This window comes from Malania oleifera, chromosome 12, assembly GCF_029873635.1.
Source record: "Malania oleifera isolate guangnan ecotype guangnan chromosome 12, ASM2987363v1, whole genome shotgun sequence".
In the NCBI taxonomy this organism is placed as follows: Eukaryota; Viridiplantae; Streptophyta; class Magnoliopsida; order Santalales; family Ximeniaceae; genus Malania; species Malania oleifera.
Genome location: NC_080428.1, coordinates 9902443 through 10025597, shown reverse-complemented (window position 1 = coordinate 10025597; position 123155 = coordinate 9902443). Strand labels below are relative to the sequence as shown.

Genomic DNA, 123155 nt, shown 5'->3' with positions numbered 1-123155 from the left:
CCCACTTAATTATTTAATTCATGAGGGATACAAACACGTGTTTAATATTCAAATAAATTTAATATTCCAATATTGGTAACCAAATTACACGCAACAAATAAAATTCCAAATTCCCTTAATATTTTTTTATAAAATAAATTGTATTATAACTTGAGAATTAATTTTATTCTCTAGTTGCATATGCATAAACCAACATTAAAATTTTAAATTTTACATGCTAATGACATAATGCAAGGACAACAAACACGCCAAACAAGCATTTATAGATAAGAAATATGATATAATAAATATCCAGCTATTATGGTCAAGTAGCTTGCATCATAATACCATGAATCCTTGTTTGCCGTTGCGTAGTGCCGGGGTTCGGTGGGGCCCCAAGGGCAACGTCCCCAGTGGGGTTCGAGCTGCTGGTAAGGTTGCAAGGGTCCGGGTAAATTTAAATTCAAATTCAAATTCAAATTTAAATTTAAATTTATGAATTTGAATTTGAAATCAAATAAATATACACATACCTAAAGCAATCATCAATGAAAGTAACGAAATACTCAAAGCCACCTCTAACCTGGATATTCATGGGGCCACACAAATCAAAGTGAACTAGTTATAATGCATCTTTTGCTCTATAGCCCTTGGCCAAAAAGAGCCACTTGGTCATCTTACCTTCTAAGTAGGATTCACAGACTGGTAGTGTCTCCACTTCTAATGAACCTAATGGTCCATTCTAAACCAACCATGAAATATGTCTCAAATTAATATGACCTAGGCGTAAGTGCCAAATATAAGTTTGGTTCAATTCAAAAGGTTTCTTTCTCTTACATAGTAGTTTATCAGTGTTATTCAATTCATTTAGTTGCATTGTAGGAGAAACATGATTAATAATATAAAGACCATCCACCAATGTACTAGAACAAATAAAACATTTATTTAACTTAATAACAACTTATTTATTAAAATAAACATAATATCCATGATCAACCAAATCGGAAACTGAGATCAAATTCCTCCTAATGGAAGGTTTATAAAGAGAGTCTTTCAATATTAAAATCTTATCTCTACCAAAAGAAATGCGAATATCTCCTACTGCAACTACTGACACTTTCGTGCCATCTCCCAGAAATACGTAAATCTCCCCATCACTTAGTTGACGGGTTTGCTGGAACCCTTGCAAAGAATAGCAAATATGATTAGTGGCTCTCGTATTTACACACTAGCTACTGGTATATATCACTTCTAAACACATTTCAACTACTAGTGAATGAGATATACCTTCGTTGTTCTATTTGGCAAGATAAACTAGACATTGTGATTTCCTGTGCCCTGGCTGCTTGCAATGAAAACACTCACCCTTAGGCTTTTTCACTTCATCCTGCGGCCCACGCACTATTGGAGGAGCTCCCTGTGGTTTCTAAACCTTTTTCTGCTTCTTTCAGCCTTTCGTACTAGAAGAAGAACCTTTCTCAGTCACAAGAGCAATAGTTGGCTTCCTGATGAGGGCCTCGGCTACTTAAAGCTCTTTAAGTAGTTTTTCCAAAGAGTAAGAGAGCTTATTCATGTTGTAGTTTAGGAAAAACTGCTTGAAAGAGTCAAGCAGTGACTGGAGAATGGTATCGACCTAGGTTTCCCCATCGATTTTAGATCCAAGGGTCTCTAGCTCATTAAGAAGACTAATCATCTTCAAAACATGATCCCTTACTAGGGTCCCTTCTGCCATAGTAGTATTCATAAGTTCCTTCATAGCAGTCTTCCTAGCAATACGATTTTGATCCCCAAACATTTCTTTGAAGTTTTGCATTATATCATAGGCAGAAGGCATATACTGATACTGATGTTGCAGAACATTCGACATAGATGCCAAAATGTAACACTGTGTCATCTCATCACCCTTAATCCCCTTCTGGTAAGCCTGGGTTTCCTCATCGACTGCCCTTTCATTGGGTTTCTGTATACATACCTCTATGAGCACATACTTGTACTGTAATAACCTGAAAAAAAAAATTAAAAAATAATTAATTAAAATTATTAGTCAATTAATTAGTTGAACATTATTAAATTAATTTATTAAATAAACAAGAAAAAAGAAATAATATGCAAAAAAAACTAATTGGAATAAAGATATATATATATATACATATAAATTAAGGTATAATATATATTGGGTAAAGCTTCTTCGGGAAGCTTCATCAAATCAATTTGATTCAACCCAATTTCAAATTGGATCGTCAGTGCCTTTCATCTTGCTCTTTGCTTGTCTCCGTACGCTCTCCTTCACCTCACGTCACTCCTCCGTCTCTCTCCTTTCTTTACTCAATTTCTCGGCGGATATTCAGCCGATCAGAAAATGGAAGGTGTCGTTGGATTCCTAACTCCGCCACCGACATTTCTACTGGAAAGGATTTGTCGTGGGAGTGGCGTAGGCACCATTCCTGGGGTAAGGCAACTTTTTCCTAATTTCTCAATTTCTCGTTAAATCTGCTGTTGAATCGACGATCAAGCACCACTATGGGATCCTAGTCGTGATCGTCGTCATTTTGACATAAGTAAAGTTCCAATTGGAGTTTTCTAGACACCACTCCAAAGCGAGAGTGGGATTTGGGAAATTTGGTAATTTGGCTATATTTATGGGTATAATTATTTATTGGGTATTTAAGGGCCCAAGAAGTATTAAAATAATATTTTATTTAGGATTAATTTAATGAAATTAGGATTTTTGATTCAGGGTCCGGGTGAGCGCCGCAGGTATTTTTCGGATCCCTATTGGCGTAGTTCAAAAAATCGGGTAAAGGGAAATTATATATTAAAGCAGATTTTATGAAATTAAAGGCAATAATTTATGTTATATTATATGTATGTTTTGGTGTGAATTATTAAAATGCCAACCATGTAAAATTATGATTTCTGAGCCTAGGACCGCTTATTTAGTTATGTATTTGTGGAAATGAACTGAAGAAAGTGGAAGGAATTTTCTGAATAATTATGTAAGAAATGGAAATTGTATTTTGAGTAATTAAATGTTAAATGTGGGTTGGCCTATTTTACTAGAATATGTATGAATTTTACTGTTAAATTGTGTGGTATGAGATTCTATGCAAATATATGTTAAAGGTAAGAGATGTAGGTTAAGTAAGTAATGCATTGAAAATAAAATATGATATGAACTATGTTGCTTGTGTGTGTCAACCATGTAAACAACTGAAAGATGCTGGGTAAAACAGCTGAAAGATGCTGGGTAAAACAGTTGAAAGATGCTAGGTAAATGTATGATAGTTGAAAAATATTGGGTAAAACAGCTGAAAGACGCTGGGTAAATGTATGACAGCTAAAAAATGTTGGGTAAAACAGCTGAAAGATGCTGGGTAAAATAGCTGAAAGATGCTGGGTATGAAATGAAATGAAATGAAAATGGAAATGAATGAAATAGAAATGAAATGTGAAATATGAACAATGTAAAATGGGAAAGAGTCACGTAAAGTGAAATGAAATGAAAAGTAAAAGATGAAAACATGAACAGTTGAGAGATGCAGAATAATGGCAAATAAAATGATGTATTATGATATTAGAAGTACTTATGCACGTAGAATGTGCTACGATTTGAGCGGGGCGTACTCTTTTACTGAGGGCTTGCTGAGAAAGGCGAGTGCACTAGTAGCTTCAGATGTAGTAGTAGCTGCATAACGTACTAGGGCAGAGGGAACCTACTTGTATGGGCGGGTAGATTTTCCTATCCTTAGGACCTTTGCCGGTAAGTTATTGTTGAACGGTGTGAGTACGAGATCAATCTAACACTTGAGGGCTTACTGAGTAAGGTGAGTGCCCTAGTATGCTTTATTAGTGACCTTAGGGTTGCCTAAATATCAGAGCAGAGGGGTACTACTTATATGGGCGGGTAATCACCCCTATCCTCAGGTAATCTCATGGGTTAAATCTTTTGCATGTGTTTGATTAGGATCAGAGAATGATTTCAGAAATTGTGTTAACGATTTTCAAATATTAAATATTATGTTGTTATATAAACTCATGTTAGTCACACACTGTTTTAATATATGGTTTCTTCCCTTACTGAGATGTATCTCACCCGAATATAAATTTATCTTTTTCAGGATTTTCTCGAGATCAAGCTTTGAGAGCTCGAGGTTTTTATTGCATTATTGGGAAATAGAAAAAGAAAATGGCATATTTTTATGTTAATTTTGGGGAATGTAAATATTTATGTTTTATGTCTTTATGTTTTAAGACTGCTAAGTAAGGAATGATTGTGAAAATATTGAAATGTTTTTGGAGTCATGTAGATTTATGAAAATGCATGTGATGAATGATTTATTATGGATTATAGTTAGAATTAGTAAACTCTGGTATTATGTTATATGAAGATTATGTTTATATTTTCCGCTGCGTATATTATGGATTATGGATTATCAGGATTTTATCAGATATAACGCGTTGAACTTGGGTTTAAGGGTTCGGGGTGTTACATGTACTCCTCTACAGTCAATACAATATCCAAGTTCCTTTTCAAGTCAATATAATTAGGTCCAACCAGTTTGTTTTCTTTGAGAATAACAGCCAGGATATTGAAAGCCATTTTAATCCTGAGAATCACATATTATAACAAAATATGATGAGTAATAATAAACTTTTAATTCAATTAAAAGAATATGATTCCATCTACCAATATTTTCTTTTAAAGAATCTATTAGCAACCTAGCACATTGTGAGTAGTATACCTCGATGGGAGGTCGTCTATTATTCAATATCTGTGTAGATAGGTGAGGATCTATTTATTTTACTCTCTAGGCAAGTAACTATGTCAAGCAAAATTAAACTATTGACTTAGCTTTGGTCCTATAAACAATAGTAGTGACTCGGATGGTGAGGATACTACTATTCATTGTTAATTGTATATCATGACAAAATACTAGAGCTATTGTCTCGTAGTGAATCCCCAGATGGAGAGGTGACCAATACTAACAATTACTAGAGTTTAAACTTGATGTGTCTGTAATTAATTCCATCCGATGGGGAGGAAGATACTAATATCATCACATAAAATTAATTACTTCACCTATAAACTAGTGATGGAGACCATGAGATTTATATGTAATAAATTCCCTCACCCACTTAGTTATTTAATTCATGAGGGATACAAACACGTGTTTAATATTCAAATAAATTTAATATTCCAATATTGGTAACTAAATTACACGCAATAAATAAATTTCCAAATTCCCTTAATATTTTTTTATAAAATAAATTGTATTATAACTTGGGAATTAATTTTATTCTTTAGTTGCACATGCATAAACCAACATTGAAATTTTAAATTTTACATGCTAATGACGTAACGCAAGAACAACAAACACGTCAAGTAAGCATATATAAACAAGAAATATGATATAATAAATATCTGACTATTATGGTCAAGTAGCTTGCATCATAACACCATGAATCCTTATTTGCCATTGCGCAGTGTCGGGGTTTGGTGGGGCTCCAGGTGCAGTGCCCCGGCGGGATTCGACCTGCCTAGTCAGGTTGCAAGGGTCCAGATAAATTTAAATTCAAATTCAAATTTAAATTTAAATTCAAATTCAAATTCAAAAACAAATTTAAATTCAAATTCAAATTCAAACTCATATTCAAATTCAAATTCAAATTCAAAAAAGAAACAAAAAACCGCATCGCTATTTTTGGGCTTTTCCTATTTTTCGCCACTGCTATGCACACGCCGCAATTATGCGACCTTCTTGGATGAAACTACATCAGATTACAAAATCCTATGCCTCCATAACCGGAGTTCACATGCTACGAATCTTTTAATAAACAATCACAATCACAAAACATTCATTTGTGTGATAAGGATGCATCAGATTACAAAATCTTATGCCTTAATAACCGGAGTTCACATACTACGAATCTTGTAATAAACAATCACAATCACAAAACATACATTCATGTGACCATAATTGTCGAACAGGACGTTGAAAAACAGAGGTTAGTGCATACACACATTCTACCCTAAGCATGCATTGATTCGATTTTCGAGGAACATGGTATTATTATTCATATACAATATCAACCGAGGCTCTAATACCAATTGAAGGGACTTGCAGAATAGCCCTAAGATCCAGTTGTAGTGCATACGAATAATAAAAAAATAATCAGATCATGCAATCCCTAATTACGTGATTAGGATTATACCTGCAAGATCTGTCTGGTTTGATCCCGAATCTGCAAGTACAAAAACAAGCTCTTGAAGACAACCAGGATTCTTCTACCATATTCCTTGAACACACCTTACTCCTAAGAGAGTGGGCTCGTAAGCGGCTGTTAGGGTTTTCTTCTCTCACGAAAACATCTGCTTCTGTGAGAGTTTTTTTCCGTATGTCCTAGCTGCTGAATGGGGCGCATGTATATAGGCTATAGCAAGGACCTCTCGGCAAATATAACTAGGGCTTCCCACATAACTAAGAATTTCCAATTTGACCCGAATTTATCCTTAATTACGTTAATTATAATTCATACCACTAAATAATTATAATTGCACTCCCTGTCATATTCAAAATTAAATTTTGAGTTCCTATTATTAAATGCTTATTTATCTCCCCACGTAAAGATTACAGATACCCGTCTATTAAATTAAATTACTGACAATTTAATTTGACATATTAATTCCCTGAGACCTTCCACTTAACTTATTTGATGTGTCGAATTCAAATCCACCAGCAGGGTTTGACACAGTCAAAACTTATAAGCTTCCTCAAGGGGGTGTAATCAATCCCGATACCGGGACGTAGATTCCATCAATAATTAATGTTCACCATACACATAATTTCATCACCCAACTCACTGAATATTTTGACTCATAAAGAATCTCACTCTTCTATGAATCAAAGTAATGAACACTATGTGCACGTGTCCAATAATCATATCAAGATTAAGAGCATAAGCACTCATAATAACCATGAGATATTAATTGTTTTATATAGTCAGTATAAAAACAATTACCTCAAGACAGTCATGTTCAATACACACAAAGTGTACTAACACAAAAATTTGGAACTGTACCATTCCCAGTAGTCAAGATAAACCTATTAATACCTTGTGCTACAATCATTCCAATGGTGTGTCTAATTTCATTCAAGACTGTGAACAATAAACTTATATTTTATAAGAACTGATGATCTAATGCTTTGTGTATAAGACGTATTCTACACACTAGATCACCTACTATATAGAATAAAAGACACATATGCATAATCATTAAATAAATAATGTTAGGCAAACATTACTCACGAAGATTCTCATTAAAATGGAATAACTAAAGTAATTCATAAATACTAAAACTGATTACATAAAGCATGTCTTTCAGTACAAATCCCTAACAAGAGGAGAGGGAGACACCATTACTTGATGGTTAGGATAATTCAAATTGGTTAGATGAAGAAGTTGGTAGTGTTGAAGAAGAAGGTGATCAACCACCATTAAATGTGCATGATTTGAATTCAAGTCCTAAACGTACACGTGATGATAACCTTGGTTTGAGCCCACCAAGTGATGATGATGTTGGTAGTGGTGTTAAGGCTGGGGTTGGTGGTGGTGGTGGTGGTGATGCAGAATATGATTATGGGTATGATACACGGACATTATTTGTAGGGGTCACATATCCTCCTAGTTATTGTGAATTACATGATATACTTAAAAATTATGATTTGGGTATTCCTCATGACTACCAATTTTCACAACCTAGGAGGAGTACTACGAATGATGGCCATAATTGGAGTCATGGAGCATGGACTAGAAGAAGTCACCGACATCAAGATCAAGACTCTGTTGAAAATTTATATGATATGGTTCGTAATTTTGCCGATTGAGGTTTAGATGATTCTTCATCATAGTCATATGAATCTCATGATAGCAATCATTATCCAATATATTCATCACCTCAACACTATGATCCATATCATGCATATCATTCTTATCCTAGTGGGTTAGGGTCTAATGAGTCTTCTTCCACTCATTACCAATAATTACCCCTAACCCCAAGTTATGGATATCATTTAGGATATGATCAAGAAGAAGATTATGCACCTCCTATATCTATCAAATTTTCACACCAATAGCCTTTCAGGAGCAACAATGAAATGACATGAACATTGGTTTGTTTAGCTACATATTTCCCAATCTCAATCTCAAAATAGAGATGGAGATTATGAAGAGCCTCGACATCATCTTTTTTTATTTTTGGTGGCAAAATATGATTGTGTTGTAAATTGTAATATTGTATTCATATATTGACTATTAAATTATTGATACTTTTCCAAATTGAAGTATATATATATTGACTCATTAGTCATTTTATATCTCTAATTAATTGGTTTTCCATTTCATTTACATTTCTACATTTTTTACCAATTAAAGTAGTGCAAATTATATTATATATATGACTTTCATAAACAGTGCAAAAATTAATATAAAATTCATATTGCCTTGTAAAAAGTATTTGTAGATTGAATTAAAGCGGCCAAAATTTATTAAAATCATGTACTAAAAGTTTCATGTTAGAGTCCTCAATTTAGGCATGGTTGTGCATGGGTGTAAAAAAATTACGGTCATTATGCCTACTTTCTGTTACTTAAGACCGACATCTCTCGCATCCCACAGCCGTTAATATTGAGATTTAAAATCATGCTCATAATTGAGATTTCCAACAACTCTCCCTCACTTGTATATATAGCTCTCCTTCGAGTAGGAACCATCTATCTTTGAGAACCAATTTAACTCGGCAATAGCTACCCAAGTAAGCCTTACCATTGTACTTCATGGGCCTTAAATTGACATGTTAAAAGAGAATTTTACTCTTTACACATTGATTTACAATTTAAATTTACGAAACATTGGCTCTAATACAACTTGTTGGCATTGACTTGATGTACATAGGTTATCAAGAACTTGATTCAAAAGTTTAATCTATTATTTGACCCATCTATGTATTTAACCGCTCATTCTTCAATTTTTTAATGTGAAACGAAATGGTAAAATTTTCAAGAAACTCACTTATGAGTCATTCGAGCTCTTCCTTAGTGGAAACTTCATCTGTCTCGAAACTACTGCACCTGACCTGATGTCTTGAATACGAACTTGACCCAAAAACTAAAACTGTTTCATGTATAAAAGCCACATATCCTGCACTTTATTCGCCTAACAAAAATATGTTCAACAAATTTGAGGTACACACGTTGTGAGCACTAACTCGACCCAAAAGCTTAATTTATTTACTTTTAGATCCATCTAACTTTTTAAATCTAACATCCTCCGCAGCTCTTGCAATTGAAATTTCCAACAAAAGTGGGTTAAGTTGACACAAGCTCAATTCCAACAACATTGGTCAACACGGATTGTCTCAACTTCATGCTAAAAAAAATATTTCAGATAAGAATTAAACACTTTCATTTGTCAAAAGATTGTACCCTTGGGAGCTTAATATGATTAGTTGCTGCTGCTGTTGCGGTGGTGGGGTCAATAATAGTAAGGGAGCAAAAGAAAGGGCATTCTATAAATTATAAACGGATTAAATACTTTCAATTTGGGAGAGAGAGAGAGAGAGAGAGAGAGAGAGAAACCGTACCCTCCAAAAATTACTCAATTCCTTAAATTCATTGGGTCATCCCAACTAACAAGCAGGTCAACACAAAAATAAAACTAAAATAACTATTTTAAAAAATTACATATTCCACATTCATCTCAATATGTACATTCCTACAAATGAGAGAGGGAGAGTTTTGTTTAAGCAATGAAAAGCAACCATGTCATAGTTGATGGTAATAGACACTCTACCATGGGATACTCTTCCGGTCACATTTTTTCACGGTAAAATTGTAACGAATCCATAAAATGAGGATTGAACGATGAAAATTCTGCCAAAAAGGATATAGTACAAAATTAATTGAACTCCCGATATTTCTTCTGTGTTTTCTGCACACCGGCTCAAAGGAGAGTTTTTCGTGAAAAGATTATTAACTCAGCCTGTCCACATCAAGTTTGACCAGTGATTAAGTAGAGCAATATTGACCGTACACAAAAGCTTAAATTACTAGATAAAAATGTTGTGTCATTGCCAACATTTACTTAAAAGATGCAGCTCATACCTACGGTATTTGTCTCTCATTGAAGATACCACCATCGCTAAAACATCAACCAGTAAGTAATACAGATTATACACCAAGGCCCGCCAGCAACAAATGTCTGGAGACTGCAATAATAACTTATAATAATAATAATAATAACCAACCAGATTCTGATTTTGTCCGATTTTTGAAAAATTAAAAATAAAAATAAAATGTTGCTTCCAACATACCATGTTCAGGAATCAAGGACCCGAAGATTGCTGCTGTTTTTCTTTGCTAAATGATCTGAGCCGCTCAATAAGGCTCTCTTTCAGTGATTCTGGAATTTGGGAGAGAAAACTTGCTTTTGCATCAGCAATCAACAATTTCCTGCGTGACAGAAAATTTAGAAATGATTAGGAATTAATTTGTTGCAAACAAATTCAAAACTAAATTGAAATTCTTGTAGTGAGAAAATGATGGATAAACTGATGAAGCAAGAGAATCAATTAGAAACAGTGCGCCCACAAGTGCACAAAGGGAAAGATGTGAAATTTGGTAACAACAACAATAATGATAGTATGAATTGGGTTCTCCTCTTCAATGCATAAGACCAGTACAATCTGAAAGCTGACGTCCCCTTCATATAGCATTCTAGCTAAATTCAAAGTATGAATTGTTTAGCCAACAACTACCACAATTTGCCCACTCTGATGCAAATGCAAATAGTGAACAGTTTCAGTTTCCACATGATTTGGCCCAGTAACTTCCCAGGAATATTAGGTGTATTCACATCTACAGCAGTTGAAAAGTAAAGAAACTGCTTAAATAATAGTCCATGTAGTGTTCAATTAATTATTTCTTTAATGTGAGCTTTCACATAAAAATTTGAATGTGTTTATTACCGATGCCATAGATGGAGAGAGACAGTAATCAAGTATAACAATAGAGAAATTGATTTCCTAGTTAATTAGAAGACATTTATCTTCTTTTCTAGACATGCTGAGCAAGAAAATATCTGAAATAAGTTATGTAAGCATGTAGGATATGCAATGTTATATCTACAGTTCATTTGACTAGTAACAGAAGAAGAAAGATCAGACCCAGAGTTTGACATATCTAATATCTAAAAAATACCGAAAGCTGCAGCATACATCCGAGTGCATATATATCATAAAATTTGCACTCTTATGAAACCCTCTCCTGTTCTCTAATATGCTTAAAACTTTAAACCAGGTATAACTGAGGGATTTTGAGCAGGTGCAGATAATGAATTCAGAATAATCATAACTTAATTATAGAATAATGGTAATTTTTCTGTGTTTTTTACTTTTTATTCGATATGTTCATTAGTTCCATGAAGCAATATGTCCCACCATCAAGGCTTTTGGTTTAGATTTTGTAACAGCAACAAAGCATCTTGAAGAAAAGTTAAAAGAGAGCTTGGTCCTAAAACATAATGGTGTCCAACTAAATTTTCAGGACATCAAATTTTTTATACTTCTAACTAGTACATATCTCACATATGCTCCACTTGATTGCATGTGAATAATATTTTGTGAAACATTTTAATAATTCTTCAAAAAATTCAGATATTTTTTTTTTTAAATTAATAACATGTTTTCATAATTAAGTCTAAATATTAGAGTATGAATATTCCAACATAGAAAAGTTTATATATTGCTTAAAATCATAAAAAACAAACATAGACATTAAATACTAGATGACACCAAGCAAATACGAGGACACGACAAGTCCTAAAAATCTACGATGAATATACCGATATTATTTTGGGATATAAGCTTTATTTATCATTTATATAATTTTCTAGGTAAAAACCTTAACCTATTTACAATAAACTTTCTAAATGCAACTTTATATAATTTTTATTGAATTTAATTTCTTTGAGAAATTTTGTCTGACTTTTTAAAAGATAACAATATTTTTGTCTACAAAATGATTCACACCATTCACAATTTTATATATGATGTGTGTGTGTCTGTGTACATATTGCAGGTCTTTTTTTTTATAACCAAATTGAGCTTCTTCCTTTAGGTTGGTATACTAACTTATCTTACAGACTTTCCAACAGTAATTTATCAAACTTTGGTTGAATTTTCCATCTTTTAGAGTATTTTGTATTATTTTTGAAATATTAAAATATTTTTTCCACAAATGATTTACACTATTCCTACTTATCTATATAATATATTTAAAGAAAGTACTAAAATTTGGTGTAACACCCACACCCACTGTCTAGATATCATTCGCTTTCTTCGCTGACCAAACAAGTCACTCAAAACTCAAAATGGAAGAAAGAGAAATGAGGTGCGTAAGAAAGTTGGACGTTGTGTGCAATGCTCTTCCATTTAGTTTGATGGATGGTGTATATTGGCGTGTTATGGTGGATGGTATTGCTAATTATGGGCCATGTTTCAAGCCTCCATCTATGCAACAGATGAGGGCATGGATCCTTAAAGATGAAGTGAAAGACGTAGATGGCATATTGAAAGAACACAAAAAAGCGTAAAAGGAATTTGGATGTTCTATCATGGCTGATGGATGGACTGATGGGTGTTCAAGAGTCCTAATTAATTTCCTTGTGAATAGGTCCTGCTGGTGGTACAAGGTTTTAAAAATCCATTGATGGTTCTGATTCTATAAAAAATGGCGATTTGATGTTTTAATTGAATGAGGTGGTTGAGGAAGTTCGGGAGGAGAATGTTGTACAGGTGATAACTGATAATGCAAAGAACATGAGTAGTGGATAGAAGCTTATGAAAAAGAGGGAGAAGTTGTATTGGACTCCATGTACTGCACATTGTCTGGATCTCATGTTAGAGGATATTGCAAAATTGAAGATCCATGCAACCACAATCCTAAAGGCCAAGCAAGTTCTGAAATTTATTTATAGTCATGCCTATGTACTTGAAATGATGAGGATGCATTTCAACAACAACAAAGACCTCATCCGCCCCACAGTGACGCTTTGTTACTGCATTTATGACACTCCAAAGCCTTTGCAAACAAAATCAAGGCCTTCAATCTATGTTCTCTTTGGAGGAGTGGTGCATTTCTACATATGCAAAAATGCATGAAGGTGTAAGGACTCACTCAATGGTTTTATTTGACCAACATTTTTGGCCTCACATAGCTTATGTTATCAATAGTGTTGTCCCTCTTGTGTGTGTCCTAGGGAAGTGGATTCTAAGGAAATACCAGCCATGGGGTTTATCTATGAGTTGGTGGATTTGGTGGGGGAAAAAATTGTTGTGAATTTTTTTTTAGAAATGCCAAGAAGTATGGACCCATTTGGAGGAAAATAGATGATAGACTTCACAACTTCATCACCCTTTACATGCTGCAAGATATTATTTAAATTCCCAATTGTGTAATAAGGAAAACTTCTCAGATGTGAAGTGAAGAAAGGATTATTTGAATGCATAGATAGGATGTTGGGAGATGAGGAAAGGCTAGCTGCAGGCATTCAATTGGATTTGTTTGATAATGCACAGGGATTTTGGGACTCAAGCGGCTATTGACTCTAGAATGGTAAGAAGCCCAGGTAAAAATAATACTTCAATAACAATTAGTTAATTAGTGATAGTATTCTATCCTTGTTTCTTCTTATAACTTAGAAGTATGTGTTTCTTCTTTTGTAGCTTATAGGTGGAAGCATTTTGGGACAAAAACCCCAGAGTTGACAAAGTTTGCTATTAGTATTCTTAGCCTAACTTGCAGTGCTAGTAGATGTGAGAGGAATTGGAGCACATTTGAGCAGGTTCTTAGTTCTTACAAATACCACTCATTTCACTCAAATTTGCAATTATCTTCTAACATCTAAAAATTTAAATGGCTTGAACTTAACTGCAGATTCATACGAAAAAAATAGAATAGATTAGAACACAAGAGACTTAAAGCTCTAAGATTATGTGAAGTACAACAACGAACTGAGGGAGAGAGCTATAAGAAGAAGACAAAATTATGATTCAATATTGGTGCAGGAAGTAGATTTAGATGATGAGTGGATCACCGAGAAGGAAGAACCCGTCCTCCCAAAAGATACTTCTTGGTTTGATGATGAAAATCTCTTCAAAGTTGACGCTATTAGAGTTTTGCTGGTGGTAGCTTTTGAAGGAGATAATGCTCAAGCAACACACGCTTGTGGTAGCTCAAATTCCTTAATTCGGAGCAAAAGGAAGACTAATGATTATTGTGAGAACTTGAGTACGTACATATCAATCGACATTTTTTATTCTACTAAATTATCATAATTCTCCATTTCTCTTAAGTCCTAACCTACAGCTTCATTGAATATATAGGCACTCAAGACGGTCACAACTAAGGAATAAGATGATGTTGAAGTGGGAGAGGGGAAGTTTAAAAATGGAAGAACTCCTACTATAGATGAGTTTGATGAAGGCGAGGACTTTGATGAAGACCTTGATAGTTCCGCTTGAACTTTGTTAATTTCGATTTAGATTCTTAGATTCTTGGTTGATGAGACATTGTGATGCTTTGACTTGGCTTTTTCTCTTCTTTTTTTGTTATGTTTATTTAAGAGTTTAAAATTTAATGCACAAAAAGAGTGTCCATTTTGTGATGTTATGGCTCATGCTAATCTTTTGACATGCATTATTTGAGCTTATGAGCTAAAATTGGCCTACATAATACTTAAGAATTATGTTTTTTACTGTTTTTCACTATTATTCTAAATTTTTTCTGGCTTTTTTAGTATATGTAAATTTATTTTATTCATTAATAATTTAAAAAATATAGTCCCAAAAGGGTTGCACCTCAATTCCTTGAGGCTCACACCTTGCCTCGCAGAGGGTAAAACGCCTCGCCTTATGCCTTTGCCTTTTCAAACATTTGTCTACAAAGTGGGTCTGGGTGTTACATTATAGCATCAGAATTGGAACCCAATCAAAAGTGTGATGATGACATTTCCTGAGGCCAGAAAGACCCCATAGGTGGGTGGTATACACTAACTCAGCAAACAACATCCAATAGCATGAGATAGACAAGACAATACACAAACCTCTTCGATGGGGTGAGCTAGGGTGTGAAGGCATCCACATTGCTCAAGAAGGAGAAAGGCCTCGGTTATATATGTGGGTTTGGAAACTCACTTGAGTAAACGCATTTTAAAATTGTGAGATGTATGCCCCAAAGCAGACAATATCAACACAGCTCTGGGCATTACATTCAGAAATAAAAGTATATCATGCCACAGTACTATTCTCAAAAACAAAAGCATGTCTCTACAACCATGAAAAAGATTCCCTCCTCCATAGCCTCTATTAAAAATATCAGAAGATTCCCCTCTAATTTTACAACAGTCCAACCAAAAAAAAAGTGGCAAGGATAAAGTAGTTTTTTAAAAAAAAATAAAAAATAAACACATAATTTCTGATGCTGAGCCTTTTTTTTTTTATTCGTATATTATCTTCCTCCAAATCTTGCATTTTTAATCCCTAGTCCATGCCCAGCCAAGCACCAATTTAATACCCAGTCCTTGTGATTCTACCATCTTGAACACATGCAATTTTACTCTCAGCTTGATGCTGCATAAATCATCTTATTTGCCCTCTTGTTCAAGATCTAATTAATCCATCAGTCATCATTGTTCTCACACTTTTTTCTTTTTACTACCCACAAAAGCACATGCATGCACATAAAAGTTTGATGTGGGAAAAAATTAAGTAATAATCCAATCATTTTAGATACTAAAAATATGAACAAAATGATTAAACAAAAATTCATCATTCCTTTAACCTGTTTCATCATATACATCCTCGCATCATATGACATGAGAGATTGATCTCTGTGAGCAAATGATGCTTGGGAAGGATTTGAGGACTTTTGTTGGGAGGATCATGTGCAGCCAAATATATAAAATAAAATAAAATAAAAATAAAAATAAAAGATATTTGTATGTATTATGTAAAACCATTTTATCGCAAGCAAATTGACAAATTAGAAAGAAAATAGCTATCTAAATGTGAGTTGAGAGAAAAATTAAATTCATAAAGGATTATGTATATAATTATAAGAACTTATTTAGCATTCAACTATCTTTATTATATTATAAATTGGAAGTGAATAAGTTGCATGTAAATATTTTTAGCCTGGTGAATGAAATAACTAAGCATTAGGAATGTCGTAAGTTTATTTATAAAAATAAAATAAAATAATGTGTAAGAAATCTATTGCATGTGTTTCTTTTTTTAATAGCAATAGAAATTTCATTAATACAGAAAGAATTTACAAGGAGGAACAACAAGACATCTCCCAAAAAAATTTGGAACAACAGAAGAAAACTAGACCAACAAAAATCAGATTATCTGAATATTAGAAATGTGATAATAGTTTATTTAGAATTAATTTTATTTTCACTTAGGCGTGCAGCTTAGATAAAATTAGCGGTCCTCAGCTTTACTCAAAAGATAAACGCTATTTCATTTAGGACAAAGTAAGAAGCAACAAGTATGCAAGCATGAAAAGGAAAAGTGAATCACGTGGTCGAGAGCAAAGCAATGTAGTTTGTTTTGTTATACATTTGCAAGATGTATTTAGCAAAGGAAGCAAGTAGGCTAAACACAGTTGTTGTTAATGAGTTATACAAGATTGCTGAACACTCACCCGCCCCTTCTCTACCCATTTCTTCCCTCTCAATACGCTTGGGCAATCTATCTCTACCATAAATTTGTTAAGCAGCAGTCAAGAACGGAAACCCCATTCACAAAGTTGATAAAGGGTCATGAGTGAAATTGAGCAAAGAGTGCCAAAAAGCCTTTGACAACTTGAAGGGAACTACAATGATCACTTTTAGACATCATAAAGCCCTTTGAGCTACAGTTTGTTCCTTGCAACTTTACTCTTGGCAGTGCCTTTCTATAGGAGGTTACAAGATATAGAAGCTAGGTGAAGCTAAACTACATGCTCAAGAGAAAGTTTTGTTAGAATTTATCCATTGCCTAACACTACCTACATGGATCATATTTTGTTATGAATATGGATAAGTCGATTATTAGCCAATTTTTTACAAAACCCAAGTTATCTCATTAGCAAAATTTACACGAAAAATTTGATTTCCATTTTGAGCACAAGGTAGGACAGAAGGATCAGGTTGTAGAAGCCCTGAGTTTGGAGAAATTAAAAATAATAATAATAATAAACTAAAAAATAAACTAAAAAGAAAAAAAGAAAAGATGGATTGGGTACAAAATCTGATGTTTCAGGTTTTAATTCAGAAAAATCTATAGGCCCTAAGGTTTATGCTCATCGAAAGGCTGCTCTAATGGGTGCATAAATGAAGAAATTATATGAAGAGAAGAGAGAGCAATCCGGTCAGATAAAGCCAAGGAAGATGCACTTGATAAGAGAAAGGACATAGGAAGTAAAGGAGCCAACAAAGGAAAGGAGATTAAGAAAAGGGGATATTTCTCAGATAATGATAGTGGTGACATAAGTAAGTTTGAGCTTGATAGGGTTTGCTATTGGATGAGATTCGAGAACAATAATGTTATGTTTCTAATTCCTGCAATGATCTCGGAGACCTATTATATGTTCATCCACCCCTTCTGGAAGGATTTGAAGGGGTTTCTAATTTTGAAAACAATGGATTGGATAACAAAATGCAGTGCAATGATGGAATTTTACTAACACCAATGGAGGCGATTCCTAGGAAGGATTTAAGCCCAATAGATTTTGGATAAATTGGATTTAAAAATGTGTGATGCTGGAGGAACAATAGTGCAATTTGTTAGGGAGAGTGCAAAGTGAAGACGGGTCAAAAGGAGCTAGTAAATCTTAAGTGCTCGATGAATTACGATGGAAAGACATTGGAAAAGGGTTTTCTTGGTCAATTGCTCTTTTTGTTTATTGTCTTACTATTATTTTTATTGGTTTTTTTATTTTATTTTTTTTCATTGTTTTCATTTTTTTTTGGGTGGATTTCTTGTCCCCTTACATTGTAACTTCTCTTTCTCAATCTAATATACTTTCTTTTATTATTAAAAGAATATACATACATACATATATATATATATAGGTTCATGGAAAACTATTGTACTTGATACTTGATAGAGGTGGAAAGAAGAGATCATTGTATATCCTTTTGTACGTCTAGTTTTTCCTTCATATGAAAGTATGTTTGAGTTAAACTGATCATGGTAGGATTCCGACCTACAAAACTTGCTTCAAAGGCAAGTTCTATTCCAATTAGCAACATGATTGATCCATATTTGTTGAAATTTCAATGTGTTTTGCTATTTTATTTCGTTATACATGTGTGCAGGTCATTTGTAATCAATTTTTCAAAATTTGTACAAAATCTTATGATTCAATTTGATTCCTGATTCACGATACACTTACTAATGCTATTGAGCAAGGGCAACAAATATTATTTGTTTTGAACCTTTATTGACTAAAATATTGTGTCTTCTGTGTGTCCACTTTTCAATTTAATCATGCATGATAAATTAAATAAGACGAAGTAAATCATGCACTCCATTAACCTATTAGGGACATAAGACATACATATAATACTTTAATTATTATTTTATTTTTTAAAATAATAAAAATCCAATAAATTAGACCAAGAAGTTATATTTTATAACTATAACCTAAGCACATTAAAAGTATGATATATAGTCATAAAATTTACCACAAAATAAATAGAGTAACAAATTGAACACAGCAAAAAAATTAGAAAAGAAAAAAAGACGGTTGAAGCTGAAAAATATAGAAAGAAATACCTAAAGGGGCAGCACTGTGCACAAAGCTCCCGCATATGCGGTGTACCAAATTACTAATATTATCAAAATATAAATTCTTTTAATGAAGTGTTCAAAACAAATTGTTATTTAATGCACCTCTTATGTGCATTCAAGAAAACAAATATTAGTATAATCCTCACTATAATTTTATCCCCCCTTTCTTCGCATAATCTATTGAGAATGCTTTATGAAAGGGCGAAAAAAAGAAAAAAGTGAGAATATATATATTTGCTGTAACAGTCTTCTAGTGTTATGTAACGCCATAGAAGCCATTATGTCATGGTAGCAGTCTGTAAAAGGTAGCTGTGATTTTTCTTCCCAACGATATAGCAGCGTGTAACAGTAACAGGAACCCAAAAATCCATTATGTGATGACATTACATAATGGTTACACGGCCATTTAAAACCATGCATTAAAGAAAATATTTCCATGTAACGGATACCAAGTCCACAAATCTAATTTTGCATTATCATGCTCGTTAAAAACATTTAGATTGATGTGTTTTGAGCTCAGAATCCCATGTACTAATAACTTAAATAATTTTTAGTAAATTTGAATCAATCTAAACATAGTATATACTACAAGTATTAGATGTTATCTTGGTTTTTAGGTGCTATTGCCAAGCAAAAGCATGCATTTGCTACTTACCCTACTTTCTTGACGAAAAATAAAATTTAAACTAAGAAATCATGAGTAATATGAAATATAAAAATATAGAATATGCATATTTCAAACAAGAATATAAATGCAAAGGAATAGGAGTTGTCTCCAAATTAGGTGTAAGAAAATATAAAAATTAAATTGAAAAGGATTTTACAACATGCAAATGTGTGTTGAGTGCATATTTTAATTAGGGAAGGTTTTATTTCAATGCTAGTTATTAAAGAACTATAGATTGACTGTCAAACTAAATAAACCTAATATATGAAAAAAAAAAATACTAAATTTACTAAAAATGCAAAGAGATAAACTTAAGAATCAATGTCCATGACACAGGAGTTTTTTCCTTTTTTGATTTTTTTTATAATAAAATATTAAATAACGGTTCAATGGGAACTCGTTGGACCATCGTCGTTCGAGCCGCCGACATATGAAATCCATGTTTATCACATGGATAAACAGGAAGGGCACGCTGAATTTCCCACTAAAGGTCTGGGATTGTTATTCGCCAGTGCAAACGTTGCGTTAGACAAGGGGATGAATATTACGAACGATGTTAATTTAGAAGATGAAGAAACGTACGAGCCGAAAACCGCTGAAGGGTTAAATGAGTTCACCAATGAACCCACCCCCTCGTGAAACAAATGATGTCATCTACAACACTCAGTTTATGGATGAACCTCCAATGTATGCTCAAATTGATGTAGATACTACAGATTTGTCACGCGAAGAGAAGCTTCCTATACAAGTGACTCGGTTGGGATAAGTCGTCCGAGCTTGGTAAGGGGATGTTCTTCCGGTCGAAGGATCAGTTAATAGTTGCAGTGCGGATTTATCACACTCGAACCCACCATGACTTCTACGTTGTGCAATCTAACCCAATGTTATGGGTTGCTAAGTGCAAGGAGTTTGATTGCAGATAGAGATTGCGTGCAATGTTCCGCAAGAAACATAATTTATTCGAAATCACTCAATATGGTGGTCCACATACGTGTTTGAATGAACTACTATCGTAGGATCATAACAAATCACATCGTCCCTAATTGCTAAGGAGATAGTGAATATGATTAGGGAAGATGCGTCTATATCAATAGCCACATTAAAAGAATTCATAGATCGTCGCTTTGACTATTCGATTTCGTATAAGAAGATATGGTTAGGCAAACAGAAGACAATTGCCCAAGTCTTCGGCGATTAGGAGATGTCATATCAAACGTTTCTGAAGTGGATGGAAACGATATGCACGTACAATCCTGATACTGTAGTCAAGTGGAGGTAGACTCCTGTTCCAGGATTCGAAAACACTACAACGTTGGTATCTGCATTTTGGTCGTTTGCAGCATCCATTGAGGGTTTTTGTCATTGCCTTCCCATTATATGTGTAAACGGGACACACTTCTACAGTAAATACAAAGGTAAACTCCTAATTACTATGTCTTCGGATGCAAATAGGAAAATTTTTTCCCTTGCATTTGCTATTGTCCAAGAAGAAAGTCTCGACACATGGAATTGGTTTCTATGTTGTCTTCGTTCCGTTACCGATAAGGACAACATTTTTCAAATATCAGATAGGCATCCAAGCATTCTGGCCGAGGTGCAACGAAATCCTGATTGGCAACCACCACATGCTCACTACCGATTCTGCCTTCAACACATGATCAGCAACTTCAATACTAAAGTAGCAAGTGTCAATCAAAAGTGTATGGCAAAGTAAGCGGTAAGGGAGCATCAGATAAGAAAATTTGACAAGTGGATGAAGAGGATAATTGGTGAAGGTGGAGAACCAGCAAAGTCATTTTTTGACCAGATCCCTCCTTATATGTGGACTTAGTGCCACGATGGTGGACGAAGATATAGAAACATGATCACTAACCTTGTGGAGTGTTTCAACGCCGTCCTGAAAAGAGCTTGTAGCCTCCCACTTCGGCCCTTGTGCAACTAACATTTTATCGCATTGCACATTATTTCAATAGTCGATAGGAGGCTGCTCATAAGGCAATTGCTGGAGGAAATGCATTTACTCCACATATACTGCTAGACACGGAAAGAGAGAAGCTTAAGGTGACTGGACATCGAGTCACAACGTTCAACAGGTCCCCTAGTACCTTTAGCATCACAACCGCACAACAAAGGCCATATAAAGGAAACAATATTCAAACTTTGAGTATCAATGAACGCAAATGCTCATGTGGGAAGTGGCAAGATTTACATTTTTCCTGATCCCACCTATTAGCCGCATGTGTTGAGACAAGGCAGAACGCTGTCAAGTTTGTTGACCCTTACTACAACATAGATGAACACTATGCGACATATGCAAAAGATTTTAACCCAATTAGGCACGAGACGTACTGGCCAACATCCTCGTTGCCGACATTGCAAGCAAATCTTGCGTTTGCTCGACATAAAGGTCGGCCTAAGAGCTCACGTCTACGTAATGAGATGGACGCAAGGGAAGGTAGGAAGAAGAGGATGTGTCGCATATGTCATGAAGAAGGATATAACTGCACAACGTGTCCGAGAATGACCCAACTTGGGGATGGAGCTAGCCAATCGCATTGACTGGTAATGTCTATGAATGCCTCGTTTTATAGACTATGTTACTATATTTTTTTTTTTTTTTTTATATAGTGACTCTATTCAACTTTCCCATATTGCAGCATCGATCCAGGGTCGAACAATCGTTCCGTGTTGATGCTAGGCGAGCAGCACCGATCCAGTCGAGCATGGGCAGAGGGTCACACAGAGTCTTTGTACTGCCGAGGGGGCATGCAATTCCTGGAGCACTTATTTGATGCGGATGACTGCATCATCGCATGGATCCATGAGGCAGGATTTTACGATATTTACAGTATTGGTCATATCTAGTTGGATTGGCATTTAGTTACAACCTTCGTGGAGCGATGTAGGCCAAAGATGCATATGTTCCACCTACCACGTGATGAGGCAACAATCACGCTACAAGACGTAGCGATATTATTCGGCCTGCCCATTGACGGAAAGCCCGTCACAAGTCATACCACCAAACCAGTAGATGATGATGCAAACTAGCAGGGACGAGTGGCACTGCGCCGTATGTGCCACCGATTGTTAGGGGTTGTGCCACCTGACACCGAAATGCACAATGCCCGCATCTGCATGCGATATCTACAGCAGCAATTTAGTCTTTTACCGGTAGATGCAAATGCCGAGACTGTAGCATTCTACGCACAAGCCCACATTCTGTAATTGATATGTGGAATGCTATTTTGGAATCTATCGGGCAATTACGCCCATATGATGTTCCTGCCCTTGTTAGTGTACCTCACGCAAACTCGGTCGTATAGTTAGGGATCTACGAATTTGGTGTGACTGTATAGAAAGATGTGCCGCGCCACACACCCGTCAGACGAGAGATATACAGTCCCCTACAATTACTACAGATCTAGGCCTAGGAGAGATGCCCCTCCCTAACTCCTTTGCGCCTCGGTGTGCTGCAGATTCAGAGGGATGAATACGATCATCCAGTTGACCCAGTCCCACTGCCATACTGGTTAGTAACAACATCTGTTACAATGGAGTTGTACTCTAAGTACTACGAATACTACTTCGTAGTACTTACTGCTCATTACATTATAATATTTACGTTTTCATTATGTACAGGCGGGGGGACGAGAAGAGGGCGCTGTCAGTTGCGCAACATACATAGCCCTGGTACAGATTTGAGTTGGACATGCACTGGGAGTATGAGGTATAAAACTTTAACAAATCACATTTTTTTTGTACGAGATATGTACAGTCCACTTAAATTTTACTTATGTTTAGGTGCAGTTCATATGGAGGTAGTACACCAATGAGGTTATAGCCGACTTACCCGCCGATTATGACATCGGGAGTGACTTGTGGGTAGCTTTAGTGTCACTCGTATGCTTTCATATTGTCGAGTGGTATTTGTCTGACCGAATTCTGCAGCAATTTGGCTATCGCCAGGGCATTCCCGACCCCTTCTCGACATCGAGGGTACATCTACATAGGCACGACCTCCATACAATAGATGGACGCGGTCAAGGGCTAACCAACTGTACAACTTTCCGCGGGATGTATGTGGATGCATGGGAGCACCAGAGAGAGCATATCATCCTAGTGGAGCGAGAGGACAGTCCTTTGCGTCCGGATGACCCATACTTTGAGGTGATGTAGGTCCATCACACGACGCTTCGTGGACAAGTGTCCACCGCTGTTGTATATATGAGTCGTAAGTAGACATGAACCCACACTTTGTACTTTTGTTATATGTATTTTATGATGTGAATGTACTAACTAAATTTTGTTCTATACTCCAGACTGACATACTGCATGAGGTAGATCTAATCTCTCTAGATCCTACAATATAGGGACTGGTGTGAGCTGGATTGACGATTGTCCACGAGGACGAACGACAGACCCATGTACCTCGACCTGACCCACCTGCACGAGGAGATCAAGGATCTCCAGTACGACGAGGACATGCTCCGCGTGCATCCAGTGGTTCACGAAGCTGCTCTAGTGAGCCTCCTATTGTACAGAGTGAGTACGTGTTTGGCTCGTTAGCACCCTATGCATGTTCGGCGGGAGTTGATATAGCGGGGCCATCCAGTAGCAGGTCATACGTTACAGATGTTCCTTCATCCTCCAAGCCTTCAGGTTTTAGTGCCCCGTCCGACTCTGTTGCCACCCCATCCATGTCATTCCGTTGGACAACACTATAGATGTGGAGGACGTGGATGCACTAGTGTCACAAGCTAAGCTTGTTCAGGGCATTATGCTTGCCTGTGACCGCTTATCTCGTGTGCTTGGGATGGGTTTCCATCATGTAAATACTAGTGTAGGGTTATTTTCTGCTAGTCGAGTCTTTGTAAGCCAAATAAGGCAGTATGACGCCTCGGTCACTTTGATGTTTCCTAGTGCCAGGATGATAATTACATAAAAACCTCTTTAGGGGAGGGTGAGTGTTCATCAGTCATTGTAAAACTCACTAGCAATTGTCAACGTGCTTAGCCTACTTGCCTCCCTCGCTAAGTACACCATGTTAACGGAGGATTTGTTAATGAATTACGTTTGCGTCAATGTTTACTGCTTGCTTACCACGGTTTTCATGAATTGATTACTGTTTCCGCTGCTATCTAAATGAATGTTAATGAAAGTGCGTCGTGGATGAATGTTGGTAAACGATAAGCTGGCTAGTTAAAACAAGAGTGCTTTAGCTAGCGCCACACGGCCCTTCACAAGGGTGTGAAAATTGTCAGACCGTGACACTTGGTATCAAAGCCAAGTCGGTGACACTTGGTGAGAGCCCAAGGTTAAGTTGCTACGTGAATTCGATTGCCTTCGTTGTTGGATTTGGAAAAGCTTTGGTAAGTGACCATGGCACCAAACACTGCTGAGAGGATCAGCGTGTAGGAAGCACAGGTTGAGACAACAACCAACACTATGGCCGCGGAGGTGGCCCAGATGAGAGAACTTGTTGATGAGGTGATGGGATCACAAAAACATCAAACAGGTTTGATATAAGACCTGTCAGAGGACTTTCGCCACACAGTTGAAACTTTGCAGTCGCAGATGGCAGATCTGGATGCAAAGATGAATGTGATGGTTCTTGCTATGGGGAACTCCAACACTCCAGGAGTTAACAAGACCAAGGTGCCATAACCTAGGACGTATGGGCGTGCCCCAGATGCCAAGGAGTTAGAGAACTTCTTGTTTGATGTGGAACAGTACTTTCGCGTTATGAGGATGGCCTCAGAACAGGCAAAGGTGGATACTACGACCATGTACTTGATTGGTGATGTCAAACTGTGGTGACGTACCAAGTACAAAGAAATTGAAAATGGAAGCTTTGTAATTGATAGTTGGGCAGACTTGAAGAGAGACCTCAAGGCCCAATTCTTTCCTGAGAATGTTGAGTATAATGCAAGGAGAAAACTGAGAGATCTCAAGCATACGGGGTCAATCAGCGAATATGTGAAACAATTTTCTACTTTAATATTGGATATTCGGGATATGTCAGAGAAGGACAAGTTGTTCTATTTTCTTGAGAGGATGAAATTGTGGGCAAGAACTGAACTTCATAGGCAAAGGGTTCAAGACTTGTCAACTGCACAAGCGGCTGCAGAACGCTTGACTGACTATGCTGGTGATGATACCGCTTCGTCCAAACGGTTTGGCGGAGAGGGAAACAGTGGAAAGTCTTTCAAGAATGGCAAACCCAAGAGTGGGGGAGCCGACTCTAAATCATCAACCTCAAAGGAAGTTTCGTCTTCTCAAGGGTTCAACACACCCAATGGAAAGGGGAAGAGTAAAATTTCGTGCTACTTGTGTAGTGGGCCTCATAGAGTTTTTGAGTGCCCTCACAAAGCATCACTTAATGCTTTACAGGCTTCCATCGCAGAGCAGGCAGTGGAAGACAGTGAGGAAGAGGATGATGCCCCGAGGGTGGGTTCAGTGCGGCTGGTGAGCGCATTGGAAAAGCAAGAAAAAACACCAAAAGTTACATGAGCAAAAGGGTTAATGTTTGTGGACTTGAGGATAAATGGGAAGAGTACTCGCGCTATGGTGGATATAGGGGCTACTCATAATTTTGTTTCGCAGTTGGAAGCATGGAGACTCAACTTATCCTTAGAGAAGGATACAGGATGCATGAAAGCAGTTAACTCTGTAGCCCTGCCTACTCTGAGAGTAGCCAAGCAAGTGACTGTAAAGCTTGGACAGTGGGAAGATCATGCGAATTTCACAGCGGTGTCATTGGATGACTTTCCAATCATTCTAGGAATGGAGTTCCTAAGGGGAATAAGGGCAGTGCTGATGCCTTCGGCTGGTTCCCTGTGTCTGATGGGAGATCACTCGTACATGGTGCAAGTCGTTGCAACGAAAGGAGACGATGGGAAGTCCCTTTCAACCATACAACTCAATGAGGGATTGGGTCAGGGTGAGCAAACACGTCTAGCCACGGTGGTGGTAGACAAAGAAGTAGGCCAAGAGCTGGAGCCTACGACCATCCAAGCGGTGTTGGATGAGTATAAGGAGGTGTTGGTGAATAAGCTGCCTCACAATTTGCCTTTACGACGGAATGTGGAGGATGAGATCGAGTTGTTATCAGGAGTGAAACCACCTGCTAAAGGACCATGTCGGATTGCGCCTAGAGAGATAGTAGAGTTGGGCAAGCAACTTGATGAATTGGAAACGGGATGTGTTCGCCCTTCCAAAACACCGTTGGGAGCATCGGTGTTGTTTCAGAGGAAACATGAAGAGCATCTACGAAAGGTGTTCGACAGGCTAAGGGGAAACAGTTTGGATGTGAAGAAGGAGAATTTCCCTTTCGCTCGGCGAAGCAACAAATTTCTTGGTCAAGTGGTTGAACAAGGTCGTATCCGGAGGGGTATGGAGAAGGTAAGGATGATTCAAGAACGAAAGATCCCCGCGACAGTGAAGGAGTTGCATTCCTTTCTTGGCCTTACTAGATACTGCAAGAAGTTCGTTGAGGGGAATTCGCGGAGAATGACTCCAATGACAGGACTACTGGGGGGTATTATTGGCCGCACACACGTGATGATGTGGTTGATTATACCAAAATTTGTCTCATTTGCCAACAAGACAAGGAGGAGCGGAAGAAGTATGGTACTTTCATGGCCGCACCAAAGTACTGTTTGGCAGAGGAGACTACACAATTGTTCCTTGTGACTGTTGTGAAACATTGGGGTGTTCCCAAGTTATTATTTGTGACCAAGACTTAATTTTCATTGACAACTTATTGACAGAATTTTTCAGGATATTCAGGTCACATATTGACATCTCTTCGAGTTCTCACCAACAAGCAGACGGACAGATGAAGAGATTCAGAGAGCTACTAGATGAGTACTTGTGTCATTGTGTCAACGACAACTAGAAGAATGGCGTGCGACTACTTGATCTGGCTCCATTCTGTGGCAACGCCCAAAGGCGCTCAACAACCAACAAGAGCCCTTTTGAACTTGTTATAGGCCAGCTACCGTTGTTACCTCACACAGTGGGTGAGTCATACAGACGAAAGAGTCCTAGGGCGTACATCTTCACCAGTGAAGGAAGACAGAATACAGATGCCCAAGCCTATCTGGAGAAAGCTTCTGAGCAGATGAAGAAGTGGGCAAATAAGGGGAGAAGACCGCAATTTCATGTCAGCTGCCTCAAGCCATTCAACACCAACACCAATGACCTGAGCAGAAGTTAGTCCAATAGAGCAGAGTTGAAGACAGTGCAACCTAACAAACATGACGTTGAAGAGATCCTTGCAGATAGAAAGTTCACATCTTCAAGGAAGAAGCGGCAGAAGTTCCTAGTGAAGTGGAAATGCCTTGATGACAAAGAAATAAGCTGGATTTCTGCGGAAGATATTCAACCATTCGTGGACAAATTTAAAGTGTACCTACCGCCAAAAGTCTACGAGGACGTCGACCGCATAAGTGGGGGAGAATGTCACGAGCTAAGCTTGTTCAGGGCATTATGCTTGCCTGTGACCGCTTATCTCGTGTGCTTGGAATGGGTTTCCATCATGTAAATACTAGTGTAGGGTTATTTTCTGCTAGTAGAGTCTTTGTAAGCCAAATAAGGCAGTATGACTCCTCGGTCACTTTGATGTTTCCTAGTGCCAGGATGATAATTACATAAAAACCTCTTTAGGGGAGGGTGAGTGTTCATCAGTCATTGTAAAACTCACTAGCAATTGTCAACGTGCTTAGCCTACTTGCCTCCCTCGCTAAGCACACCATGTCAACGGAGGATTTGTTAATGAATTACGTTTGCTTCAATGTTTACTGCTTGCTTACCACGGCTTTCATGAATTGATTACTGTTTCCGCTGCTATCTGAATGAATGTTAATGAAAGTGCGTCGTGGATGAATGTTGGTAAATGATAGGCTGGCTAGTTAAAACAAGAGTGCTTTAGCTAGAGCCGCACGGCCCTTCACAAGGGTGTGAAAATTGTCGGACCGTGACAACTAGCCATGCCACCTCATTCTCGTCCAGCATCATTATATGAGTCATCTCCCCATCAGCTTCATATGGATGATGATGATGCAATAACTCTGGGCGGAGATGATAGACATATAGGACGACGACGGGGCAGGAGACCGGATGGAGATGACCAGGAAGGAGAGGGCAGACGCAGACAGCAGCCACCCCGAGACGACCTCCATGTGGCACTTGGGTAGGCATTTTTTGTATATGTACTTGACCCCTATTTTGTGTTGTACAATAGTCTGATTCTTTTGATTTCATTTGTATAGTCTCATTGCATTATTTATGTATAATTGAGGATGTTTATTTGTTGTTCCCCAATATGTATATGTGAATGAAAGTTGTGTATGAAAGTTGTGAACATACTAGTATCGTTTGCCGATGAAAATTTTCTTTGAACAGGTGCATGGATGGATATACTCAATTTTAAGAGGAAACCGAATTTTTTACAGTTATTTGATGTACTATGAATGTGTATGAAAGTTGTGAACATACTGCTATCGATTGCCGATGAAAAATGTTTTCTTTGAATAGGTGCATGGATGGATATACTCGATTTTAAAAGGAGACTGCCGAAATTTTTATAGTTATTCGATGTACTATGAATGTGTATGAAAGTTGTGTATGGAAGTTGTGCATGAAAGTTGTGAACATACTAGTATCGATTGCCGATGAAAAATGTTTTCTTTGAATAGGTGCATGAATGGTATGCTCGATTTTAAGAGAAGACGTCAAAATTTTTACAGTAATTTGATGTACTATGAATGTGTATGAAAGTTGTGAAATACAAACTGACAGAAGGTTATAAAGTCTAAGTATAGGCTTCAATGCCATGAGTGAGGACTAAAAGGATTTCATTCTCATGTTCCCCATCTTATCTCTATTTACTCATAAAAACTTAGAGGATGGAAGGTAAGTTCATATCTCAAGTTTCCTATCTTACCTTTCCTGTCGCACCTCAAAAATTAAAGAGATGGCTCGGCTCTCCCATCCATTTTCGAGAAGATATTTGGATGGAGATGCTTCCTTTCTATAGTATTTCCTTGAGTTTATAGGCTTTCATTTTTCATAATGCTCCAATTTGTTCATTTTATTCCATGAAAGAGATTATATCTTGTGAGCCTTCCCATTTCTTTACAAATCTAAATGAGCAGAGAAGGAAGCAAAGGAGCTTGCCTGGGCAATGGAAATTCTAGAATCCTTTGTTCCTAATCCTTGCTCCAATCTTAGAATTAGGGAAGGGTTAATTCTAGTATTCTTCTTGGAAATCTTTTTGTCTCATCTATTGAAATCTCCTTCCTCCTCTTCGCTCAAGACAAAGCTATTAGGAGAAATTTCCAAAATCAAAGCAGTTACTAGATTTTGGTTTTGGATAGGATTGATTAATATGAATGGTTTGTAGTAGGCAAAGAACCTGTTTGATGTTCCTATTATGTCCAAATCTTGTAATGAAAAAAAAAATGGTCATTTTTAATTCATTTTAAGATAGCAAGGCAGCTTTTGAATCATTTTGGTAAAGTATGTTATAGGATTTTGAAAGAGCCAAGCTTGCAATTTTGACAGAAGCAAGAAAAACCATGTCTCAATGTGCATGGTTTATTGTTCTTCAGGCATTGTTAAAGGTAAGGGATGGATTTGTATATATAATTCCACAAATGTACATTGTGTCCGTGTTCTAGAAAGGCACCCCTTTCTTTCAAAAGGATTTGCAGCGCGTCAAGCCTTGATAAGGTTGTTCGTTTTACATTGAGCTAAACCACATACTCCACCGCTTGTCCAGGCCCCATTCCTTTGAGTTTCATTCTTGTGAACATACTCCCCAAGCTGGATACTTAACACGTTAGCCACAAAAATTCCCTAGTCGATATGCACAGTGCCTAGTATCCATCCTTTACAACTAGGAGTACTAGGTTATCTAAATTCCATTCACTCCCCTAGCTATCGTCTCTCAATGTCAGTGGACCCAACAAGATGCTTTGTTGTTGGTGTTCTTTCTTATCTCTATGCATTTCACTGCATCAAAATCTTTTCTGTGGGCATTGGCTAAAAGTGTTACAGGGATATTTCTTTGAGTGATGTGCAAAAGGATTAGAGAGCTATTCTTATTTTTTCGCTTTTTCTAGAGGACTTACTTGTTATTCTCTTTTTTTAAGATAACTGAAGAAATATATTAACAGAGAATGAGAAAGAATTAAACGAGAGCAAAGGACCCAAAAACCCAAACAAGATCTAACAATAACCCACACAAAAAAATAAATAAATAAATAAAATATTTTTTAAACCTCTTGCGACGTAATTAAGCAAGCACTTCGAATTAGCTAGTGTTGAGATTTTGGTTAAATGAATGACCTAACTTGAAGATAGGACTCTCCCTTTATTTATAATACAAATCAAATATATTCTAATGACAATAATACCCTTATGTATGCTCGAAATCTCCTTGTTCTTTGTCTAAACCATCATCCACAAAAATAGGAATACCCTCCAAACCTTCAAAAAGCTAAAAATCGTTGTTTTGGGCGATGCATATGTAGAAATCAAAGCCTATTATGTTCATTGCATTTAATCAGATACCCTCTAATCATATTGCAGCAATAATATGGAGGTATTGGAGGCACATGAGATATAACCCCCAACTAAATGGGATAAACCTAAAACATATTTGTTAAAATTTCACACACATTGTTGGCCCACAGCCTAAAAGCTTAAGCATTTACGTAAAATGGTAATCTAACATGGTAACAGAGCTGGTTACCAAGAGGTCCTGGGTTCTAGTCATGTTTTCTGCATTTATTGTGTGGCATTTTTTAAAAGAATTGTATTCCCTATAATGGGTGTTATCATTGTGTGTTCATCTCTCCATGTGTTATCGGACTGCACATGCAGGGGAGTGTTAAAGCTTGATATACATTGTTGGTCCACAACCTAACAACTTAAGCGTTTAGGTAAAGTGGCAATTCAACAATATGCATATTCTTCCCAGACCTCATCCGGTAACACTACATAGTCGCAAACAAAATTCACTATCAGCATCACTGTCACTCAGAGACACGTCACAACCCAATTCTTAATCTTTTGATTTCTCCATTCCCAATGGAAACATTCAACTTAGCATCCAGAATTTCTACACTACATAACTGCTCTGCAGAATCTCTTCTCAGAAACTTTGAAGTCTTCATGAGAAAACTGGCTTGTTTTTCTTCAAAAAATTTCCTCATTTCAACCCCTGCTTTCACCGCCATTCAACTGGAATAACTTTGCTAACCCCAGCCTTAGCTGACCTCTTCCCATCACGAGTAACTTTATCCCTCACCTTATGAATATTGCCCTGATTATCTTCACACAAGCCTCCAGAATTTAAACCTGCATACTTTCTTCTACTAAACACCCAAAATTTTTGGGCTCGATTTGTACCAAAGTCCTCCCTTTCACAGCAACTCAGATTCACAAGCATCAGTGAGTGTATTACCTGGTTCCTGCACAGGAGGCATTGATGAAGTCCCCATTCCCAGCCCTGTTGCGAATCCCCTTCAGCCTTTGAAATGTCTTTTAAATTAAATCCCTAAAATTGGGTTAAGAAAAAAACAAATTAAGAATGGACCTTGCTACTAAAAGCAGTTGTTGCTAGATCCTTAGTATTAACTCTGTCAAGAAAACCCATGGACAGACCTGCAACCTTATCAAGCCCATAATCTATATTATTTAGAATTTGACCCAAGTGTTAAGTGACACTAATAATTCCAAGCCCACACCAGTCTAGTGCATCACTTGCATTCATTAAATAAAATCTTGCCACGACAAGACTCGCATAACCTCAGCCGCAGCCACTCCACCACACAGAAATTCCAACCCTCCACATTTGTCACACCACAGCACATCCTTGTGAACTACAACTGTCTGTGTCTTCAAAATCACCTCCTTCCAACTCCAGCAAGTGACAGTCACAATACAAACACATGATCAAATCAGAATATCTACTCTGGAAACATACCAGTGCCTTAACACCTTCATGCGTCTACACCATCTCATCCCAAACCCCAGGAATGAGAATAAACACCAAGTGATCATAATCCCAACTACTTGCCATTTGACTTTATCACAACCCAAGATTGTACCCTGCAACTGCAACAAATAAAGGACTTCAGACTTGAGAAGATGGACAAGTCAAAACACCCAACACGCTTCCGAAATTGTAAATCTTATCCACTAATTCCTATGCTGCCATTTCTCCTCCAAAAGGACAAAACTCACTTCCCCAACATATTCAATCACAGATCAAAAGATTTCCTTTCAATCGGGAAAATCTGAGGGGATTCTCCACCATAACTAACCCATCAAAGATGAGAATGAAAGTAGACAGCATGATAAAGTTCCTTAGGGGTTTGACAAACTATCAAAAATTATGGAACGAAAACTAGAAACAAAAACTGAAAACCACAAATGGAACTAAAAACTGAAAACTAGCATTCTGTTTGGTTAATATTTCCAAAACTACAATTAAAAACATATGGAACAAATGCTCATTTTTGTCCTTGAATGAACTAATAATTAAAAATCATAATTAAAATAATGAAAATACAAAAGAATAAATAGGAATTAAAAATATTATAAGAAAAATATAAATTAATTATAATTTTTTAAGTAAAAGAAGAATTTCATTAATAGGATAAGAATATACATCTGGGAGGATAAGACATCTCCTTAACATAGTCTGGAAAATCTAGATAAAAACACAGAAACAACCTGAAAACTAAAAAACAACAGAGAAAAAACTGACACAAACTAATACTCCAACACGTAATGCCAATCGGTGAATATCAGACAATATCACACCCTTAAAATTCCCTTGCCCCACACACCAAAGAGAAGCCAAATAATGTATCTTTTCCCAAACCAGCAAATGAGATGACTTCCCTAGAAAAATACACACATTATGCTCCATCCACAACCCCCAAAAAACTAAAAAAAATTACACATACATTTTTCCAAAGTGCTGCCCTTTCCTTCAACAAAAGAAACCTCCAAAAAGTCCTCCACTGCCTTTGAACTCACCCAACATTCGCCTAAAATACAAAATAGCTTATTCTATACCCTCCAAGCATAAATCACAATGAATGAACAAATGTGATGCAGATTCTGAACAATTAAAACAAAGAACACAGACGTCTAGAGATAGAGCCTTCAAAGGTCTCCTAACCTGCAGCAAGTTATTGTATTAATTCTATCACGTGCAACCAACCAAAAAAAAAAAGCCTTGATTTTGAAGGGGACTTTGGCCTTCCAAATGGATCTACAGGGAGGAAAAGGCAAATTCGACCTATTCAGAAAATCACAAAAAGATTTGCAAGAGTAAATCCCCAAAGGATCCAAAGACCAAACCGACAATCCTCCTCTAAAGAAAAACAAGAGTCATTTGACAAGACTAGAAATGAGGATAGCTCTACCATCTGGAAATCCCAAAGAGGCAAAGGACCACCTGGATAAATATCAAAAGAAGAAATGGAGCGAACCTGTCCTGAGCTCAAGCTAAAAAGGCGTGGAAAAGAGGTGGACAAACTGCATTCCCAAACCAAGGATCTTTACAAAAAACGGATATCACTACTGAAAAATGGTAAAAATATTTTAGTGCTCCAAGAACAATACTACATGACAATTGAAAGATAGTAAAATATTTTTTCTGAATGACATTTTTATGGATACTTTTACTTTAGTTATAGTTTAAATTCACAAGGTCATTTGACTTTAATTTCACTGTAAAATTATGCATAGAATGAATGACCTAATCCAAAAAAGTGAAATCTATAGATAAAAGTATTCTGAGAACAAGTTGCCAAAACAGTGAAAACCATAAAATCCAATTATCAGTTTTTGTGAGAAAAGTCGAAAACCGACAAAAAAAAAATGACACCAAAGATCCCCTTAGAGTTCAGCAGTTCAGCTTGTTAACCTCTTTTCGTATTCACTTTCTACCTCCAAATAAATATTCTTATTCTGAAAAAATCATTTATATCCCATTGTAATGGAAGTCTTATGCCTTAAAAATAAAATTCCTAATTCAAATTCTAGAATATATACAAACTACATAAATGAGTGACTAAGAGAATTTGATGTGTTGAAAAGAGTCTCATTTGGTGAGGAATTTTCCTATGATTTACAATAAAAATTAAGATACTCCACAATAACATAGGTATTGATGCCAAAATTCATCCAAAATGCTGGAAAACATTCAAAATTCAAGAGAATGAAAAAGAGAGCTGCATAGAGATAAGAGGAAGCATTCTTAAGGATAATACATGTATTTGAACATTGGACATATAATTGAGTTCTGTTATTAATATTTTTTGAAGCAAACAAAGACTTACTTTGATGCATCACAAATGGATTTTGTCATGCCTGCTTCTCGTGCGCAAAACCTCTTCCTTGAGTGCATGAAACTATAAACTTTATCCGACCAACCACATGACCTCAGAACTAAAGAAGCTTCTTTCTTGAGTCTGCAGCAAATCAAATGGGTTAATATTTGAACCAGTAACATACTGTAGCAGGCAGGAACTTTAAGAAGAATGTCCAAGTAACTTGTATTCAGAAACATGTGAGGAACGGAGGATATAGCAGTTAACGAAGAAAATTATGTAATAGAATCTGGGACACAAGATTTACATGTTTAATTATCTAACAAGTACCTCTTGCCAAGGATAAATAAGGCTAAAATAACCATGGCAAGTACATAGACCTTTAGTATGAACTTCCAAATTTAAGAGGCAACAAAGAGATTACGAAGAGAACATTAACATAAGTTAAAGATATCAACTGCTTACATTTTGGCTGCCCAAAATACATAAATTGTTAGATTACCACTTCACCTAACAGCATAAGCTGTTAAATTGTGGGCCAACAATGTATATCAAGCTTTAACAATCCCCACACATGCAGCTCAATAGCACATGGAGAGAGAAACAAACCATAAATAACACCCATGACCAGGAATACAATAAGTTTCAAACAGTAAACAATAGACTCAAGAAACAAGACTAGAACCCATGACCTCGACCTCCTGTCAACCTAGTGCTAATACCATGTTAGATTACCACTTCATATAAAAGCTTAAGCTGCTAGGTTGTGGGCCAACAATGTATATCAAGCTTTAACATAAATAATTGGAAAAATTAGGTTATGCACAAGCATCCACTTAAGCGACATATGGCCCACGAAACAACAGTTAAATAATAAGAACAAAGTTATATTATTCTGTGAATTCTGGTGTTATCAAAATCAGTCTAACTTGAAAAAGTAGCTACCTATTTTGTCTAGTATATTTTTATTCCCCAAATATTTTGAATCGAACAATATCAAAAGGAAACCAACTCAATCATACAGCATGTAGAAAGAATAAATATTTCCTGTGCTTTGAAGGGCAACTGACAGCACATCAAGAACAATTTTGGAACCCATATTGCATGTGTGAAAAAAGTGCACATAATGCTTAAAAAGACTACCAGATACAGATATATAACATAAATAGTACCAAGTTTGACATTTCATGAACATCTATCATGAAAATCAAATTTAAATACATCATTAGATTAGAGAAAATTTTGGTGCTGTTCATGATCTGACCCTACACACCAGAAATTAAACCAGTAAAGAGCATTTTAAAAGCACGCAAGGTAAGGTACAAGTGTAACATACACTTCTTTCAGTTCTTCAAGCATTTCTTGAGAATGAATATCTTTAGACAGCAAAATACATGTTGGGTCCTTGTCTTGTGATTTTCTCTTGGGAGCTGGGATATGAGAATAACCATTTACACCACCATTATGCAATTTCTGGCAGTCAGACCCTCTTCCAGCAGGCACCCTGCCTCCTGTACCATTTCCTTCACACAGATCTGCTTTTGCTGAATCGACATGAATGTTCTGAATTTTACCAATTTGGTTTGCTAATGCAGGTGTTTGGCTATTCTTACCATATACTGAATCATATTTACTTCTGTCAACACCATTCCCCTTAATTTTCTCACTTCTTTCTGTACAAATTGAGTTCTTTGCGTCACCATTCTTTCCCATGGATTGCTTCTTATGGACATCAATTGTCCCATTGGTTGTAGACGCTCTTTTTGGGCAATGGTTTTCAGAGTTGCTTAGCTTCATATTTTGACTAGGCTCTCTATAAACCTTAGATCTGGTAGAAATACCCTTCCCAGAAGAATGCTCAACTTGTGGCTGTGTATGTCCTGCTTTCAATGGAAGAGTGGCTTTTGGGACTTTTGATTTATTGATACCATTTGAATCACAAGATTTTACTCCGCTGGAAGGAAAATTTGTGATGGCAGGTACTGGCCTTTGGTTAGAGCGAGAGAAGAAAAGAATATAAACCTTCTCTGATAAAACCTCCTGCAGGGTTGAATGCGAGACATAAGAATCATTGCAGCAATACCACCGACCCATCGCATCCTGCAGATGAGTAGAAAATTGAGATCAGCAAACATGTAACTGAGAATCTCTGTCAAATTTTGCATAAAGAACACCAAAAATAAAAAGACAGCATGATACATAGAGAGACCTTGATATATGCATAATAGTGTCCCGATTCCGGTGAGTAGCCTGAATGCACAATAGTACCGAACAGATTGTATTCGGGATGTGTATCCTGAATTGGACACAAAAATTCAACAGCATTACTGACTGAATTAAAGGGCAGTGAATCACAAATACAAAGTGACAGCGTAAAATAGAAAAATGGACCGAAGAGAGGAAACAACTAGTGCTGAACTAATAACATTGTTCAAAACTATAAATATATCAATTTAAAAATCAATATTAGGGTCAATGACGATTAAAAAAAAAGTCTGCAATTTTGCATTAACATGAAAAATATCGACATAAAACTTCAAGTATTCACTAATGAACAAATTTAAGTCAAAATATTACAAATAAAGAGAGCAAGGGTAAGAATTTATCTTATTTTTTGTATGTCTAAATGGCAACACACTCTGTCAAGCATCAAAATACATTGGAATGGTATCACCAAGATAGAAATCCGAATCTTCAAATATAACACCTTTATAAAGTAAAAATTGCATATAAAAATGAAGATCAGAATACCTGTCGATAATCTTGAATAAAGTAATACCACGGATGCAAAAGTTTTCAAAATTATCTTCTTGTTCTCAACTTGACCAGATGTACATCTCATATATTTGTCTAGAATCAATTGCCAGCCAAATATATTTCGTATTTTATTTTCTAAAATAATGATTTACAATAGACAGTCCAAAATTTTCCTCAGATCATACTCAACTAAAAGAAAAGGTTTACAATCTATTCATGACAAGTTTCCAGGCAAGAGTAATAATTATTCTGCACAATGGTAATATATATATAAAACATATATATAGGGGGGGGGGGGGGAAAGAGAGTCATAAGAGATGGACTAGAAGCCCTCAAAAACATAAAATAAATAAAATAAAAACATGAAAAACCAAAACAGAAAAAAAAATACAAATTAAATAAGAAATCCCCTTCTTAATCCCTTTTTATGATAATTAATAGAACGCTTCGAATTAGCTAGCTTGCACTGACCCTTTTTCACCTCATTCTTACCACCATCCAAATGAAATTCATGTCCCCAAGGATAAGATAACCACAAAGCAATCTTATCCAACAATTGCTGAGTTTCAACATCATTACCATTGACACCCCTCCCCGGGGGTCCCCAAAAGAAACAAGGATAGGCAGAGTGCCATCCCCAACCTGATCATTCAAGTGCTGCTATATATCCTGACCATCACTCTTAACAAAACTCTGAGACTTACCAGCACGTGGGAAATATCTCCCAACCAAATCAGAAGACTTCAAGACATACCCATAATTTTCACAAAATTTATCTACTAATAAGCCACCATTGTAGGCAAAAAATCACTCCCGTTCCCAGAGTCATCACCCATATTTTTTCTTTAGCACAACCTTCCTCACTCTCTTCTGCATCTGCTTCCACATGATGAGAATTATTCGTATCAGTTCCATCCTGCACCACTATCCATCAAGTATACACTTTAATAGGCTTTCCTTTGTCAAGCTTTCCACCTGCACCACCACTTCCAAGCTTATCCTCAGCATTATAACCCATATCAAGATGGTTCTGACTCTCCTAACCCTTTATATCCACAACAAGAACACTACAATCTTCAAATTTCAGTTAGAATTTAGCATACAATTCAGTAGCATTGCCTGGTCCATCTGCCTTAATAACTTGATTACCACACACTCCTAAGGAATCAGCCATCTGAAAAAGGAGAGCATCTCCTCGAAATTACCTGCCACCTTTGAAGAAGCAACCGAACCGCCCTCTTTTCCCTTCCCCCACTCATCGAACAGGAGTACTAACTGAACGCAAAAACCCCTCACCCTCCAATCCTTGATTTTGGCAACTGCCACTGAGAGAACCCCTTCTGGACGAAGCTGAGACACCCCATTACCACCTCCTCCTCCTCTAGAATAGGCCACAAACCAATTGAGGCTTTAGCTTGCCTTAACGCATACCACCAGCCTCAATTGAACCATAGCATTTCACCATCTAAATAAAATCAATTATAATTTTTAGAACACACCCTTCTATCCATCACTTTTGCACATAAGCGCATCACTTTAACTCGTAGACTCAAAAATCTTCTGTCCATTGTCTATTAGCCCAAGGTCTTCTCTAGAAACAATCCCGTATTATCTGTCAAACAGGAGGCCCATTACCATCACAGGAGGCCCATTACTCACAGGCCCATCATGTTGAGCCGCCACCAGTACTCTTTCACCCTTTGACCACATTTAGCCAATGCTACAACACCACAAAACTGACAGTGTTGAAGCATATTTGGTTTTTCCCTACCAGGTCATCACCTTGACTTTCCCCAACATCAAGCCATCATCAATCCTTAGACAATGACAGTGGTTCTGTTTCTGCACTTCTTTCCAATCCACAATTTTATTGAATCAGAAAATCAACCCCAATCCTCAGCATTCAAAATCTCTGTAACAAATCTAACAGCTATTCACAGTTACACTTAAACCCACATAAAAAATAAAAAATATAAAACTATCAACACTATTAAGTTGAGCCATCATCATATAATCGATACTTGCAAATTGCATTCTCCAATTAAAGAGATCCAAATGAGCAAAAACCAAAGATAAAGACCCATGAATCCTTCTAGTTGCCGTAAGACCATAATCCCTCGATTGCATCTTAGATTCTTCTTTCACAACCGAACAAAACAACCTATGCCGACCTCCTTTAATTGCAGCTCGAAGATCTGGATGGATTTCTAGAAATCAATTTACATCATGATGAGCTAACATCTTCATCACGCTAAGTATTTTTTTTCTTTTAACAAAACAAAGTGTACATGTTATTATTTAATCTACAAAAATAAAACAGTGAACTCATAGATGAACTAACATCTTCATCATGCTAAATATTTTTTGCTTTTACAAAACAAAGTATAGGTGAACTAAGTTATCAGCAATAGGACAAACTATTGCATTTCATGGAGAGAGAGAGAGAGAGAGAGAGAGAGAGAGAACAAAGTAAAACATAAAGCTTCACCAGTGTGGCTGCCTCTAACTCAATTTGTAATAAAATGATATATACAGTAGACATAAATACCCTTTCACCAACATTCTCAACACTCCCCACAAACTGCAGCATATATATCATGTGTCCCCAACTTGTTTTGAATAAATAAACCCCAGCACCTCATAAGGACTTTATAAATACATCAGCAAGTAGATTCTCTGATTTCATATTAGCAGTAGCCATCCTTAGTGAGGAGACATGTAAGAATCACATCGCTCCAAAAGGTTTTCAGAACATCTATGTGAAAAGTTAAACAAGAAACATCCACTAGATGCCTATGTTTTATTTCCAACCCTCTATGTCAATGTAAAGTGGGAAAAGTTGATGAACTATGCCAAAACTAGTCATGTAAGTACGAAATGGCATGAAGAAATACGCTTGGACATTTTTTTTTTTAATAAGAAAATAAATTGTATTAAGAAAGAAGAAGAATTACAAACTAGATGAGGACAAGAAATTCTCAAGAAAAAAAATAATTAAATAAAATAAACAATAAAAGAAATCAAAAGTAAGGAAACTAATTAAGAAAACCCCTCTTTTAACCCCTTTCCATCATAGTTTACTGAACACTGCAAATTAACTAATTCCCATTGGTCTTTTTTCATCTACCTTTTATCCCCACGTAACCAAACTTCAGTGCCTCTCGGATTAGACAACCGCATTCCAACATCTTTTCCAACAATTGCTAAGCTTCTAGGTCCTTCCCATTATTTAACCACTTTTTTTGCACATCTCATTCTTCTCCATAGTCACTACCTAGCTCCACGAACAGACGCCTTACTGCTCGCTTGTTTCACCAATACCAGTATTGAAGACCCTAGCCAATGCACAAAATTCCTTCCTAAACTCTTTCCATGCATTCCCTTTTGATCCACTAGCAATGAAGACAAAAAATCACTTGGCTTTCCATCTCAGCCCTAGCTCCACGAATTTCCCAAGTTTTTTTGGTTGAATCGCCCACCAATATAACACTTCAAAACTCCTTCCCAACTTTCCAAAACCCAATGCCCTTCAAAAACCACTTCGCCACCATCAACGATAGTCTCACCCACAAGTTACACCTCAAATTAAATTCAAGAACAAACAAAAAATCACCCTTACCCACTTAATCCAATCTCAGTTCGTAGGTTTTCACTACCCATCAAGACGAATTGAAAGCAATCCTCTCCTTTCATTGCATGCGCATTCATAATAAAATAGGAGGGCATTTGGTTTGTGGAATCAAAAATACTCCCATGGAATAACATTCACGGGAATCTCATTCCTAGGAATGGGATGCCAATCTCATGGGAATATTTTTGTTTGGTTCAAGTTGTACGATTCCCAAGAATGTTTACAGGATTCCCATTTCCATGTTTGGTTCAACATGGGAATCCTACCTAACATTTCAAGAAAATGACAATTATACCTTGGCATATGCATCAACAATATACGAAGAATAATTACATTTACAACAAAAAAAACCTACTAAGATTACGCATTTATTTAAATTCATATCCTAAAATTTTTTAAAACAAAAATAAAAAAAAAACAACAATTAAATAAGTAATTAACCAAATAATTGAGGGCAGTACAATGTCTAAATATTAACCATTATATTATATTATTGTAACATAGCAATAATATTATCACTTTCATTTTATTAATAATTTATTATTTTAATACAATAATAGAGTGTGACAATACTAGATATAGGTGCATTGTTGTCCAACCTACCAAAACTAGTGAGAGCAATTTGGTCCAAAAAGTGGGATTCCATGAAACTTACCCATGGGGGAGGTGTGAATAGGTTCCCATGTTTTTGTGGAAATCTATACATTCCCAAGAATAAGAACAATTTCTGCCACATTAGACTCCCCCCACCACCACACCCCCCCCCCCCCAAAAAAAAAAAAAAAAGGTTTATGAGAGAAAAGAGAGGAGAGCACTATATATTTTCTAGAACTTAGAAATTCTGTTCACTACATTAAACAAGATATACCATGATCTAACCATTCCACCTCCATGTAGTATAAAGTTAAGCTACTTTCTATGAAACTATAACACGTGTTGTGCGACTCAAAACTTAAGCTACGTCTAAGAGTTCAACAAGATACACTGAAAATTAAGATAAGGGCACAGGAATAATTTTCAAAAATTAAATTTCATGTTTATGGTATAAGTTTACAAGTTTAACAATAAAAAAAATTCATGTGTATGCCTTCTTTAAAATATATATACAGAGAGAGAGAGAGAGAGAGAGGAATCAAGAAAATGAAAAATTGAAGTTCATGGTTTTTAAGGGAATGAATCAATAAAATGAACTTTATCATGTTCAATAAAAAAATAAAAAAGTCATTTTTAATGCTTGGGCTTGCTCTAACAACTAAAAAAAAAGAAGAAAATGTAATTAAAAAACATAAACAGAATTAATTAAAATATAAAAACTAAAAAAAAAATCAGAACTTCAAATCCAATGAGTGGAGAGGGCAATGTGCCAACCAAAAGCTCACCCACCTAGTTGACTTTGGTTTTCTTCTCAAGAATGGTTTCCTGCTCTAACTCTTGCTTTTCTAATCTTATCTAATGTCAGAGAATAAAGGTGCAGAATGAGAGGGACAACAGACTTCTTTTTTCTCTCTTGGAGGACGGAACTCATGCAAATAGCAAATAGCAAATAGAAGGCCATCATGAAAAAAAGGAAAAAAGTTTTAAAATCTTTTAAGTTGGCTTTTAAAGGAGTTGGATCCAGACCTTAAAAATCAATTTGATCCACTGATTCACCAGGTGAATTATATGATTCACCTCGATTCACAGCCTAATGCAATTCGAACCAATTTATGCCTTTCCCAATACAAATTGTATGATTTGAATTGAGGATCGTACAATTCTAACAACTATGGTTTTAAAAATACCAACTACAAAGGTAGCCAATTTCAGTTCCTCGTTTTTTTTTTTTTTTTTTTTTTTCTAGTTTTTAGTATTTGTTCTTGGTTTTCATTTCCATAATTTTTAACAATGATAGAAAGCATTGGATTCCTAATTTTCAATAACATTTGAAACGATTGCTTTTGTAAATGCTTGGTTTAGTTTACCAATAAAGATGAGGTTAACTAGGAAAGAAGGAAAGCACAATTAAGAAAATAAAGATATTAAAGAACCAAGTTTACAATCCCAAAACCATCAGGGTCTGTTTGGATCAAGGGTCTTGGTAGGGAAAGGAAAGGAAAGGAAAATGAGAAAGAAACTCATTTTCCATTGTACTTTTCTCTTTGTATCAAACACTCCTAAAAATGAAAGTATGTTCTAATATGATTAAAGATTAAGGAAAATTAAACGTGAATGGTGTATAAAACCAAATTTTTGTTTATTGATTTAATATATTTTCTATTTTCTTTTTCACTTTCCTTGATAACCAAACATGAGAAATTGGATTCCTTTATATTTTCCTTCTCTTTGCCTCATATTTTCCAAGTTGCAAACAGGGCCTAAGAGAAGTAAAAGATCCACAGGTGAGAGTGAAAAATTGAAGTGATTTTGAATATTAAAAGATTAAAAGTGGCTAACATGTGATCAATACCAGATGAATATGCAAGTGCAGGGTTTAGAAAGAGAATGAATGGAGGGAAGACAACTTACGGGTATAGCCAACATGTACCAAGGAGGAATGCTTGACTTAGCATATTCATTCTCTAACACTGTTATAATTTCCTATTCCACAACTAGCACTGGCAAATGAACCGAGTCTGGAAGGGTTAGGGTCAAATGCCACAGCATTAGTAACCCAAGATTATCTTCCAATCATATACCTGACCAAGAATGTGATTCTCTAACCTACAGTGAGTACACTGGTCAAGTGGACCTCTACCACAATGAACCAGGTCCACCACAAGAGACTCTACGTCTACAACCTCCAGATTAATCACCTACTCACCCCTTTATGATGATTGTGTCACTAAGTAGTGCAAATTTCTCCCAACTAGAACTAGGATCTAGCAACGAACCATCAACCATCTCTAGAGGAAGCACAAAATACTCAAGAATAAACTTTTGCATATGAGGGAACTTCAGCTCCTCCTAAGATTTGAGATTTGACTAGATCAAATTTAGGCTTCAACCAAGCTAAGAACATGAGTACCACCACAAGCTACTCTTGTAACCGCATCCCTCGAACATCAGCAGTAATCTGCAAAATGATTCTTCATAGACCTGTTTCACCTCTATGAAGATATTATGCAACTAATTTATCGTCATGACACAACTGCCTCTCCAATCTCCACTTAACAATCTAGCTATGAGTCATAAGGGCGTGTTGCGAACACCCACTCCCCAGGAGGGTATAGCATATCTTTTCCAAAGCACTCAAATTAGCAATGTGTGGCTCCATCGAGTTCCATAACAAAACAACCACTTAGGCATCTTCTTGAACCCATAAACCCTGTCTCTCTGTCGCTAGGTGCCCTATCGATGGATGAAGCTGCTCCTCTTGACCAGTGAGATGGATCTTAAAAGCCTTTGACCACCAAATATAATTATTACATTCAATTTACGAGCAACAATTTGTGGAGGTAGCAAGGTAGGCATTGTATTTTGCATAAAGTTCTTCAAGTCTAAAAGTTCTTGAAGTCTATGGGGGAACTCAAAGAACAGGAGAAAATCACAGTGACATTGCACTAAGCAGATGATTAAAACACTCACATCACATTAAACAAGAAACACATTGACATTGCATCAATTATACATTCTGCTGGAAAAAACAGCAGAACAAAAACAATGCTAACCAGTCTGGTCAGAGCAGAAACAAAACAACCAGTCAGCCCAGATTTGCAATTTGGAGGGGCTCCCATGTTGCATCTTCAATTTGTGAAGACAAAACACAGCTAGGGATTCATAAAATAATTCCAGATGACTTCAATCAGGGGAAGAATTGCAGAAAAAAGGCATCAACTGCTTCAGACTTGATAAGATCAAGAAGTCTAACCCCAGAAATTTTCCAAAATTGTCAGCACTAGTAACCTTGAATCCCCAAATTTCTTGGCTTTTTTTTTTTTGAGATAAGGATTAGGGTTTAGGCTCTGATACCATGTTATACTTCATGGTTGAGAATGAGAGAGAATGAAGTTAAATGTAACGCTTAATCAGTGTGGCTGCCCCTTACTTTATTTATATTAAAAACATAAATACATTTCTAAAATTTCCACAAAATTGTCAAAATTTCCATCGAAATTCCCCTTTACCTCACCCTCAAAATCGAAAAGGTAGTCAATTTCTGTCTTACAAAACTTCCATTTGAACAAATCATCCGAAATTTATCAAAAAGGGCAGCCCGGTGAACAAAGCTCCCGTGTATGCAGCCTTACCATGCATTTTTGCAAGAGGCTGTTTCCACGCCTTGAATGACCTCCAAGTCAGACGGCGACATTCGAAATTTATCAAAATCTCAAATTTTTGGCAAAACATGTTGAAATTTTTAACTATTGAATTAAATTTCCTTGGAATTCAAATGTGAAATTAGAGGTAGAGTGAAAATTTCTCTACTAATTTATTTTTTTATTGAAACAAAAGATTATAGTAAAGGCTTTTCAAATTATATGAAAAATTAAACTTAAAACAACACTTTATTTAACAATTCATGTCTAAATTATCTTTATTTGTATAATAAACTTTATTTTTAGTTGATTTATGAATATCATTTATATAAACCGAATATGTTTAATACACATATTACTATGTATATGTTTAACACACATTATATTACAACTATTGCACCTTGTCCACAATATCTATGTATTTTAGTCCAAAAACTTACATTATTATGTCTATTAACCACTTCTAAAGTTTCATAAAACGATTTCATTACTACTAATTTCTATCATTTTTTTTCAAATTGAAATCAAAATTGACATCGAGATCAAAATTTCCATGCTTTTGGAGCTTCAAAATTTTAGTCAAAATTGAAAATTAAGACCTTAGCTTAAATACCCTAGACAACATCGTTTGACTTATATACTTCAAAAACTAGCAATGTCAACAATTTATATAATAATAATGAAAAAAAAAAAACAAGGACCCAAAAAACAAAACAAAAAGCTTTCTTATAGAAGTCCTTTAAATATTTAAGTACCCTCGCAAGCTTTAAACCATGCCCCCTTCCCAAACCCCCCCCCCCCCACCCCCGGGGTTTTAATCCCCAACTATACAACAACAATAACAAACCAAGCCTTAAGTCCCACTACATGAAATCCTTTCCCGCCAATTTATGCTATCATGGAGAATTTCCTTCAACAAATTCAGGATTATTAACTTCTTACTCACTATCTCATTCCATGTTATTTTAGGTCTACCTCTATCCATTCTACTGCTCCTCATAATAACTAACTCACTCTTCCTCACTAGAGCACTATGTAGCCTACGTTGCAAGTGCGTTGCAAGTGCTCAAACCATATGAGTCGTCCCTCCTTTTCTTATCTTCTACAAGAGCTACGCCTAACTTACCGCAAATATATTAATTTCTTAATTTATCTTTTAACATTAGACCACTCATCTATCTAAGCATTCTCATCTCGACAATTTTTACTTTTTGGATATGTTGTTTCTTAGTCACCCAACATTCCAATCCATACTAACTAGTCATACAGCTGTCCTATAAAACTTCCCTTTTAATTTTAAGGGTATTCTATGATCACAAAGCACACTTGAAGCACTTCTCCATTTTACCCAACTTTCTTTAACTCTATGCATCATATCCTCTTCGATTTCTCCCTCAGCTTGCAGAATAGATCCAAGGTATTGAAATCTACCATTGCTATTGATTTCTTCATCAAGTTTAACTTTGTCTCCAATATTCCTCCTACTATTACTAAAATTACATTTTATATATTCTGTCTTATTTCTACTTATCCTAAAGCCTCTAAATTGTAAAGCTTCTCTCCACAATTCTAACTTGGACTTTACTTCATCCCTAGTTTCATCAATCAAGACAATATCATCTACAAACATAATACACCACGGATCCTCATTTTGGATACTCCTAGTCAATTGATCCATCACTAATGCAAAAATATAAGGACTCAAAGCATATCCTTGATGTACACCTATTGATATTGGAAATTCTCTAGTCTCTCCACCTATAGTCCTAATGCTAGTCATTACTTCATCGTACATATCCTTAATGACATCAATATACCTACTATACACACCTTTTTTTTCCAAAATCCACCATAGAACTTCCCTAGGTACCCTATCATATGCTTTCTCTAAGTCAATAAATACCATGTGCAAGTCCCTCTTCTTTTCCCTAAATATTTCCATTAATCTTCTTAAAAGATATAAGCTTCTGCAGTAAAACTCCCTGGTATAAAACCAAATTGATTTTCTAAGACCTTCGTTTTTAGCCTTAATCTTTGTTCAACTATCCTTCCCCACAATTTCATTGTATGACTCATAAGTTTAATTCCACGATAGTTATTACAATTTTGAATATCTCTCTTTATTTTTGTATATGGGTATTAAAGTGCTTTTCCTCCATTCATTTGGCATTTTCTTAGTTTTTATAATTGTGTTAAATAATCAGTTAACCATATAACTTTGTTATCACCTAAGCATTTCCAAACTTCAATTGGGATGTTATCTGGTTCTATAACTTTTCAATTTTTCATCTTTTTTAGTGCAAACTTAATTTCGATAACTCTAATCTTGTGAATAAATCTCATATTTTTAGTCTTTTCCTCGTTTGTCAATTATAAGTTTAAGCCTCACTTTTATTGCTTACTAAAGTAACTTCATCATTTTTCTTTTATATCTTCTTCCTTAACCAAGACAATATTATCCTCACTTTTTATATATTTTACATTATCTAAGCCCTTACTCTTTCTTTCTCTGGCTCTAGTAAGTTTAAATACGTCTCTTTCCCCTATGTTTGTATTTAATCTAGCATACAAATTATTACATGATCCATCTTTAGTTTCACTAATAGCCTTTCTTGCATCTTTTCTCATCTCTTTGGATTTTTCAAAGTAATCCATGTTTCAACATTTTTGCCATGTTTTATACAGAATTCTTTTTTTCTTTATGCTTTTTGGACATCTTGATCCCACCACCAACTTTCTTTGCTATTCGAGAAACTTTCTCTTGATTCACCTAAAATTTCTTTTGTTATCTTTTAATAGAGCTAGCTATCCTACTTCAAAGAGTGTTTATGTATACATCATCCTCTATAGTCCAATCACCATCTTTAATCATTCTATCTTTAAATTTTATTATATTTTCTCCCTTTAGGTTCCACCACCTAGTTCTCTTACATTGGTATATTTTATCCTTTTCTTCTATTTTTTAATACATATAGACACTAAAACTCTATGTTGTGAGGTTAACCTTTCACCTAGGATAGCTTTACAATCCTTACATGATAAACGATCTACCTTCCTAGTGAAGAAAAATCTATTTGACTTTTGTTTTGTCCACGTTTAAAGGTTATTAAGTGTTTTTCTATCTTCTTAACGCAAGTATTCATTGTAATAAAATCATATGAGATGATGAAGTCTAAGATCATCTCCCCATGCTCATTTTTGTCTCTATATCCTATCCTCCATATATCCTCTCATAACCTTTATTATCCCTTCCAATGTGTCCATTCAGATCTACTCCTATGAATATTTTCTCAATTCCTGACATGTCTTGTATTATACTATCCATATCTTCCCAAAATTGTCTCTTAAGGTTTTCAGCTAAGCCTACTTAAGGAGCATAAGCAATAATGATATTTATTATCTCTTTGCCCTAAGACCGTCTTGATTTTCATAATTTTATCCCCTACTCTTTTGACATCTACAACACTATCTTTTAATCCCTAGCTATAAAAAATAAAATAAAATAAAATAAAGTTCTTTCTAAAATATTTCAAAAATCCCCTCCTAATGCAGGACAATTTAGAAGAAATTGAGAGAATAAAATAGGTGAAAGAAAAAGGAAGAAGAAGGAGAGAGGGGGAAGCAGAAGCACTTAGGGGCAAAGATTACACGCTAATCTCAATTCAAATTCAACAAATAACCAACTCCGCCGTGACTCTTACACACCATTTATAAGAAATCCAATAACACAATAAATTACACATATACCCCTAAAATGACATGAAATTACAAACACATCCTTAAAATACACAAATAGTACAAACAAGCCCCCAAAACACATAATCCTACTACAAGTAAACTACACACACATGATAAATAACTACATTAGGGTTTAGTACCCAATAATCCATGACCCTATTCTTTGACATAGGCCTCCAAATCCGCTCAAAATAATCCATCCAAATACCCGTTGCTCATGTTATATCAATTCCCTTCGTCTGAAAAGTACTCAACTCCATTGAGTTGGGGAAAGTACCAAGAGTCCATCACCATGATAGAATAGCAAGGAGTCCATCACCATGAATAGAATCATCTTGCTTTCTAAAAAAAGAACCAACAGTACACTTCAATTTTGATTCAGCCAAGTACAACCTTCTAGCCTCATTCATTTCATACCATCAAATATAGTACTCCAAGAAACACAGCCAATCATCAATTTCTTCAGAAGGAACGTCACCATTAAAATTTGAAACTTGCAGTTTAATTCCCTTACTCAAATGATCATTTTGGCCTTCATGCAACTCAAAAATATGAGGCACAGCAGCTATGCCACTTTCTTGTTTGATAGGGAAATCCAAGGGCCTCTTACCTAAGGCTGCAACTTCGGTTGTTAGCCTATTCAAAGAACTAGTAATAGTCTCCAAGGCATTCTCCATGTTTTATACCCTACAATAACTCCACCTTTGCAAACAAATTAACATTAGTCACCATGTTGCAATTATACATCATAGAAGACCCTTAAACAATTTATTAACAATCCTCAATCTATTTATGCAGACCACAAACTTGACTCTCAATTTCTTACGAACAATCTTCAAGCGAAACCAATCCTCGTAAACAACTTACAAATGGCAACAATTTGGTCTGATTGTGATGTTGGAAGCCTTGGTAAATCCTTCAAAATGTGTACCAAAATCAGGTAATCAATCTTCCTGTCAAATAGCTTCACAAAATTGCAGGTTTTCATGTTGAAAAAAAAAAGATGATAAATACAGTGGCGGAAGGCAACTCTTTTTCAGTTTTAGAAGTCGCAAAATGGGGGCAGGAGGATATTCCACACACACATTGCAGGCAGTGAGTTTCCAGCTACGAAACTTTAGGCAAAGGGTAAATAAGGAGGTGATGATTGCAATGGTGGTGGCGGTGGTGGTGGTGGTGTGACAAGAAAAGCACAAGAAACCAGGGATTTAAGAAGGGTGGAGTTGGTGAATGTTTCAGGTGGCGTGTGGGATCACACAGTTAGTCAGAAGGTGATGGAATTTTGGGGGAAGGGAATTTTGGGGGCCTCTTGCAAAAATGCAAGGTAAGGCTGCATACTATAGACCCATCAAGGTCCACCCTTTCCCTGGACCCCGCATATGCGGTAGCTTTGTGCACCAGGCTACCTTTGGAAGGTTCTGTTTTTTTATGGTATGGGTGGTGTTGCGGTATGATGGTTGGAAGTTTGAGTTTGAATTCAAAGGGCACAACTGTAATTTTAGGCCAAATCTTGTTGGCTGCAGAGAGAAAATTACAGGGCTGATCTGAGCAGAAAAGAGGAATAAAGAGGAGGAAATAGTAAGAGCGGATAGAGAAACAGAGGATTAAGTCAGAAATAGTGAGGGGAGGGGAAAAGGAAGAAACAAGAAAATTGAAGAATGAGGACTGCTGCAGCCAGAAAATAAAGCAGACTGGAATCAAGATGAGGGACAGAACAGACAGCAGAAAGTTCAGATCAGAAGCGGAACAGAGAGAGAGAGAGAGAGAGAGAGAGAGAGAGAGAGAGAGAGAGGTTACAGAACAGAGTAGAAAGTTCAAAAGGCAAATCAGATATGAAGAGAAGAAGAAAGAATGAGAGTGGTATTGAGATGAAAGAACAGAGCAATTTTGGGCTCTGATACCAAATGATGCAGGACAGCGTCAAGGACCTGCTGCCAAGGGAGAATTTAGAACAAATTGAGAAGGGAAGAGGAAGAAGAAGAATAAGAAGAGAGGGGGGAATAAGGAGATACACTTGGGGGAAAAGAACACAAGTTAATCTCAAATCAAATTGAACAAAAACCACCTCCTACATGGCTTTCACACTATTCGAGTAACATAAGAAATTACACATATACCCTAAAACTACATGAAATTACAAACACAGCCCTAAAATACACAAATATTACAAGCACGCCCCCAAAACAAATAATACTACTACAAGCAAATTAAGTAAACAACTAATTTACTATGTACATTTGGGTTTAAGACCCAATAATCCGTTGACCCTACTCTTTGACACAGGCCTCCAAATTGGGTGGTCAAATTGTCAAAATGATCCATCCAAATACCCACTTCTTGCCCTACATCACCCCCAAATAATTATTTAAATTAAACCCATATCAAATAGGTCCTTTTCTATGTGCCTATGGGGAAATGCAGCAAGAATCTAATTTTTGTTTTAAAATCATTTTCATTGATTTATCAAGATGATATTTTATCAGTCACTTTCAAAATGGAATTAGTTAAAAAAATTGTTGGCAATTGACACATTCAAAACATGTTGAACCTTTTGCATAAGAGATACGCTTCTCACAAAATATATGAATTTTCTAAAATTCATAAATTTCATATAATCCTCATTAGGAATTAAATTAAAAAATCAAGTCACAAAGATTCAGACTGAACAGCCCAAAAATGCTCATACATGAATTAAATCTCCTATTATTTTGGCAGCACATCCAGGTCTATGTACATTAAACATAACAATCCTATTCAATTGCTGTTTTCTATTCCCAATAGACAACAAGGAGGTCAGTATCACAGTACACAAGCAGTTTTTTTATAAAATAAGAAATTTCATGATGGGAAAAAAGAATATACAAGAAAAAGAGGATAAGATATCCTCCTAAGTTCTAAAACAGAAATTGAAAAAGATACCAAGAAAAAGGTATTAGAAACAACATCAAATCAATAAAAAGTATGTCCTCTTGAACTAACAACAGAGAAAGGCAACATAGATGCAGAGAACCAAATCCAATCCTAAAGCATTAGTAAAGGCAAAGCCCATCCATTGAAAATCATGCATTTCTTTCCATACAAATATCTTATAAAATAGAAAAAAAATGGCACATTTCCACAATATCCTTACTCCTTCCAAAACCTCAAACAGCTGAGCAAATACAAGCGAGTTTGAACTCACCCAGCTCACTCCAAAAGGCCCAAACAATTTGTAAAATAATTGATAGTGACTCACCGTAGGTTTGATGCTTGACAACTTGAACAGTGAGACAAACCTCTAGGTGACACATTCTGGACATATAGCATGCTTCTGTATGTTTCTACAAGATGCCAATTCTTCCATTCTGCTACACAATGCTATTGGTGGAGTGTTTGGACTATAGATACACTACATTACTCCAAAGATTCTTGAGAACTAATTTGATGTGCACTCTCCCTTGCTATATGTGTGTAGACACCATAGTTTCTAGCCTATTTCTTTCTCAACCTTCTCCTTGATTCCTTAGTCCTTAAACTTCTGATTTTTCCTTCATAAAATCAATAAATACATACCTGGAAAACGCATCAATGATGGTTATCATGTACTGAAACAAGTTGATGGACAGTTGCTTCACTCCTCCAAATACAAGTACAACTCATGAACTAGTTTAAAAGGCTTCTTAGACACGAACTTTGATTCCTCATATGGCTGCAGCACAAACAATGTCTACTTGCATATCGAACTCAAGGAAGCCTTTGAGCATTGACTTCATTATCTTCAGCTTCTCTGCTTTGGAGTAGAGTGTTATATTTTGCATCGCTGCGGGTGTCAGCCAGTGTTTTTTTCGTCATGTTTCTATGGAAGATCTGTAGCAATACTGGTTGGCTCTGCTTCATTGAGTTGGCTTTCAGCTTATGATGAATTTTCGTTGTAATTTATTGTTATTGATGTAAAGGGAGGACTTCTTATTCTCCCTGTTTTTTGTTCATCTTTTCTTTTCTCTTCTTTTTTCTGATGTACATTATTTTCTCTTCTAATAAATTCTTTGTTTATCAAAAAAAAAAAATCTTCAGGTGGTCATAGTTAATTTTTTATATATATAAAAGAAGAAGATGTATTAAGAGAGAGAGAAAGAAATTACATCGTAGTCAAGGACAAGAATTCCTCGATAAAGCAAAAACAAGGGGAAAAAAAAAATAGAACTACGCAGATGTTACCCAAGGAAACCCCTCTTTAAACCCTTCCTGTCATAATTCACTGAACACTTCAAACTTGCCAATTCATTCTGACCCTTCTTAACTTTAGATTTACCAGCATCCATATGAATTTTATTTCTTTCATTTCCTCTATCTCTTACATGTGTAGACCCAATTCATCCAACAAACACTGAGTTTGAAGATTTTCCTTAGAAACCTCCTCTATAGGGTAAGGCAAAATTCCATCTTTTCCTAATTGCTTTTCTTTCGTATCATCATTTTCAAAATTATTAATTCCCTCCAATCCTTCCAATGGAGGAGGTTGCACATATGCTAAATCCCCAATGAATCAGAAACATAACAATACTGTTCCCGAATTTCATCAAAAAGCAAACCCTCATCGCAATCAAAATCACTGATGTCCACTGTCATTATCTGAAAAATCTCCCCAATCTTTTTCCCTTACAGCTACTCAACCCCTCACTGGTCCCACCCTTCTGGCCAAGTGATTCTTCTAATATACTAAAATTACCTCCTACATCTCTCCTCAAAACTTCTCGTTATCTCAGCAGAAGTGCTGAAGTACCTCGCATTTCTTCAAACTTTTTCCCCATTTCAGCACCCATTAGTTTTAAGAGTGTAAACCCTGAACATATCCGAATCTTGTTTCTTACTATTTGACTCCCCCCCCCCCCCCAAAACCAATATTGTTCCCTTTACGATCGACCTCACAAGAATTATGATTTTTATGAAACCCCTTCCTCCGTTAACCGCACTAGAAGACCCACTGGATGTCTTTTCTACTACTGGAATCTCTTGTCCCACTAAAAGAATAGAATCATCAGCAAAAAGTCCAGAATTGCTTGGAACAAGACTTTCCTTTACTGCCACTTTCCCTCTAATCCTTTCAGCACTCTTGCTTCTTTCTAATGAAGATTGAGAACCATCTTGGAAATTTCCCTCTAATTTTTCGTAGGAAATGAGCATCACAAGATATGGTTTGTACCTAGATTCTGCTTGGAAGACAACATATCTGTTAAGTCCTTTAACTGTCTACACCCATTAATGAGAGAAAACTGGGTCTGAAATGTAGACTGCTTTTGAACTCCCTCAATTTGGGCTCCAACTTCTGTTAGCTGCTACTCTGACTGAGGATTTCCTTCTATTACATCTTCCCACAAGTGTGCTCTTTTTAATCCCTCACTCCTAGACAAACAGTCTTTGCCTTCAAAAATACCAGCAGAAGGGTCCTCTTGGGCCTTATTTGAAAAATGAACATCTAGAATATTTGTATCAGCCAGTTGGGCTCCATCAGCAATATTCAAAGAATGGACCTGTTTAAAAGAATGGCCCAACTAAGAACGACCCATCTGAGGAGAAATCTCCTTTGTTTCCAGAAAATGCCCTAAATCCTTTTTACCAAGACTATGGGCCTGTTCAATCAATTGGCCCAAGAAGCTCCTCTTTTTTCAATTACCTGGAACAGGTCTAAAATGAAAACCAAAGCATCCTGGCCCAATTATTTGCCTCATCTTCTTCAAGCACAACCCTAGCCTCCTCTACTATCTTTGCAGCTTCTTCCGAAACCCTAGATGCCCTGACTATTGACATTCTCCAATCGATCAGCTGTGATTTCCGGCAATGAAACCATAGGTTCCTTCAATTGCAACTCACCCCCATGCCGAAAATAAATCATGCCTTTCCCATACTCCACACTCTGCTTCCGTGTTTGGGTACGACTTCTACAACCATCACCTTTTCCTTCGCTCTTTGCCTCTCTTCCCTTCCGACACCACTCCACAATCTGGGGGTCAAAGGGCTTGCTTCACCTTTACCTTCAGATTTATGACAAAATTCCTCAGCTATCTCACAGAAACCCTTTTCAAAACTTCTCCATCCTTCAAATTTAGCACTGCCAGGGGTGGCAAATACCGAATACTGCTTCTTTCCACCCCAAACCTAACTCCAAAAATTTTCCCACCTTAGTCCATTGAATCGACAGCCAATACTGTATGTTTCCAAGAAAAATCCTTCAAAAACCCCTCTCCATCCAACCAAAAATTGATAGAGCATCGGTAAACCAACTTACAGCCTCTTTGGAGAATCTTACCCATCTATTACTAGAAATATTGTTCTTGAGAATGAAAAAGTAAGGGATTTCCCCCACCTTATTGATTTTCAGATCAAAGTCTTCCTTTCAATCTTAATTGAATGATTTTTCATCATCTACTTATGTCGAAGTCATAACTCAGTGCGTGTGTGTGTGTCAGAGAAAGAGAGAGAGGAGGGAAGCCATGCAGCGACAAGTCAGCTTTCTGACTTTTTCTTGTCCATCTTCATATGCCACTTCTACGAGCATCATATATGCCACTTCAACAAATATCACATACTTAAGCTTTGTCCTTCCATGATCAATGCACCCACATACTTCAAACCCCAGTACACCATAACATCATTCAGGCCGGAGTTGAATACCATATAATTCCTATAAACTACAAGTTGTGATAATAAATTTTTCTTCATTCTTAGTCCATGGAACATGTTATGCAATTGGGTGGCAAGGTATTTTTGGAAAATTTTGTTTTCTTAACCTGGCAAGGCATGGATGGCCCCCACAAAATGTGTATGATCTTTTGCTGGTGTAATTTCAGAATTTGGGGAAGAATGGAAGGGGAAGGGCTTTATGGACTTGTGCAGTGTATGCCCCTTTTTGGACTCTATGACCCAAGGGTAACACAAGAATTTTCAGGGCTCAAAAGACTTCTCTGATTTTGCTCCAGGAGAAGTCTACTTCTCTTGCTTCTTTCTAACCACAATTTTTGGGGGTTTTGGCCTTTCGAAGGGTTATCGCAGTCTGATCTTCAAAGGATTGGACAACAACTCTACTGTAATTAATTATTTGCTTTTGCGAAGGATGCCCTATCCTCTACCTCTTGTACCTTTGTAGTCTTGAACTGAATTTTTTGTTATCTAAAAAAACAAATGGATTTGCCCTCAATCTTCGGAGAATTTCATGTTGATTGATTTTGTTGGCTTTAGGAAACAACAGAAATTGAAGGTCTTGTGGGGGTGTGCAGTCTAGGCAGCAATTTGGATAATCAGGTTGGAGAGGAATGCTTGGATTTTTTCGTGATTGTTCTTCATCTATAGATATGATTTGGTACAAATATTGTTTTTTCGGCTTCTTTGTGCATGTTTACTATCAAGTATGATTAAGCGTCAAAGTTGCGTAATTAGGCGTTTAAATTAATGCATTAAAGATTATAATTTTAATCAAATGCCAAATTATGTTCAATATTTTAACAATAAGCTCAATTTATAATATTTGGATTTTTATTCGATAATTTATGGATTTTTTGTATCTTATTATTACAGGATGTTTTTTTGGACATTAAAGTTGAAATTAAAATTTACGCGGGGTCATGCGTGAGAAAAACCGGACCATGCATGCAAAGTGAACTGTGCACGTGAGGGCCGTAGATTTTCATTGAAAGAATGTGGGGTTCATGGAGGATAAAGAATAAAATGATGCAAACGGAGGCGTTGAGCGCAAAACGAAACTAATTGGGCGATTATAGACAGTTTCGACACTGCTTCATAATTTGTGCATAACTCTCTCATCCGACCTCCGATTCAGATGATTCAAGATGCTGTAGAAACCTAAGAAAACGCTCTACAACTTTCATGTTTTACATTTTGAGAGATGCTGGCTGCATCATGGTCGAAATCGGACGTGAAGTTACCATACGCTGCTTTTTATGGGCCATTTCAACACTATTTTGTAATCTAAGCATAACTTTTTCATCCAAACTCCGACTGAGGTGATTCATGATGATATGGAAAGTCAAGAAAATTATCTACAACTTTATGTTTTGAGTTTTGAGAGATACAGGTTGTAAGAAGGTCAAAATCGGGCTTGAAAGTGTAGGGCAGGTCATGTGCTTTCGAATTAAAAGGAAAAGCCCATGTGTGAGGCCCATGATGTGACCACGTGGGAGGCCATGCAAAGAGGTGCTAGAGCCGTGCGCTAGGCCTCTCCTTCTTCATGGCAACTTTGAAAAGTCAAGTTTTTGGGGCTTTTGATGGCAAGTTTGAAAAGTGAACAAAGGGGGGCTCTTTAGTTTATTATTTCTTTAGGATTGAAGGTAGGGTTTCTTTTTCTTTTGGGGGGCTGGAAGAGGTGCCGCACAGTAGCAAGGGAGGCTTCTCCACGGCTTGTCTTCTTGCTCTCTCTCTCTCTCTCTCTCTCTCTCTCTCTCTCTCTCTCTCCCTCCCTCCGTCCCTCCCTCTCTCTCTCCTTCTCTTATCTCTCTCTTCTTCTCTCTTTTCTTAGTTTAATGTTAGATTTATTTTCATTATCAAGATTTTATTTCCCTTCAATTTAAAATTAGGATTATTAATACTTTCAGTTTTGTTTAAAGTTTATGTTAGAATTTTTATTATTCTCCTTTTCATTGTTGAAGCTTAAATTCTGTTTGGTTATTTTTTAAGTCAGTTTTCAATATCATTGTTAGAATTAATTTTGGTTTCTTGATTGTGTTAAGTTTAAATTTAAGTTAGTAGTTAATTGATGAATTTATGGTCAAATGCTTCAAGTTAAGTAGTAAAGTTATCGTCTTTATATTTTTTGTCCGAACTTTCAAACGTGAGATTTATTTCTTGCCTAAATGATTAAACGTAGGATTGTGTTTGGTATTTAACTTTGTTATCATTTATTTTATCGTGTCTGTTTCCCGTTTTTTGTCGTTAATTTTGTGCGTGTTAGGTTCATAACTTAAATTTCATGTTGTTTTAATTTCATCACAAAATCTCAAAAATTCCAGGAAACCGAATCTAAAATGTGTTCAGTAAACTTTTATTTTTTTTAATTTCTTTTAAGACAACACAAAATTTGGAACTAAACTGCATTCCTTGAGGAGACGATCTGGCCCTTGGGCTAATTAATACACGACTGAACTCCTATACTTGGGATAGCTTCTGAGCTGCTCATTTTTAGAGTGAGTCAAGGTATATCTAGCATGGTTAGTCCTATAAATCATGTTTTTTTTTTTTAGTGTAATAGCTCTTGTATCTTCTTTTCTTTCACTATAAGAGGATTTCTCATTCTCTTTGTACTTTCTTTTTTTGTAATGAATTTGTTCTTTTTCTGTGCACAAAAAATTATTTGCTGGATACTGGTTGTAAGTTGTTCCCACAGGTCTTCATTTAATAATATTTCATGCTAATTGAATACCAATCCCATTAATTGTGCCCCTAAGCAATAATAAGACTTCCTTCTGCTTCTTAATATTCAAGGAGTTAGCATTCAAGAATTCAAAACCAAATTTAACAACTAGACCTTGTCACCCTCTCTTCCCAAGTGTCAAACCCTATTTCCATAACCTTAACCATTTCTTCCAACAATTTCAACCTTAATACCCCCACCCTTGAACCCAACCCACCCAAAAAAATAAAAATTAAATACAATAATTCCAACTCTTCATATACTTTATTATGGTACAGTGATACTGTCATAACCAGAAAAGACCCCTAAAACTCAATCTGTTCTGAGTGAGTACTTAAACCCATTCAATGCTTCTTTTTTTAAAAGAAGGGGGGGTGAAGATACACAAGGGGGTGCAACCTAAGCACAGAGAGAAACAACAGAATCGATGGCAGCCTGGTCATTGACAAAATGTTGCTGATCCAAAACTACAAAGTTCCAATCCAATTATCTTCAAGCCTGTTGATTGATAGTTTTGTACCCTAAAAAGCTCTTCTATTGGGCAGACCTATATCTTCTGTTAGGCATACCTATATCTTTGAGGCATTCAATGCAGTAGTTTCTTTGGTTTTCAGATGTATTGAGAGCAAAAAGGAAAAGATTTTGAAGGGGGCTTCAGTGGCCAATTATAACATTGAAAATTGAATTCGATTGCTCTCCTAATGAGTTATCACAAGTTTGAAATTGATTAAGCAATAACTATACTTGTTTTAGTAGTAATGATCCTATATAACTTAAAACTTGCTCACAACTTAGCCCAATATAAACATTTGAACCAAACAGCAACAAACAATTGAAAATAATTCCAATGAACTACCTTCTATTGCTATTAATCCAACCCCATCAAATTAACAATTCACACACCTGGCTTACTTTGCACATATAACTAGAAAGCACCAAAACCTCTTCAAAAGAAATTTCCTTATCAATCTTCCCACCAAAAATGCCCTCAAATCTCTGGGAATCAAATCCAATAAAAAAGTATGTTACTCCAAAAGAATAATTCTACGAAGAACTGTAATAACAATATAACTATTAATGATCGAGAATCAACACTTAACACTAACTTACCTTGAGTTGAATTACAAGGACATTAGGTGCTTGAAGTATAGACATTTGCTTCCCAGCTGCCACCAATTTCTTACATCTAAGCAAGCATAAGTATCTTACCGACAACATAAAAGAGAAGTAAATAAAAAAGTCAATACTTACTTCTCACACTTATACTTGTTGTTGCCATCCAGGACCTCAGGCTGAAAGAACTTTTGCATGGCTTCTTTGAGAGAACTACTGTGCAACACATCAAGACTGATGTCCATAATCTCATCGACCTTATTTGACTCAGCACCACAAGACAGACACTTCACCTGGCTCTGCAAAGCACCCCCAAAGATCTCCTTGACTACAGTACTACCATTCACACTCTCGCCATTGCCATGGCCGTTGCCATTACAAGCACCGCCCTTGTGTCGCTGCTGCTGCAACTTTTTGAGGCGGAGGCAAGTGTTGTGACAGGCATCTATGACATACCGGAGGAACTCGTGGGCGTCCTCCTGGCGACCACACCGGAAATGCTCGGCAAAGATTCGGAGGCAGCTGAGGATCTTGGACGGAGCGTCTAGAGTGAGATCCATGCTCAAAGAGCGGACAATTCGCTTCTCGAGTATGCAGAACGGGCAGTCGCGCTTCCGGTCCGCCGGCTCCGACGCGGAATCGCCTGCAACATTGACGACCAAACGAACAGAAATCAGAGAGAAAATTTAGAGACGGCGGAGCGAAGAGACGAGATTAAACAAAGAAAGAGATATTTGCACAAATTTAACAAAATTTTTGAAAGAAAGCAAAGTGGAGAGAGAGAGAAAGGGATTACAGAAAGAGGAGTGCTGGAAGTTGAGGCAAAAGTTGGCGAGAGGAGGGGTGTAGGTGAGGCATTGGAGGACGCTGTTGAGGTAGCAGCTGTTGCCGAGGTTCTTCAACCCTAGAGGAGGTCCCGTCTTGCGCTTATGATGCAGAAGATTCGGCTGCCAAGTCATTTGCAATTGCAAGGCCATCAACGACCTTCCTCCGCTCCTTCTCCTGCCTTTGCCGCATTGAATCGCATCCCTAACCCTCTCCCTCTCGCTCTCGCTCTTCTGCTGCTGCTTCTGGAGGAAGAAATGTGTTGAGATATTATTAGTCTCTCTGTCCGTGTGTGCCTGGGTTTACTGTGGAGGTGGATATGGGATTTCCTGATTATTTCGCTGAAAGTGAAAACACAGAAGGAACAGCAGAGGCAGCCCCAATTGCTAACTCCCCATTTCAGATGCTGAGGGTTCCAACCACTTTCCTCCTCGCCGGGGAATTGGCCATGAGGGGCAGTTATGACCTTTTGCATGTTGGGCCGCCCCGGACCTCCTCCGCCCCTACGAGTGCTAAAATGGGTTCACGAACTAGGTTTAAACAAGTTATAGATAGACGAGTGTTAAACGGGTATCTCCCTAATTCTTTTAAAAAAAAAATACTACTTCAAGTTTTAAATATAATATGTATCATTTTTTCCTCTTAAAATTTTCAAAAAATCTAGTTATATAACTTGTAACTATAAATTTTTTATTTTTTTTTTAAAGCCCAAAAGGAAACATAAAAATTATAAAATATTAGTTTGTTAATGTAAAAGAGTGATCCAAGGAGTACCCGACCCAAGTTCGTCTAACCTGTTTATTAAATGAGTTGGATTCGAATTGATCCATTTATTAAATGAGTCGTCTCCTCTCAAAGTCAAACTCATTCTAAACGAGCGGGTAACAGGACACCCGTTGGGTCCTAATTCATTTTGTCACCCCTATCTCCAAGTAATTCCTCCTTGCAAAGAATGTTTATTTAAAACAAAAAACAAAACAAAAAACAAAAAACAAAGGTGAGATGGAAGTTGTGAATGTAATTAGGACATGAGATGATAATCTTTCAAGCAAAACAAACATTCAATTGATAAAACTCCATAAAATAAAACAATAATTAAAACATTAAAGCATCAAGACAAATTTTTGATGCAGAAGATCGTCTCAAAGACACAACTGCAGACCATACTTATGAAGATACAACTTGATAAAACAAAAGCTTAAAAGCTTACTTTGGATTAATCTTGAATAATTTCTTTACATGACAGAAACCTAAGGACGAAAGATTAGAGAGAGAAAAGGGAGAAGAGAAAGAGTTGGGTGGAGCTCGAAGCTCAGGCTTTCCGAAGGAAATTAAACCCTCAACTTGGTGCACCTTACAACTGAAATGGAACTCCTTATTTATAGACTTAATGACTCGGACTTCAAACAATTTGGAATCCAGGGTGAGTTAGTGTGGGTGCTCCTTGGGTCCCATCGACCACAAAAGTCATTACAGGATTCTTACAGGACAAGTGAGCCGAGACTAGAAACAAAAGACTTTAAATAAAGGTAACAGCACATGGACGGTTGCATTTGTGCAAGGACCCACCACCTGCAAAGGTGACAGCACATGGCTGCCTTTGCGTGGGGTCTTACTAAAAGAAAATGAATCTTGATGAAGAAAAACTGATTTCATTCAATTGATTTTCTAACAATACAAAAGAATGTATATATATACATTTAGCTTAACAAACAAATCTGAATCTGGTGAAGAAATAAAGAAAACTAATTAACTAACTAAAACAAAATTAGTTTGCTGTTGAACTGCTGCTGCACCAGATATAATTCTGTTGCTGCTATTGCTGTTAAGCTGAAGCTCTACTGTTGCTGTTAAGCTAAGGCTGATTTTTATACTCCCCCTCAAGATGGATTGATGAAGAACAAATGTTAATCAGTCCCATCTTGGATAACAATTCTGAAAATTGTTTGTAACCCAATGCCTTGGTTAATAAATCTGTCAATTGACAATGAGTTCTCACATGATTCAGTTTGATTACTTTAGCCAAGACCTTGTCCCTTACAATGTGACAATCAACCTCTATATGTTTGGTCCTTTCATGAAAAATTGGATTGGATCCTATTTGCAAGGCTGATTGACTATCACAAAACAATATTGCTTCTTTATCATGTCTAATCTGCAAATCCTTTAGCAAGTAAAGAATCCACACAATTTCACAAGTTGCTACAGCCATAGCTCTATACTCTGCCTCAGCTGAAGATCTTGACACAGTAGCTTGTTTCTTTGATTTCCAAGAGATCAATGAATCAACAAGAAATATACAAAACCCTGTAACCGATCGTCTTGTGCATGAACATGATGCCCAATCTGCATCACTGAATCCTTTGACATGTAGTTATGATTTTGCAGAAAAAAATACTCCTTTCCCTGGTTCATTTTTTATGTAATGAAGTACCTTAAGAGCAGCTGCATAATGAAGCTTTCTAGGTTGTGCCATGAACTGACTGAGCTTATGAGCAGCAAATGTAATGCCAGGCCTAATAATAGTTAAGTATAACAATCTGTCAACCAATCTTCTATATTGACTTGGATCATTTAGCACATCACCTTCATGTTTGCTAAGTTTTATAGTAGGATCCATAGGAACTTTTGCAGGTTTGCATCCTAGTAAGCCAACATCTTCCAAAATTTCTAGAGCATACTTCCTTTGACACAAGAAAATGCCCTTATCTGTTCTTGCTACCTCCAAACCAAGAAAATACCGCAAACTCCCTAAATCTTTCAACTTGAACTTCTGATCTAACAATATTTTAAAATCTTCAACTCCCTTTTGATCATTGCTTGCTATGAGAACATCATCAACATACACTAGCAATACAATAAATGAATCTCCTTGTTGCCTAGTGAACAAAGAATAATCAGCCTTTGATTGAACAAAACCAAGATCAATTAAGGCATTTGAAAACTTAGAAAACCACATTCTAGAAGCCTGTTTAAGCCCATAGAGTGATTTATTGAGCTTACAAACCAAGTGAGTCTGCTACTCCCCCTAGCTGTGAACAACTTGCTCCCCCTGGCTGTGAACAACCTGATATTGCTCCCCCTTATTGTGAAAACCTGGTGGAAAAGACATATAAACTTCTTCATTCAAATCACCATGAAGAAATGCATTGTTGACATCAAGTTGGCTGAGAAACCAGCCTTTCACAGTAGTCACAACAAGTATAGTTTTGACAGATACCATCTTAGCAACTGGTAAGAAAGTATCAAGATAATCGAGTCCCTCCTTTTGGGTAAAACCCTTGGCAACCAACCTAACTTTGTACCTCTCAACTGAACCATCTAAATTGTATTTCACTTTATATACCCATTTACAACCAATGGGCTTCTTACATGGTGGCAAGGAGGTTATAGTCCAAGTATTATTGGCTTCCAAAACTGAAATCTCAGCATCCATGGCAGCCTGTCATTTAGGATTACCAGCAGCTTGATGATAAAAAATAGGTTCAGAAATGGAAGAGATGGCACAACAAAAGAATTTATATGAAGGAGACAAATTATTGTAAGACAAATAAGATTGAATGGGATGAGAAGTACTTGAATCATGTAAGAAAGATTTTGAAGTAGAAGCTGATTGTACTTGATTACAATGATACTCCTCAAGATAAGATGGTAGTTTAGTATGCCTAGTAGATCTTCTAAGAACAATAGGCTGGTTAGATGTATTAGAAATACCATGTGTATCAGGAAAATCATGAATATTATCATCAAAGTCCTGATGAATATGAACAATGGTGTCATTAGAAGGAGGTAAAAGAGGAGAAGAAACAATTGGAGATTCAGAATAGGGAATGGAAGGAAAAATAGGTAAAGGAATGAGATTATCATATGTAAAAGAGTCATTTGAAGCAAAAGGAAAGCTTGACTCATGAAAGACAACATCCCTAGATAAAAAGAATGTATGAGAATCAAGATCAAAGAGTTTATAACCCTTGACATTGAAGGGATATCCCAGAAAAACACACTTTCTGGCTCTAGGAGTAAATTTATGTTTATGAGGACTGAGATTGGTAGCATAACACAAACAACCAAAAATCCTAAGATGTGAATAAGAATGAGGTTTGTGAAATAGAAGTTCAAAAGGTGTTTTATGATTTAGAAAAGGAGATGGAAGTCTATTTATTAAATAGACTGCAGTGAGGACACAATCACCCCAAAAAGAAAGAGGAACATTGGAGTGAATTTGTAATGCTCTAGCAGTAGCAAGTATGCGTTGATGCTTTCTTTCTACAACTGAATTTTGTTGTGGAGTGTAAGCACAACTCAATTGATGAACAATTCCTTTGGAGCTATAAAAATTATTAAAACAAAATTCTGAGGCATTATCTGATCTGATGGATTTGATCTTAGTACCAAATTGAGTAAAAATCATGTTATAGAAAGATTCAATGAGTGATCTGACTTCAGATTTATTTTTGAGTAAGAAAACCCAAGTTGCTCTAGAAGCATCATCAACAATAGTAAGAAAATATTTGTGACCATTAGAGGTTGGAACAGAAAAGGGACCCCAAACATTCAAATGAACAAGATCAAAAGGATAAGCACATTTATTGTTATTGAAAGGAAAAGGAATTCTCTTTTGTTTTGCCAAGGGATACACAGCACAAGTTTTATTACAACAGTTCTTAAGAAAAGGTAAAAAACTGCTTAAAGAATGAATTTTTACATCATAAGGATGTCCAAGTCTTGAATGCCAAAGTGAAAATACATTCGAAGAAAGGGAAGAAGAGCAAGCAGCGGAGAAAGCCTTAAGATTCTGCTTAGGAAAAAATGCAGTGGCTTGAGGAAGACTCGAAGCTTGTAATAAGTACAAACCATCATGCATTTTGCCCATTCCAATCGTGTTCCAACATGTAAGGTCCTGTAGAAAACAGAATTGTGATAGAAAAACAAAACATATGGGTTGAGATTTGGTTAATGCACTAACTGATAAAAGATTAAAATCAAAAGAAGGTACACAAAGAACATTGGGAAGAATTATGTGGGAAGAAAGTTGAATGTTGCCAATATGTGTAACAACAGCTGCTTCTCCATTAGGCATCTTCACTGTAGTATATGAGACTTTAGTATAAGAAGTTAATAACTGAATGGAACACACTATATGATCACTTGCACCAGCATCAATAACCCATGTATGAAGATCATATGCTTTTCTGTTAACAACTTTAGCAGAAAGAACAGAATGCTTGCAATTACCTGTAACAACATTTGATGGACCAATCACAGCATTAGCAGCATGGAGTTCTGGATTTTTAGACAATTGTGAAGTAGAACAAGAACCAATTAGTGTCAAAAGTTGTTGATATTGATCATGAGTGAAAGTTGGAGCTTGAGAAACATAATGTGATGAAGCATAATCAGTAAATCCAACAGAATTATTCCTTTGAATGAAATCAATATTAGATGAAACTTGATGAGCAGTGGCATATTTATTGTTCTTGAACTTGAAACCTGGTGGAAAACCGTGCAGCTTATAGCATTTGTCAATGGTATGACCTAACTTTCCACAGTGAGTGCATAAGGGCCTTTCTTTGCCTTTAAAATTGATTCCAGAATTCTTGGTTGCCAGAGTAGTAGATTCAACTCTAACAACATCATGCACAGACCTCTGCATTTCTTCTTGAATAAACAAAGAATGCACCTTATTAACAGAAGGCAAAGGATCCATTAATAAAATTTGAGTTCTTACTTGAGAGAAAATATCATTCACTCCCATGAGAAATTTCATAGTGGACTCCTTAGCTTGAAGATTCTGTAAGTTTTGATTAATCCCACACACACACTGACCACAAGTACACTGAGGAAATGGATTCAAATTTTGCAATTGATCCCACAAAATCTTGAGCTAAGTGAAATATTCAGTGAGTGACAACTCTCCCTGATGAATCTCAGCAATTTGCTTCTGAATATTGAAGATCTTGGCACCATTTCCTTAACTGAAAGTATCTTGAAGATCAGTCCAGATTTCTAGAGCAGTATCTTTATAGATAATACTACCTTGAAGCTTTGGTGAAAAAAAATTAATGATCCATGTACCTACCATATTATCAGCACAAATCCATGCTTGAATAGCATTTGGAGAAGTCACCAATGGTGAAGAAATGGTTAAAGATCCATCAATAAATCCTAACTTGTTTTTGGCAATTAAAGATTTTCTTACTGATCTTGCCCAGGCAGGATAATTTTCTCCCCCAATTAATGGTTGAGAAGTAAGAATTGCTCCAGGATTTTCACTAGGATGCAAGAATAGAGGATCACCAATATTATATGAATCTTGCAAAGAAGATGAAGCCTCTGTGTTGGAAGTATTAGCTGTTGTTTCCACCATTGAAGAAGCTTGCAAAACACAGTAACTAAAAAAAAAAAAATTCGAAGAAGAGAACACTGGAGAACAAGATGCTCTGATACAATAAAAGAAAATGAATCTTGATGAAGAAAAACTGATTTCATTCAATTGATTTTCTAACAATACAAAAGAATGTATATATATACATTTAGCTTAACAAACAAATCTGAATCTGGTGAAGAAATAAAAAAAACTAATTAACTAACTAAAACAAAATTAGTTTGTTGTTGAACTGCTACTGCACCAGATATAATTTTGTTGCTGCTGCTATTGTTAAGCTGAAGCTCTGCTGTTGCTGTTAAGCTGAGGCTGATTTTTATACTTACCACCTTTAACTTAGACACCAAGGAAAGACACAGAAAATAATAAAATATACAATCTTGACCACAATTGGTGGGCAGGCGTAAAAGTCTTCAAATACTTTTGAATAAAGAGGACAACTGGAACAAGCTTTTGATAATGTGGCCGCAACTTTTGACAAATGAGTAAAGTGGTTTGTCTTCTTTTGATAAGTTTGGTGAGAAGTCACTTTCTTGAAATAGGCTTCTTTGAGGAAGTTTCCTCTTGATCTTTTTCAATGAATTTATACCAAGCATCAATGTCTGACTCAAGGTAGTTGAAATCAATGGCCTTAGGCGAATCTTGATCCTTTGATGAATTAGAGTCATCTGATTCAAGCTGTGCAATCATCTTGAGTAATCTTTGTTTTGCAGAGGATTTTGACTTCCTTGATGATATTGTGGACATAGTATCATCTTTTTCGTAAACCTTCTTCTTATCTTTTGATGCTGGAGTTTTTGGAGTAAGAGATTGAGCCAACCAGACCCTTACTTTCCCTTCAGGCATGGCGAACTTGTCCCACCATCTAACTTTGAAAATTCTTCATAAGGTTTTGGAGTAAAGGAATGAACTTTCTTCTGGAGGTACAACAATATAGTCCCAACAAGAAATCCATGTAATCATGAAAATTGAACAGAAAAATAAAAGGCTTGAAGAATCTTTTGAATAACTAGGTGGGAACTTGAAATTCTTTTGAAATGATTCAAAATCTTTTTGAATGGCTTCTGGGAAGATTTCTGGATCTGGTCTAAAGAAACTGAACTAGGTGAAGAACCATCTGGGAATACTTTTGATAATTTTTTATCAAAGTGAACAAACTAGGAATGAGTAAAGTTCCTAACGTACATGGCAAAGAACCATACTCTCATGTAATCTTGGTAATCATACTTTTGAGGAACGAAAACTCCTTTAAAATTTTTTAGAACTCGTGGGTGCTAACCCTACTCAGAAGGAGAAATAATCTTTAAAATTTTGATTTTTGAAAAATTTATTTTTGAAGCATCCTGAATATCATAGGTGTGATCTATGATAATAGAATTTGTTTCTACTAAAATTAATCCATAAAAAAATTCTATCCTTCAAGGTGTCAGGAGTATCAAAATGACAAGCTTGAACGAATCTCTTTTTAATAACTTCGAAGGGAGAAGGTGCTTCCCATTCAGGTTCAATAGGAAACAGATCTTTGAAGGAATTCTTAATAAAGTAACCTTTTGAAAAATTTTGGGAGGGTGACCGCCGTGGTGAAGGAACTTGTCCTTCCATAATTTCTCTGTAAGATGGAGCTTGAGAAACTGGTGGCCTTATGAGTGGTGAATACCTATTGTAAGTAGGAATAATTTATGAGGGTTTGGTGGCTTTTGAGGAGGTGGCTTCTTTTGAGTAATAGTCGCTAGCTTTTTGTCGTCTAGCCATTTTTCCCCTGAAGAAATTCTCTTGTTAAAAATCCGGTATTGAATTTGATGATCCTTTAATAAATTCTATTTCAAAATCAAAAACAAAGAGAATAGCTTGCCACCGGGCAAAGATTTGTTTCGAAACTAAATTCTTAACATCTTTTTCTAAAATATCTTTTGCACTTTTGCAGTCAATTCTTAATAAAAATTCTTTGTTAAACAAATCATCTTGAAATTTTTGTATGCATAAAACAATGGATAAAATTTCTTTTTTAACTGTTGAATAATTGGTCTGTGGACCTGACCAAGCACCTAAGTGAAACCTAACCAGGGTTTCTTTTGACTCAATTCTTTGCTTAAGGATACCTCCACATCCAACATCAGAGGTGTCAGCTTCTACAATCATAAAGGCTTTTGGATCAGGTAGGCTAAGGCAAGGTAGACTTTTGATTAAATTTTTGACCTTGATAACTATTTGGGTATGTTCTTCAGTCCACGCGGGTGGATTCTTTTTTAATCTCTTAAATAAAGGTTTTAATAAAATTCTTATATTAGGAATAAAGTCTGCTACGGTTTAAACATCCTAGAAATCTTTGTAATTGATTTTTGTCTTTAATCTCATTTGGGAATTTATTAGCAAATTCTAATGATCTTTGTGTTGGAGTGATGGTATTTTGATAAATGTTATGACCAAGAAATCTTATGTTAACTTGGAATAGTTTAATCTTTGGTTGTGATACAACCAATCCATTTTTCTTAATAACTTCATAAAATGTGTTCAAATGTTTGAAATGTTGTTCTATGGATTCCAAGTATGCAAGCACATTGTCAATGTATACTATCATGAATTTTGTATAAGGATTGAAAATTTCATTCATAATATTTTGAAATTCAGACGGAGCATTTTTCAAACCAAAAGGCATTACATTCCATTCATAATGTCCAAATGGAATTGTAAAAGCCGTCTTATATTTGTCTTCTTCAGCTATTTGTATTTTCCAAAATCCTGACTTCATATCAAATTTTGAGTAAATTACTATTGTACAAAGTCTATTGAGTAAGTTTTTTTTTATTAGGTATGGGATACCTAATCCATTGTAAAGCTTTGTTAAGTGGCTTGTAGTTTATGACAAGACTAGGGGCTTCTCGTTCAATTTTAGCTTGATTTTGTACGTAAAATGCTGAGCAACTCCAAGGAGATTTACTCTTTCTTATTAATTTTTTGTTAATAAATCTTTGATTTCCTTCTTACAATATTCTAATAACTCATGATTCATTTGTATTGGTCTTACTTTTGTAGGTATTTTATCTTCAGTAAAATCTTTTACATGTGGTAGTCGTACCATATGTTTCTTCCTTGACCAAAAGGCATTTGGTAAATTTGAAAAAACGTTCTTTTCTAATTTCTCTTTAAATTGGTCAATTTTACTTATGATTTGAGGAGTTTGAATTCTTTTTTCAATTTTTTTATGACATATTTTTTTTGATAATTGCTTAATATGTTTTCTCTTTTGTTTGATTAAATTAACTCTTTGGATTGCTAAGTCTTTTAAAGTATTGACTTTTTTTTTTCTTGTATTTTTTCTAAAAATTCAAACGTAATTTCTTGACCTCCTATTTCCATATGAATTCCTCTTTCATCTACTTGAAATGGATAAATTAATGTAAAGAATGGTGTTCCTAAAATAATCTCTTGGTCAATATTTTTGACAAGTATAAAAGTTGTTTTCAGACATATTTCTTTATTACATATATGAACATTCGTAATTTTGTAATCTATTCGTAATTTTGAATTGTTGGCACCGTACAATTGAGTATTTGTTTTTTCATAATATGTTGTTGGTATTAAACCCTCTTGAATACAATTCATATAAGCTCCAGTGTCTAAGAGAGCACGGGCAACTAATACAAATATTTTATTGATAACAATTTTAATTTCTGTATACCACTTATGTATATTGACTTTTGATAAGTATCCTAGGTAGATTTTTCTATCCTTATGTGCATGCGCATAATCTTCTTCATCTTCAGATTCAACTACTTCAATCTTAGCTTTTCCTTTTTCTAAGGATCTAACTTTAAACTGTAATGTCTGCATTTCTATTTGAATTTTGTTAATTTCATCTTTGGTAATATTTACTTCTCTTTGTAAGTCTTGTATTGTGGGTTGATTATTTTTATTTTCTTTTACTTCCTTTTCACTATACCTTTTGATTATTTTTGCAAGATTATATCCTTCTTCTATTTTTGATAATTTAGATTTTGTTAATCTTTCTTTTAGTCTTGTTAAATATTTACTTCTAATTTTTGGATCTTCAATATGCTCGATCATTTCAAGCATGTCTTCACTTTCTTTTGATATAACATTTATTTTATTTGTACATTTATCGCATTAACAAAATCCAACTTCTTCATTGCAAATTTCTTCTTCTGATGAAGAGTGTGAATAGTCTGATGAGGTCTCTTGAATATTATAAATAATTTCTTGTGAATCAGATGAAGATTCAAATGATAGATTTTGATGAACTACTTTTGATTAAAGAAATCATTTTCCTTTTGAGATCTTCTCTACAGTTTAATTCTTTTATTTCTTGTTTAAATCTACAATCTTTGGAATAATGACCTTTCTTACCACATTTGAAACAAGTTATATCTTTTTTATCCCTAGGTCTTTGCTTTCCTTTATAATGTTTAGAGGGGTTTGAATATTTCTTTTTTCTCTTTTTATAATATTCCTTCTCGTAATTCTTATAGTTTCTTTTAGTTGATTTTTTATAATATTTTTTATGATGCATATGTCCTTTTGAAAGGGCTTGAAAATTTTCATATCCATATTGGGTACAAAAATCTCCTAATTCTCCCTTATTTCTTTTGAATTCATTTTTCATTTGAGATTGTATTTTTAATTCATTACAAAACTTTAGACCTTCATGATTAATAACATTTATAATCTGTCCATAAGTGATTCTTTCATAATCTGTGCCTAAAGTATCTTTCATTCTATCTCGAACTTTTTGAGCAAATAATTTTGGTAATCCTCCTATAAACTTTTCTTTCCAAAAACCACTTCTTCCATCTGATCTACCTAAAACTTTTGCTAAAAAGATATCTTTGTACCAAGAGAAGTCTGATAATTTTGGACAAGTAAGATTAACAAGAATGACGCTATTCTTTTCAATTACTTCATTTGGTTCTCCTACGAAAGCTTTTAGTATTATCCAAAGTAATGCTGATATAGCATCACTAACTGGAGTTTGTTGACCATTTTCTTCTTTAATCTTGATTGCACCATAAATGTCTGTTTTTTCATAATGAGTAAGATAATTATCCCACCATGGCCTTAAAGATCCATTAAATCCTTGAACTAATAAATCTATAATTGTAGTTTCTGAGGTTTTCTTATCACTGTATTTATAAGCTGCTACTGCTAATGTCATTTGTTAGACAATCTTTATAACTTGGTATTCTGTAAAACCATTCAGATTCCATTCATAAAGAGATCCTCCACTAAAACTTCTTTCTTCTTTTATAGGTTTATCTTCAAATAATAAACTTGGAAATGTAGGCTTCTTATAATAAGTTCTTTGACTTCTATTCTTCCAATGATTTCCTATTTTGTTTACTTCATAATTTTCTTCTTTAAAATTCTTTTCTAAATTATGAATATTTTCTTCTTTACTAAGGATGTTCAGATTACATTTTTTAAACATCTCTTCAAATTTTCCCATAATTTTCTCTTCTTTATTGTCAAATTTGAAGTCTAAGTCTGGTATTGAAAAAGGTTTGATTAACGATGGTTGCTTAATAATTTTACTTGATTCTCTTTTTTCATAATTACTTTTGGTCTTATTTTCTAATCTTTCTTCTATAAAATTTTCCATTCTTGTATTTTGACTTGCCAAAGATTGTAACATTTGATTGATATAATTATTTTGACTGATTATCTAATCAAACTCACTATTTGTACTTTTAGTTTCTTTGTAAGGTGATGCAATAACTTCTGATCCTTTGTATTAAATTTTGAACGAATCTTTTAGTGGTTGTGTCGAAGACACATAATTGTTATTTAACAATTTCCACTTGTTAACATGAATAACATTAACTTCTTGTTGTTTCTTTTTAACATATGTAAAAAATAAAATATTTCTCTTAGTTTTTTTGCATTTCTTCTAACCATCTTTCTTTTATTTTATCTATTTCTTCTTCACTATATGTTTCAAAGAATTCATCTCTATTTTTCTTATTTAACTTATGCTTATAATCTGCTCGCAAAATATCCATTTGTGGTTCAAATTTCTCAATTATTGTTAATAAATTTTTTCTTTGACCTTCTTCACTTAAGGCTTCTCTTTGTTCTTCATCCAAAACTTGAGACATAGTTGGTGAATTTAATCCTTCAGAATAATATCCTTGAGGAACATCTGATTCAAAATCAACTCCTTTTAATCTATAATAATTATTTGGTCTTGTATAAACACTTGAAATACTTTTTCTTCCTAAGTCTTCTGACATGTTTGATTTTGAGGATTGTCCTATGCTTCTACTTCTTGTTAATAGAGGGATTGAAAATTAATTTTAACATTTCCAGATTGATTTTGGCTAATGCATGTAGCAATCGTCTTTTTAATACTTTGAAGTTTTTCATCAGTGTTTTCATTAAGATTGTTTAACTCCCATTCTCCCATAGTTTGAATCTTATGCCAAAGTAGTTTCTCTATGCCAAAATAGTTTCTTTGGTTGAGTTACCAACGAGGTTCTTTCATTATTAGCTTGTAATAAAAGTGTTTCACCTTTTGGACTTTGTTTAATTGCATTTGGAAAAACTATTGAAGTTGTTACTTTCTAATAAATTCTATAAACCATTTCTAAGTTTGAAGATCTTGAATCCATGTTATAATTCTTTGTTTGGACTTCTAATGTTAATAATTTGTATATAGATTCATCATGAAAATTTGCTCTGATATTTGGATAACATTCAAAGTAAATCGGACCTTCAGCTATGTTTGACTCTTAACATTCCTAACAAGGAATCGTCAAACTCATGATATATGGGGTCTCTAAGTAAGATACAGATTGGCTTGTTAAGACCTGCTCTCATTAAAGGAAATAATCCTATTTGGACCATTCCAGTATGTATCCTATCATACTTTGACCTAAAGGCTTCTAAGTCTTCTATACTTAATAGTCTTTTCAGCTGTTTGGCTTTATTTGTAACTAATGAAACTGACTTGTTAACAATTTTGACTAAGTATTCCTTATTGACTTCTAAGACACCCTTTTGCTTAATCACTTAAACTTCTGTTCTAGATATTTTCCAAATTTCTTTTGGATCTTGCTTTGGTAAATCTTTTCCATTCCAGTTTGCTAATCTCTTTTCAATTTTCTCTAATGAAACTTGAATTTTTTTTTTTGTCTAAATTTTTGCTTGAAGATTCAATTTGTTCTATTTTTCCTTCTTTCAAAAACTTTCCTGATCATTTCGCTGAAAGTGAAAATACAGAAGGAACAGCAGGGGCAGCCCCGATTGCTAACTCCTCATTTTCAGATGCTGAGGGTTCCAACCACTATCCTCCTCTCCGGGGAACTGGCCATGAGGGGCAGTTATGACCTTTTGCATGTTGGGCCGCCCCGGACCTCTTCCACTCCTACGAGTGCTAAAATGGGTTCACAAACTAGGTTTAAACAAGTTATAAATAGACGAGTGTTAAACGGGTTTAGGTTGGAAAAAATAGTATCTCCCTAATTCTTTAAAAAAAAAAAATACTACTTCAAGTTTTAAAAAACAACAACAATATAAATATAATTTGGATCATTTTTTCCTCTTCAAATTTTCAAAAAATCTAGTTATATAACTTGTAACTATAAATTTTTATTTTTTTTAAAGCCCAAAAGTAAACATAAAAATTATAAAATATTAGTTTGTTAATGTAAAAGAGTGACCCAACGAGTACCCGACCCAAGTCCGTCTAACTTCTTTATTAAATGAGTTGGATTCGAGTTGATCCATTTATTAAACGAGTCGTCTCCTCTCAAAGCCAAACTCATTCTAAACAAGCAGGTAACAGGTCACCCGTTGGGTCCTAACTCATTTTGTCACCCTTATCTCCAAGTAATTCCTCCTTGCAAAGAATGTTTATTTAAAAAATAATAATAATACAAAGGTGAGATGGAAGTTGTGAATGTAATTAGGACATGAGATGATATTGGTATTCCAAAAAATACAAATAGCACTCTATTCCGTCTTTTTTATTACAATCAAATAGCTATTTTTTTCATTTTTATAATAAGTAAAAATTAAGAAGTAAAACTAAAATTATATTTGATAGCTATTGTTATTTTATAATAAGTAAAAATTATGAAGTAAAACTAAAATTATGTTTGATAGCTATTTTTTATTTTTATAATACGTAAAAATTAAGAAGTAAAACTAAAATTATGTTTGATTAGAAAAAATATTTTTTTATGAATAAAATGTAATAAAATGATAAACTTAATAATAAATATAATATCGGTTTTTTTTTATTATTTCATTGAACATAGGATGTAAAAGGAATAGGCATTTCCCATAGAATAGATTACTTTTATTAGATTAGCTACAATTAATTATACAAGAAACTATGTTGTCACTATAAAACAAATAATAATGTAAAATATTTTACGAGTCCATAATAAGGAATAATTATTCCCGAATATCATGGGATGTCTATTCCTTTCTTAGTCCTTGTATGTCTTCATCGAACATATAATAGAAAATTCTCCTTATCAAATTTGGGAATAGTTAATGTTTATCTATTCCATAAGGATTTATAAAATTTGGCAACATATTTTATGTAACGAATTTATTCCTAAAGATGGGCATTACACAAATCAATCATATTGTAGCTCATTTTCCACTATTTATTCATTTTCATTTTTATTAGATTCAAAACTAATACTTTAAAAAAATCTAAAAATTCATCATTAGTATGTCCCTTTTGCAACAGTATACGAATATATTAATTAAAAAATCATACTGCAAAATTGTTTCTCCAAATCTATGCATGAGATGCCTCATAAGTCATCTCTTGATCATTCATCTTATGGTCATCTCATGACATAATAGAATTATAAGAGCATATAAATTTTTAAAATTCTTAGGATATTAATCCTTCTCTTGCAAATCATTAAAATTCAATTGTATGAAATATAATGAAATTTAAATAAACAAGCACACGTAGTATATTTGATGATATTTCGATAGTGTTACTCATCCAAAAGAGAGGAAAGTTAAAGACCTCATTACAACTTCGTTAAACCTGAAGATAAGACTCAAAGGCTAGGCTACGGGTATCCATTGTAAAATTATTTTTAATGAATAAACAATCAAATGGGAATAACCAAAACATATTTTTGATATATAGGATCAGTCATAAATTACAAGTACAGAGCATACCTTGCATAGTAGACATAAATGACCTTATACCACCAAAAGCATCAAGTGGTAATTGTTTCATATTGATAGTAATATGTTGTTTTACTAGATGGGCAGGAGTGGTTTCATATGCTAGCATAACTATGAAAACAATGGTTTAAGTTCATTAAGAAATAGATCATTTGTTAGAATGACTTGCTTAAGTAGATCACTTTAAATCATGCAACTTGTGGTTTGCTTGCTAAATTATTAGGGATGCGTCAATGAGTAGGAGATCAAAAAAAAAAAAAAAAAAAAAAACGAATGATTTTTAAGTTATGAAAACAATTCCAAAGTCCAACACGTCTTATCACCCTAAAATGAATGGGGGAGGTGGGGGCAACAAACACGAACTTCAAGAAAATTTTGGAGAAGATAGTTTTCATATATTGAGATTGTCATTAGATGCTTCCTTTTGCATTTCATGCTTACAAAACATTAGTTAAGACGTATGCAAGTGCAATGTTGTACTCATTGGTTTATGGAATGGAGGGAATGATTACTCATGGATGTAAAAGTTGAAATACCATCACCAAAAGTATTAGTTGGAAGCTGAGCTCACTAAGGCATGGGTAAATAAAAAGGTTTGCTTAGTTAGATTATTTATGAAAGAAGGTTGAGGATTGTATCTCACAAAGAATAGCCTTGAAGCATGATTAAAACGTATGCTCGCATGTTTCATGAAGGAGATATTGTGTTGAAAAAGATCCTAGCCATTTGAAATTAACAATTTACCAATAAAATTCACACCTAATTACGAAGGGTTGCACGTAGCTAAGAAATTTTTTTTCCGGTGTAGTAATACCATCTAATATGGATATAGTAGAGTTCCCTTAACCCACAAATTTCCATGTAATCAAGAAAAATTATAATTATTTGTCATTTACACACAAGTAAGTTGTCAATGAACATTACTTTAGATTTCTTTGAATCAATGTTTCTAAATCTTTGATTTCTAATTTTGTGAGAATTATTGAGTTAAAATGATGATTGAAGAATCAATCATTTCCCTTTTACTCAAATAGTCCTATTACGCTTGCCATTATCCGTCCCTAAAGCAAATTTATCCCAAAAGAATCAAATTAGCGATAAAACAATATCAGAATGAAAAGAGGCTCTTGTTTTGATATCTTTAAATAAGTCTTCTATTGTCATCTCATTTGAGCCTAATATTTAATTCTTCGTTGGCTAATCCAAAGGAACATCTCCCATATGGGGCAAATTATAGCATACTCACTCCTAGTATGTAGGAACCCGAACTAAGAAAATAAAAAAAAAAAGAAAAGAAAAAGAAAAATAAAAAGAAAAAGGAAAGCAAAAGGAAAAGAAAAGAAGGAAAACGGTTTGGGACAGGACCAAACCATTGATGGTTTGAGTAACCTCGGGAAAAATCGTCAACGGTTTCAGCAGGGCAACGGTTTGGTAAGACCAAACCATCGACGGTTTCAGAAATCTCAGAGAAACCATCGACGATTTCAAACAACCGAGAGTTTTTGTAATAACCCAAACCTAGAAAATAAAAGAAAAATAAATAAAAGGAAAAGGGAAAATAAATAAAGAGAAAGAAAAATATTTAAAAAGGGCATCAAGCATTGACTTGTTGACGAACATGTTTTCTTCGTCGACGAACCTCCTTCTTGGTCTTGTCGACGAGTACACATGTCACGTCAATGAGGAATTAGTGAGAGCAGGGAAAATTCATATTTTTAAACGCTTCGTCAACGAACCTGATGTTCTCGTCAACGAATGTTCTTCTTGGGTTTGTCAACGAACCTTTTAGACTCGTCGACGAATGTCAAATTATGAAGAAGTTGTGGATCATTTTCTCCGTGAAATTTCTCCTCTCTTCACTCTCTCTCACTAGGGTTTCAGCCCAAGCTTTCTCTCTCTTTGAATTCGGCCCGGATTTAGCTCGATTTGATGATTGGAAACCACCACGAGGTTCCTAGGGTGATTCTCTTCAAGTTAGCCAGAGCAAAAACTTGATTTGGAGTTCTTGGGCGCCACTCCAAAATTAGGGTAAGTAGGATATTTTTAGTATTGAATTAATTATTGGGATTGTGTGAGCCTAGGAGATGTTAATGATAAATATTTTGGGGTTGAACTGATTAAATAAGGTTTTTTTGGAATATAAGGTTTCGTTTTCCGTTCATTTTAGGCAGAGCTTCAAGAATTAGGCAAGGGAAATAAAATTATACTAGGATTTTACTAAATTGAATTGGTTATTTTCGAGTGTAGGAACCGTATAATTATAGTAAGATTTTTTGAACAGTTTAGGCAAATAAAAATAATGATTTTGACTATAAATCATGATTAGGAAAAACTATGTGGTATGAAAATATTCCTTCTTAATTACCTGGTTGTAAATATTGTACGGATGTGAAATACTCATTGTGATTTTTTTGTCCTCTAAGCCTAAGCATGATAAGTCAAGATTAAATCACGAAAAATCTAAAACACTTGGCTAAGCAATTAGAAAATGAAAACAACATGAAATGAGTAGAGTACATAATTGAGGGGGAGCATTTATCCTTCACATCTATATAAATTAAAATGCTCTCATATTCTTATATCCTTTATGCCTATAAGCCTATATGTGTATAGCATTGCCTATATTCTATAAATGGTTAAAATTTCTTTGATGGATAGTTTATGTCTTTTCCTAACACAAACTACTATTGAGCTATAATGAATATCTTGAGTTGATTATACTGCCTGATTGCATGCATGTGTTGAATGCCTCCTGCATGACGGATGCAGTTGAAGTGCATTGCATGCTGGTAATAGTTTTAGGTTCTCATGTGCCTTGAACTGAATTAAAAAATTTTCTTATTAGAATCTATCAGGTACAGGTTTTATGGGAAAATGTCCAATTTACATACGACATGTTGTCGAATTTTCGTTAAAATATTCCCAAGTTAAACCTTGTCCAAAGATGATTCTAATAAAATGAAAGTTAAAATATTTTTGAAAGGATGAGTAAAAATCAATTGAATAATTAAATTTCATCATTGCATAATCATCGAGAATATTTAGATGAGTTCAGCTCCATCCCTAGAGAAAGAGCATAAAGAACTCATATGCATCATGCTTTACTTTTTGAATATTGAGGCTTTTCTAAGAACCCTGAACATCATATCCCACTTTCAAAGCTCTGTGCTTTGATATGGATTGTTCTTGGTTATGTGCTTTATTTCATGCCTTAATATATATTTTCTAATACATGTGTAACCTATAGGGATGATTATACTAGTCAAATGGTAAAATGAATAAATCTTAATCCAGTATATTCATCTGAAAAGACTTGAAAATGAATGCCTATACCTCTTGGCCTGTTAAATGAAAATAACTTTTGATATATATAAGCACTTAGAAGTATCTAAGCTATCACTCAAAACGAAAGGGGGAGCATTTAAACATAAATTCCTATTTTGTTTTCCTTATAAATATTTTTAGCTTAGATCTATTTTGAATTCAGTGTGGCATGTGCTTAAATGTAAAGTTCTTATTAAAAATCATAATTTGAAATGTGTTATTTTGCCACAGTCATTTGATTTGCCATATAATCTTGCATGTGATTGTTAAATTTTATAAGATCTATATGATTGTCTTATTTTGGTTATCTTATGAAAGTATGCTTAATTGCTAAACCAGAATAACGTTTGCTTGCTTGCATGATTATTTTTTTTTGGGGCAAGCATCGCCCTCAACACTTCATTAATAATATCAAAAAGGGAAATTTATTTTAATACTTTATGGCAAGAGCTAATTTCAAAACTAAAACTTTTTACCTCTTTCCTTATTATTATTATTATTATTATTATTATTATATACATATATGTTTTTAAATTGCATAACTAGTTCAATAACTTCACATGAAAATGCATGCGAACTAGTTAAACTGTGTTTTGTGTTCAAACCAACTTTTCGCTATCATATGCTATGTACTTTAAACTCAAATCTTTCGCGGATCTTATGATATATTTCAATTGTAATGGTTTGTGTATATTTCTAGTTTGACTATGTTTTTCATGACATTTTAAATTTATACGACTAGTTATATTGTTTGTGTGTTTAATTGCTATATTTCATACTTTATAAGGTCATCTTTGTCATTCATTTTGCATTGTATGAGTATATTATCTTTTTGGATGATGAAAGTAATACTTATTCATATACTAGACTGTTTGAATTGAATAAATTATTGTAAATCATTTGTTGAACTTAATTAGGTCATTTCTATGCAGATATATTTTTTAGGAAAATGCTCTACTTTCAAATGGCATGTTGCCGAAAATTTTAAAATCTTCTCAAAACTATATCTTGTATTTAAATGATAAATATCCATTGCTTGCCTACAAGCTTCAATTTTTTTATCTTGACCCTTTTTGTTGTTGCCAAAATGGGGGAGAAGTAGGTAAAACTGGGTAGTCATTAAATGTTTAAATGTTTACATTTTCTTTATACATATTTTTTGGGGGAGCTTTCCTTGGTTGTACCCACTTTTGCATAAGATATTTTTTATCATCAAAAAAGGGGGAGATTGTTGACCTTATAGGTTATATCCTGTTTTGATTATGACAAATACTTCGGTATTTAATGTCTGTCAAGTTTGTGTGTAGGTTCATATTGGTAAGATCATATGATGGCATGTGATGACTTGAAGAATAAAGACCCAAAATTTTTATTTGTTGTAATTTATATTAAGTTTAATTCGGGTCTGTAATAGTAAAGTAGGAAAGGTCTGTAATAATTAATGCATATCATGCATGCAAGAACTAATAAGCTCAAAGACCTTAGAAAGACCATAGGTCCTTGCACTTACACTTAGGATAGTCCCCATTATCACATATACTATCAGGGGAACTTACTGAATTAAAACAGGACTTAAGGTGTTAAGTTATTAGGGTTTCGCGTGACTGAACCTGGGTGTTCAAAACACCTCAGTCAATCGAACTGTTGAATGGTCAAAAAGTTGATCTGCCTTCGGATGACTAAACTCAGAATGAATTGAGTGTCCATGGTCGATTGAACTCAAGCCCTAACTTTTTCCAACAACTCGGGCGCCCGAACTTCATGATCAAAATACCCCTAGGTGATCAAATGTTCAAGTTTGACAGACTAAACTTGAGACCAGGTGACCGAACCTCGGACAGATTGGAAAATCGCCTTAGTCAACAAACTGAACCCTCATTTAGGCACCCGAACTTCAAAAATCAACTTTTTTGTTTGTGTTTGTTTGGGAAACAAAACCTATGGCTTAGTCAACCGAAACTCTAGGGTTGGCTTAAATTTTACTGCGGTTAATTATGGTTAAACTGGGTTAATTTTCTTAAACTCATTTAAAATAAATTTAATTATTCCCTTTATATCCCCAATGGTTATAATTTAGGCCTTCTCTATATGTATAGGTTCATTTGCTATAATTAACAAGTTATTAGCAATCCAATTAGCTAAATAGTCTCTATATTTTTTAGAACCCTGTTGCAAAATACAAAGTCTATACTTTTTTATATACTCATTCTTTTGCTAAACCAAATCTTGTGAGAGTTATTTGAGTGATTATACGTTTTTCTATTGTGTTAGGAAGCTCTCATTGTATTGTGCATTTGATTTTCAGTTTGAGAGTTGAGCATCAGATCTCTCCCTATATTTTATCTGATAAACTAGTGTGTGGGAAACTCTAATGGCTAGTGAGTCTTTGCATTATTATTGCAAGACTCATTGAACTTGTATTTTTTAGTGTGCACAATTTTTTTCATAAGATTACTTTTGAATATCTCTTTGTGCTTGATTAATGAGAAAATATTTTTGAGATATTTTGATTACTCTTGGTAGAAATCTTTGAAACCCTAAACTGTGATTGAGATTTTTACCTATACATAGTTTCAAAGATTAGCTTATTGATACACTCTTGTGCGTGATTGAACATGGACATTACTCTGAGTGTTGTTTGCACACATATACATTTGAGCTTATTATTCTTACATTATTGGTGTGCATTGATTAATACTAGTGCAAATCTTCTTGATTGAGAAGCAAATATTTTGTACACAAATTATATTTTGATTATGTTTTATTCCAGGTGTGGCCTGAGGGGGTTTGATCTAGCCTGTAAGGATAAGGTTGGGGTCAATCCTGTGAATTTGACCTAGTGCCTTCTCCGTCCCACGAGGATAGTTTGTAAAGGTTGAGGTCAACCCTACTTTAATTTGACCTGGTTGTAATCGGTGCCACTCCACCTGTTAAGTGAGCAATAATGATAATCCTCAAGCTTACAAGCTGAGGCAGGGACGTAGGCACAGTTGACCAAACCCTGATAACATATCGTGTGTGCCCTGTTTTATATTTCCACAATTTATATTCCTACACATGTATATTATTGTGTGAATTCTGCGCATGATTTAATTTCCGCACCTTTCATTTATCTGCGCATTTGGGTTTATGAGTAGATAGACCCTAGGTCAAGTAAAACTGTTTCTGATTTGGACATATCTAGAAATAAATTTTAAATACCCAATTCACCAGCCCTTTTGGGAATACACCAATTCCAACATTTAGTTAAGCGTCCACGAAGGAAAACAGGTAGAACCCATTGCAGAAGGACGTGACAGACATGCCTTTTCATTCCTAACATCTCCCCTTCCTTCGTGCTTATGCATCGAGTTATGTTTGATGCATATCCATTAGGGAACTTTACTAATTTCAACTATTCAAAGAAATTATTTTTCTTATCCTTTGAAAATGTGTGACAGGTTGATGGCATGAGAAGTTTGTCCCCATGACGAATCAGATGCAACTCAGGTCGTATTCCCATATCTTCCATATCCCAACGAGAACTTGTGGTGTCATTTGTCTTCCCATTTATATCCAACAATGTACAAATGACATTATCATAAATGTTCTTCTTCATGTGCATGACATCCAAGTTGTGGTGTAGTGGAAGATCTTTCCAGTATGGCAACTCAAAGAAGATGCTTTTCTTTGTCCAATTCTACTCCCACTCAACATGTTTACTGCTCGGTGGTTACCTAAATTTCTTATCTCTGATCAACCTGAGCTAGTTTAATATCTTTTTCTCACTTAGTCGGTTTGGTTGCAACCTTCGTTCAGGTTTTCCATTAAAAGCTTTTGAAACCACGAGTCCTCCAAGGATGTCTAGGTCGTAGAAAACGACAATGACACATAAAGCATAACTTGCATCCATGCTGCAAGGATAAGGACCTAGCATTCTTATTACACACCAGGCATGCTAAGTAACCTTTTTTGCTCCAGCCCAAAAGGTTGCCGTAAGTGGGGAAATCATTAACTATCCACAATAGTGCAACATGCATCCAAAATGTTGTCCTGGTTTCCACATCGAATGTCTCAACTCCTTTTTCCCATAGTTCTTTCAACTCATCAATTAACAGACATAGGTAAACATCAATATCATTACCAAGTGTCCTCCATTCGGGAATAAGCAAAGACACATAAATGAAGGGTTCATTTATACATCGTCATGGTGACATATTGTATAACATCATCATAACTTGTCACATGCTATACGGGTTGTTCATGTTATTGAAAGGATTGAACCCATATGAAGCAAGACCAAGTCTAATGTTGCGAGGATCACTAGAAAACCACAGATGCATTTTATCAAACTCAAACCAAGCCTTTTGAGTCTGCTGGATGGCTAAGGGTGTTTTCCTCTTGAAGATGTTTATCTTTATGCCATCTCATATCTGCAGTAGTTCTTTTGCACATGTACAATCGTTGCAGCCATGGTATTAATGGTTAATGTCGAAGAATTTTTTGGGGGATCTTTATACCCTTATTCGGATTAGTTTTATACTTCAGTTCACCACATTTTGGGCACTCATTCACATTTTCAGATTCACCATAAGAAAGTGCACAATCATACCTACATGTATGTATTGGAATGTAACCGAGACTCAATTTACACATGCATGTCTTCGCCTCATAAAAGGACTTCGGAAATGTTTCACCATCAGGAAGTACCGCCTTAATAAGGTTTAAATGCATGTTGAATGTGTTCTGAGATAATCCATGCATTGTCCTTACATAAAGCAACTTTATCAAGGACTCCAATTTTGAGAATTTTGTATAGTTTGGATATAAGGGCACCAATGCATCCCTTACAAGATTAACAAATGGTTTACTGAGTCGATTTAACGTACTTGAATCGCAAGGTATGGTACCTACTGAAGTAGAATCATTACCTGTACGCAACGAACTGACATCGTCCGTGTCCACTACAACCCCCCCATTCCAAGTCACCTAACTTTTTGAGTAATCATTCCGAACGTGTATCACCACCTACTATATTTGCCTTCTTAGCTTCATCTTCATCATCATCGCTCTAAATTGCATAATATTCACCGTGGAACACCCATGTTGTGTAGCTTTTCTCTATTCTAATATCTAATAAATGTTTATGAACTGCATCAATGTGTTTAAATGTTATGTTTTGGCATTTTGTGCAAGGACACCTTATTCTACTAGCACCGTCTGCATGAGAATGCGTGAACTCTAGGAAATCATGTACCCCTTTCACATATTCATCCAAAAACCTACCTCAAGCCTTCATCCAACTCTTATCCATGTTCATTAATTACCCTATAACATGTTCAAGTAAATGGTGTTGATTACATTCTCAGAATGTTTATGCCGTATGTATTGTGAATCCTAAAATCAACCACCTTCTGTCTAAAGGGTAAGGATCCTATCCCATTCAAGAATGTTGCATTCACATTGCAGTTAATTGCTCAAAATCCTTCGTCATAGTCATTCTGAATTTCAGCACCATCTCCCTGTGGCTCTCCAAGTACACAGGATGGGGAAGTGAACATGTTGCTAGTTTTCTATCACTAATAAATTATCACGACACCCCATTATGCACCCAAAGAACACAAGTAGAGATGCGCTCGAAATATATAATGATAATGAACAAAGTGTGAACAATGACAATAATGTAAATAAACTTCCTAAATTATCCACATTGGACAATTCAAGAGTGGTTGAAATACAAACATGGCTAATCGTAAATGAAACGAATAATTAACATGTTCAATTGATTATTAGTCTAAATCGTATGACTAATAATCAATTGAATTTCAATCATTGATTTGTCTCACATGTACGATGAGGCATGAATGTATAGTAACCATTCTTGAACAGTTCTAAACTTCAATGAACACAAGAAATGCAGTTCTTAATTTGTTCAATTAACCGGCAAGCAACATCCTAGTCAACCACGCAGCATGCATTTCACAAAGTTAGCAAACAAAAAAAAGGAAAATTGAGAAATTAAAAAATGTCAACCCCGCAGAACACACAAATTTGCAAGTTAGGTTCAAAAATTCGCTAAATTATATCAAGTCACTGATTCCACTATTCGACAAAAATTATAAGCAAAAAACTCTAATCCCATATCCTCACTCTCCTTATGTACAACAATACTACACTTCAACAGAGAATATAACACAATTTTTAATAAATTGTTTTGGGGTGTAATATGCTTACACACTAATATTATTGAAAGATCATAAATTGCGACGACTCGATTTTTCTACCATTTTTTTTTCATACAATAATAAATAATAACATTTATCATTTAGCACATGTCCTTGATACCATATATCAATATAGCTCAATTCAAAAGAGGATATCGGGTATCTGACCATCAATACACACAAACCATGCAGCGGAATACATAAAGTCTCTGGATCTCAAAATACAATACCAGAGTGCTATAATCTCTACACGCATACATATACATCCCCAAAAATTCACAAAATACTCTGGGAATCATACCAAACACATCCCCAGCTCAAAAACACTTACCCTGACTACTAGGGTAACAGGACCTCCTCTACCTCAGAGTTCTCTTTGCTCGTCTGTCTTAATTTTCGAAAATGTTTAAATTTCGAGTGAGACACCTCTCAATAAGACGGAATAAATTATTCATAATGTGTGGCAATGTGAGTTTTTAATATTTCATAACACATTTGTTTTAATGATTATATCAACTGGGAAATATATATAGATTTGTACCCATAATCATATATATATATATATATATATATATATATGTAAAACTTAGTTTCATAAGCTTTCATATCATTTCCATAATCATATACACAAGCTTTCATATCTCATACCATATTCATACTCTTTTAGTTTTCATATCATATACATATTCATTCATTTCTTATATCAAATACGTACTCTTTCATTTCTCATATTCATAATCACATTCCAACCCATATTCTCATAGGTTTTCATATCATTTCTCATATTCATATTCTAGCTCATGAGTATCCTCCAGCATATAGCATAACACGTCTGTAACTTACGTCTGTTCATTCTCATTTCATTCCCCATATTCTTATTATAGCCTATGACTATCCACCAGCATATAGCACTACACGTTTGTAACTCATGGTTGTTCATCATATCCGAGATATACAATTATCATTCATTTTCACTTTTCATAAAAAAATTCTAGCTTATGAGCATCCACCCATATATAACACTACGCATCTATAGCTCATGGCTGTTTATCAAATCTGTCATATAATTATCATGTCTATAATGAGTAACCATCCTGAGGATATTCATATCACATCGTCATGTATTCACCCCACATGACTGGATTGTGTAGCCTGACGTTAGACCTTACTGCGGTTGGCCTACCCAATTAGATCAAAGTGGGGAATGCGTTTCTAGTATGATTGGCCTACCCAATCCTAGTCTGGACCCCAGGGGGTAACATAACCCTTCTTAGGCCTAATCGACTATCTCGCCACACTCTGCACCAGATGTGTGGTTGCACTAATCACAAAAACTGGCAACGGTACCGTGCTCTGTATACTATGGCCCATCAGGGTTCTCATTTCTATATATCTGTATTCACATTTCATTACGTTTGTATATCTCATCATATCAGTATTATTCTCATCATTTCTGTATCATTTCCATCATATTTGTATTTGTTTTACTAAAACATATTTGTATCTCACATTTTATCATATCTCTATAAAAACATATCTGTAAATCATATTTCATCATTTCTCTAAAAAAAATATATGTATATCACATATATTATCATTTCTCAGTAAAACCTATCTATGTTTCTCATATCATCATATCTGTATAAAACATGTCAATTTATCTTATATTAGCATATCCATACAAAAACATATTTGTATATCTCATAACATCATAACATCATATATATATATATATATATATATATGTATATATATCTCATTTCATCACATTCCCAGTATAAAGCATTTATTTCATATTCCTCATGCCACACAATTTTGTCTAATAATCATAATATAATAATCTCAAGGAAAATATCCATAATCTCAATTTTACATACTTTAATAAACTAGGTAATTTCCCAAAAAATCTTGTTATAATTTATTCCCCTTACCTTCTTCTTGTTGAGAGAGTTCCTGCGAAGATCCTAAACCCATGCTCGCGGCGTTCGGAGCTCAAAAACCCTGAAATCATTTTTCCCCAGTTCAATCAACTCAATCATAGAATAATATTCACATTCAGATTTTCCAAGGCCCATATACTCCAAATAACCAGGTAAACTATAAAATAACTGATAATTCATCTCCCTTACCTTAGCTTTGGAGTGGTTCATAGAATGCCTAAATAAAAAATTTGCTCTGACTAACTTGCTCAGGGTCACTCCTAGGACTCCATGGTAGCATCTGATCTTCAATTTGGGTTGAAATTGGAGAGAAATCGAAGAGAGAAGGGGAAGGGTTTCGTAGGTTTCTTAAGAGAGAGAGAGAGAGAGAGAGAGAGAGAGAGAGAGAGAGAGAGAGAGAGAGAGAGAGAGAGAGAGAGAGTGAGTGAGTGATTTATTTTGTTTTAAATGAAATAAGCTGCAAGATTTCTTTTAATTCAACACTGCCAGACAAAACTGTCGACGATTTTCTTGTGGACTTCAAAACCATCAATGGTTTGATCTTTAACCAAACCATTTTAACTGTTTTACCCATTTACCAGGCTGCGGTAACACATAACCGTCGACAGTTTTTTCTGAGCTCCATGAAACCGTCGACAGTTTGGTCTACACCAAACCAAAAGTCCTCTTTTCTTTATTTTTCTTATTATTTAAATTTTTTGGGGTGTTTACATCCTCCTCTCCTTACAAATTTTCTTCCTCGAAATTTGCTATCTATCACATTTTCCAGCCTTAAGGAAAACACTACAATTTTATTATTTACCCCCACTTATGGCGGACGAATACCGTGGTTACGAGGGAGGGTTCTAGGAGATTAAAATCATTCACATTAAAATAAAACTCTCCCAAAACCATTCATAACCAAAGCCAAAACACTAATTACTCTACACTGTACAAGTCAATAAACATACATTGTCATTTACTTTTACACTTACTATCTCAACTCTGAGCTCCACTGAACAGGTGTGGACATCTCTGGTGCATCTTATCCTCCAATTCCTATGAAGCCTCCTCAACTGCATGATTATGCCAGAGTACTTTTACTAATGGAATCCTTTTTGTACGTAACTCCTGTTCCTTTCGATCTAAAATTTGTACTGGCACTTCTTCATATTACAAAGTATCCTTAAGCTCTAATGCCTCATAATTGATTACATGTGAGAGATCGGGGACATACTTCCTCAACATCGATATATGGAATACGTCATGGATTCTAGACATAATCGGTGGTAAAGCTAACATATAGGCAACTGGACCCACTTTTTCCAATATCTCAAATGGTCCAACAAACCTAGGACTCAGCTTACCTTTTTTTCTCAAATCTCATAATCTCCTTTATCGGCACAACTTTCAAAAACACACGGTCCCTTGTATCAAACCCCAACTCTCATCGGCGAGTATCTACATAACTTTTTTGCCGACTCTGAGCTGCCCTGATTCTATTTTTGATAAGTTTGATTTTATCATAAGTTTGTTGTACTAGCTCTGGCTCCAAAATCTATCTTTCCCTAATTTCATCTCAGTATAATTGAGGTCGGAACCTCCTGTCATACAACGCTTCGTATGGTGCCATCCCAATGCTAGCCTGGTAGCTGTTATTATATGCAAATTCAACTAATGGAAAAAATCGTATCCAACTACCTCCAAAGTCCATCACAAAAGCTCGCAGCATATCCTCCAGTATCTATATGGTTCTCTCTGTCTGACCATCAGTCTGAGAATGAAATGTTGTGTTGAACATCAATTGAGAACCTATGGCTCCTTGTAAACTCCTCTAGAAATGAGATATGAACTATGGGTTTCGGTCAGATACTATGGACATTGGCACACCATGCAGTCTAACTATCCCCTAAATATATAACTCGGTCAGTCTACTTATGGACTAGTTAACTCTGATGGGAAGAAAGGGGGCAGTCTTTGTCGATCGGTCAATGACTACCTAAATGGCGTCCTGTCCATGCAACGCCGATGGTAATCTTGTAACGAAATCCATTGAAATATGCTCCTACCGCCATTTGGGGATGTGAAGTGGTCGCAATGATCCCATTGGTCTCCGATGCTCAACTTTACTCTGGTTGCATGTCAAACACTACTCTACAAATTCAATGATTTCTCTCTTCATATTACTCCACCAAAAAGACTCCCGAAGATCCCTGTACATCTTAGTGCTTCTAGGGTGCACTGTATAAAGGGAACTATACACTTCCTTCAGGATAATTTTCTTGATCTCAGTGTCAGCAGGTACACACAGTTTGGTACAGAACCTCAAAGCTCCATCCTCTGAAATATTAAAATTTGTACCTTGGCCATTTTGCACTTTATCCATAATCTTTAATAACTCCGCATCTTTCATCAGGGCAACTTTAATTCTTTCCTACAAAGTGGGCTGAAGTACCAAATTAGCAATGAGTGAATGGTGATTTCCCTCTACCAGCTCCACACCAAGCCTTTCTAAATCCATTATGATTGGATGCTGAATTACCATTGCTAATACTGATGAACCCATTAATTTTCGGCTCAAAGCATCAACTACCACATTAGCTTTTCGTAGGTGGTAACTGATGGTGCAGTCATAATCTTTAATCAGTTCTAGTGACCTCCTCTACCTCATATTTAATTCTTTCTGTGTAAAGAAGTATTTCAAACTCTTATGATTTGTGAAAATCTCGCATTTACCCTTATACAAAATAATGTTTACAAATTTTCAACACATAAACCACCACTGCTAACTCCAAATCATAGGTAGGGTAATTCTTTTCATATTCTTTGAGCCGACGTTATGCATACACTACAACTCTCCCCTACTACATCAGAACACACCCAAGACCTTTGTATGACGCATCACTGTAAATTACAAAATCTTCTTCTCCTAAAGGAATTGTCAAAATTGGCGCAGTGATGAGTCGTTGCTTTAATTCTTGGAAGCTCTGCTCACATTCATCGGTCCACTCAAACTTCACACCTTTCCTAGTCAATTTTTTCAAAGGACCCAATAATTTAGAGAAGCCTTCTACAAATATGTGGTAGTATCCTGCCAATCCCAAGAAGCTTATGATTTCCTGCATATTTTTCGGTCTTTCCCAGTCTACTACCGCCTCAACCTTGCTTGGATCCACCAAAATAGCACCCTTGGATACCATGTGTCTGAGGAAAGTGACTTGCTTCAGCCAGATATCACACTTTCTAAATTTTGCATACAACTTCCTTTCTCTTAGCACTTGATGGACTACCCTCAAATGTTACTCGTGTTCTCTAGGGCTCTTTGAATACACTAAAATATCATCAATAAAAACTACCACAAACTAATCTAGGTATTGATGGAAGACCCCATTTATCAGGTCTCTGAATACGATAAGAGCATTTGTCAGTCTAAACGGCATAACTAGGAACTCATAATGGCCATACCGAGTTCTAAACGTAGTCTTTGGAACATCCTCCACTCTGACCCTTACTTGAAGGTACCCTGATCATAGATCAATTTTAGAAAAAGTCTGTGTCTCCTGTAGCTGGTCAAACAAGTCATCAATGCGGGGAAGCGGGTATTTATTTTTAATGGTTAGTTTATTAATTTCTCTATAGTCGATACACATTCTCATAGAGCCATATTTATTTTTCACAAACAATATCGGCGCTCCCCAGGGTGAAACTCTGGGCTTGATAAACCCCTTTTCTAATAATTCTTGTAGTTTTTCGTTCAACTCTTTTAATTCTTTTGGTGCCATTCTGTACGATGCTTTAGAAATCGGCGCTATTCCTGGAGCTAAGTCAATAGCAAATTCTAGCTCACGATCAGGAGGCAGTCCTAACAAATCCTCCGGAAACACATCAAGAAAATCCCTCACTATCGGTATATCCTCTAACCTTAACTCCCATTCTAGTACTTTACATAGGCCAGGTATCCCTGACATCCCTCCATAAGCAATTTCCTAGCCTGAATGGCTGATAACATCTGTGGTAGGGTGTGCACACATGTCCCCACAAATTTGTACTCCTGTTTTCCTAAAAGTCTGAATACTACCTCCTTTTGATAGCAGTCAATGTTGACATAGTAGGCAGCTAGCCAGTCCATCCCCATAATTACCTTGAAACCATGCATGTCTAGAACTACCAAGTTAGTTGGCAAAGACCTCCCATGTATACTAATTGAATAGTCACTGAATACCTTCCTACACAACCTTATGGTCCCGATTGGCGTAGTCACTGACAAACTGATATCTAACGGCTGACTTTCTATCCCACATAACTTGATAAACTCTCGGGCTCTGAAAGAGTGAGTCTCCCTTGAATCAAATAAAACAATGGCTCTATATGACAAAATTAAAATCATACCTGTCACTACATCTCCTGCCGCCTCAGCATCTCCTGGTGTTAAAGCATAGATCTGCGCCGAGGCGGTATTCCTATGCTAATCACCTCGGAGTGCCTAGTGATCTCCTCAGTATGGTCTAGGAGCAGGCGCATTAACTAACGGTGCTCGGCAGTCCCTCGCTATGTAGCCAGGTCGACTGCATTGATAACAAATCACCTCTTTGACCTGACATTCTTTTGGATGTCTCCTGTGGCACTTAGAGTAGGGAGGGTATATTGGTCTACTCTGTATAGCTCTATCTCCCATCCCTTGTCTCTGACTTCCTCTTCCACCATGCCTTCTCCAAGGCCCCTGGTTGGTACCTACTTGAAAGTTTGGAGGCGTGGGTCTCTTCCTCTGGCTCTGTGCCCCAACACTTCTCTGTAAGCTGGCCTATATAACTGTAGCTTTATCTACAAGCTCTGAAAAAGTTTGGACCTGAAAGCCCACTACCTGCTCATATAAACCATAACTTAGGTAGCTCTAAAACTTCCTTGCCTTCTTTTCCTCATCTGGCACCATGTATGGAGTAAAACGGGATAGCTCAATGAATCTGGTGGCGTACTGTTGCACCGTTATGTGCCCCTGGGTCAAATTTAAAAATTTTTCCGTTTTAGCATTTCTAGTAGTAACAGGGAAATATCGCTCGAAAAATATCTCATTGATGCGGCTCCATGTCATAGCTATAGGCTCAGGTCTCTACTCCTCCAACAATCTCGCTGATCTCCACCAACGTTTAGCCTTTCCTATCAATTTAAACGTAGAAAATAGAACATTCTGCTCATTTGTACAAGGGAGAACTGCCAACGTCTCCTCTATCTCCTAGACCCAGTTCTCTGCCACCAATGGGTTGGCTCCTTTTGAGAATGATAGGGGATTCATACGTGTGAACTGCTCAATTGTGCAGCTTTGCTCCCCTGAACTCCTGGCCATCTCTGTGATCACCTGCTGGGTGACACTACACAACACTATATCTGAATCTTCGCCACCCAAATTAGAAGGCACTGCCTCATTACCTCCAGCATTCGTTTTGTTGTTCCTAGGGTCCATCCTGAAAATTGAACAAATAGTCTTAGAACTCTATCATTATAATGCAAACAATATACTCATCAGGCTATCAACCATAAAATATTCTTCTATAACCATTCATCTTAACATTCTCATTCCCTAATTTAAGATTCAGTCTTACCACTCAAAAAACAAGAACCATGGATAATTTACTATGACTTTCCTGAAATCGTCACCTCAAGAAAAACACAGAAACCACCACTGAATTTCCTGCCTTCAGGCTGCAAGATAGAACCCTAAATTCCAATATCATCCTCCAACAATGATTAACTCAAATCTTAGTCTATCCATTTCCTACTCTCATCAAGATCCATTCCTATACTCTGGTATTGTATTCCGCTTAAGTTTGCAGAACCTAGCAACCTACGCTCTAATACCAACCGTGATGACCCTATTTTTCTACCCATTTTTTTTTCATACAATAATAAATAATAACATTTATCATTTACACAATATCCCAGATACCATATATCAATATAGCCCGACCCAAAATAGGATACTAGGTATCTGACCATCAATACACACAAACCATGCAGACTTTACACACATACATATACATCCCCAAAAATCCACAAAATGCTCTGGGAATCATACCAAACACATCCCCAGCTTAAAAACACTTACCCTGACTACTAGGGTAACAGGACCTCCTCTACCTCGGAGCTCTCTCTGCTCGCTTGTCCTGATTTTCTTGAAATGTTTAAATTCTGGGTGAGACACCTCTCAGTCAGATGGAATAAATTATTCACAGTGTGTGGCAACATGGATCTTTAATATTTTATAACACATTTGTTTCAATGATTATATCAAATGGGAAAAATATATTGATTTTTATCCATAATCATATATATGTAAAATTTTGTTTCATAAGCTTTCATATCATTTCCATAATCATATACAGAAGCTTTCATATCTCATACCATATTCATACTCTTTCATTTTTCATATCATATACATACTCATTCATTTCTTATATCATATACGTACTCTTTCATTTCTAATATTCATAATCACATTCTAGCCTATATTCTCATAGGTTTTCTTATCATTTCTCATGTTCATATTCTAGCTTGTGAGTATCCTCCAGCATATAGCATAACACGTCTGTAATTCATAGCTGTTCATTCTCATTTCATTCCCCACATTCATAATCTAGTCCATGAGTATCCCCCAGCATATAACATTACACGTTTGTAACTAATGGCTGTTCATCATATCTGAGATATACAATTATCTTTCATTTTCACTTTTCATAAACAAATTCTAGCTCATGAGCGTCCACCCGTATATAACACTATGCGTCTGTAGCTCATGGCTATTTATCATATTTGTCATATAATTATCATGTCTGTAATGAGTAACCATCTAGAGGATATTCACATCACATCGTCATGTATTCACCCCACATGACTGGGTTGTGTGGCCCGAACGCTGGACCTAACTATGGTTGGCCTACCCGGTCAGATCAAAATGGGGAATGCGTCTGTAGTACGATTGGCCTACCTAATCCTGTTCCGGACCCCAGGGGGTAACACAACCCTTCTTAGACCCAATTGGCTGTCTTGCCACACTCTGCACCAGATGTGTTGTTGCACTAATCACAAATTTTGGCAACGGTACCGTGCTCTGTATACTATGGTCCATCAGGGTTCTCACTTCCACATTTCTGTATTCACATTTCATTGCATCTATATATCTCATCATATCAGTATTATTCTCATCATTTCTGTATCATTTCCATCATATTTGTATTCATTTCATCTTATATTTGTATGTATCTCAATTCAGCATTTCTGTGTAAAACATCTTTGTGCATATCACGTATATCATCATTTCACTAAAATATATTTGTATCTCACATTTTATCATATCTTTGTAAAAAAATATCTGTATATCACATATATTGTCATTTCTCAGTAAAACCTATCTGTGTTTCTCATATCTTCATATCTGTATAAAACATGTCAATTTATCTCATATCAGCATATCCATTCAAAAACGTATTCGTATATCTCATAACTTCATTTATATATATATATATATATATATATGTATCATTTCATCATATTCCCAGTATAAAGTAGTTATTTCATATTCCTCATGCCACACAATTTTGTCCGATAATCATTATATAATAATCTCAAAAAATATCCATATTCTCAATTTCACATACTTTAATCAACTAGTTAATTTCCCAAAAATACATGTTATAATTTATTCCCCTTACCTTCTTATTGAGAGAGTTCCTGCAAAGATCCTAAACCCACACTCGCAGCGTTCAGAGCTTAAGAACCCTGAATTCATTTTTCCCCAATTCAATCAACTCAATCCCAGAATAATATTCACATTCATATTTTCCAAGGCCCATATACTCCAAATAACCAGTTAAACTGTAAAATAGTTGATAATTTATCTCCCTTACCTCAACTTTGGAGTGGTACCTAGAATGCCTAAATTGAAAATCTGCTCCAACTAACTTGCTCAGGGTCGCGCCTAGGATCCCGTGGTAGCGTCTGATCATCAATTTGGGTTGAAATTGGAGAGAAATCGAAGAGAGAAGTAGAAGGGTTTCATAGGTTTCTTGTGAGAGATAGAGATAGAGATAGATAGATAAAGAGAGAGAGAGAGAGAGAGAGAGAGAGAGAGAGAGAGAGAGAGAGAGAGAGAGAGAGAGAGAGAGAGAGAGAGAGAGAGAGAGATTCATTTTGTTTTAAATGAAATGAGTTGTAGGATTTCTTTTAATTCAACACCGCGAGACAACATCATCGACGATTTTCTTGCGGACTTCAAAACTGTCAACGATTTGGTCTTTAACCAAATCATTTTAACTGTTTTACCCATTTACTCAACTGTGGTAACACATAATCGTCGACAATTTTTTTTTTAACTTCATGAAACCGTCGACGGTTTGGTTTACACAAAACCAAAAGTCATCTTTTCTTTATTTTTCTTATTATTTAAATTTTTCGAGTCTCTAAATAAATAGTGCACAGTCAAAATAGAATTCTGTCCAAAACCTATACAAATTACAATCTAAAACTACAAATTCATACTCTCAAACACAATTTCATTGACATGGTGGTGTGCTATACAATTGAAAATAAAATTACCAATTTCAATTACAAAAAAATATAATCACACACTAACTAGACCAAAATTATTAATTCATGCATTAATAAAGATTATTAATAAAATATTAACTCAACTACATTATCAATTTTCAAAAATAAATTACAAAATCATTGAACAAAATCGTTAAACTAAACTAATCCTATAATAAAAAATTGATACACAACCAGCAATTGAATCTGCAGTAGCAATTGATACACAATTCCAATGCATTGTACACACACGCACGCATGCACACTCACACACATTCAGGCCCACACACCACGCATGCACACATAGATTCTAGGGTTTGTAGAAGAAGAAGAATAAGAAGAAGAAGAACATGAAATCCCACACATAGTTCGACCCACGCACCCTGCACGCATAAATGCACACACGAACAACCCGCAGATGAAGAAGAAGAAGAAGAAGACGAGGAAGAATCGTACGCACCTGGTCAAGGATCTTTAGAGAGCTTTGGCGAGCAATGGTGGCGAGCTTCAGTGGTGAGATTTGGTGAGCGACAACAGTGGGATAAGGTTCGTGTTGACCTCATAGGTCACACCCGGTTTTGATAATGACAAATACTCAAGTATTTGATGGCTATCTAGTTTATGTGCAGGCTTATATTTTCAGATACTTTGATGGAACATGAAGTAGAGCATGAAGACCTTGAAGATCATTTTATATTGTAATTCATTATTATTCAATTTGAGTCTGTAATAGTAATTAGGGAAAAAGGTTTGCAATAAATCTTTGCATATCATGTATATAGGCTAATTATAAGCTCATAGACTTTAGAGAGACCTTAGGTTCCTACACAAATGCTCAAAATAATCCCTATAATCACTTATAATATTAGGGGAACAAATTGAAGTGTAAATGGACTTAATAAGAAAAAATGAGAAAGGTTGGGCGACCGAACCCTCTGTGTTCAAAACACATCGGGCGCCTGAACCGTGGACAAGTGAACATGTTGACTTCGTTTCGGGTGACCGAACCAAAATGAATGCACTTTCCATGGGCGATCGAATCGCTGAGGTGATTGTTCTCACCAACTCTACCAACTGAACTTTACGTTCAAAATGGCCCCGAGTGACCGAACACTTGAGTTCGGTTAATCGAATCATAGACTGGGCGACCGAATCGTAGACAAAATGGAATCGCCTCAATTGAGCAAACTGAACATACACTCGGCTACCGAATGTTCAAAAGTGACTTTTTCTACTGAGTTTATTCGGGCGACCGAACCAAGGTTTAGCCACCCAAAAACTCTCTAGTTGCTTATTTCTTTACCGAGGTTAAAATATTTAAACATGGTTAAAATTTCTAAACTATTTTAAAATAATTTTAATAATACCCTACATGTCCTAAACGGTCATAATTTGCCCTACTTCTATATATAGGAGTTCATTTGTGTGGATTAGCATCAGATTAGCAAAAATCATTAGCAAGAAATCTTCTCAAACTCAAAATCCTATTTTGCCCATAATACTTCCAAATACTCTCACACGTTCATTCCTTTGATCAATCTTAGCATTGTGAGAGCTTCTTGTTGTGCTATTGCTTAGTAAAGATTGCTTAATACTCCTATCACTCTTGTTTGATTGATTAATTGATAACTACTCTAGGTTCACATGGATGCTATTTCTCTCACATAAAAATGAATCATGTGAACAATTTTGTAATGACCTGCTTAACTAATTATACATTAAAACAGAATTAATAACAAAGTCAACCCGAACCCGTGGGTAATGGGGACACATCTGACATTCACAGCAGAAACCTAAGCAGCAGTAAATGTAAATCACATTCTCATAACCACAAAAGACATAATACCAGAGTCAACTATAATCCCAAAACATTGTGTTTATATACAATCTTCCGAAAATACAAAAAAATAACTCTAGGATCCCATATCACAATCTCCTGATCCTAGTTCAAACTTACCCTCCTAGTGGGGTAGTACAACTGACTCAACGGCGGCCACGATCCGCCGGTCTTTGTGGGTTTACTAAAAATTATATAATGTTCGGGGGTGAGACACTTCTCAAGAAGGGAAAATAAACTAAATACAACTGTGTGACAATATGAATATTTCGTGCTATAATTCATATATAGTACATTTCATAAGCTGAAAAACATTCGTCATAACGTATTGAATAATTGTATACTTTGATAGTTTCTAATAATTCATACTAATCATGAAATATCTGATATAACTGTAATACTGAAATTTACCCAGGATGTATAGCTAGCTGATGTCATGTATTGCCCCTCATGACGGGTTGTGCAGCCCGAAGGCGGGACCCAACAATGGCTGGTCGATCATTGTCGAGTCAAAAATGTCTGTAAGTACGATGGGTCTGCCAAACCCTAGTCTGGACTGTCAGGTGGACATTTACAACTCTACACTGAAAGCCACATCGACTATCCATCTCCCACCCCTTTGTGGGGTGGTTAGCACAAGTCTAAACATAAAATCTGATCTGTATAGCAACGGTACCGTCTCTTGTAACTGAACTGAACTATCATCCGGGTTTTGATAATACATAATACATGATAACATACATTTTAATGTAAATAGATTGATAGCATGTTCTGTAATAATGTAAAAACATACGGCCTTGCGCTGTTTACTTTCATATTTGTGGTCTTGCGCCAAAATCATGCATACGACATTGCATCAAAATCATATATCATACAGCCTTGCGTCGGCTATCAATCATGACCTTGCGTTGAAAATTTCATAAATATCATTATGAATAAATAATTCATTTATCATGTATTTAAAAATCAAAATGTACTGCATTATTTCATAATCTCTAAAAACATGCTTTTTTCATAAAATTGCAATATCATAATACCTCCCACGTAAAATAATATTCATGCCACACATTGTTGTATAAAACCATACATTATATTTTGAAATCATAATTTTTAGCATTTCATACATATATATACATTTCAACATAATAGCAATATTTTCCCAAATATGGATTTTCTCCATAATATACAAATTTAATGCATGCTTTTTAGAAAATTAATTTGCCGATAAATAATAATAATTTGCATGAAAAATAACTGCTTTAGTTTATTCCCTTACCTAAAACTAAAACTAAAAAGAAACCCCCTAAAATGCGCTCGTCTTGCACCCGCAGGGTTCCCCGTTCAACACCCTAAAAATGACAATTCTCAGAACTAAACTTCAGTATTTTTTCGTGAATAACATTTCTTATAACTATGGTAAAACCAAATTTTGCATAAAAAGTCTTACCTTATGTAAAGACCCGAAAAATTAAAATGATTGAAATAATAAAAAAAATAGATAAAATAACAAACAAATAAATAAAAGGAATGATGTGGGAAAAAGAAGAAGAAAAAATTAAAATTAAAGAAATTAAATTAAATTAAAATAAATTAAATAATTAGTTATTAAATTAAATATTTTTACATTGGATTTAAAAAAAAAACTAATTGAAATAATAGAAATATATATATAAAGTAAAAGAAGAAAGAAGAAAGAAGAAGAAGAAGAAGTCAAATTTTTTTTAAAGAACAGAGGCGGCCACCTCCCCCCCTTTGAGATTTCTCCTATGCGGCTGCTCCGTTTTCGTCTCTCTCCTTCTCTTTCAATTTCTCAGCGTATTTGTAGCGGATCGGGAAACGGAAGGTGCCGTTGGATTCCTGGTTCCGCTGCCGACATTTCTACTGGAGCAGATTTTTCATGGGAACGGTTTAGGCACTGCTTCTAGGGAAAAGTAATTTTTTTTCATTTTCCCAATTTCGCTATTAATATGCGGTAAAATTGACGATCGGGTACCACCACGTGGTCCTAATCACGGTTGTCGTCATTTTGGCGTGGATAATTTTTCAATTGGGGTTTTCTAGGCCTCACTCCAATGCGAGAGTGAGATTTGGGAAATTTGGAAATTTGAGTATATTTGCGGGTATTAATATTTATTTAGAAATTATGGCCCTAGGAAATATTTAAATAATATTTTATTCAGGAATAATTTATTGGAACTTGGAATTTAATTTCAGGGTCCGGGTGAGTGCCGCAGGAATCTTTTCGGGGTCCCTGTTGGCGTAGTGCAAGAAATTAGGTAAGGGAAAATTATATATTAAATCATATTTTATGAAATTAAAGAAAATAATTTATGTTATATTATATGTATGTTTTGGTGTGAATTATTAAAATGCCAACTATGTAAATTATGATTTCTGAGCTTAGGACCACTTATTTAGTTATGTATTTGTGGAAATGAACTGAACAAAGTGGAAGAAATTTTCTGGATAATTATGTAAGAAATGGAAATTATATTTTCAATAATTAAATGTTAAATGTGGGTTGGCCTATTTTACAGGAATATGTAAGCATTTTACTGTTAAATTGTGTGGCATGAGATTCTGTGCAAATATATGTTAAATGTATAAGATGCATGCTAAGTAAGTAAAGCAATGAGAATAAAATATGATATAGACAATGTTGCCTGTGTATGTTAAATGCAACCATGTAAAGGTATGACAGCTGAAATTCGGGTTAGTAGATTCTAGCGCATTTCTATGTGAACTAACTGGAGTAGATTCTAGCACATTTCTATGTGGACTAGCTGATGACGGCTAAAGAGCGACTGTAGTACAAAAGAATGAAATGAAAATGTTATGAAATGAAATGACGAGGAATGACAATGCAATGAAATGAAATGTGAAATGTGAATGATACAAATGGGAAAGAGTCACTTAAAGTGAAACACAAGGAAATGTTAAGTTATGAACATGAAAGAATATGAATGATTGAATAACGATGGAAAGAATGATGTATTATAATATTAGAAGTATCTATGTATGTGAAAGATGTTATGATTGGGCGAGACATACTCTTCGCCTGAGGGCTTGCTGAGTAAGGCGAGTGCACTAGTAGCTTCAGATATGGCAGTAGCTGCATAATGCACTAAGACAGAGGGAACCTACTTGTATGAGTGGGTAGAATTCCCTATCATTAGGGCTTTTGCCAATAAACTGTTGTTAAATGCATAAGTACGAGATCAAGCTAACACTTGAAGGCTTACCAAGTAAGGTGAGTGCTCTGGTATGCTTCAGTAGTGACCTTCGGGTTACCTAATTATCAAAGCAGAGGGGTGCTACTTGTATGAGCGGGTAATCACCCCTATCCTTGGGTAATCTCGTGGGTAAACCTTTGCATGTTATTGTTAGTTTAGAAAATGACTTTCAATATTAAGTTAATGATTTGCAAATATTATAAAATGATATGCATAATCTCATAATGACCACACGCTGAGTTTAATATATTATTTCTTCCCTTACTAAGATGTATCTCACCCAAATATAAATGTATTTCTTTTTCAGGACATCCTCGAGGTCGAGCTTTGAGAGCTTGAGGTTTTTATAGCATTATTGGGAAATAGAAAAAGAAAATAGTATATTTCTATGTTAATTTTGGGATGCAAATATTTATGTTTTACGTCCTTATATTTAAAGTATGTGGAGAAAAGAAAGTTTGTGAACATACTGAAATGTTTTGGGAGTTATGTAGATTTATGGAAATGCAGGTGATTGATGATTTACTATGGATTATAGATAGAAATTAGTAAACTCTGGTATTACGGTATTGTGGTGTATGTTATATAGAGATTATGGTTATGTTTTTCGCTGTGTATGTTATGCATCATGATTATCAGTATATTATCAGGTATAACGCACCGGACCTGGGTTTAAGGGTTCGGGGCATTACACCTTACCCAAGGGATGAATTTGAACTCGGTCCCACCAACGATTTGATCCAACAGACTTGGAGAGAACTTCCCCAGGAGTGTCGTGGTTGCCTCAGATCGTCGCTTCGGCGACTAACGAGGCCAAAATTGATGAGAGAGAAGAGAGAAACTGTAGGGAGGAGAGAGAGGGTTTGAGCGTCAAAATTCTGCTGAAAAAAATGAAGTTTGGCCTTTTTATACATTGGACTTCGTCGGCGAGCCACGTCACCTCGTCGACAAGGTAAAGAAGGCCCTTCGTCGACGAACACTCACCTTTCGTCGACGAAATTCAGAGATGGCCAAATAGGCTCTTGGTATTGTCTCGTTGACGAAATGTACCCTCGTCGACGAGCTCGTAGTGCCATGTCATCGACAAACACGAAGCGTTCGTCGACGAAGCCTGCTGTCTCCTTTTGTTTATGTTTCCCATCTCCATTTCTCTTATTATTTAAATACCATTATTCTTAGGGTCATTACATTCTCCCCTCCTTATAAAATTTTGTCCTCGAAATTTACTATTCATACAACTCATCATCCCTTAAAAGTAAAATGGTCTACTTATTTTATTACTTTTCCTCACTTATGGTGGAGGAATATCGTGATTACATTTCAAGTTATGGGAGATTACATATACCAAAAGAAAATTTCCCCCAAAACTAAAATACCACTTACTAACTAAAGTATATTACATGTACCTACAAAAGAAATACTACATATTTACTTACATTTCCTAATTATATTTAAACTTCTTGGAACAATTGCGAGTACTTCTGTCTGATCTGTTCCTTGAGCTCCCAAGAAGCCTCTTCTATGGCATGATTCCTCCATAGAACCTTTACCCAAGGAATCTTCTTATTATGTAGTTCCTGTTCTCTTCTATCCAGAATCTACACTAGTACCTCCTTATAAACTAGCGAATCGCTGAGCTCTAATTCACCATTACTGGTAATATGAGAAGGGTCTAGGATGTATTTCCTTAGCATGGAAACATGGAATACGTCGTGCATCTTGGATAACGTAGGTGGTAAAGCTAACATGTAGGCAACTGGTCCCACTTTCTCTAGAATCTCAAATGGACCGATAAACCTAGGGCTAAGTTTACCCTTCCTTCCAAACCTCATAACTCCTTTTAATGGAGCTATCTTAAAAAATACATGGTTATCAATATCAAATTCTAAATTCCTACAGTGATTATCAGCATAACTCTTATGTCGGCTCTGAGCTACACTGATTCTATCTCTAATGAGCCGAACCTTATCGTATGCCTGCTGCACAAGCTCTGGTCCCAAATCGCCACTCGCCCATCTCGTCCCAATGCAAAGGAGATTGACATCTCCTACCATATAAAGCCTCAAATGGTGCCATGCCAATGCTGGCCTGATAACTGTTATTATACGCGAACTCCACTAGTGGCATGAACTAAGTCCAACTACCCCCAAAATCTAATACACACACCCGGAGCATATATTCCAATATCTGTATTGTCCTCTCAGTCCGTCCATCTGACTGAGGATGGAATGTCGTGCTAAACGATAGCTGAGACCCTAAAGCTTCCTGCAAGCTTCTTTAGAACCGTGACGTGAAATGCGGGTCTTGATCTGACACTATACACACAGGCACTTCGTGAGAACAAACTATCTCTTGAATGTAAATCTCCGTCAAATGGCTGAGGGAATAGCTGATCTTGATAGGGAGGAAATGGGCGGTCTTAGTCAACCAATCTCCTATCACCCAAATCATATTCTGGCCATGCGATGTCGATGGCAGCCCTGAGACAAAATCCATAGATATATGATCCCACTTCCATTATGGGATAAAAAGCAGCTGCAACTGACCTATCGGCCTCTGGTGCTTAGCTTTTACCTGCTAGCGCGTCAGACACTGCACTACATACTCAACAATTTCCTTTTACATACCACTCCACCAGTAAAGCTCTCGCAGATCCCTGTACATTTTCGTACTACCGGGATGAACTGTATACAAAGATCTGTGAGCCTCCTCTAAAATAGTTTTCTTGATGTTAGCATCAGCAGGAACACACAATCTGGAATGGAAACATAAAGCTCCATCATTTGAAATGCAGAATTCCTCTCCTTGACCAGTTTGTACTCTATCCATCACCTCTGCTAATTCTGGATCTTCCTTCTGAGCGACTTTAATTCTTTCTTGCAGATTAGGTTGCACTACTAAACTGGCGATACACCCCGGAGGATTACTCTTAATCACTTCGATGTCGAGTCTCTCTAGATCCATCATAATTGGATACTGGATCTCCAGAGCTACCAACGCTGATTCCCCAGATTTCCTGCTTAGTGCATTAGCTACCATATTTGCTTTCCCTAGGTGGTAACTGATAGTACAATCAAAATCTTTAATTAACTCTAACCACCTTCTCTGTCTCATATGCAATTCCTTCTGAGTGAAAAAATACTTTAAACTCTTGTGGTCGGAGAAAATCTCACATTGCTCGCTGTACAGGTAATGCCTCTAAATCTTCAATGCGTGTACCACTGCAGCCAATTCAAGATCATGGGTAGGGTAGTTTTTCTCATATTATTTTAACTATCTGGACGCATACGCCACCATCCTACCATGCTGCATCAATACACAACCAAGTCCTTTTAAGGATGCATCACTATAAATGACATAACCCTCACCCCCTTACGGGATGATCAGTACTGGTGCTGTGACTAGCCTTTGCTTCAATTCCTGGAAACTCTGCTCACAACTGTTATCCCATTCAAATATGGAATTCTTCCTAATCAGTCGTGTCAGAGGCTCTAATAAAGCTGAGAACCCCTTGACAAAACGACAGTAATAACCAGCTAACCCCAAGAAACTCCTGATCTCCTGGACGTTGCTCGGTCTAGTCCAATTCACTACTACCTCAATCTTACCAGCATTCATAGAAATTCCGTCTCCTGAGATAAAATGTCCCAAAAACACAACTTTCTCGAGCCAGAAGTCGCATTTGCTGAACTTTTCATATAGTTGCTTCTCTTTGAGCATCTGCAAAACTTGCGTCAAATGTACCTCATGCTCCTCATAGCTCATCGAATAGACCAGTACATCATCAATAAAAACAACAACAAACAGATCTAAATATGGATGAAAAATCCTAATCATAAAATCCATAAATATCGCAGGAGCATTCGTCAGACCAAACAACATAACAAGGAACTCGTAATGCCCATCCTTTGTCCTAAAAGCCGTCTTCGATACATCTTCTGCTCTTACCTGTACTTGATGGTAGCCTGATCTAAGGTCGATCTTAGAATATACCCGTGTACCCTGGAGCTGATCAAACAAGTCATCGATACGGGGTAGAGGATACTTATTCTTGATTGTCACTTTATTAATTTCCCTATAATCTACGCACATCATCATTGATTACGCACCGAAACTACGTAATTGGACGTTTAACCCGGGCTTTACCGTTTATATTTTTAATTAAATGTCCAAAATTATCCAATATTTTAATAAAGTGCCAAAATCATCATTCTTAAAATTTATTGCACTATTTATGAAGTTTTGGTATTTTTTTGTCGCAGGAAAATTCCCGGGAATCAAAACCGATACCTGTTCGTATTTCGTACATAACTTTTCCGTCCAAACTCCGGTTGAGACGATTCAAATTTCTGGAGAAAGAGGAAAGGATCATCTACAACTTTTGTGTTTTCAGTTTTGTAATATACGGGCTCCAAAAGAGTAGAATTTGCAACGAATAGAGAACAAATAAAATGAAAAAAAATTAAAAAATTGGATAGTTGATGTGACCCGGCCATGCATAGCCGGGTCGGGTTGGCTAATTGGGTAGGGCTTCTTCTTTTTTCTCTTTTTAAACCCTTCCTTCAGCGCAGCCTCTCTGGTCACTCTCCTCTGTTCTTCTTCTTCTTCTTCTTCTTCTCCTTCTTCTCTTCTCCTTACTTTTCTTTGCTGTTCCTGTCTTCTCTTTTGGTATTTTCTTTTAGCCTTTCTATCTTCCATTATTTCTCTTTTCTTTTTCCTTTTTCTTCTTCCCCTTTCCCATCTTCTTCCTCCTCTGTTTTCCTTCTAAAACTCCCTCTGCTCTAGCCAAACCCGAGAGCCTTCCCTGCTGTCCCCTGCTAGTCCACCCGAGCACACCAGCTGCTGCAACCCTTGCTGCCACACACCACACACAGCAGTAGTAGCCGCGGCTGTACAGTAACACAGCCACAGTAGGACTACAGCAGCAGCAGCTCTGCAGCACTCTCGGCCTTCCACACAGCAGCCCTCAAGGTCCCAACAGCAGCTGCAGCTCTCGGCCACATCAACACCAGCACAATAGCAGCACAACCCCCTGTTCCAGCAGCTCTCCACTCTCCAGACCAGCAAACACAGCAATCCTACCAGAGCACAGCAGCTCCAGCAGACCAGCAAACACAGCAGCCGTGTGTCTCTGCAACTCTAACAACTCCAGCCGTGGCAGCCCCTGTTCCAGCAGCTATACATATCTCTCTATTTTTTTTTCTCTTTCTTTTATTGTTGATTGCAGCAAAATAACTCCTTTCTTCTTATTTAGTTAGTTAGTAGAGTTTTGAAAACCTTATTTTGAATGGTTGTTAAGTAATTTTTAAATTGTTTGAGTGAAGTTTAATTTTGATTTTTGTTTTATGTTTATGTTCTCTTAATTAATGTTGTCATTAGGTTGAAAGAATTTGATTTAGTTTCTTTTATTTGTTTATTGTTCCTTCAATTTAAATTCCGTTTTATTTCTAACTAAATAATTAAATGAAAAGAGAAAATATAAAAAGAAAAAAAAGAGTGTTTTTGTTTTGAAGTTGTTTTTTTTTTAAATTCAGTCTTTTTACCGAAGCGTGGTTTAGTTAGGGTCGGTTTGAGCAAAAACTCATGTTTTTATTATATATCGTCATTGTTTGCGTGCTTCAAATTCTCGTTGAATTTGTGTTTGCGTTTAAAATATGATGCTTGATTTAATTTTCGTAGTTTTGTTAAAGGTTCGATTTTAGTATGTGCGTTTGTGTCTAATTGAGTTTCCATTATGTGCTTTAATTCCATGATCAATGTTACCATTTTTAATGAGCGCGTGTTTCGATGTTCCCTTAGGTAGATTAGAGTTTCCATTCCTACGTTCTCTTTAAATTGAAGCATGCTAGTTTTAGGATTTTAATTTAAGTTTTTGTTTAACTCTCCAAAATTCTGAAAAACCCCGAATCTGAACCAAGTTCAGTGCATTTTTGTTTTCGATTGGACGAAGGTAAAATCTGAGAGTAAAACGCATTCCCTGAGGAGGCGATCTAGCCCTTGGGCTTAATATTACACAACAGAACTCCTATACTTGGGATAGCTTCCGAGCTGCTCATTTTTCGAGTGAGTCAAGTTTTTGGCGCCGTTGCCGGGGAATTGCCAGTTTTAATTTCGAATTTTGCGTTTTCCCAATCATTTTTTGCTTTTCTTTTATTAAATAGAAAAAAAAATTAAAAATTGAGAAATTGAAAAAAAAAATAATTTTGTCTGTTGCCGTGTTAGTGGATTTCTATTGGCGATTGTGATGTTTGATGCCCTGGGTTTGAGATAATTCGAATTGATTGTGTAGACTTTCACCTAGCACTAGTAGGGATACACATAGCACTGAGTTTGACTATTCACCTGTTAGTCCTATGAGTGATTCTGAATTTGAACTGAATAATCTGTTTGGCAATTATTTTGAAGAAGCTATGGCTGCACATGCACCACGTACACTTGAAGATTTTCTACAGCCTGCATGCACATCTACACCTTCATGCATTGTGTTGCCCCAGGATGCCCCGAATTTCACTCTTAAGCATGGCATGTTATCTGTGATTCCCCAATTTCATGGGATGGACTCTGAGAGTCCGTACCAACACTTGACAGACTTTGAGATGGTTTGCACCACTTTCATTAATAGGGCTGGGACTGATGAATACATTAAACTGCGTTTGTTCCCCTTTTCTCTGAAAGACAGGGCAAAAATCTGGTTTAATTCTTTGCGCCCTAACTCTATTACTAGTTGGGCTGAAATGCAGCGTGAGTTCTTACATAAATTTTTTCCTCTTCAGAGAACTCAGTACCTACAGGAGCAGATCAGTCAGTTCATGCAAAAAGATGGCGAGACATTCCAAGCATGTTGGGAGAGATTCAAGGACTTGATGAACATATGCCCGCACCATGGTTTCGAATCGTGGAGGTTAGTGAATTATTTTTTTACTGCTTTAACCCCTGTGTGCAAACAATTTGTCCAGTCTATATGCAATGGGATGTTTTTCCGTAAGGAACCAGACGAGGGCTTATCATTTTTAGACTATCTCGCTGAGAGTGCCCAGCAGTGGAACGCACGACCAGAACGGGTGCCGATAGCTGCCCAACCTATTCGAGCAATCAGTGGCGGGGGCAGATATGAGGTTAAAGAGGACACCAGCTTACAGGCCCTTGTCGCTGCGTTATCTAAAAAATTGGAAGTCATGGAATCCGAAAAGTCGAAAGCTGAGATTTGCACGATTTGTGAGACTTCAGACCACAGACCTCAGGATTTTTAACTCTTACCTGTGTTGCAAGAAAGCAGATCTGATCAGGTGTCATTGGCAAATTGGGTTAACAAGACGCAGAATCAGCCGCTCTCAAATACTTACAATCCGGGGTGGCAGAATCATCCAAACCTCCAATGGAGAAATGATCAGCCTGGTCCATCATCTTCACGGTATCAGTAGGCACCTCAATCATATGCACCACCTCCGCAACCGACATACAATCCATTCGTAGCTCCTCAACCGCAGTATCAACCGCAATAGTTTTCTCGGAGCTACACACCACCAGGATTCCAACCACTGTTAGTCCCTATTCCAGTAAAGAAAGTTTCAGATGATAGTGTAGCGCAGGTGGCAACCATGCTCCAGCAATTCATGCAAATGCAGGTTACGACCAATGGAGAACTGAAAGATGCCGTAAGCAAGATGAGTACACAGCTTAATACCCTGGAAAAAGGAAAATTCCCTGCACAGCCTCAGCCTAATCCCCAGGTACATAGACAGCCACAACAGTCAGTGCACAATGTTTCAGGGGATACGTTTGAGTCAGCAAAAGTAGTTATTACTTTACGAAGTGGAAAGGAAGTTCCCCATCCTGAAATGGCCACTGACCAACAAACAACCTCGCCGACACCTGAGGTAACAAATGAGACAGATAAAGGAAAAGAAAAATCAGACGAGGCCAGCTCAAGTTTAACAAAGTCAGATAATAAAGAGGATGAGCCAGTTAAGGAATACCAACCTGTGGTACCATACCCTCAGCGTTTGACATCTGGACAAAAGAACAAGTATCATACAGAGATTCAAGAGATATTCAAGTAGGTAAAAATCAATATTCCACTCTTAGATGCCATACAGCAGATCCCTGCATATGCAAAATTTCTGAAAGATTTATGCACCGTAAAAAGGAAACTGAACGTGAAGAAAAAGGCTTTCTTAACTGAGCAGGTCAGTGCATTAATTCTTAGTCAGACTCCATAGAAACTTAGAGATCCTGGCTCCCCCATGATACCTATTATGATTGGTGAATCTCGTATCGGGAGAGCTCTACTTGACCTAGGGAGTAGTGTGAATCTGCTTCCGTCTTCATTATATGACCAGCTGGGTTTAGGTGAATTGAAGAGAACTACTATGATGCTACAGTTGGCAGACAGATCTGTAAAGGCTTCACAAGGTATTGTTGAGGATGTTTTGGTTCAGGTTGAAAAATTTTACTATCTCGTGGATTTCGTTGTTTTGGATATGTAGCAGCTTGTTTCCACCATTTATCAGGCTCCTGTCATTTTGGGGCGACCATTCCTTGCTACTTCAAATGCCCTGATTAACTGTTAGAGCGGAGTCCTGAAGCTCACATTTGGGAACATGACATTGGAAATGAATGTTTTTAATGCTCATAGGATGTCAAGTGGGTGTGATGACGCAGATATTCATGCAGTCGATGTGATAGATGACTTAGACACTTTAGAGCTACTGTCGGTACTTGATGTCGATGCCGCACTTGAAAATGACTCTCTTGCGCAGTTTGAAGGGATTGATGAATTATTACTAGAATCCGAGGAGCAGATCCCAAATAGTGGTCCTCATATGTTTGATGCGAGTTATACAAGTAGTTGGCGTAAGCCTACATTTGAGGCCATTGACCTACCAGAAATTCTGAAGTCATTCGCAGAAGAAATTCCAACCCTTGAGTTGAAACCATTGCCTGCCGAGCTGAAATATGCTTTCTTGGGTCCAGTAGACGGCACATTCCCTGTGGTAATTTCTTCACACCTTACTTATGAACAGGAAACTAAATTATTGCAGGTACTTCGAGCGCATCGAGGAGCGATTGGATGGACCATTGCTGACATCAAGGGTATCGACCCTTCCATTTGCACTCATAACATTTTCCTCGAAGGAGACGCTAAACCAGTTCGAGATGCACAAAGGAGGCTGAATCTAGCCATAAAAGAGGTGGTAAAAAATGAAGTGCTGAAATTATTAGCTGCAGACATCATCTATCCAATCTCCGACAGCAAATGGGTAAGCCCCACACAGGTAGTTCAAAAAAAAAATCTGGTTTGACTGTCATTGAAAATGCTAATGGAGAATTGATCCCATCTAGGAAAGTAACGAGTTGGAGAATGTGTATTGATTATCGTAAATTGAATTCAGCTAGCCGAAAAGATCATTTCCCGTTACCTTTCCTAGATCAGATATTAGAGAAAGTAGCTGGTAATTCTTTTTATTGTTTCTTGGATGGATTTTTTGGTTACTATCAAATTGCCGTAGCACCTGAGGACCAAGAGAAGACTACCTTCACTTGTCCCTTTGGTACCTTTGCTTTCCGCAGAATGCCATTCGGTCTATGTAATGCCCCTGCTACTTTCCAACGTTGTATGATGAGTATTTTCTCTGATATGTTAGATGATATGTGCGAAATTTTTATGGATGACTTTTCTGTGTTCGGTAAGTCTTTTGATCATTGTTTGACACATTTAATTGCGATTTTGAAAAGATGTGAGGAAAAGAATTTACTTCTAAACTGGGAAAAATGTTAATTTATGGTACGTAGTGGTTTAGTACTTGGACATTTGGTTTCTGAGCGTGGTATAGAAGTTGACAGGGCCAAGGTAGAGCTGATTTCTCAGTTACCTGTCCCTAAGACAGTCTGGGATATTCGCTCCTTCCTTGGTCATGCCGGGTTCTATAGACGTTTTATTGAGGGTTTCAGTAGTATTGCTAAACCATTATGTACCTTGTTGCAAAATGAAACTGAATTTGTGTGGACTGATGATTGTCAACAGGCCTTTGAAACACTCAAGCGACATTTGACTATTGCGCCTATCATGCAACCTCCTTGGTGGGACTTGCCGTTTGAGATCATGACCGACGCTAGTGACTACGCTCTTGGTGCTGTTCTAGGTCAACGAATTGATAACAAGCCGTCGGTTATCTATTATGCCAGTCGAACTTTGAATGATGCTCAGCGAAATTATACTACCACTGAGAAGGAATTGCTAGCTGTTGTTTTTGCTTTAGACAAATTTCGTTCTTATGTCATTGGTGCACCTGTCATTATTTTTACTGACCACTCTGCTTTGAAATATTTATTAGCAAAGAAGGACGCCAAGCCCAGATTGATCAGGTGGATTCTACTCCTCCAAGAATTCGATATCACCATACGCGATAAAAAGGGCGTGGAAAACGTTGTAGCTGACCATCTTTCTCGGTTGCAGCTACCCGAGGTACTGGTGTCCCCTCCGTTGAATGACGAATTTCTTGATGAACGTCTCTTTGCTGTGTCACGTGCTCCATGGTTCGCCGACATTGTAAATTATCTCGTCACCGAACGGATGCCAGACCATTGGCTCACCCAGGACAAGCGTAAGTTCCTAACTGAGGTAAGACATTATTATTTTGATAATCCATACCTGTTCAAATATTGTTCTGACCAATTAGTGCGTAGATGTGTTCCAGATGATGAATTTAATTTTGTGATGCATTTTTGCCATGGTGGGATATGTGGAGGCCACTTTGCTGCTAAGAAAACTGTTTCAAAAATATTACAAAGTGGACTCTACTGGCCCACCATGTTTAAAGATGTTGAAAATTTTTGTAAAGCATGCGAGGCCTGTCAAAAATTAGGAAAAATTACTGCCAAAAATGAAATGCCTATGTCCCCCATATTGACTCTTGAGATTTTTGATTGTTGGGGTATTGATTTTATGGGACCTTTCCCCATTTCTTTTGGGCATTCTTACATTTTGGTCGCTGTGGACTACGTTTCTAAATGGGTGGAGGCAATACCTTGTCGAACTAATGACCACAAGGTTGTCATACGTTTTCTCAAAGAGTTATTTGCACGCTTTGGCATGCCGAAGGCAATCATTAGTGATGGAGGGTCCCATTTCTGTAACAAACCTTTTGAACAACTCATGTGAAAATATGGTGTAACCCACAAAGTCTCTGCCCCTTACCACCCTCAGACCAATGGTCAAGCTGAATTGGCCAATAGAGAGATCAAAACGATACTTGAGAAAACTGTGCGTCCTAACCGTAAGGATTGGTCAGAAAAACTTGTTGACGCACTTTGGGCCTATCAAACAGCTTTCAAGACAAACTTAGGGATGTCTCCCTACAAGTTAGTATATGGTAAGGCGTGTCATTTACCTGTTGAAATTTAGCATCGTGCGTTATGGGATATCAAACAGATTAACCTTTCACTTGATGATGCCACAGGTTTAAGAAAATTGCAGGTATGCGAGCTTGACGAATCTCGCAGGGACGCTTATGATAATGCTCGTTTGGCTAAGGAGCGGATGAAGTTGCTACATGATAGGAACATCAAGGAAAAGCAACTTTTCCCTTCTCAACAAGTGCTACTCTATGACTCCCGACTGCATGTGTTTCCTGGGAAATTGAAATCCCGATAGGGTGGTCCATATATTGTTGAAAAAGTTCATTCTCATGGTGCGGTAGAGATTGTAAATCCGAAGAATGGCAACCGTTTCACAGTCAATGGACAGCGCCTTAAGCCTTTCATGACCCCATTCGATGTTGACAAAGAGGTCTTGTTTCTGCAAGACCCTAGGGGAGTCCTCTGACCTTTCTATGCTACTGTTTTATTTTTATTTTTATTTTTTTTCGTTTATTTGTTTTATTTGTGTTTTTCCCTTTTCTTTCTTGTTACATTAGTCAGTAGTACTTTTCCATTAGTTGTTTACAGTGCACAATTTTATTTCCCCTGCGCTTTCACATTGAGGACAATGTTCCACTTTAGTTGGGGGGGATGAGCATTCGCATGTGACACTGTGCACGTACACATACTGGGTTTAAAAAAAACAAAAAAATAAAAAAAAAAAAATAAAAAAAAAATAAAAAAATAAAAAAATAAAAAAAAATCAAAAAGAAAGAGAGAAAGAAGGGAGGAGCACTAAGGAATTACATTGCATTATGCCATGCTTAACACTGACTCATACCTTTCACATACTTGTGTATGACTTCAGAATGACACACTTGAGTCAATCATGCGTAGTTTCTCTCCATATGATCTTATGACTCCATGAAGAATCGATTGGTAGTATATTCGTGTTAATTTGACTATATAATTTCCTGTATTTACACGGCATCTCATGAGGTTGAATACACACTCACGTGATTCATTGCACTTAGGGTTTCTTGTGAGCACTGAGAGAGCACCCGTGGAGACTATGACACCTTGTGAGATATCCTTGAGCTATTTATCGTCCTTTTGAGCGTTAATATCAAATCAGAGTTCATAGAACTCAATTCTCTTTTTCTGGATGATTCCTTTGTACACTAGTCTCTGTTTTTGATTTTCCAGCCTAGAGGTGACACCTAGTGGGGAGATAGAAACCTAGGTCTTGTAGCCTACTCAAGATGTAAAGGCTGAGCCACCCCTAGAGATAGACTTAATTCATGGACCCCTATTCGAGCTCAATTCTCATTGATGGTATGAAGATTACAAAAGAAGTGTTATGATTGTCCTTATTGATCAAGAAAAGACAGAAAATGAAGAATGAGCAGAAAAAAAGAATAAGCAATACACATGCGCATGAAATGAAATGTCAATGCCGGCCCAAATACATATCACAAAAAGTCAAGGACGACACATATTTTCCACGTATGAAGATTCTTCAACCGGTTAATGCCTCAGATGTATTCACAACAAGTTTGTGAATGAGTTGATCTAAGGTGGTCTCAGTTGGATATGGCGAGTAGGTGAGAAGATGCTAGGGTGAAGGACCCGATACCTCATAGATAGGTTAGATCCTTTCCAGACTAGTCCACTCCACATACTTAGCGTTGTTCCTTTTAATATGTGGGATGTTTGATCGCGACACTCCTCCTCACATATGATAAGTGAACCCATTTTCTTTGAGTGTTTTTTAGGGTATGGCAGAGTCAAAGCGACCGTTCTGTAGGTGTCCACTGGCATCCTAGGTGTACTGAGTCACACACATCACACACACCTCGAGAGTTTACCTGTTTATACTCAAACTTATATGATTGCATTAATTCTGAATGTGCCACTGATTAACTTTATGTGAGTACACTACTCTCAAATCACATATAAACAATGAAACTTGCATGAGTGACGTGCTTTGAAGTTGTGTATACTGAATATGAACGAGCTTGTGTGAAATTCAGTTATGTTTGTATGTGAAGTGGTATGCTTGTGTTGCATGTGCATTGATTTCATGATTACTAGAGTATGTAGTTGTAGACACCACCCTGAGATTCATTCACGTCATTTGCTAGAGACTAGCAAAACGTTAGTTGGGGGGTGTGATTAGGCACCGAAACTGCGTAATTGGACGTTTAACCCGGGTTTTACCGTTTATATTTTTAATTAAATGTCCAAAATTATCCAATATTTTAATAAAGTGCCAAAATCATCATTCTTGAAATTTATTGCACTATTTATGAAGTTTTGGTATTTTTTTGTCGTAGGAAAATTCCCGGAAATCAAAACCGATACCTGTTCGTATTTCATACATAACTTTTTTGTCTGAGCTCCGATTGAGACGATTCAAATTTCTGGAGAAGAAGAAAGGATCATCTACAACTTTCGTGTTTTGAGTTTTGTGAGATACGGGCTCCAGAAGAGCAGAATGTGTAACGAACAGAGAACAAATAAAATGAAAAAAAATTAAAAAATTGGATAGTTGATGTGACTCGGCCATGCATAGCCGGGTCGGGTTGGCTAATTGGGTAGGGCTTCTTCTTTTTTCTCTTTTTAAACCCTTCCTTCAGCACAGCCTCTCTGGTCACGCTCCTCTGTTCTTCTTCTTCTTCTTCTCCTTCTTCTCTTCTCCTTACTTTTCTTTGCTGTTCCTGTCTTCTCTTTTGGTATTTTCTTTTAGCCTTTCTATCTTCCATTATTTCTCTTCTTCTTTTTCCTTTTTCTTCTTCCCCTTTCCCATCTTCTTCCTCCTCTATTTTCCTTCTAAAACTCCCTCTGCTCTAGCCAAACTCGAGAGCCTTCCCTGCTGTCCCCTGCTAGTCCACCCGAGCACACCAGCTGCTGCAACCCTTGCTGCCACACACCACACACAGCAGCAGTAGCCGCGGCTGCACAGCAACAAAGCCACAGCAGGACTACAGCAGCAGCAGCTCTGCAGCACTCTCGGCCTTCCACACAGCAGCCCTCAAGGTCCCAACAGCAGCTGCAGTTCTCGGCCACATCAACACCAGCACAACAGCAGCACAGCCCCCTGTTCCAGCAGCTCTCCACTCTCCAGACCAGCAAACACAGCAATCCTACCAGAGCACAGCAGCTCCAGCAGACCAGCAAACACAGCAGCCGTGTGTCTCTGCAACTCTAACAACTCCAGCCGTGACAGCCCCTGTTCCAGCAGCTATACATATCTTTCTATTTTTTTCTCTCTTTCTTTTATTGTTGATTGCAGCAAAATAACTCCTTTCTTCTTATTTAGTTAGTTAGTAGAGATTTGAAAACCTTATTTTGAATGGTTGTTAAGTAATTTTTAAATTGTTTGAGTGAAGTTTAATTTTGATTTTTGTTTTATGTTTATGTTCTCTTAATTAATGTTGTCATTAGGTTGAAAGAATTTGATTTAGTTTCTTTTATTTGTTTATTGTTCCTTCAATTTAAATTCCGTTTTATTTCTAACTAAATAATTAAATGAAAAGAGAAAATATAAAAAGAAAAAAAAGAGTGTTTTTGTTTTGAAGTTGTTTTTTTTTTTAAATTCAGTCTTTTTACCGAAGCGTGGTTTAGTTAGGGTCGGTTTGAGCAAAAACTCATGTTTTTATTATATTTCGTCATTGTTTGCGTGCTTTAAATTCTCGTTGAATTTGTGTTTGCGTTTAAAATATGATGCTTGATTTAATTTTCGTAGTTTTGTTAAAGGTTCGATTTTAGTATGTGCATTTGTGTCTAATTGAGTTTCCATTATGTGCTTTAATTCCATGATCAATGTTACCATTTTTAATGAGCGCGTCTTTCGATGTTCCCTTAGGTAGATTAGAGTTTCCATTCCTACGTACTCTTTAAATTGAAGCATGCTAGTTTTAGGATTTTAATTTAAGTTTTTGTTTAACTCTCCAAAATTCTGAAAAACCCCGAATCTGAACCAAGTTCAGTGCATTTTTGTTTTCGATTGGACGAACGTAAAATCTGAGATTAAAACGCATTCCCTGAGGAGACGATCTAGCCCTTGGGCTTAATAACACGACAGAACTCCTATACTTGGGATAGCTTCCGAGCTGCTCATTTTTCGAGTGAGTGATTCATATACCCGTCCTTCTTCTTCATAAATAATAATGGAGCTCCCCACGGAGATACACTAGGTCGTATGGAGCCCTTATCAAGTAAATCCTTCAATCGATCTTTTAATTCTGCCAACTCTGTTGGTGCTATTTGATATGGGGCTTTAGAGATCAGTGCTGTACTTGGAAGTAGATCGATAGGAAAAACCACCTTACAATCAGGTGGCAAACCCGACAATTCATCTGGAAATACATTTATAAATTCTTTCACTACTGGTATGTTGATAAGCTTTAATTCATTTTATGCCATTTTCTTCACAAAAGCCACAAATCCCTGACAACCACTCAGGAGTAGTCTCCTCGCCTGAACAGTTGAGACCATCTGAGGTAGAGATTGCATTCGTGACCTTGTAAATCTGAATTTTGGTCTTCCTGACGGTCTGAAAATCACTTCTCTTGAACGACAATTAATACTAGCAAAGTTGGCTGCAAGCCAATCCATGCCGAAAATGATATCAAACCCATGCATGTCCAGCACTACCAAATCAGCAAATAAAATCCTCCCCTAAATATCAACTGGACAGCCATGGAGTACCCTACCACACCTCGCCACTGACCCGGTCAGTGTGCCACTAACAATTCAACATCTAGTGATTATATTTCAGCCCCACCTAATTTGAAACATTACACAGATACAAACGAGTTTGTGGTCCTTGAGTCAAAAAGTGCAATAACTTTAAATAAAAACATATTAATCCTGTTACCATGTTGCCGACCGCTTCAGCATCACCCAACATTAGAGCAAAGACCCTAGTTGGAGCCATATTCCTCTGTTGGCCTTGACTTGGTTCCTGATAGCCTCCTCAACAAGGTTTAGGAGTAGGAGCAGCACCAGTCTGAGCCTGACATTCCCTTATCATAAGCCTTGGCTCCCACACCGGTAATAGATACCTCATCCAGGACGACACTCTCCCAGGTGTCTTTTCTCACAAGTCGGGCAAGCTGGAAGTGGCTGCATACCCTAAAAACTGTGAGTCCCTGTCTCCCACCTCTGACCTCTATGGTAGCCACCTCTCTTCCACGAACCACGACCAACTCCCTGCTGGGAACTAGAAGGTGCGGATTTTTTCTTCTGCCTCTACTCCTCAGCCTCCAACCACTCCCCAATCTTTGCTATGGTGGCCATATCTACCAGCTTAGCAAAATCCTGCAACTTCAATATCGACACCTGCTTATATATATCTCTCCTTAGACCTCTCTCAAATTGTTGTACCTTTTTCGCCTTATCTAGAATAATGTACGGGGTAAAGCGAGATAGCTCGATGAACCTCACCGCGTACTGCTGTATGGTCTGCTGTCTCTGCTTCAGATTCAAGAACTCCTCTATCTTAGCTTCCTTAGACGAGACTGGAAAATACCTGTTGAAGAATATCTCCTTAAACTGCTCCCACGTCATCTCTGCAGGTACTGTCCTCTGCTGCTCTAAAAGTTTTACCGCCATCCACTATCTCTCGGCCTCTCCAGTCAATTTATATGTAGAAAATAGTAACCTCTGCTCCTCTAAACACTGCAACACTGCAAATACTTTTTCAATCTCCTACACCCAGTTTTCAGTGACTATAGGGTCAATTCCTCCTGAGAATGCTAGAGGATTTATCTTAATGAATTTCTCGATCGAGCTACCATGGCCTGCAGACGAATCACCCAGCTCCCTGGAATTCTTGACGATTTTCGCCATAACCTGCTGTGCCATGCTGCGTAAAATTGCATCTGAATCACCGCCCGCAGTGCCTGAGGGTCTAGCACCCTCATTTTCACTAACATGGGCACTATTGCCTCTAGGGTCCATCTTGAAAAACAAACAACATAACTTAGAATCCTATCACCATACGTATCATTCAACTAATACATCCCTAATTAATTCATCTCCCCTAATCATAATTTAAGGTTCAATCCTGCAACCTAGATACCTAACCCGATGATAGTTTACCATGACTTTCCTAAAATCGTTAACCTAGGAAAATCACACAAACTACCACGGAAGTCCGGCATCTAAACTACAAAATAAGACCTCAAATCCCTTTATCCTATGCTGTGGTATTATTACTGTTGCATTCTAGAGTCTACAGAACCTAGTATCCTAGGCTCTGATACCAAACTATAACGACCGGCTTAACTAATCATATATTAAAACATAATTAATAACAAAGTCAACTCGAACCCATGGGTAACGGGGACACATCTGACATTCACAGCGGAAACCTAAGCAGCAGTAAATGTAAATCACATTCTCATAACCACAAAATATATAATACCAGAGTCAACTATAATCTCAAAACATTGTGTTTATATACAATCTTCCAAAAATACAAAAAATAACTCTAGGATCCCATATCACAATCTCCTGATCCTAGTTCAAACTTACCCTCCTAATGAGGTAGTACAACTGACTCAACGACGGCCACGATCTTCCGGTCCTTCTGGGTTTCTTGAAAATTATTTAATGTTCGTGGGTGAGACACTTCTTAGTAAGGGAAAATAAACTAAATACAGTTGTGTGGCAACATGAATATTTTTTGCTATAATTCATATATAGTACATTTCATAAGCTGAAAAACATTCATCATAACATACTGAATAATCGTATAATTTGATAGTTTCTAATAATTCATACTGATTATGAAATATTTGATATAACTGTAATACTGAATTTACCCAGGATGTATAGCTAGTAGATGTCATGTATTACCCCCTAGGACAGATTGTGTAGCCTGAAGGCGGGACTCAACAATGGTTGACCGACCACTGCTGAGTCAAAAAAGTCTGTAAGTACGATGAGCCTGCCACACCCTGGTTCGGACTACCAGGTGGAGGTCTACAACTCTACACTGAAAGCCACATCGACTATCCATCTCCCACCCCCTTGTGGGGTGGTTAGCACAAGTCTGAACATAGATATCTGATTTGTATAGTAACGGTACCGTGCTCCTATAACTAAACTGAACTATCATCCGGGTTCTGATAATACATAATACATGATAATATACATTTTAATGTAAATCGATTGATAGCATGTTCTGTAATAATGTAAAAACATACGACCTTACGCTGTTTACTTTCATATTTGTGGCCTTGTGCCAAAATCATGCATACGACCTTGCACCAAAATCATATATCATACAGCCTTGCGTCGGCTATCAATCATGACCTTGCGTTGAATATTTCATACATATCATTATGAATAAATAATTCATTTATCATGTATTTAAAAATCATAATGTACTGCATTATTTCATAATCTCTAAAAACATGCTTTCTTCGTAAAATTGCCATATCATAATACCTCCCACATAAAATAATATTCATGCCACACATTGCTGTATAAAACCATACATTATATTCTGAAATCACAATTTCTAGCATTTCATACATATATATACATTTCAACATAATAGCAGTATTTTTCCAAATATGCATTTTCTCCATAATATACAAATATAATACATGCTTTCCCAAAAATTAATTTGCTAATAAATAATAATAATTTGCATGGAAAATAATTGCTTTAGTTTATTCCCTTACCTGAAACTGAAAAGAAACCCCCTAAAATGCACTCGTCCTGCACCCGCAGGGTTCCCTGTTCAACACCCTAAAAACGACAACTCTTAGAACTAAACTTTAGTATTTTTTTGTGAATAACATTTCCTACAACTACGGTAAGACCAAAATTTTCATAAAAAACCTTACTTTAACCCAAGGATGAATTTCAACTCAGTTCCACCAAAGATTTGTTCCGGCAGACTTGGAGATAACTTCCCCAAAAGCGTCGTGGTGGCCTTAAATCTTCGATCCGACGACTAACGGGGCCAAAATCGAAGAGAGAGAAGAGAGAAACCATAGAGAGGAGAGAGAGAGAGAGAGGGGTTGAGCGTCAAAATTCTGCTGAAAAAATGAAGTTTGACCTTTTTATACATTGGACTTTGTTGGCGAGTCACGTCACCTCGTCAACAAGGTCAAGAAGGCACTTCATTGACGAACTCTCATCCTTCATCGACGAAATTCAGAGATGGCCAAATAGGCTCTCAGTATTTTCTTATCGATGAAATGCACCCTCATCGACGAGACGAACACGAAGCGTTCGTCAACGAAACCTGCTGTCTCCTTTTGTTTCTGTTTCCCATTTCCCTTTCTATTATTATTTGAATACCATTATTCTTCGAGTCATTACAAGTTTACTAAGCTATGCAGGAGATTTCAAAATGAAAAAGGCTATAAGATAACTCACATAAGAAGTGATAGCGGCACTGGATTTAAAAATGAAGGTGTAGAAAATTATTGTGACCTAAAGGTCATATCACACAACTTTTCTATACCTAGGACTCCTTAACAAAATGGTGTAGTAGAACGAAAGAATAGGTCATTGTAGGAAATGAGCAGGACTATGCTGAATGAACATAAATTGCCTAAATATTTTTGGGCTAAGGCTATAAATACTGCATGTTATATCATGAATAGGGTGTTGATTAGTCCTTCACTTAATAAAAACCCTTATGAATTGTGGAATAACCATAGACCTAACATTTCCTACTTTCATGTTATTGGTTGTAAATGCTTTATGCCTAGGGATAATGAACACCTAGGGAAATTCGATTCTAAATCTGATGAAGACATTTTCCTAGGTTATTCTCTTAATAGTAAAGCATATAAAGTCTTCACTAAAAGAACTTTAACTGTCATTAAATCTATTCATGTTGTATTTGATGAATCTAATTCATTTTCTAAGAAAGATGAAGAAGATGATATTGACATTAGAAAATGCTTAGACAAGTTATCTATTGAAAACAATGCAAGTGAAAATTCAGAATTAAATGATAAATCATCTGAAGATAATAAAAATGAGAATGAAGTTTAGGAGTTGCCTAGGGATTGGAAATTCATTAGAAACCATCCAATAGATCAAATTATAGGCGAACCTTCTCGTGTTGTAGCCACAAGATCTTCCTTGAAAAACCTAGTGAGTCATTCTGCTTTCTTGTCCCAAGAAGAACCTAAAAATGTTAAAGAAGCCGTAGAAGATGATTCTTGGGTGATGTCTATACAAGAAGAATTTAATCAATTTGAAAGAAGCAAAGTGTGGTCCCTAGTTCTTAGACCTAATGATCATATAATTATTAGAACTAAATGGGTATATAGAAATAAGAAAGATGAGAATGGGTTAGTAACTAGGAATAAGGTTAGACTAGTTGCCTAGGGTTATAATTAGGAGGAAGGAATAGATTTTGATGAAACATATGCTCTTGTTGCTAGAATGGAAGCCATTCGTATGCTACTTTCTCATGCTACTTTTAAAAACTTTAAATTATATCAAATGGATGTTAAAAGCGCATTTCTTAATGGCTATATTAATGAAAAAGTGTATGTAGAACAACCACCTGATTGTGAAAATCATAAATATCCAGATCATGTATACCAGTTGTCCAAAGCCTTATATGGATTAAAACAAGCTCCTAGAGGTTGGTATGAGAGGCTTAGTTTTCTACTAGAAAATGAGTTTACCCGTGGCAAAATTGACATTACACTTTTCATCAAATCCAAAAATAATGATATGCTTATTGTTCAAATTTATGTTGATGATACCATTTTTGGAGCCACTAATGATGAGTTGTGTAATGAATTTGCCAAATGCATGCAAAGTGAATTTGAAATGAGAATGATGGGTGAACTTAGTTTCTTTTTAGGGCTGCAAATTAAACAAGCTAAATATGAGACTTTCATATACCAATCTAAATATGTCAGAGACTTGCTAAAGAAATTTAATATGGAAGATAGTAAAATTCTTGGTACTCCTATGAGTTCTTCCATCAAACTTGATAAAGATGAGTAAAGAAGCCTGTTGATGTGAAATTGTATCGTGGCATGATTGGGAGTCTTCTATATCTTACAACTAGTAGGCCTGATATTATGTTTAGTGTATGCATGTGTGCTAGATTTCAGGCCTCTCCTAAGAAGTCTCATTTATTAGCAGTCAAACGAATTCTTAGGTACCTAGTTGGAACTATTGAGTTAGGCTTATGGTATCCTAAGCATACTACCTTTGAGATTGTGAGTTATACTAATGCTAACTTTGCCAGTAGTAAGGTCGATAGGAAGAGTACTAGTGGCACTTGTGACTATTTTGGACAATCTCTGATTTTTTGGTTCTTCAAGAAACAAAACTCAATTGCCTTATCCACAGCCGAAGAAGAATATATTGCGGCTGGTAGTTGTTGTGTTCAAACTCTATATATGAAGCAGCAACTTGTGGATTTTGAGTTGCACTACGATACAATACCAATTAAATGTGATAATACTAGTGCAATTAATATCTCAAAGAATCCTATCTCACATTCACAAACTAAACATATTGAGATTAGATATCATTTCCTTTGTCA

At 36.2% G+C, this 123155-nt stretch overlaps 2 protein-coding genes and 1 non-coding gene across 6 annotated transcripts; all 3 read right to left on the bottom strand.

The window, feature by feature from the left end:
- Positions 1-1612: 1612 nt before the first annotated feature.
- Positions 1613-7013, bottom strand: LOC131143824 (uncharacterized). The gene is made up of 2 exons (XM_058092193.1): positions 7000-7013; positions 1613-1982 (listed from the first exon to the last, which is right to left on the bottom strand). The coding sequence occupies exons 1-2, from the start codon at positions 7011-7013 to the stop codon at positions 1613-1615; spliced, it is 384 nt and encodes a 127-aa protein (XP_057948176.1).
- Positions 7014-9616: 2603 nt separating this feature from the next.
- LOC131144585 (ubiquitin carboxyl-terminal hydrolase 25) lies at positions 9617-61103 on the bottom strand. Of its 4 annotated transcripts, none has more exons than XR_009133849.1 (10): positions 60568-61103; positions 59910-60414; positions 59769-59844; positions 59562-59654; positions 37107-37193; positions 36234-36997; positions 34907-35038; positions 10349-10487; positions 10140-10243; positions 9617-10017 (listed from the first exon to the last, which is right to left on the bottom strand). XR_009133849.1 is itself a non-coding variant. In XM_058093306.1 (9 exons), exons 1-8 carry the CDS (start codon positions 60746-60748, stop codon positions 10361-10363), a joined length of 1965 nt encoding a protein of 654 aa, XP_057949289.1. In that variant the 5' UTR covers positions 60749-61097; the 3' UTR covers positions 9617-10255; positions 10349-10360. The 4 variants fall into 4 exon arrangements, 2 of the variants coding, with proteins under 2 accessions (XP_057949289.1, XP_057949288.1); XR_009133850.1 differs by having other exon boundaries at positions 10140-10255; positions 60568-61097; XM_058093306.1 differs by having other exon boundaries at positions 9617-10255; positions 60568-61097.
- Positions 61104-108029: 46926 nt separating this feature from the next.
- LOC131145292 (small nucleolar RNA R71) lies at positions 108030-108137 on the bottom strand. Its single transcript, XR_009134075.1, has one exon. It is a non-coding gene; the product is annotated as a small nucleolar RNA R71 (small nucleolar RNA).
- Between the last annotated feature and the right edge of the window lie 15018 nt (positions 108138-123155).

Coding starts and splice junctions, on each gene's coding strand:
- LOC131144585 (XM_058093306.1), bottom strand. CDS start 60,748: ATGGCCTTGCAATTGCAAATGACTTGGCAGCCGAATCTTCTGCATCAT. Junction 60,415..60,567: donor CTTCCAGCACTCCTCTTTCT/GTAATCCCTTTC, acceptor TCAATGTTGCAG/GCGATTCCGCGTCGGAGCCG. Junction 37,194..59,561: donor ATATGTGCAAAGTAAGCCAG/GTGTGTGAATTG, acceptor TGTCCAATTCAG/GATACACATCCCGAATACAA.